The 143,006-nt window shown below is 42.1% G+C and overlaps 4 protein-coding genes across 17 annotated transcripts in view; 2 read left to right on the top strand and 2 right to left on the bottom strand.

Annotated features, from left to right (window-relative positions):
* Positions 1-22,050, top strand: part of RCBTB1 (RCC1 and BTB domain containing protein 1) — a 25,962-nt gene extending 3,912 nt beyond the window's left edge. Inside the window, exons 2-12 of one of the 3 annotated variants that reach the window (XM_064440895.1) lie at positions 2,420-2,590; positions 3,448-3,598; positions 4,075-4,241; positions 7,488-7,646; positions 8,856-8,963; positions 9,894-10,036; positions 13,124-13,314; positions 16,356-16,482; positions 17,004-17,155; positions 17,832-17,962; positions 21,106-22,050. In XM_064440895.1, the coding sequence (XP_064296965.1) occupies positions 2,447-2,590; positions 3,448-3,598; positions 4,075-4,241; positions 7,488-7,646; positions 8,856-8,963; positions 9,894-10,036; positions 13,124-13,314; positions 16,356-16,482; positions 17,004-17,155; positions 17,832-17,962; positions 21,106-21,246 (1,614 nt within the window). In that variant the 5' untranslated portion in view covers positions 2,420-2,446 and the 3' untranslated portion in view covers positions 21,247-22,050. Of the gene's footprint in view, positions 1-2,419; positions 2,591-3,447; positions 3,599-4,074; positions 4,242-7,487; positions 7,647-8,855; positions 8,964-9,893; positions 10,037-13,123; positions 13,315-16,355; positions 16,483-17,003; positions 17,156-17,831; positions 17,963-21,105 lie in introns of those variants that run through there. The other 2 variants (XM_064440894.1, XM_064440896.1) reach the window with 2 other exon arrangements.
* Positions 22,051-22,872: 822 nt separating this feature from the next.
* On the bottom strand, positions 22,873-47,558 carry PHF11 (PHD finger protein 11). Of its 2 annotated transcripts, XM_064440905.1 has the most exons (13): positions 47,457-47,553; positions 44,879-44,939; positions 44,395-44,538; positions 43,695-43,815; positions 42,674-42,809; positions 40,929-41,036; positions 40,054-40,187; positions 36,900-36,946; positions 33,055-33,113; positions 31,491-31,554; positions 29,408-29,530; positions 27,966-28,037; positions 22,873-23,721 (listed from the first exon to the last, which is right to left on the bottom strand). In XM_064440905.1, exons 5-13 carry the CDS (start codon positions 42,779-42,781, stop codon positions 23,582-23,584), a joined length of 855 nt encoding a protein of 284 aa, XP_064296975.1. In that variant the 5' UTR covers positions 42,782-42,809; positions 43,695-43,815; positions 44,395-44,538; positions 44,879-44,939; positions 47,457-47,553; the 3' UTR covers positions 22,873-23,581. The 2 variants fall into 2 exon arrangements, with proteins under 2 accessions (XP_064296975.1, XP_064296974.1); XM_064440904.1 differs by lacking the exon at positions 44,879-44,939 and having other exon boundaries at positions 47,457-47,558.
* A 5,033-nt stretch (positions 47,559-52,591) lies between these two features.
* On the bottom strand, positions 52,592-75,751 carry SETDB2 (SET domain bifurcated histone lysine methyltransferase 2). 6 transcript variants are annotated; one of them, XM_064440890.1, is made up of 14 exons: positions 75,609-75,751; positions 74,824-75,229; positions 68,346-68,468; positions 66,879-66,944; positions 65,993-66,099; positions 64,763-65,322; positions 63,090-63,203; positions 61,703-61,872; positions 61,048-61,276; positions 58,939-59,023; positions 57,936-58,044; positions 56,813-57,144; positions 54,854-54,942; positions 52,592-52,924 (listed from the first exon to the last, which is right to left on the bottom strand). In XM_064440890.1, the coding sequence occupies exons 2-14, from the start codon at positions 74,852-74,854 to the stop codon at positions 52,807-52,809; spliced, it is 2,133 nt and encodes a 710-aa protein (XP_064296960.1). In that variant the 5' UTR covers positions 74,855-75,229; positions 75,609-75,751; the 3' UTR covers positions 52,592-52,806. The 6 variants fall into 6 exon arrangements, with proteins under 6 accessions (XP_064296960.1, XP_064296958.1, XP_064296961.1 ...); XM_064440888.1 differs by having other exon boundaries at positions 64,763-65,329; positions 65,997-66,099; XM_064440891.1 differs by having other exon boundaries at positions 61,703-61,845; positions 64,763-65,329; positions 65,997-66,099.
* A 66-nt stretch (positions 75,752-75,817) lies between these two features.
* CAB39L (calcium binding protein 39 like) lies at positions 75,818-142,691 on the top strand. Of its 6 annotated transcripts, none has more exons than XM_064440898.1 (9): positions 75,818-75,898; positions 104,999-105,147; positions 116,484-116,648; positions 121,630-121,748; positions 127,229-127,397; positions 130,942-131,001; positions 132,557-132,622; positions 133,305-133,448; positions 140,805-142,691. In XM_064440898.1, the coding sequence occupies exons 2-9, from the start codon at positions 105,046-105,048 to the stop codon at positions 140,982-140,984; spliced, it is 1,005 nt and encodes a 334-aa protein (XP_064296968.1). In that variant the 5' UTR covers positions 75,818-75,898; positions 104,999-105,045; the 3' UTR covers positions 140,985-142,691. The 6 variants fall into 6 exon arrangements, with proteins under 6 accessions (XP_064296968.1, XP_064296972.1, XP_064296970.1 ...); XM_064440902.1 differs by lacking the exon at positions 75,818-75,898 and adding an exon at positions 77,415-77,700; XM_064440900.1 differs by lacking the exon at positions 75,818-75,898 and adding an exon at positions 95,651-95,775.
* Positions 142,692-143,006: the final 315 nt, after the last annotated feature.

Genomic DNA, 143,006 nt, shown 5'->3' with positions numbered 1-143,006 from the left:
AACAGTTGAAATTGGAAATATATGGCATCGTTTTAGATAAAAGCAGAGTTACACCTGCCGAAAACTGTCAGGTTCTTCATCTGTGGATGGAGTTCATTGCTCATGTCTTCAATCCGGCAATCTTGTGTGCTTGAAAGCGTTTTATCTACTGACATTAGTTTGTCTGACGAGATATCCAGTTGAGCTTTGAGGTACGGGAAATGTGGTGTAATTCACATGGGTTTTGGAAGTATTTGGAAAGGTTTTGTCAAAGAATAGTGGTTAACTGGGTCATACAGTAGTGGAAAATAAGCCAAGTGGATTAAAGACCTAGTGCAAGGATCAGAAAAGGGGGGATGAAGTAGCACATTTTAAACTGGTGACCTTTGGAGTAGAATAGGTTCTCAGCATCCTGTAAAACTTGTTCATTTACTAGGACATTCTCCAACAAAACAGCATTTTGTCTTCATGTCTTAAATTGACAGAATGTGTTGAAGAGGACTTCAGTGCAGGCAATATTTTTGTTAATGTCCAGTTTATGACATTTGTGCCTTGCCAATTGTATATTATATGAGGCAAATTAAACAGGTATAGTCAGAAGGGACAATCACTTGGTCTGCTCAAAAGAACAAGCCATTGCTGTCTCCTTTTGATTGATTGATAGTGTCATATATTAAAAGATTTGCCAAAGTGAGGTAACAAATCTTAGCAGCTACCTAGCCTGAGTTTGTAACTGGACTAGCAATTAAGACTGCTTAAATGCGTTCAAATCTGTTTAGCTGTGTAGAATGTGCTGTGGACTTGGCATCAGGAAGACTTTCAGAAGCTGTTCTACAAATACATCTGTTATGAATGTGCCATCTGGAGGCTTCAGGTGCTTTCAAGACCTACTTCAAATGTGAAATGTTAGAGAGAATTCAGGCTCTTAGTGAGAGAGGTGTCTATAGAGCAGAGCTGGGTTTGTTAGAGCAAGGTTACGAAACCTGGTAAGGAGATAAGCCTGGGTTTTGTTTGTGTTGGGTACATGTACTTCCACTGTGACCCCACTGTTTCTCAAACCTAAAAAACAATAATAATGAACCCTCTCCTTCCAAAACACATCTGCAATGAACCACCAGTATTTTAGGATTGACTACTGATATTGAATAGCTTTCTGAAGCCGTGTCTTGGTTACCAGCACAGTTTTCAGAACCAAGCACCAGAAGCACATGAAAGAGGCTCTCCTTATGTTCTCACTGATGTCCATATATGATACCCAGGCATCATCAAGAAGCAGCCTGACTTGAAAGCAGCAAAGCAAAGAACAGGGGGATGGGATAGGACAGGACTGGAGCAAACAGATGAAAAGGAAAGAATTGAACGTTGATGAGAGGATGGCATCTGGATAGAGGTCTCATTTCTTACCCATTGAATGATTCCTTAGCCTTTTTATTTTTCTTCCCCTTAAATGGTTTATTGTGATTTGTATCATGTCACCAGCATTCTGTGGAATTCTCCACCTAGTGCTTTTCGGATTTCACAAAACTTGCTGATACCTCCGAGTATGGATCATAGATTGTCAGTGGCAGAATCCCTTCAGGGTATGAGCAGTGTTAGAATTTTTATGTGTAGGAGCGAAGCTCTGTTAGGTTTGTGTTGACTGTCAGCTTTGTTCTTGAGCTGGTGCAATTGCCCTGAGGAGACTGGGAAAAGGGAGCATTGTGGAAGGATGGATTGTGTACATCTGTGTCCATTGACAGGCGATGTCTAAACTCAGTCGTGTGTCCAGCTTTGAATGTGGTCCAGCTTGTTTCTAAGTAACAGATTATGACAACTTCACTTAATCGCTTTTCTCTGATAAGTTTCACTGCTTAATTGTACAAACTCATGAGTTTATCTCATGCTTTTGTGCTCTCACAAATAGTTTTTGACCGTAATAACAGCTTTTGATTACACAAGAGATGGCAGATTTGGGTCATATGCTCAACAGCCCCAGCTTTATTTGGAGGTTTCACATATACATCAACAGCTTGCTTACATGGCATATATAAGTCGTAAGACTACCAAAAAATTTAATGAGTGAAGATTTTATAAATGGGAATTACAACTAAAATTACCTCTGAAAATGCCCTTAGAAATCCACTCTGCCACCAGCAGATATTTGCTAGATCACAAGCTTTCAATAAGTCTGCTTATAGAACAGCAGATGTTCAGTTGTACTGAATACAGTTTACTTAAATATGCTGTTAAGAAAAGATCTGTTCTTCCAGTGTCCTACCAGTGACCTGCTGTTTTGTTCACCTTATTACATGGAGATGTAATTACGTATTTCATACAGAATAGAAAGTTGTACTTTCAGAGCCACAATGTATGCTTTTTCTCTCATTTAAAGGCAATTGTCTTATTGCCTGTTGATGAAAGTGCAAAATACACTTTTAATAAGCTTTTTGTTTTATTACAGCATTGTTATCTTACTTGTAGAAACGTCATGACACACAGCAGCATCATGGTGGATGTAGGCAAGTGGCCAATATTTACCTTACTATCTCCTCAAGAAATAGCATCTATTCGGAAGGCATGTGTATTTGGTACCTCAGCCAATGAAGCTATATACATAACGCACAATGACGAGGTAAGGCTGTAATAAAGTGGAACATATATGGTACAATTAGTTGTTTCCAGAGTCCACTGAATACTTGTAAATTAATAGCTTCTCAAAAGCCTCATGTGAGATTTTTATATTTCAAAACGTGTTGGATGTACCTTGTAAGTTTTGTGTGGGTTGTTTTTTTTGGTCTTTTATGGGGGTAATATAGGTGGAGTATTTGGAAAGCTTAAAAATGACAAGGGCCAGGATGGATTACATGCACTTTTGAAGGCAGAGTTCAGAATAGGTTGTGGTAGCTTGAAATTAAGTGCAAGCACTAAGCACTCCAGGTATGAAGAGATAAAATGAAGTTATGGCTTGCTAAGTAGCAATACAGCAGAAGATTATATGTGGATTTCAATGATTCAGAAACTCAATGTGAGTTAGCATTGTGCTGCTGAAAAAAAAACAAGCCAGATGTTCTGGGATGTATTAATGGGAGGGTTTCTTGTAGGAGTGGGTAGAGTAGGATTTCTTTTTTTTCTTTCCCTAAGTCCTATCAAAGCTACCTGTAGGATGAGCTGCTCACAGTACAGCTGTGGCTGCTCTACAAACTGCCTTTCAAAGATGATGGTGTCTTCCACTTTCACAGTTAATACTTTCTATAGTGCAATTCCTGCAGATGAGAAGCCTAGTTTCCAGGCCTGCACAGATCTGAAGAATTGAGGTTCATCAGTTAAATTCCAAAGTGTCCCTGTGCTGACTCTTGAGCTTGTTAAACTTCCATAAAAGAAGTCTCTGCCTCTCAAGAGTCCATGGCAAAACTCTGTCCTGGCTTTATTGTCACATCGGTGTATACCTGAGTATGAATCACTTGAAATTAATATTCCTCTGTTTTTCAGGTATTTGTTTTTGGACTGAATTGCAGTAATTGTTTGGGAACAGGAGATAATCAGAGCACAATAGTACCAAAGAAATTAGAAGCCTTATGTGGAAAGAAGATTTCCAGTCTCAGTTATGGAAGCGGACCCCATGTTGTACTTTGCACTGAAGGTAGAAAATTAACATTTAGTATGGAAACACAAGTTACAGATTTTAAGTTCCACTTGCATTTAATAAGAATGGATTAAGGTGTAATCGTATTAACTTGTTAATTGGTTAATGTATACTAAGGGATTCTCATCGGTCTTAAGTGGAACTAAATGTATTCTGTAATAGGTAAAGTTTCCATTACGTTTCCACTATGTTGCAGCTGTAGAGTTTTACTCTATCATTTATGACATACTCAGTCTACCTGTGCCCTTTCATGTATTTCCACAATAAATCTAGAGGTTACACTATGATATATGTATATAAAATAGTTGTATACAAAGTACATAATTTTTTTTGTATACAGATGATTCTTGTAATAGGTTCACTAATTATTTATTTTTCGCTTTCACGTTGGCATTTGCTAATCTCTTAGAATTCTATCTTAACTTCCTTGGAATTTTTGGTGTGTTTTATCACAAACTTAAATATTTTTGCAGATGGTGAAGTGTATGCTTGGGGACATAATGGTTACAGCCAGCTTGGGAATGGCACAACCAATCAGGGCATTACTCCTGTTCAAGTTTGCACAAATCTGTTAATAAAGAAAGTGGTGGAAGTAGCTTGTGGTTCTCATCATTCCATGGCACTGTCGTTTGATGGGGATGTAAGTTGAAACCTGCTCAAATCTCTTAATCTCCTTCTTGAAGTGAATAATGCGGGTGACCTTGCAGTCTTAAGTTCTTTCCTTCTCTACAGTGTAGTTACAACATAACTTTTTCTCCTGCTGCCTCAAACTAGGGTGTCCTTATTTTCAAGTCTGCTCTGAAGAAAACCAAAACAAAAAAAAACAAATAACAAAACCCTACCTGCAAACCACAACAAATAAACCCCAACCTAACCGCAAAACCAAGGAAATAAAAGGCTGGTAAACTTCTGTCTTTCATTTGTTGTATGTCTCACAGGAATGAGACCAGAAAGGTGTGCTACTTACAGGCGAAAGCGTGGTTTGTAAAGTGCAAAATGTGACATTGTTATTTGCTTGCAATTCTGTTATTTAAGGGGTATATTGAGTTGTTTGTATTCACTGGTTAGCCTTTAGTCTGTTGCTTGTAGTCTTCATGATTTCCTCGCTGGTACTGTGAAAGAATGTTGTTCTGCACACCTTTTAATACCTGTGTGTAGCTAATGCAAGAGCACTTGGTTTCTATCCAAGTCTCCTTTATGCTATTTGTTGACATAGCTTAAGGCTATGTGTCATGGGAAACATGTACAATTAGTTTCCACTTAGTCAGATTTGGCTAGTATGCATGCGTATCTGATGTGAGTTGAGCGTTACTGCGCGGAGGAGAGACTGATTTCAGCTCTGCTTTAACAAAAGAAGAGTACTAATTTTAAAACCTTCCTAATAATGAAAATGGAAACTGCAGTTACTTTGATTCAGGTAATCTGAGTATGTCTGTGTTATGATTCAGTATGGAATCATAGTGCAACAGTAATATAAAGTAGCAAGTCAGTATTTTGAGGGTAGGAGAGAGACATTGGCTGAAGTGATCTGTGTTGTGTCTGAAAGGAGAGCCCACACTTAGGAAAGATCTTCATGCTGTCATGTTTGACTTGGTTAATCTATAAAATTTGGTTTGCCTGTGGGAAGGTGAGGATGTTCATGTATTAGTTAAACCAGTAGTGCCAGCTGCTGTGTGGTAGCTGCCTGTAATGACCATGCTGTCTCTTGTAATAAACATAACATACTTGAAATCTCAATGGAAGCAGGGAAGTTTCTTTGTATTTACCATGGGGCTGATATTTGCAGCTTGCTCGCCATTGTTGCTAGTTAATGTACTAGAAATCCATCCCTAGTGTACCTTGCAGTAGCTTAGTCTGTTTGTGCTCTAAGGTTTTATCAGTACCAGAATTGATTACACTGAAAGAAGCAAAATGTGTTAAGTAGAGTTTGATTTGGCTGCAAAAACTCTTGTGACTTGATATATCTGAATTTTGTGGTTTAACTCTACCCTTTCCCCAGATAAGAGTGGGAAAATTTGTGGGTGGAGATAAAGACAGTTTAATAGGTAAAGCAAAAGCTGTGCACAAGCAAAGCAAAACAAGGAATTCATTCACTCCTTCCCGTTGGCAGGCAGGTGTTCAGCCATCTCCAGGAAAGCAGGGCTCCATCGTGTGTAATGGTTACTTTGGAAGACAAAGGTCATTGCTCTGAACGTACCCCCCTTCCTTCTTCCTCTGCCAGCTTTATATGCTGAGCATGATGTCATATGATGTGGAATATCCCTTTGGTCAGTTGGGATCAGCTGTCCCAGCTGTGTCCCCTCCTAGCTTCTTGTGCACCCCCAGCCCACTCGCTGGTGTGGTGGGGTGAGAAGCAGAAAAGGCCTCAACTCTGTGTAAGCCCTGCTCAGCAGTAATGAAAATGTCCCTGTGTTATCAACACTGTTTTCAGCACAAATCCAAAACACAGCCCCATACTAGCCTACTACAAAGAAAATTAACTCTATCCCAGCCAAAACCAGCACAGAGAGGCATTGAAGTTGGAAGTATCCATGGAAATACTTGGCATAATTGATTTGTTCAGTTGGTTCAGTGCAATTTTAACGCCATGCAATTTTTAAAAAAAAAACCAAAGTATGTTAATGATAGACTTCAAGGACTGCAGGCTTTCATGCTTCTCTGAGAAAGGAAACAGATTAGCTCTGACATTTTGATTTACCTTCTGAGATTCTCTGCCTTAATTTTTTCCCATGTTATTAGAATTAAGATATTTATAGAGTATCTTAAATATTCAGTAGGAAACAAAGATACAGCAAATACAAGTTAAAAAAAAAGCAAAGGACTAATGCTTTCGTTTGTTCATATTAGACATGGTGACTGGGTTGTGTTGGTAGGAGTTTTTTTGTTCTTGTCTTTGGCAGTGTTTTTGGTTGGTGTGTTTTGGTTTTTTGGGGTCTTTTTTGGTGGTGGAGGAGGTGTTTGTTTCTAATGACTGACATTTGGTTTGATGCCGCAGTAAACAGGCGGCTTCTGGCACCAAAGGATGTGCAGACTTCACTTTAGGGTATCTTTGTTAGTGTGGTTTTACTGACTAGCATGTCTGTGGCTGGGTATTTCCAAGAGGACAAACTTTTTAACTGTGTGAAGCACCAGAGGATGAAATATCAGAAATGGTTTTATGCCAAGTATTGGTGCGTATGCATGTAATAAAAATTGAAGGAACAGAACATACAAAGCTGTAAATATATTTTTTTAACAGCAAACTACTTCCCTGTCTTCTGGATTTTCAGATGAAAAGAACCAATGATGTTGTTATTATTAGTTTGCCATGGGCAAACTTTGAACTACCAGAGATGGTGCTTTTTTGTTGATGCCATTGTGTAACAGAGTGTTCCTATTGTCAAACATGGGTTGACAAAACCATCTCCTTTCACAGCTCTGGAAGGATATAAAAGATGTATGAAGAGTGTCCAGCAATAACCTGGTTTAGAGTTCTGTGAAGAAAACTAAATAGCTGTAGACTGGGGAGTTCAGCTTGTCTGGGAAACAAGTATCCTGGCTTGCATTCCTTTTTCCAACGTCATGGAAGTATAAAGACAGTCCACTCACTATGTTCTTTGTCTTATAGTCTAACTTATCTTTAATATGGAAATATGTTCCTTTTTGTTTCCTCTTGTAGTCAGATGCTCCGGTTCTGTAGCAAGAAGCTGAAAAAAGTGCTATGTTCATATTTGCTAGATTAATCCTATTGCTGTTTATAATTCTCAGCTGTTGAAACTTAATTTTAAGCACTTTAGCTTGTTAAATAGGATAGTTTACCCCATCTGATGCTGACTACAGTAAGATAATTTATTATTATCATTAAGGTTTAAACTGCAGTTTTTTGTTTGTTTGTTTTTGTGGACAGCTGTACGCTTGGGGCTATAATAACTGTGGCCAAGTTGGCTCTGGATCTACAGCAAACCAGCCAACTCCTCGCAGAGTTTCAAACTGTTTACAGGGTAAAATGGTAGTTGGCATTGCTTGTGGTCAGACCTCCTCCATGGCTGTAGTAAACAATGGTGAGGTAAGCATTGCTGCATTCTCACATTCTCATTCTCACATTCTCTTTCTGTTACCCAAACTTACAAGGTTAATGTCTGAACATGGAGAAATGCTGATGTGGAGTGCTCAAGTTATGTTGGTAGAGTTATATGGAGTTATATTGATATCTTCTGTGAGACCAATTTAAGGAAAACTCTGCAATTAACTGGAGATCCTTTCTTTACATTAAATGTTCCTTCTTATGGCAAAAACATAATTATTTCTGAGTCAGCAACTGTAAGAGCTTGCACAGTTGTATTGAGCATGTCTTCCTTATTTCAACAGATTGTTTAACCTATGTCTTAATTAGATTTTTTGTGTGTGTGTGCACAATTAAATAGTTAATCTTTCTGCAAGAGTATACTGACTGATCCTGGTTTTTAAACACATTGCTTAATTGCTAGCAACAAAACCAAACCAAGCTTTTGAACATCACCCTAGTATTGTGCAACTGTCTGTTTCACATAAGTTTATGGTGTTGTCTTGCTTCTAGGTATGAACTGTAACCTCAATTATACTACATTTCACAAAACTCGGAGCATAGTATTTCCTCATGACTGGAGGGACAGTAGAAGTCCCTGAGGTTGAGATGAGCTTTCATTGTATATATACACTTTTGTCTTGATATGTCCACCGTAACAAAACTAAAGGAAAAATGAGAGTTAAACTGGGGACTTCAGTTTAAACTAATCCAATGGCTAATCGGCTGATCAGAATAACTAACTTATTGTTTTCTTAAAAATAAAGGTAATAGGGAGAAGGGAGGGACTAGAATGTTACACTACTGTGTGTAATAAGTTAGTATTACTCTGTCACCTAGCCACTTTTCTTTCCTGGAAGACCCAACAGTTGCTGTGGATTATTTAATGCCAGCTATCCAGGTCTCACCCAGGTAAGATATGTTACGCTGAAGGAGGGATTTTGGTGCATTGTAAGTTTATTGCAAAATTCTTAGTACTTCAAAGGCAAATACGTTTCAGAAAGCTTCTTTAAAAGGTAAACGCAGGATTGAAAAGTTGAGTACAGTCAGTCATTGCAGTATATTTAATATCTTTCAGCCTTCTCTATATTGCCCTTGAAACAGTGTACAGTTTTTTAAGAAGATGTACTTATTTGACTTGTGCTTGACCCCAAGTCTTAAATGTTCTATACTTTGAGGAGCAGCTTAATTTTGTTTTCCTTTTGCAATCAGGTTTATGGCTGGGGTTACAATGGCAATGGTCAGCTAGGTCTTGGAAACAACGGCAATCAACTAACGCCATGCAGAGTGGCAGCGTTACATGGAGTGTGTATACTCCAGGTATGTCTAACATGGAAATGAAAATGCGTTAATGTGCTAGCATCTGCTAAAACTGAATTTTTGGAATCTTACACCTGCTTCTAGATTCCACAGTTCAAATACTGTTTTGTTTTTTTTGTCTTTTAGCTCCTATAAATTATATTAGGTTTATAAAAAATGCAAGTAAGTTGTAAAACACTTGCTTTTATAAATGTTTGGAATGATTTAAAGTTGGCTAGTGTACCTATAAGTAAATTATGCTATGGATACAAAGCGCATCTTTGTTACAAAGCCAAATGAATGAAATGAGCTAGGCAAAGACAAGAAATGAAAGGGAACAAGAAAACCAAGGTGTTCAAGTTAAATTCCACATTAATATCTTAATTAGCCCTTCAGAAGCGAGGGGAGAGGGAAAATAAGATTCATGGGTGTGGGTTTGGTGGTTGTTTTGGGGTTTCTTTTTCCCTGGCTGAAGAATGAAACTGAAAATTGGGATTACCTAGGTTTTTAGTAAGGTTCTGTGGAGTTTCATGTGATAACTTGTGTTGAACGGTTGTTGGCTATTGAACTGCAGCTCTCTTAGTTTGTACAGTATTCAAAATTTGAATTCTCAAAGTATTTCAGAGTTGCAAGACGTCATGATGAAGTTCACTGTTCTTCATGTGAAGAGTCTGCAACTGAAAGCGAGTAAAGGCTAGGGAGACTTTGCAAGAGTGCAGTAAATTATTTAGGAGTAACCAATGAACACTAAATTAATGAAGTTGGGACTTTTCCAGTACTTAGAGTTATTATGTTTTGTGTTAGCTTTGAGTACCGAGAAATAACACATTGTAGTGCTAAATGAAGAATGACTGAGGTACTTAACATCAGCTAGACTAAGGTAATGTGTGTGATAATTTTGTTTCTCATCTCTGTTTTGTTTAGTAGTAATGCTTATACATTTACTTACAGATTGCCTGTGGCTATGCGCACACACTAGCACTAACAGATGAGGGTTTGCTCTATGCCTGGGGAGCTAACACTTATGGGCAGCTGGGAACTGGCAATAAAAGTAACCAGCTAAGCCCGGTGCAGATCATGATGGAAAAAGAAAGGTAATTTTGCTGAAGCTGTTTCTGGATTGATAAGTCTGAGCGTGTGTTATACAGTCTCTAGCACTGGAAGCATGCATGATTAGGGCTTGATGGATTGTTTTTCAATCGTTAATGTTAAAAGCATAGCAAAGGATGTAACTTACTGTTTACTATAGACTGAGTGCTTTTTTGTTATCTGTAATGATTATTGAAAGTAAACATGGTTTGTATTTACCTGAATCTGGAAGATAATGAATGACTAAGTGTTAGGCTATTCTAAATAAGGTTTCTTTGAGTAAAAATATGGAGCTATGAAATCAATAAGTCAAGCTTTTAAGCTGTATTGAGGCCCACATTAAAAAAAATAAAGGAGGGGTGAAGGAAGCCCCACCTTTGTAAGAAGTGATATGTGAGGGGGGAAAAAACCAACAACAACAAAACAAAAAAAACCCAAACAAACAAAAAGAAAAACCTCAAAACAAACAAACAAAAATTATCTGAGAGGCTGACAATAGCCAACCATGAAAACAGAACTTGATTTGCAAGGTTGCTAGAGCTAAGGGCAGATAATGCTACTTTTATCACTGGTACTAGTCAGTTGTTTGTAGTTTCTTAGCTTCCTAGACTCACAAAAGAATAACCCTAAATCCTGTATACCCTCTTTCAGCACCCTTGTCATCCTCATATTTGGGATTGCTCTTCTGCTGTTCACCCAGAAACTTGGACCTCAGTCCCCTTCTCTGGACCCATGTGAATACCTATAGATTAACCTACCTCAGTTTGGAAACCTCTTAGTCCATAAATCCCTTAACCCATAAATATCTTAACTTGTAATCTCTTAACTAGGAAACACTTGTGTTTACTTTTTCTCCTCCATTTCTGAACTGCCTTTCTGGGAAGTCATTCCAATTCTTTCCTGTTTTTCACACTACCATTAAATTAAAAGCTGCATAGTACTGAGATTATTTAAGAGGTTAAAAAAATAGGTGGGGGGAAAGAAGAAAAGAACCATCACAATAGAAACCACTGAGGTGGGGCTGGCTTGTCTGTGAAGGAACTAACACTAGCAAAGCAAAATTAAATTTTCTTTAAAAAAGCACTGGAAGAGAAATATGTATGCTTGCAAGTAGATTGACTTTGTTTTCTTAGTGATTTATTTCTTGAGTGAACTAAGAACAACTGTTGCATATAGAATTGTATGTGAACTCAAGCATGGGATTATAATAAAACTGGCATTTGTTCAATGAATAAAGGAAGGAGAAAATACAGAACTGCTTGAATCTAAGGGAGAGATAAGTCACTTGAACTTACTTGTCTTGGCTCCCTTGGAAACAGCGCTATAAATGGATGAGCTGTCATTTCCCATGAAGCGTATTAATGCTGCTTTTCCTGGTCCTTTCATTTATATAACTCTTCTGTCACTTACATGTAATGCTGGTGATGGTTCTTCAGAAGGTGGCACTTGATACTGTCTTGAAGAATATTGCACATACAGCTTGTAAGGAACTTTTAGACTTTATTTTGCATTAGCTTGGAGGAACAGTTATGAAGGTCAGCTTCATGAATTTTGATGTTAGGTGTATGCTTAACATGTTCTGTATGTATACTGTAAGTATACTGTATATGTACTATATATGTGCTATAATACATGTTCTACTATGCTTCTTTAGTTACTCTAAAAATAAGAATCTGTTCTGCTAAGGAAGGGAAGTTTGGGGAAGGAGGTCGTTTAGGTGGTAGGTGTGGTGGACAATAAATTGTCCCTAAAATAACTACTTTATGATGTCTCATGCGGAGGTGCTGAAAGATCTCAGTGTTGAGTAGAGGTTCATAAGTTGGTAATGGCATAATACAACCCAGTCAGTCTTTTATCTGCCAGAAATTATAGATACCTATACTGAAAGTGATTGTAGATTCTTTCAGTGTTTTATCTTGAAATAACTTTTGCATTTAAAACGTGGGCTTTGTGCTAAAAAAGCTTTTTGCCTAAAAAGCTAACTGTTCATGGGGATTGTTCTGTAAAGGAATAAACATTTTGATAGGTATATTCTTAGACTGCTTGGAAACACCTTTATTTGTCCGAGCTGATCTGTTTCTGGCACAAAAGCATGAAATTCTCTGATGCCTTTTTAGCATGGAGAAAAAACAGGAAAGCATAGCTTTTGCTTTGAACTAACGCTGGGACTTCCTCTGGTTTTTTGCATATCGTGTGAACAGACAGTGGAAACATCCCTTGTGGTCCTTTTAATGGAAGGGTGATTCTTCTCAGTTTTTGTAATGTTTCAGACAGCAAGATAGGGAGAACAGAATAGATAAGTGTGCATCAGCAGCTCTGATATTTTAAGGAAGTATGCGAGGTGGGTGAAAATACTATGTAGAATTTATTTATAAAACAACCATACCTCTTCAAGAATGTGGAGTTGAATGTGTGTATTCACCTCTGCTCAAATGAAGCACTGTCCGTGTTTCATGCTGAATCTCAGTGTTGAGGAAAGGAAACTAACAGCAAAATAAGAAGTCAGAGATACAGGCAGTATGTCAGATCTCTGCCTATGTACAAGAAACAGATTAAAGGCAGGGTAGAAGGGTTTCCTAATAAAGGACTTCTTGAAAAATACATAGCATCTAAATCTCAAAATGAGAGAATTTTTACAGCATCTAATTGAAAGAAGTTCTGAAGAATGCTCTGCAAAAATCTCAGCACTATAACTTCCCTGCCTGTTTCCTAAGTGGAAGTTTCATAAGCTCCATAAGCATTTCTTCATGAGAATAAGTGTCTGATGTGCCTTGGTTTTAAAGGGGAAAACTAAAACTTTGGTTTGCTTCATACCTTTCCCATGGTTACAGAAGATAAGGAGGAATGTCGGCCTATGAGAATGACATAATTAAAGCAATATGTGATTACAGTAAAACCTACAAGCAATCTGAAAATGTCATTGCAGTTTTTAAATAGTGATCTATTCAAACAGTATCATACTCATGCAGGGCAAAGAAGGAAGTTCAGGAGTGTAGACGCGTAGTTTGGTTGGCTGTTATTTTGGTGATGCATTTGCGAAGTCCCTTGATTCCATACCTGTAAGTATCTTACAAGTTTTCTTCTGTTTCCAGGGTTGTGGAGATTGCAGCCTGCCACTCTGCTCACACGTCTGCTGCCAAGACCCAGAGCGGCCAGGTGTACATGTGGGGCCAATGCCGTGGGCAGTCAGTGATCCTTCCCCACCTCACTCACTTTGCCTGCACTGACGATGTGTTTGCTTGCTTTGCTACCCCTGCTGTTATGTGGCGTCTTCTGTCAGTAGGTGAGAGCAAGCTCCAATGTGGCAGCCAGTGCTATCGTCTCTGTGGTGATTAGTGTAAGATACCACTTCCATGGAGGATGATTCCTGCTTTAAGGAGAACTGGTGATGAAAGCTAGCTCTTCTAGCTAGGTTTTTTTTTCTTCTGAAGAAAACAGTCTACTTCAGCAGCTAAGGGTCCGGAATGGGGTTAACAAGACGGTTTGTTGCCAGTACATATCTGGAGAGAGCCCTGTTTTACCATTGCAGTGTATTTCCTACATTTGTATGTTTGAGCTCCAGCTCAGGGCTGGGAAGGACTCCTGGATCATTAAACATAACTTTTTCTCATAAAACTATTCCTACTGGGAAGACTGCTCCTGATGCTTGTTACTTTGGTATCTAACAACATTGAATTGTTTTGTCTCTAGCTTTCCCTTTTAGTATTTATCCTTCCAATATGAATATAAAGGAGCGAATCTCTCTCCTATGTTTCATAACAGAATTACAAGTTTTCATTTTGTCAGGTGATTTCTCTGAACTCCATTTAGTTTGGCTTTCCCCCAAAACAGGCAGACCTGTAAATAAATAATAGACCCTGTATAACAAGACCCTAATATAATCGTTTGCTATGTTGGAACCCTCCTCTTCTACTGCCTTGGATTACACTTTGGGATGCAGTCTCTGTGACCAAGAAATAAGCCCAAGCTTTTCTTCTTGATTATCTTTGATTCACATGCTGCTAATTCTTATTTTGCCCCAAAAACGCTATAAAGTGCTTAGCTTGCACTTAGCTTGCGCTTCCTTGAAAACATGGAGGAGTTTTCATGTTTTGAACATGAAGATGTTTTCATCTTAGATCTGCCACTTCAGTTCTCAAGATCATTTAGGAGATCTAATCTGTTTTTAATATTGACAACAGACCCTAATTTTGTTAGTCCTGGTACAAAATTGGTTTTATGGAGGGATTTCATCCTAAGTAACCTTTCTCCAGACTCATACTTTATCTTTGCATGTGGCTTGTCCTAACTCATCTTCTCCAGCTTAACTTCTCATTTAGCATGTTACTGCATTTATAGAGGTCCTGATAATAACATCTTGTCTATAAAAGAAAATCAAATAGTTTTACTAAAGAGAGAGAAGATTAGCTTGGAGTGATCTGCTTCTGGGTAAATTCAAGTCGTCTTTTATCCCACTTTTCACTTTCTCCATTCTGTAATCCTCCGCGTTATGTGTTAGTCTTGCCCTCTGTAGAGGTCTGATGGTTGTCCAGGTCTGTTGCCTTTTGCTAATACCAAAGGCTGTTTGAATGACATCTCCACGGTTTCTGTACCCTTCAAGTTCTTGATTCTTATGATGTATTCCCAGACTGAGTATAACAAGGTATTTGACTTTTGTACCTGCATTTTAATTCCTCTTAGCCTTCAGGGGTTCTTCCCCTTTTATTCTGATAATCCTACTTACTGAGTATTAAAAGCATTAATTCTGGGAACATTTTTAATCTCCACTTTCCGTATGTATTTTTTCCTTACCCACCTTTTTGATTCATATAGGCTAGAAAAAAATCTTTTTGTTTTTTGTTTTTTTTCTTAGTGAGAGCTAAGTCTGCATAAAGGCTCTCTTTCTACTTCCAGTTATGATGGCTCTGCCAAAAAAAAGAATCAGTCACTCAGGATTGGCTGTGGTGAAGTGCAAATCTGCAGCCTTTTTTGAGGAATGAACTTAAGGTATTTGGAGTGAAATTAGATCTACTGCATAGCTAAGCTAAGCTGATGACCTAGAAAAAAAACACATGAGCCAATGGAGGGGGATTGGAGCACGGTTTATCTAGCTCTGATGAGATACAGCTTCTGCGGGTGATCCATGTAAATTGGAGCAGCGTATGGCCTTTTGTAGCACAAACACAACTTGTCTGTTAGAGCAGTTTGTTATAGCACTATTTCTTTTTAAATACCAACTAATTTAGCTGTCCCTAATGGTGAAGAGTGATTTGTGGGTTGTATATGGATGAACAATACACAGACCTGTGGGACACAGGAGGCAGGCCACATCCCGTTGTAGTGGAAATCCGCTTATTTTTCTTTTCCATGCCTTGCTTCTTAGAAGCCATGTGTTTTGAAACACACGTTGAAGATGCATCAACAAGCGTTAAATAGTGGGTTAAATTAGGTTTTCTAAAACTTCAGAGTTCTTGCTATACCACAAGCCTTAGCCAACTCGTTCTGCAACACTTTTATGATTTCTAGAGACACAGAATGGCACCTCTGTGTGCCCAGTGCCATAGGCCTTAATGTAAAGAGCTGTCAAAGAGCTGTGGTATCTCAGCTTTAATCCACTTCCAACATTGCTGAAGTCCTGTGTCCTTGGTAGTAGATTCTGTGTTCTTGGTACAGTCCCTCTTCTTCAGCAGCACTGCTGTTGGATTTTGTGTTGTCAATACAGACTAACAAACTGAGTGTAATAGTGTCAGTGATAGCTCACGTTAGTGAGCCCTGGCAAAGGCCTTAACAGGAGACAACCTGCAGGCTGTAACCAATCTGCCAGTGCAGAAAAGTGGTCAACAGGTGACATGGTTCTTATTATTTAGGCTCAGATCACATCCTGTCAGTGTGGCTGAAGTATGTACACTGTGTCTCAAGCGAGTTGCAGGTGATGCTGTAGATCCCCATTACCAGCACTTTGCAGGTTAGCCGCAGAGACTAGTTGACAGAGCTCACCCAGCACTGGGACTGAGCTGCCAGGAGGCTGGCAATTTCATGGATGATGCCCAGGTGGAGAATGACAAAGGAAGTTCTCCAGGTACTTTCCTTGGTGCTGTGCTACCTCTGGGCAGTGAGCTGGAATGGGAAACTGCTGACCACCACTGCCTGTAGCTGTTGTGGAACAGGCCTTGCCAACAGGAAGCGGTATTGGATTAATTCATTCTTCCCAATTCACTGCTTAAACCAATGGAGCCCTGATACTGAGCTGTTTTCCTTGACATGATCTTAGTTGAGCTGCTAGCTTTAGTGATGTGTGTTTTCCATTTAAGATGCTTAACGTTGGTTTTAAAACTGTTTCTGTAGAGCATGAAGACTTTTTAACAGTAGCAGAGTCTCTGAAGAAAGAGTTTGACAGCCCAGAAACCTCAGACCTGAAGTTCCGTGTGGATGGAAAGTACATCCACGTCCACAAAGCTGTTCTGAAAATCAGGTAGTGGTTATGTTTCATGGCTCTTGTTTATACAGAATAACCTCTTAGTATCGCATCTAAGGGGGTGGGGGGTGAGCGGAAATAAGGGGCAGGGAGGGACCCCTAAACCCATAATATATAGCATTTATGTATCCATAATCACGTCAAATGAAGTGATTGTAAAAGGAGTTGAATCAAAACTCTGTCTTAAAGTAGTCCATGTTTAACTCTGTCCTAAAACGGTCCATACTAAATTTTCACTAAGCTTTTTTGTTGTTCCCAAGATAATAAATTCTGACAAGTTGGTCTGGTTGCAATGAATACACAGATTTTTCTGCAGCATAGATCAAATAAGAGTTTTATCTTGATGTACAAGTATGACAGTGCCCACAGTATTAGGAATCAAAATGTGGACTGCTGGCTGTAATGGGGTATGGTAAAATGTTCGTGAATATTGCCCCAAGTACGTGTATCAGGGGGACTGTAACGTAACGTTCATGTGTACGTATAATAGTGTTCGAGATGATGTCTTTGTTTCTTAGGTGTGAACACTTCAGAACCATGTTCCAGTCATACTGGAATGAGGATATGAAGGAAGTGATAGAAATAGACCAGTTTTCTTATCCTGTGTATCGTGCCTTTCTTGAGTACTTGTATACAGACAGTGTTGACCTTCCGCCTGAAGATGCAATAGGTATTGCTTATGGTCCCATTATGCTAGAAAGCAGCATCCAGAAAAGCTGAGACAGGGGATGCACAACAATGTATTAACGCAGGCTTCTAGTCTAGCCTATAATGCATTTTACTGGTGATTCTTTAAAACACTGTTGCAGCAAACTTACTAGAGCAAAAGTGGTGCTTATTTAGAAATACACTATATAAGTAGTTTTTTCAAGGTTGGGAGAGAAAATATTTGGGGTAAAATACTTGCATATTTTACTAAATTGAGTCAATTATTTAGGATAATATGAAAGAATCTCAGATCTAATAGGGCAAACTTGGGCAGCGGAGCAAAGAGCAAGCTGTAATTCAAGCACAGATTTTCATAATGGGAGCTTTTTGCTCGTGCTGTGGTGCCTGTTTTGTGACAGCCCCACTCTCGCAAGCCCTTAGATATGCAAATCAGTGGAACAGCTTGCATATTTACAGAGATTAACAGGATTGCGGCATGAGGGAATAAGAGGCCTTTCTTCCTGTCTAATGGTAAAATACATTTTTCTGAATAGTGACCTACTTGCAAAATGCATGTTACAGACATGTAGAACGTTGCATGCAGAATACGGGTGCAATCTGCGCTCTTTCAACAACAGTTTATGCTCCAGGGGCAAAGATTTTTACAAGTGACTAATGTGGTGGCATTTTAATTGCAGGGCTTTTGGATTTGGCTACTTCGTACTGTGAAAATAGACTGAAAAAACTGTGTCAGCACATTATCAAGAGAGGAATTACTGTGGAAAATGCATTTTCATTGCTCTCTGCTGCTGTCAGATATGATGCAGAGGTAAACTTCTAAACTTCAGTCTCTTAAATAGGTGGCAGCTTTCTGACTTAAACTATGGAGAAAAGCAGCGAGTTATATTTTCATATAAACTCTCTCACTATCCCTATTTGCCGTTTTCAGAATTTGGGAATGTTAGAATTATAAAAACGGTGTTTGCCATCAGAGATGTATTTCGCCCCCCCCCCCCCTCCCCAATCCAGTACTGGGAAGGTGAACTGGTCCAGAGATACCTAAAGACAACTGAAGTCCCAGGCTGAGACTCAGTATCTGTAAATGTTTGCATTGCCTAATTTCATGGCAAAAGGTTATGATGCTGTGCCAAGCTTCAAGGATTACTATTTCTGTGGGGGGAAAAGAAACTGTAACAAAAAATTTCTGAGGATGAAAGCACTAACTCTGAAACAAGGGAAGGCTTTAAATACAAAGAAAAACCATAACCTTACGAAAAGCAGCCTTGTAAGCCTTTAGTTATTTGTAAGGTTGTGTGGTGTGCATGACGTCATATGGTGGTAGGTTTGGGGACTGAGTGTGTTGGGGGTTGTTTTTTGGTTGGCAGGGTGGTTTTTTGTTGGCCTTTTTTTTTGTTTAGCTACAGTCAAATACACTTTCAGTCTTCACAGGATGCTAATGAAATGGCAGGATAAGAACTGCTTTATGGGCAGAGAAATGGCATGGAGGGAAGGCTAGTGAACCTTCCCTACTGCGTAGTGTCTGACTTTGCTATTAGGTCATTAACATGCTGCTTCATGAACTAATCAGGAAGTATCCATGGGCTTGCTTCAGCTTTTAGCATTCCACGTAGTATCTGTGTATCATGTTTGCAACTTTGTGATTGGGTAGTTTTTAACTTGCTACTTATGCTTATAAAGCAGTTTTGGTACTCAGTAAATCAACCCATTGCTTTTTCTTGTACCTGATATCCAGCAATTGGCATGCAAACGCCCTAACTTATTTCAGAGTCTTGGCGTGTGTTGCTTGTTTGATACACCTTACTCAAAGGGCTGTTTTAGTGTCTGAATTGTGGCTATGAATAACTATAATAGTTATGTGAATAACTATTTCTTTGGTGGGAGCTCATGGAAAATAGAAAGATTTCCACATTTTAGCCTTAAAAGATTCTTTTGCAGGATGGGTCCTCAGTACGTTTCTGATTCTGCTTGTAAAGGGTAGAAGTGCAGTTACTGTGCCTTGGCTGTACCGCGCTACCTAAATAAAGTTAGAACCTGAGGCTTAAGCGCTACACTAAGGAGCAAATGGGTGACACTGAGGGGTCAGGTTTTGGTAAAAAGTGATTTTTATGTGCAGTAATGCTAGGTGGGGGCGTGAAATTGCTTGGGTGAGGTAGGTCGTTCAAGGGACTGTGTCTGGAAGACAACAGTTAAAAGCAGCTGCTTCACTAATTTAGCATACCTCCATGACTTGAAGCTCTCCTGCACTGTCTGTCTTTTGGTGATTGAACTGAAGTGGCTAGGATTAGGTCAGGTCTGGTTTCTTACTGTAGCTTTTAAAATAACCATTGGATGCACCTTGTGCCTTTATTCTCTTAAGTCTATATCCACTACAGTTTGCTGGGAGTGCATCGATCTGTGAATGACATTCAGCCTTCTTTTTATACAGAACTTTTAAATTTTAGAAAGTTACTTACCAATACCACAGTATTTGTTTGTTGTATGCTTCTGTTGCATTGACTTGGAGTATGAATTTTTTTAATAAAGCAGTGCAAAATATTGTAATGTGTATGATGTAATTTTGTTTCAAATGCTAGTTCATTCTGTTATTTAAAAAAAAAAAGAAAACCCTCAGTGTTCAGTTCTAATAAGCTTGTCTTTTTTTGTTGCACAGATGCCACACAAGTCAAGATCTGCAGCTTCAGAATGCCTGGTTTTAGGCCAGGATATATTTTTATCTTATTGTTGTGTCAAGAACTCTCACTGGCACACAGTTGCTCTAGCATTCAGTATTGACCTTAAGTGAAAACATGAATATTAATTAGCCTTTCATACCTCATGTGGCTTAAAGAGCTCTGTAAATTTGTTATGCCTTCCTGCAGCCCCCAGTCTGCTGAGCAGCTAAGGAAGGGTGTGTTCTCACCTGCAAAGTACTAGTTCTACAAATTTGTAATGTGATAAAGAAATCAGAACAGGGTGGGGAGTTGCTGTTTCGTAAGGGCTGCTGCATCCTCCTTACAGCAGCTTAGATCTGCACCACAAAGAGCAGATTTCCACCTCAGAAGAGGAGCTGGAAACAATCTGAGTGGGAAGCGTTTTGTGGTCAACCTTGTATTGACAACAGTCTCTTGTTTTGTTTTTTTTTTTTTTAGACATCCTTTCTCTCTGACATCATGTGGGTGCTATGATGGTTGTCTGTGAGGCTTTTCTAATCCTTAAGTGGAAGGCACTTCCAAGTAGACTCAAATATCCAGAGCCCACTTTCTGCAAGAATTGCTCTGCTGTATTGTGCCACAGGACTTCTTTTAAATCATTTGTGGGACATCTGTCAAATACTTTAACACGAGTCTGTTTCTGACGCACAGAAGGGCCTTCTGCCTAAACTGTGCTTTGACATTACCCAGTCAGTATTTGAGTTTAGTATCAGTATTAATATTCAGAATATTAATATTTGAGCCTGGTGACATGCAACTGCAAGGCTGGAGTTAAGCCCTTAACTAAGCACAAAGTCGAGCAACCTTACCTGTAGATTTGGGTTTATGTTATGGAACAAAAGAGCTGAATTTTCTTAATCCAGCCTTAGTTATATATCATTACCCCAAGATCTCCTGTTTATATTGGGTTTTAACAGCTGTCAGTGAATGCAGACTGAACTCTTCAAGTGGGGAATATATATTTAAAATAAATATTGCTCAGAATAGCTGATTCTTGTGACCGCAGCTACATAGCAAGATCCAAAGTGTAGTTACTTTTCCCCCTGTAACCATGTTATATGGGTAGAATTACAATTTTCCTGCTGCATTTACATAGTGACTGCGTGGGGAAAAACATCAAGAGCCACAGGGTTAATGTGTTTGTCTAACTCTGCAAAAAATAAAACATATACAGGCATTTGTGCCTGAGTGTAATTTTCTGTGATGGAAGCAAAGATAATAAGATTTTTTTTCCCTTTTTTTTTTCCCCCCTTCTGTTTAGGACTTAGAGGAATTCTGCTTTAAGTTTTGTGTCAATCATTTGACGGAAGTGACACAAACTACAGCATTTTGGCAAATGGATGGTCCCCTGCTAAAGGAGTTCATTGCTAAAGCCAGTAAATGTGGAGCCTTTAAGAACTGAAATGAGGCTGTAAGTTACATGTGTCTGTAGGGTTTTTTGCAGTTGTAACAGGATGTCGTAACTGTCCGGGTGGAAGCGAGCGTTACCTGTTCTCTTGTACCAGAAAGGCCACAGGGAAAACAAATGTTTCCAGTGCTCAGGAGCGAACTGTTCTAAAACCATCAAGCAAAATATTCGCTTGCATTTAGCAAACCTGGATGGTGGAGCCAGCCCAAGATCCCAGACAGAGAGAGGAAAGGCTGCAGGGTGCAACGGACGCCAGCCGGTGTTAAGGACTCGCCTTTTTAGCCTAGGAATTCTCAGATCTAGCACCACTTGTTAATGATTTCAATGTACTTCCTGAGGTTGGAGAATAGTCTGACCTGAGCCACTGAATGATGTCACTTAAATCACTAACTCCCTGGGATTACAGAGGAGCAAATGGCGTGGATATCTCTTACTGCATCTGTGTGACTGTGAATGAATTTGCCATTTGCTGTGTCTAATTAACCAAGTGTATTCGGTGCTTAGAAAAGTGCAAAAATACTATATCCTCAAAGCCTGCGCAAGTGACGTGGAAGAAAGGGGTAGCTAGCAAATCTGATTGGAAGTAAATCTCTATATTTGGGTATTCCTTAATAAAAGTTGTAGCATGTACTTTGTGTAATCTGTTCAAGCGATAGTTGTAATGGTTAATGATTAAAAATTCCATCTGCAGTGACTTCAGATTACGCTGGTTCCCCTGGAGGGGCAGGGAAAGTGGGGGTTTTGCATTTAAGTGTTGTATAAATTTAAACTCTATGTAATAAAATTTACTCTTTTTTTTGTACCTGTTCACTCTAACTTCTTTGTACTTCGAAGAAAACTGCAAGCTTCTTGTGTTACATGCAGCCTACAAGTTGCTTTTAATTAAAACAACTTGAAAACCCAAACCCAACCCAACACCTATTTTTGCTGTGCATGTTTAAGGTGCTACCCCCTACCAAATACAGGGTAGAGCAGAGAACCTGGAACTTCAGAGCTGAAGTTTAGGTTAATGTCTGGTCTAATTTGGGGGTTATGACTTTGCTAAGCTTTGCAAAGCCTAGAGGTTTGTAGTGGTGCTAGAGGCAGGGAGCTGCTGGAGCGGGGCCTGGGGTAGGCTGACAGGTACCTCCAAAGCTGTCGTAAACGTTTCTTAACAAACAACTTGGTTTGGATGGGAAACGCCAGGCCAAAACTCTAGCTTGGTGGGGGGTAAACAGGTAAATCCATGCTCTGTGGTAATAGGCTTTTGGTTTAGGTGGGCAGGTTCTAGGCTGAGTAGTGCCTGAGTCCTTGGCTCAAGCAGTAAAGGGCTGTGGGCCTACTCCTGGCCAGCCAGCAGGCCTGCGCTAAGCAAGTAAAAATACTAGTTTTTTGTTCTGTGAGGCACAGATACTCGTTGTACCCCCCCAGAGCTTCTGTTTTGAAAGTTATTACTCTGTGCTAATAGATCTCCACCTTCATACAGAATGAGCTCAATTTACAAATTTTTACTAGTCAGAGGGCGCGTACAGCTGTTTGAGCAGGATCGTGCTGCAACACACGCTGCTTGCTACCAAGGGGCACCGTGACAGCACAACCCCTCCTCTGCCACGCCTGGTGCAACAGGACTAAAGACACAGCTTTCTTAAAAACATTTTTTTTTTATTTCATTAACTTACCCTTTTGTAGCTAAACAATGCTTTTCTGTATTCAAACTTTTTTTTTTTAAGACAAAACTCACGGAAGTATGATGCCCGACCATCTCTGGTCTGCCTGCAAACACTGTTTCACCGCTGCCATGGCAGCAGAACTAGTTATACATTAAGCAGTTAAATGATTCTTGATTAATTTAAAAAAACCCCAAACTCCTGTACATAATTCAGAAGGTTTCTTTGAGTGCAGGTTCTGCTAATTTATCATCTTTGGCAAGCCAAAGCAGCACTGTGAGCCTTAAAACAAACACCACTGTCTATGTGCAGACAGCGAAGCAGCTACACACACAGTCAGAAGATGGCTCCCACGGCTAAAGTGACTTTAAAAAGTGCTCTGTGGCAGCTGATGCTCCCTTGTCTTTGACAAAAAAAGTCTTGACTGGAGGGTTTTGCTGAGATTTAAAAAAAAGCTAAATTTGGTGTGTTACACTCATTGATCCACGGTAAAATTTAAGGAAAGGGACAACTTAAAATTATTGCAACAGTGAGGTATAAAACCAAGTAAAACACCCAGGTCTTGCTTGTGTCTGTATCGGGGCAGGGAGAGGAAAATTACTTAGACACTGACCAGACGCAGTCTATGGTTTCTATCATTAGAAAATCCTAAATATCGACACCATTACAGACAGATCTAGGGGCTATTCAGACACCGTACTTGAAGTGCTAGCCATGGTCTCCTGGGTAGGAAGGATGACTTCTTTCAAGTCCTGCAGTAGCTCGATCTTGTTATCCAGTTGTTTCCTGCTTTCCAGAAGTTCCTGGATTTTCTCCTCTGTTGCTATCATGAAAAGAGAGACAAAAGCTTTTATTCACGTGCAACTATTATTAATTTAAAATACACATTACCTATGCATTAACACTGCCGAGGCTGCCAGCACCTAGTTCAGGCTGCAGTAACGCCGGCGCCTTTCTGAAGCGACGTCCGCAACCTGCCCGCTTGGGCCCGTCCCCGAGCGCTGGGCTGTGCCGCGTGGAGGAGGCCGGCCGAAGCGCCAAGGTGGCAGAAGGAACCGCAAAGCAGCGGAGTTACAGCCCGCGTCACCCATACGCTGTAATCGCAACACTAGCCACGCTGTAGATTTAATTCAAATGTCAAAATCCTTAGCCTAGTTACTGACCCAATGTCGTTTTGCACAAGGGCTTTAACGGTTCCCTTTTCAGAAGCTGTCTGCATGGAGACTCCTCCAATAAAGATGCATTTTAAGTCTTTAACGATAACAGAGCTGAATTACACACCTAAAGCAAATTTACAAGCCTAATGGCTTTTAGCCAGCAACAACAAAATTAAACCTAAAAAGAGATGGGTTGGACAGGTGCTTTCACCAGGTGTATTCTCAGAAACACAACTCAGGACTTCTGGCAAAACAGTTATTGACAGGATTCACCAGGTTCTTTACCTTACTCGCAAAACCCTCCCCGAGCAGGTTTCTGCTTCTCGCTACTGCTTCTGTTTTCCTAATGTTAAAGACCACGGAAACTGGTGACAGGCCGGTTACAGGCCTTGCCAGAGCTCAGAAGCGTTACCAGCACCTGCTCTCACCAGCTGCCAGGTTTAAATGAAGCACCCGCTTTGTCCAGTAACGCCACACGCAGAGGCAGCGGTGACCTCCCAGCAGCAAAGTCAGTCAGTGACCAACACACAAGTTTTCCTCACAGTGTGTGAGAACACCAGAGTTAAGATTTTAGCCAGAAGCAAAATGTATTTTTCTTTTTTTTTTTGGCGGGGGTGGGGGGGGGATGGAAGATGTTGAAGGTCTCCAAAGTCGTAACAGGTAGAGTGGGGAAAGTAGCTCCAGATGGTTATCTCTGTTCATCCTGAATTAGAGCCTGAACTGCCCTTAACGCTGATTTAAAAAAAAAAAAAACAAAACAAAAAATCTTTGGCCTTCTGCCTTCCCCCACCTCTTCCTCTGTGTTCAGAAAGCCCATTGCTGCTGCTCTAGTGTGTGTATGTGGAAGGTGATGTATGTGTGTGTACAAACCTTCCTCATGCATTTTAAAATCACAGAATCACAGAATGGTAGGGGCTGGAAGGGACCTCTGGAGATCATCTTGTCCAACCCCCCTGCTTGAGCAGGCACACCCAGAGCAGGGGGCACAGGAACGTGTCCAGGTGGGGTTTGAATGTCTCCAGGGAAGAGACCCCACAGCCTCCCTGGGCAGCCTGTGCCACTGCTCTGGCACCCTCACAGGAAAGACTTTTTTCCTAAGGTTTAGGTGGAACTTCCTGTGTTTCAACTTGTGCCCATCGCCCCTTGGCCTGTCATTGGGCACCACTGAAAAGAGTCCAGCCCCATCCTCTTGACAACCACCTTTTGGATATTTATAAGTATTGATGAGATCAAATACAGGAGCCAACAGGCTGAGCGCAGATGTTGGAAGCTGGCAGCCAGAGCAATGGCGGCATCTGCTGCCTCTTGATAATTCAGGGGAGCAGTTCACTGGAGAGGGACTTGGTGCCCCACCCAAGCTTTGACTGAAACAAAGCCAGAGATGCCTGTCCCCTCTCTGCATTCCTCTGCAGCCACGTGTCACGGCCCACCATTGTCTCACCCCCTCTGTGCCCACCATTGCACGGTGTCAGCCCAACAGCTGACTGGAAAGCCTCCCCTTCATTGCTTGCCGCCTGCAGCCTTTACAGCATCTCCTTTTGGTATCACGTCTACATGGTTAAAAGAACCAGCAGGTACATGTCTGAAGAAAGAGCTGGACAGGGACAAGCAGGAGATGGGATATGAATTAGTAAATTATCAGAAATAAACAAAACGAAGGGCAAACATGACGATTGTGCTGCTGCATTTAACACGCGGGTGACCTACAGGCAGAAGGCACATGGCTCTGTTTCTCTTCTTTCAAAAGAATGTGGCAGAAACAGAAATAGCCCAGAGAAATATGTCTGTGATGGGAATGACTGGCCTATGGGACTGATTCCGTCAGAAGGCAGGTAACAGACTGGGAACCTTCCACCTCATACAGGGGTGACCTAAAGGGAAAGAGGACGTAAAATGGGGAATTCCTCAGGGAAGAGCCTGAGGAATGCGGACCTGGCATGACTCGCTCCTCCGTAAGACAAGCACTAAGGGGCTCTCAGTGACGGTTCTGCACAACAGTTGTAAAAGTGTCACCCCTTTGCCCGCACGACTAAACTGCAGAGTTTGTGGCTACAGATCCCCCGAAAACAAGCACTACACAGAGCCCAAACACTATCTGGCAGACTGCTGACCAGTGAAGACAGGAGATTAAGCTGACTGAGGTACCGCCGCAAGCAGGACACGTGGCAACAGAACGGACAGCAAAATTAAAGGAAGTCGCTTTTCCTTGGAGAAGAGAACAAGAATCTCCAACCTAGAATTTTGAAATCACTGATGAGGCGATAGCAGGTCCCGTGTGAAAAAAGTTTGAGGCAGTCAAGTTTGCGGTAAAGCTGCACATTGCAGAAGAACCGTTCAGCAGTATCAAGAGTCAGTTCAGGAAAACCTTGCTGTGCTGATGCTAAGGCTCTAGAACAGGTTTTGGATGATGATCCAAGAAGTCAAAAAAAGACAAAATGGAAAAAATGGATTGAAGGTGAAGCGTGTCAGATGACCCAAAATCATCAGTTCCAGGAACAAGATCAAAGAAAATACAGTATTTTTACTAGTCCTTCATACACCATCAGAGAGACACTGTAGCTAGAGCTTGGAACACAGTCTGGGACACCAAAAAAAAAGGAAAAAGGCAAGAAAAAAAAAGCACCAATTCCTGCCACCCCTGCAGTTCCACTTGTAATTAACAGGTTATCATTCCCTTCTGACTTGGCCATTTTAAGAGCTCCTCTTATATCAGTTCTGGATCCAGCCTCGATGTGTGTTTTCATTATTGACCTTGAAACTGAACGGAGGCTGACAGTGTCAGGCAAGCAGATTGTGTGGTACAGGAAGAACTGAGCTGCTCAAGTGGAGGGTAACTGGAAAGGGGACAACTTTCACACATGAGTGTCACATGGTTGTGGGTACGTAGGTGCTGCTATCAAGAATTTCTCCTGTAGGCTGAGAAGGGGATGAAATAATTGACGCAGCTCTGAAAGAAACAAGTGTGATCCAAGGTTGTGTCACATGAGGAATAATGAGCGGAGATGCATTAATGCCCTCAGACGAGGCACTGGCGGAACCTTGCGTCTGATAACTCTGTAATGCCAGTCACTCCCATCTCTGAAAGAATGTAAATGCAAGAACGGCAGACGAAAGAGAGGGCCTGGCTTTTTCAGTCGAGTGAAGGTGGAACAGGTGATGCAACCATCACCTTCATGTGCTGAACCTCAGCATTCGCTAATTAAAACCCGTTTTCCTTTTCACAGGGATAAATTAGAGCAGAAGTTCGAACAAGTCTGCTGTCGTCGAGGGAAATGGGAGCGAGAGACTCACCTAGCTGAAAAACAGTTTTAACCTTGTTGCTCACAATCGCTGAGATGGGAGTCCAAGCCCCAGAGTTTCCTTCCACAGCGGTGGTCCCAAGCGACCCCTCCTGCCCATTTTCGCTTCACTCTGAGCACTCTCAGCTTGTTTTTCAAAGCACGTTAGTTGGCGTCAGGGCCAGGTGAGCTCTGCTCATAGCGTTTAATGCCCTCAGCTGAAACACAACAGCCAGTCTGAACTGCGTGCATCAGACAGGGGCAAAGCTGTAAGGCAGGCAGGGTGCTGAAGAGAAGCTGCAGAGGAGGAAGGGAAATCACCTGCGGAAACAGGACCTGAGCGCACCCTGCGGGAGAGGGAAGTTCCTCTGGGGCAGACACCCTTCGGTCCTTTAAAGCTGTGGAACTGTGGCTTGCCTCCCTCTTCAGGTCAGCCAGCCAGGTCTGACGTACTGTATTCCTAAAGAGTCAGGCAGCAACGGCTTTTATTCAACTATTTATCTAATGCTGAGAAAAAAGTTCTCCTTGGAATTTTCATTTTAAATAGTCATTTTATCAAAATGCTCAGAAGGATAACCTCAGTGCCAAACCCCATACCAACTGCTGCTGCTCTGACAGCTTTTCTCACATACCTGAATGAATATTTGTCAGTATATTTTCAAACAGTCCACAGTCAAAGAGCGATATCACTGTCTCTTCATACTCTGGGGAAAGAGATTATTTGATTTAATATTACAGGGTAAAGGTTTACAGAACCCTTGCATTAATGTTGAGCCCTACATTAGAGGCAGCACAAAACAGTAATTACTTATTTGATAGTGTACTGATTGCCTGACGTTTTAAGACGCCTTCCTTCTCATACAGTCTATATGGAGAAAGAAGGATCAATTTGTCAATTCTACCTTTTTTTTTTTTTTTTTTAGTGTCATACATCAAATAGGAAAGGGGACCTACTTGGAATCCCCTTTTCAGGTCTGCACCTCACAAACAGTCTATTTAAAAATGAGCAATATACTTAAGTCATATTCCGTTCCATCACGCAGGACCGCACGTGTAACGGCAGGGCTAACCACACCAATTCCTCTTGACGGACCACGTGACAGGTGGGACAGCGCTGTCACTGTTCATGTTAAAAACCAGCCCAGAACTATGCCTCAGTTTCTTAGCTGAGGCTTCCAATGAAACAAAATACAACACATCTATGTAGTTTGCGTGACTGTTAAGAGATGTGCTTAATGGTGAAAACCTTTGAACCCCTTATGTGTCCTGGACGTCATTACTGCTTCTAACAGCTACTGTCATGTTACCTGCAAGCTGCTCGTGAGGAAGATTTAGCCAGGTGGGACACTTCACTTCCCATGCCTGTGCTTCAGTTACTTTGCATAAATTAGCATTCTTTATCCAAAAGTATTATTCATAGCTCTGTAAAGCTGGGAGCACAACAGGAGAGGAAGGTTTGAAATGTTCTTTTTTTCACTGTGTTGTGGACAAGGCAACATTAGAGCGGAATCCTCCACGAACCAAGTGCTTTATACAGCCTCATACTTAAACCCATAAAAGCCCCAGATACACACTAACAGTTGACATTAAAGTTACAAGTAATCTTCAAAAAACTTAAAAGGTACATACGCAGGGATTTTTCCCTCAAAAGAGAGTGCTGGTATTAACGGACATCTGGTCCCTCTGTGAAGCTGTAAGAGCAACACAGACTTATGATCTACATAAAACCTGGTTCTCTTCTCTGCCTGGGAGAAGCGATCGGGATGCACCTACCCACACTTATGCCAACGGGTAAAAGGTGGCTTCAAAACTCCAAGGTGAGAAGGCCTTACTAGAGTATGCTGAGTTGGCAGCTCCTCCCTTCTACTGACACAGGTATACCAAAAAATACTCACTCTCCACCTGCTGTGCAGCTGCAGAAATAAGACAGGACCCGGTTATTTGGCACTGATGAAGTGCCAAATAATGCCAAAAGGCACAGAGAACAACTGAGAAAGGTGACCTGGGGCTGAGTGCCTGGCATTCAGATCAGCATTTCTGCTCTGACAGCAGAGCCCTCCGTGGGTCTCCGTACCTGTTTCTGAAGTGTTGTCATCCATCAGTTTTTCCTGCGCCAGGTGAAGCGTGTCCAGCATTTCTTCAAATATGTCATCCAGAAGCCCAGCTTGCTTGCATTTCCTAAGGAAGTCTATTCGGACTGTTAAAACACAAAAACACACACTCTTATACAAAAGTGGCCCTGACCACAGCTGCACGGGCTTCACTCACCGGCTTCAGGAACGCACACTTTGGTTAAGTCCCTCTTCCAGTAACAAATACTTATGCAAATTCCTGGCTCCTCCAGCCACCCACTCAGCCCTTTTCAATGGGAACTAAAAATGTGGTCAGGCAAAAAGTAAGCATTGTGCCAGGTATAAAATTACCTAAGCTCTAGATTCAGCTTCATTCATCAAAAGCTCCACAACTCTAAATGCACCATTCCTAAAGCCTCATGATACCCCCAGTATAACAAAGCAGGTGATTTGTCTCACTTTTTCCCCCTTTCAACTGTTGTGACCACACTGTGGACTGAACAAGCTAAAAGATAGAAAACAGTGCAAAAAGTGAAGCAGTACTGGATTTGTTAAAATAATTAAGGCTACTTTTACTCCAAGTGATCCAGGCATTAAACTCGTTTATTACAGCTCATTTGATATACCTACTCTGTCAGATTTGGATTCCTAGGGAAATAACTATCTATTTTTTCTCCATCTCAGAGCAGCAGGTCAGTGACAGGTTTCAGTAAGATCGATCCAACGGGCTGTTCAAAAGGAAAGCGCTATCAGACAGCTCACAGAAGCCTACCAGTCTCCATTATAAACAACATTAATTTTTTCTAGAGACATCTGTGAGAAAAAAAAAAATGCCATTTCACTTCCACTACATGCCCTACAAGTATTCCTGGGTTCTCTACAGGTTCCCTTTTCTTTAAAGTGGTAGTCAAAGGTAAAGTCAAAGTAAAGGGGGGTGTTGGTCTCTTCTCCCAAGTAACTAGTTATGAGAGGAATTGCCTCAAGCTGCATCAAGGGAGGTTTAGATTGGGCATTAGGAAAAATTTCTTCACTGAAAGAGTGGTCAGGCATTGGAAGAGGCTGCCCAGAGAGGTGGTGGAGTCACCATCCCCAGAGGTGTTCAAAAAACGTGTAGATGTGGCACTTTGGGACATGGTTTAGGAGGCCTCGTGGTGTTGGGTTGATGGTTGCACTTCATGATCCTAGAGGTCTTTTCCAACCTTAAGGATTCTATGATTCTAAAATTCAGACAACACATTAGGCAGCCCCCTGCTGTTACAATACTGTGCCATGTACTAAGCATAACCATGGGAAGGTGAATAATCACCTCTAACGCCTTCCAAACTTCCAAGTGGCAGCATAATCCCAACAAGCAATTGCAGCAGGAATTTTGGGGTAACATGAAAACTGCGGTACTGAAGGATGGGTGCAGAGCTTGATTTCACTGTTGTAATACCACATGTATGCAGTAAAATACTACAGCGTGTTAAGCACCCTACATACACCTAGGGTTCAAAATAACATAAGCATGCAGTGGCAGGAAAAACCCTAGCAGCGTTCAGCAAGCCCCATTCCCACCCAGTGAGCTAGAGCTGCTGATCACGGCGTGCTGAACTCCTCTCTCGCTCAAGCCCAGCTCCTCACAGCGCCTCCCCTGCCAACCCATTCCAAAGCACCACTTGGCAGAACTGCACCCCTCTCCTTCAAGAGGGGCTCAGTGCAAGGAGGCCAAGGTGAAGAGGAAATTATTACATTTTAAATTTAACTGTATTTATATGGAGGGGGTCAGGCAGGGGCACCCCTGCTTGCTGGCGACACACAGCTGAACACAGCAGCCAACCAGCACGGGGGCATTCCAGGTGAATTCACCAGCTCACATCACACAGCAAGCCTCAGACGAAGCGCAGAGATTTGTTTGCTGCACAATTATTAAAACCTGCACAGTCATTCTGCCAATCAGACTTCCGCTCCCTTGCCAGAGCTTGGAGGGTTGCTCGTCTCAGGAGAATAATAAAGATACATCGCTGCTATCAGCCATCTCCAAGCTCTGAACTTCCACATAACAGATCACAGTATCTCCTAGCTCTTCTATAAAGTGAAACGCACCTTTATGCCTGTTTTTTCTTTGTAGTACTCGTAAACTGTTTTCTTCTGCTGTCTCTTCTGCACTCTGTAAGACAATGAAAACAATATCTTTTTACATCATATTGGCACTTACTGCTTTGTTTTCATTATCTTATCTCTATATTAGCACAAATATATAAAAGAGCCCACATTTCTGAGAATATAGTCAGCTCCTGTGCACAGCTAACGATATTCCTCTCCAGACACGCTGTTTTTAGAAAGGGAAGCAAAAACTGCTTCAGAGCAAAAACTCTTTCAGAAAAGCCCAACACCTGGGACCCCACCCTCCTTAATTTGCAAACAGCACAGATGTTAATGAATGCCTACTGCTAACTCCCAGTGCAAATGATGTTCAGTTCCCTAAAGCTGATGTAATACTAGAAAGAATTTGAGAGGAGAGGGGGAATATTTTTCTTTTCCTTTGGACAGGATGCAGTCATTCTCTGTGGTTCCACGTCATACCACAGTACTACAGATAATTCTTAAGCTCTGTCACAAAACTCCACCAGTGTAAAAATGCATTGTTCTCACAATGGTAAACAAGCTATCCTGCTGTGAGAAATCCTGGAGCCTCTCAGCTTCTTATTTGCAGTGCTTGTATTGATTTCCAAGACTGCTAGCACTGGAGAGCAGCAGGAACCACACATTACTGTGGGTAATGGGTCAAACGAATCTTAGTCATAACACCAGGAACGTAAGTGGACTTACAGCTGATAAATTCTTGGAGACAACCTACCCTTACAAGAGTACTACATAAAAGCTGCAAAGATTGTCCACATCCCCTCACATGACCTCCCTTTAATCTCAAGACCTGGGAAAGGCAGAAGTTTTTCCCAAGCAAAGCTGGATGCTAATTCCTGTAGAAAGGAGAAATCCTGACCCTCACCCCAAGAATCAGTGGAAGTTCCCATGCATTCTTCCGTGGAGCCAAAAGAAATACCTCAAAACAAGCTGCATTTACAGGTTTTATAACAACAGCCTCTAAAACAACTTCCCCTGCAGCCAGAGGGATGCTCTGCTTGACAGCTCCTGAACCCTTGGGAAGGCCATCTTCACTGGCAGAGCTGAGAACTGCCTGATTTGCAATGAAAATCTGCCACATGTACCATGAGCACAGGCTCAGAAACGATTAAGTGCAGTTTAAAAGGCCAAGTGACTCATCAAAAGCAGTTTTTCATGGAAACTGTGTCAAGCCCTACGCAAATCTGAGGGATGTAGTACTTCCAAATAAAAGGAGAGCCCAAAGTGAAGCCCTTTCTGCTCAGGTCATGATCGCAGCCACTGAGTCAGCCTGGTTTGGAGTTTCCTACCGCATTCGTGCCACGTTACCTGAAGGCAGCATTGACTCTGCCTGAAGCAGCTCCAAATGCAAACAGTTTTGTTTTGACAGAATGACAAGATCAAAACAAGGCAGCTGTAAAGGAAAAGCTCCTGCTTCTGTGAGGAAGCCTCTTTCTGAATACACTGGCAAAATACTTCACTAAATAAGTCCTTTGCTGTAGCAGATGCAGGTTCCTGTTTTAGAAGTACTTAAATTCAGAATTACCATTTGTTCTGTGATGGTGGAAGATTTCAGTGTACGCCGTCTCCTCTTATTAGCTGCATCTAGGAATCAAGAAACAAGGAAGTAACAAACATGTCAACCTCAGGCCGATGATTTCACGTCATTCACATTCTCTCTTTTCCCAAAAAGCTACAAAAATGAGGCACTTTGGGTGGCAAGGCAAGAGTATGTTTCAGCTTCCCCAAATACCTGACGTTTCAGTGGAATTCATATTATTTCCATGTAAGATAAATTACAAGCCTGAACTATTAGGAAGAAGTGCAAATCACCGTAGCCTTAGGATATCACTTTGCCTTTTAAACTCAGTATAGAGCAAACCCAGATTTTAACATAAGATTTTTGACTGTGGCAGAGTGAACTTATTCTCCCCAGCAGCAGCACTGCCTCCAGGTGGTAAAAACTTCAGGCAAATTTATGAAAGATGACTTTTTTCTTTTCCAGTTAATTCTTCTTTATGTTAATACACCCTCAAAACTCAGACTACATGAAGAATTATTTTAGGGGTCACAAAGACATACAAATGGTGTTAGGTTTTTCATCGATATCATGACCCTCCTAGAAAGCCTCCAGAAGCAATTTGACTTGTAGGTTAATATAATTTTGCTACAAAGTATTTTTAGTGACATGGTATGAGATCTCTGCAAAATCATCTGCTTTCACTCTGTCCTTTCTATCACCACGCACCAGCCTCCCTCCAACGTCATAACTGGCAGCTGCTGAAAACAGCTACAGCATCACAAGCAGAGGAGGATACCTCTGGCAAGGAAGACATGGCAGGAGCAGAGAAAGCTGGAGAAGAGTTCAACCACCCACCAAAACCTGAAGGTTTTAAATGCAGTGGGGCTATATGCCCCCCTCCCGTTTAACTCTACATCCTTTGGGCAGTGCTTAATAAGGTTTTCCCTGTTAGAAATCATCCTATTAAGAGGAATGAGGAGCTACTGTTGGTACAGGAAAGCTGTTGAAACAAGTTTGGGTTTTGGGTGCTGGTGCTGGACATTTGTATTTTTCATGGCCTGAAAGGAAATCATAGCCTCTTGTTTCATCCAAAATAAAGCTGGGTGGCCTAATTTGGAGCAGCCTAGGAGACACTGGTAAAGGCACAATGTGTTCCTTGCTGTCTAGCACAAAATCTTTGACCTATGGTAGAATTTTCTCAGCTCTTCCTGATGTGTGCTTTAGGGATGCCTTATAAAATAAGAGGAACACAGTCCAAAGAGCAGCCCAACTCTTCCTGCTCCTCACAGTGCTGTTTGCTCTTCTACGTTTGTCAGCCTTTACAGAATGACAGAATGGCAGGGGTTGGAAGGGCCTCTGGAGATCATCTTGTCCAACCCCTCTGATTGAGCAGGCACACCTAGAGCAGGGGACACAGGAACGTGTCCAGGCGGGTTTTGAATGTCTCCAGGGAAGGAGACTCCACAGCCTCCCTGGGCAGCCTTTTCCACTGCTCTGGCACCCTCACAGGAAAAAAAGTTTTCTCTCATATTGAGGTGGAACTTCCTGTGTTCCAGCTTGTGCCCACTGCCCCTTGTCCTGTCATTGGGCACTATGAAAAGAGCCTAGTCTCATCATCCTGACACCCACCCTTTAGATATTTATAGGTATTGATGAGATCCTCCCTCAGTCTTCTCTTCTCCAGGCTGAACAAATGCAAGTCTCTCAGCCTTTCCTCATATGGGAGATGCTCCAGTCCCCTGATCGTCTTCGTAGCTCTCCGCTGGACTTGTTCAAGGAGTTCCACATCCTTCTTAAACTGGGGGGCCCAAAACTGGACACAGTACTCCAAATGTGGTCTCTCTTTACTCTGGGCATATCCCACACTTCCAGTTAAGCAGAAGCTGGAGCCTGTTCCCAAGTCCAAACTGCCCTCCCATCCCTGCTGTACAGAGCTGCAAGGAAGCCTCTTGGCCCTTAAGGCACCCTATTCCCTTCCAATCAGTCAGCAGAGCCCTGGCATTTCAGCACAGGAGTGGTGTCTGGACCAAGAACAAGAGGATGTTCCTTCACCCTATTTTCTCCAACCTACCAGGGAAAACAAGCCTGGAGAGGCAGCCCTTTTGTACCAGCTCCTGTTCCCACACAGCCCAGTGCTGGCTCAGACTGCCCCAGGGGAATGGCTGAGCTACTTCGCCTAAGTCAAAACTCCACTGTGGAGCCACAGCACTTCCATCCCAGCCTGTCTCACTCCCCACCCTGTGCAGACCTGCACACACTCTCAGCACTGGCATCCCCTGCCTGCCCAGATGGGCAGAGCACCTGCTACTTCAGCCAACTAACCAGCAGATACCCCTGGCTATTCTGAGCACCACACGTGCACCTGAGAGCTGCTCAGAGGCAGGAGACACTGGGCTTGGGGACCCAGGTGTCATTTACCCCACTCTCACAGCTGCTCCCCACCTCCTGGGGTAGAGCTGCTCTCTCAGACAGAGGTGGGAGAAGCTCATTCAGGAGGCAGGGCAGTCACTGCCAGCAGAATCCATTTACCCCTCACGAACGAGGGTATCCAAATTAAGTGCATCTGGAAGATCTCCTCTAGGAGAAAACTCTCTCCTCAGGGAACAGGCCACATGTTGTATATGCAGCACTTGAAGACACCAAGACCATCAATCTCATAAGATTTAAGCCTTCCTTATGAAGGTCATCTACAGGGCTGGGCCTAATGCCTTAATCTCATCTCATACTGGAAACGAAGCGACCCTGGCCCTGTCTAGTACTTGGACAGGAGACCACCTGGGACCCCAGACAGACCCAACAGACCAACAACCATTAGACCACAGAAATCAAATTAATTTTAAAAAGGGAGGGAAAGTCAGGCCTCAAAACTATGGATAAGTAAAAAGCAAAACTACTAAGGAAATAAGAAACTGCATTTGGTTAGTGAACCACAGCAATATCAGGTGTTAAACAGACTGTATGTCTGACTGAGAAGCCCCAGACCCTATGACTAAAAGTTTAAATGATAATCACCTAACCTGCCCCTTGAGTGGCATCAGGGTGGAGCCAGGCTTTGTCATGAAGATTAGCCGAAGTTCGCTAGGCTTCAGCGGGAGCACACCACTCTTAGCATTAGTGCTCACAGTTTGATTGAGCTCAACTTCAAAGTGAAGGCTAGTCTATGACCAACCCTGTTTTGGGCAGGATTGTATGCATTAGGTTATCAAAGTCACAGCTTTGGTTAATTCAGTGAGATTCCTGACTACCTCTGTATCAGCAAGGAGCAGGACTGCCAAATTAAGCTGCATTTCTGTAGCAAAGGCAGCAATCTTTAAACAGGGGCCATATAACCCTTCTGTTACACTTAAAAAGCTCTTTGGGATCCTTCAGAATGAAAGGCTCTATTTAAAGAACTACAGCAGTGAACACGGAAGATGCAAATGTGACCATGCAAATGCAACCATTTTAAGGTAACTACAGATAAAAATCCCAAGGTGACTCCTGTAACAGCCCTCTCTTTGCTGATCAAGTGCAAGCTTGTGCATCACTTGGTAGCATGGCTGTCGTATCTCACATGGATTTTACAAGCTGCTTGGGCCTACCTGCCTGCACAGAGTTAGATTAAATCTGTAAAGGATCAGGTCCACAGTGCTTTAAATCAGTTTTGAGGGAGATTCAGGGAAAATCAAATATAAACATTTCCTACTTCAAAAAACCTTCTTGATTTTTTTGCATACTAACGGACCTCAACCAAACCACTCCTGCAAGATTAGAGATCCACCGCTCAATTATAAGGTGGAGTAACATTTATTTTGTTCAAATGAGTTATTGACTGTAGGATGCAAACTTTTAAAACAAATGAAATCAATGAAGCCATTAAAGAAACTCACCGTAGTGATTGGTCCTATTGCCTCGGTCATGTTTTGGGCAGAACACTCTAAAATTTAAGTTCAGTTTTAAGAAAAAGAGAAAAAGTATTAATAAATAGGTAAACAGAGTTATGCTGACTGATTTTAACAGATATTTTCCCCTCTTTTCATTGAAAACTGAAAGACGCTTAAAAAAAAAAAAGTATTAGGACTTTTGTTCAGCATTACCCACCTAGGAAAGCACCTATTGCGAAGTCACATACATGCACAAGCTTGTATTTGTACTTTTAGAGCCTCAGTGGCCTCTGAACACCGAAGCTTTGAATTATCAGTTCCATCACCCCACTCTGTCTGGACTTGCTCACTGTTCAAATCCTGAGTCATACACGTTTCACCTGGTGTGGCGATCGCTGTGGCTGAGGTACTCTTATTGAAACACCTTATTAAAATGCAATTAGTACCACAGTACTAATATCGCTTGATCACAGCTACCGCAGTTCTGCCCTCTTGCCCGGTACCACTCAGGCCGGGTCCAGAACCTCTTCAGACGTATCTGCTTCCTAGTCAGCTTGGACTGATAAGCCCTGCACGGTGTGCTGGCACAGCCACACGGCACTGCACTGCCACACACAGTACCAGTTACTTGCTTGGAGATCTCTGCGCCCTCCCTTTCTACTGCCTGGTGCTCATGAGGTAGTCCCCAAATCCTGAGGAAGTACGGCACCCTGTTTGAGATCCAGTAGCTTAAAGCTGCTTGATCCAAGTGTTCCTTAAAGACTTTATTAAAATGTGAGATGGGAATACTTTCTCTGGTTCTAGGAGAGCAAAGTTAATTCCCTGGAAGAGGCAAAACGTTACAAATACAACTGGAAATATTCCTTATATTCTAGATATAACGTGTAGAGAATGTGAACCAGCTTCTATAATATGCCTTTCTTACAGAAGGATCCCAAATCACTTTTTAAGCAAAATTGCCTTATCAAGAGTATGGTTTAGCTGATCTCTTCATTACAAATCTATTTGCCAAGACTAACGCTCAAGTGTTTGGAAGCAAGTGGAAGGGGAACTGCATTTACTAGGACATTTTCTAATTGTTGTCATTCTTTTATTTTAACAAAATAGAAGCACTGACCTTAGAAAGGCAGTCTTGACGACCCAGCTTTTTTGCATGAAATTCATTTTGATGCACAAAACCCCAGATTTATGCATGCCTAACAATTCAATCAGAAAGCTAAGTACTGGAGGCACCTTATTTACCTTCCTGAATTTCTAACATTGCCCTTTGGAGGTGGGTTTTTTCCTCCCCTCCCTTCAATTCTATTCTCTCCCATTTAAAAACAAACTTCCTAAGTACAAGAACATCTTTCAAAGAACAGACAATACCTTCTACTACTCAAGCCACTTTATTTGGAAGCACTTCCCTATCATCATTTTTGCAAGATGGCAGTACAAATTACGCTTATTTCCTCACCTCTACTCTTACTAGCCACTTCCATAGCATACCTTCTCTTTTTTGTTCTGCTCTATTTGTTTTGATAATCACTGCTCATCATCACAATGACGGCAACTCAATTTAAAAACACCAGCTTGCTCTCTCTTGAAGGAATTATTTCTTCTGATCTGCTTTTCAGTATGTTATATTTCACCATGAAAAAGTGCAGGGGGCTGTCAATCCATACCCATTGTTTTTCAAGTTTTGTTCCTCTTCTCTCCAATAATTTCAGACTAGCTACAAATTTTGTGCTTTATTTATATCACTGATACTGTGCAAGTCTTTGGTTTCAAATCCCTGAAACCTGCCTCACCACCTTTCTCTAATCTAGTCCTTTTTCATCTCTTCAGTACAGGTCACTATAGCCTAGTTTCCTATATTTCTATATAGGACAAACAGCTAGTCTCACAGTAACTTAATACAAGGCATTTTTAAGGGCCCCTCTTCCAAACCTCCAAGGTCACCAGCTCAGAAAACCACCAAATCAAACTATATATTCAACTACTACTTTACCAGTTTGCATCCAGACTGTTATCAGTCCCATTCATTTTTCATCATCTTGAGAAGCTCAGTCTTCTTCAGCCTGGGGTATCCTTTCTAAAGCTATGTGATGAGAGCCACTTATTCTGTGATCATAGAAAGTTTCCACCTCCCCAGCTACACTCTTTAATGAGCTTTGCAGAATCCTGAAGACTTTATAAGCATAAATTAAGTGTATCATCTTCCCTACAGAGCTGGGCTTACAGCCTCAGACAAAGACATTTATTTTGGACTGAGAGCCACAGTGAAGCAGCCAGGAGGGCAAGTGTTTTGACACAAAAGGACCCACCTATCTTCTGCTACTACCAAGGACTGCACTAGTCCACCTCTTCCTGAAACAAGTAGTGATTAGATGGTCTACCAGATTAATCTAGGACTAACATGATCTGTGATATCTCTGGCCTTGCACAGGAATGGACATCAGCGGTGTTATGCACCTCAGACTTTACAATAACTTCAGCACTCCAAAAGGCCCCTGAAGTCCCAATTTCTCAACCCCTTCATCTGCATCCTCATTCACATTAGATGTTCCATCTAATGGCAACACAGGCAGCTTGAGGGCAGTGGACACCAGGACTGGCATGATCAGGACAGAAAATTTACTTAAAGTCTGTTTAACTGTGTTAATGCTAGCAAGATAGTTGAGATATAAGGCCTTTGGTGGGAATACAAAGTTCTCCACTAACATACGGAGGGAAAGTTACCAGAATTTGCCTGATATGAACAGATCCAGAAGTGCTATAGCCCACTCTGTGCTCAGACAACATTTAGTGAAGCTTCTGACCCAACAGAAATAGAGAATTTGAGTGACATTAGTAAAAATCCTGGTCCTTGAAGACTAGCTAGATAGCCAGTAAGGACTGATTTCCTCAGTTTTGGCCTAGTGATCTTTCAGGTGTGTTTCAGGCTCAGACACTAAATAGATTCCTTCTCACTGCTGTGATGTTTTCCTGTGAAAGGAAAACATTTCCCCTATTGCTCGTGAACAGTGGATCAAGCATCAGTTTAAGAGAGGACATATTTCCTTTTAAAAAAAAAATAAAAATCAAATAAACTTAAAACCACACAATTTTTAAGTCTCTGTTCCTGACACCACCACCAAAATCTTGACATTAACTAGTTAGAAAATACTTGGTTAAATACCGGTAGACTCCATTGTCTTCATCCGTTTGGATTGCTGCATCATCACAGAGTGCACAGAAGTAGTGATAACTTCTTCGACAGGCTCTTTCCTCACATCCCACAGTGGCTCCTTTCTCGCGACAGAAGTTGCACACCTAGAACAGGACGAGGTTTAGCAGGTAAGCATTACAGACAACTACCGAAAATCTTGCCGTACGAGGAAAATACTATCCTCTGTGGGAAAATCAAACCTCTCATTGTAAGTTGCCTCTGTATAACTCATCAAGCAAGTTCACTCTTGCAAACTCCTACCCTGGTCATTATTTCAGCCACCTTTTTGCTGTCTCACCTCTATTTCATACTGATGAATTTGAAACATGATGCAAAGAGCCATGTGAGGACACTGGGCAACTTCCCCCCTCCCATAAATCTTGCCCAAGTTATTTCAATACCTAATGGTATTGCTGCTTGTATTTATGTTTTCTAGGCTAACTTTGTAATGAGTCCCACCCAGGACGTAAGGGAAGAGGGCAGCTGAGGACAAAGCCAATAAGAAAACCTCATATAAATAACCTCCCTTCTGCTAAAACCAGAAGGTGTTTCCCTTTACACTTATGGATTGCATAATTTTCCTTCATGCACTGGCTAGTCCCTCACCAAAGAGTCTTAGGAAACTTAAAGGCCATGAAGCTCAACACATTTTAATACAAAATGAATTAAATTTCACCAAATATAATGTCAAATCAATGTTTCTAACTCTAAATCCGTAATCTTCCTAATCTTAGATCAGAAGGACCAAGTACTTTTCTGCATTTTTTTCAAGCGTAACACAGGCCAGAACAACCTTCAGTACTATGACATGGAACTAAGTGCAGATTCAGAAAGAAACTCCTTACCAGCCGCTTTCCTCTCTTGAGTTCTTTCAACACTGATGCCACATCAAACCTTATATCCAGATTATCGGGGTTATGCTCTTCAGATTCCACAAATCCTGAGGAAAATAACTAACGACAAAAGAGACAATATTAAGAATTACTAAAGTGACTCAGTCACCAGTGAATTGCAGAGAAAAGAGAGGAAGGGTACATCTTTTCTTATTGCACAACAACTTGCCCTACCTAAGAAAGGCTGATTTTTCTCTGTGTTTTTAAGAGGTTTCACCTACGCTGAACAAGGAGCTGTGCTTAAACCTTTTCCCAGACAAAAGAAGTTCCTCTCTCTATATAGGAGATTTCTCATGACCTGAAGGTGAGCTAAGAAAAGATTACGAGGTGATAAAGTAGACTTAATTAGAAGTGGGAATGAAGAAAGTCTGGTAGTCCAGGCTGCCCAGAGTAAGGAGAAGCTCTTCGGCTGACAGACCTCCACACCTCGAACATCTTGTTATCTGCCCAGTTGTTCAGGCTTACAGCTGGTTGCAACATTTCTCTCTAACAAAACTTCCATGCAGTTCAACAACAGTTGACTGCATGAGAAACATTGTACAAAGCCTTGGAGAAACTCATAAAAAACGCATACCTGCACGTTCCGGCCACTTTAATTCCCATAGAAGTGCTGAGCCACGACAATAGGCGAGGAAGGGAAAGTTCTTAGCAACTTCTTCTAATCATTATATATAGCTAATTCCAAAGAAAAGTGAGCTACCCTTACGTCAACTGGCAGGCACAGTCTGCTCAGAAGGTGATAGCTAACCGCAAAAAAGCCAAACAGCGCAGAGAAGACTAAGGCAGAGAAATTAGTAAAGTTGTGGCGTGGGAAGAGACGGGAGAAAGAGGGAGAGAGAAAAAAAGTTTCAACATGGAAGCAACATTTTAGCCCTAACAAAGCCTGTTTCAAACAAAACACCCAAGTAACGCTGTAAAATAGGCATCAGATGTTTCTGAAACATTCTGCTAAAGAAAAAAAATAGTAGTAGAAAAATAAAGATGTAAACATAAAACCTGCAAGAATAAGAAGGCTGGAACAGTGAAAGCCAGAAAGCTGTTCCAGCAGCAGATGCATCTCCTGTACTAAGTGACCCTCACTGAAGGGAGGATAGGAGAATATGGCATCTGTAATTGATTCTGCACACAAAGAACCAGCTCCACTAAGATCCTGGAATAAAGGGGAGGCATTTTGACAGCAAGAAAAGTAAATACACTCTAGTATCACAGCACACTTAGAGCTTCATGGATATTTTTGTATTATCAACTTCTGATATTTTTCTTCCTTATTTTATACAAGGCACAGACTGGGAAGTTTTTTACCTTGATCTACCAAGTGATGCAAATATTTTCCTGCAAAGGTTTAATTAAATAAACAACTTTTTGTGGTTTGAGCAGCCTCATTCAATTCCATGTCTCAATAAGACCTATTTCTACTGATAGGCTGTATGTGTGTCTAGAACATTGATCAGGAACAGACATGCATGAAAACACCACAAATCAATGTCTCCAGCTGTGCAGCTGTGGCCCACCCCCTCCAAAATTCTGCCCTGTTGCTTTTCATAGCTTTCCAATCTAATATAAGCTTGCTGGTTTGGGTAACCAACCTTTTAATTCAGGCACCACTGCAGAGTCAAAAATAGACAGGCAGTACAAACTTCCTCTTTAGCCCTTCTTCTCCACTCCTCTTAGGTACCGACCAACTAAAAGCCACTCACCAGACAATCCTGATGAGCTGCAATATTTTGCTCTCCGGCAATATACATTATGGAACCAGCCTCCCCTGGTGGACAAAACGCACACGTTGTTCTCACCATCTTCGCCATTATCAAGAAAACACCTAGAGCAGGAAAACTGGGACAAAACATAAGCAGTTGGTGCAACTCACACACACCAAGCAGGACGAACAGAGGAAAGCAGAGCTTGCTAGCACTTGCCCTCTAACTGCTCCTTCACCTACATCCCCTGAGCCTTGGCGCTTTGGTCCTCCAGCAACAACTAGTATAGAATAGGCAAAGCCTGCTCTTGGGACAGCAGTGGGATGGAAACCAGCTCCCTAGAGCCCCAGCAGTTAGGGCAGGAGGAAAACTATGTTATTTTCTCTTGGAAAGTCTCTAGTAAGTTGTAAGGGATAATATGAGAGTTTTCAAGCTTGCTCAACAATATCTACTCCAACAATAGGCCCAAGAGCAGGACAGCAAGACATGCCCTAGATGTGAAACCCCTTTTATTTGGAGGTCAACCATTCATAGCAGTGCCTTCCTTAAGCTAGTTCTGCCACACTGAGACTGTAAGTCAACCAAGGAGAGAGAAACAGCCATCCTCAAGCTTCTCCAGTGCCTTCCAAGAGTTCACAGAAAACAAGGAAGAAACACTAACTGCTTACTGTAAAGATGTAACAAGGAAGCATGGAAAGGCTTGCAAGTAAAAGGGGGCAGAAGACAGAGTCAGAAACTTTGAACGTTCTCTCTCAGTGAGGCAGAGGCTAACATAAGCGACATAATTTTCTCTAGACCCTGGGATTTGCCCCATGGACATCTGTGCTCTTTTTTGGCCATATCCACTCGAGTCTTAATTGTTCTTCTTCATACATTCTCTCTTTTCCCCCACCAGCTGCAAAATTTTAAGGCCAGCTACTTATTTTACAAAACAGTCTAAATGCTTCCGGATAAGCCTTTACCCACATCCCCCACCAGCATTTTACAGCATCACACCGCACATTAGTAGCACAAGTTTTACTTCGTCTATGGTTTCTGTGCAAGTCCGCACCGCAGAAATCTTCAGCAACTTCCCAGTCCTACTAGGTGTGACACTCCAAACTCCCCTTTGCTGGAGACGTCACCTCCAACAACACAAACTCCTGTAGGATAAGGGTAAGAAAAGTCTGCTTTTACTTTCAAGAAATAAGAAAATCTGAGGTTAAATTATTCTAGTGAAAGAGAGGCAGGAAGGTCCATGTACAAAACAAGCAGAAAATCTCAGTCCAGCAAATCTCACAACCTTCCTGTGGCTTTCAACAGCCAACCTGTGTTTTCGTTAGTTCCCCATCTCCTTTCTGTAAACGGAGGGGATAGTCTCAAATGACAAAAAAAACAGAGTAGAAGGGGATTTCCTCCCCCGCCTCTACCACTGAGAATTTACTTACTCATGGCAAGTCACTTTGACTCCACACACATCTGATTTTGCCCCCCATCCTTCTATCTCTTGTAAGCAAGGTAGGATAGAGACTGATTTCCAATATCCATCTATACAGTGGCCATCACATTAGTCACAGAACTTAGGCATTAAATAAATATGATAGAAACAAACAGAAATGTACAGAAATAGATATACTAGGAATAGAATAGAAAACAAAGATGTAAAGAAATTAAAAAGCAGAACAAGTTAAGAGTTTGAACAGCCTAGAACTCAGGAAAAGTTAACTGCAGCAAGCTAATACCTGGAATCGAAGCAGATACATAGGCCCTGCTCAGGCCCAGTCAGAGGATCCAGCTCCACGGGCTCTGGGAATTTTCTGAGAAAGAGCCTAAAAGTGGAATCTACAGTCCCTGGTGTTCTTACAGGCTCAGGAGAAATCGTGGTGCTGCAGAAAAACAGAGGGCACTCAGTCAAGGTCCGCCTTTGGGTTACTCCAGCGCCTTTACAGGAATCCTAAAGTGGTGAAAGGACAGCTCTTGGCCATTCCTCACTGCAGAAGCAGCCAGCCTGCACCTGCTACCCCATTTAGCCTGGTATCCTCTCACACACAGGTGTGTTGCTTTGGCCCTGTGCTCTTCCCTAGCTTTCTGCTACAGATTACTGCCAGGGAGAGGATACTGAGCTAACCGGGGCAATGGATTCGGCTAGCTGCTCTCAAGTGAGAAGGGAGAGGCTAAGGGCATGGTTCCCGTTCCATATTTTAATTACATTTCACCCGAACAAACCTTGCTTTTGCAGGGCTTAAGCCTGCCGCTCATGGATTCCATCTGACACCCCAGGATCTGTCTGAAAAGGCAAGAAATAGTTGTTCCTTACTCAGCTCCTCCAGTAACGCTCGTGACAGCAAACATCTATTATTCTCTCTCCTATTGTCTCTTTTTCAAGTTGAAGAATATGAAACTATTTAGTTGTTCCTTGTACATAAGCTGCTCCGCATCTTTGATCATCCCTGTGACTTCCCAATCTCTCCTTTACTCCTGCTATGTTCCAAGAGGAGCAAACGGCCTCACCTCCAAAAGGGTGGGCTACCATTTACAATACAAAGGCACAACGGTGCTCTGTATTTTTCTCCTCTTAATAATTCAATCACATTTTAAACTGCTACAGAGTATGGACCTGACACTTCAATAGAACTACGTATTATAGTCCCCCAGATCTCTTTCCTAAGTGGTATCAGATAACATGGAGGGCAGCGGCATTTTGATTGTTGCTCTGACACATGCATCATTTTCCACTTATCAATGCTGGATTTTCACCTGCTATTTTATAGTCAAATCACTCACTGTCACAAAGTCCTTCTGCAACTCTTCCTAGCCAGCTCTCACTTTGACTGCCACAGAAGCCAACTGTGGCAACCTAAGGTGATTAATTAATCCGTAAGAGCTAGAAGGCCCTTCCACTGCCCTCTGCTAAAAACAGAGCAAATGAAGTTGCAAAACAGAAGGCAGAGGAAAGGCAGCTGAGGGATATGTGACTGGCTGCTCCTCTGGTACCTGTGCTGTTTCCTACAAGCAGTTTTGGTTGGTTTTTTTTTCCCCAACAGTGACGACATGGAAGAGAATAGGAATTGAAACAGAAAGTAAACTGAGACAAGAACATTGTTGGCCAGCACACACAGATTATGATACTTCCAAATACACCTTGCTGAAACATTACCCGTTTGTCTAAGTATTTGCTCTCCAGAATCAATTCTGAGAACACCATTGCACGTAAATACACACATTTTGCCCAGGAGGAAACTAAGGCACAGAATGTCACTTGGCATAACTATAGGGGAGTAAGGAAAAGAACCCGTCAGTTGCAGAGAGCTACTGAAACCCACTGCCCCAGCTCCTACTCTTCTCTTCAACCTAGTATAGTGAAGGATTTGATCTACTGAAGTAAGGAGAAGGAAGGAAATTACACACTTGTTACACCCACTGTGTCCTCCATTTGCACTTTGTGGGGAAGGAAGCACTGCTGGTCATATATTAGCTAGGCATGATCTACACAAGCCCCCTCTCCATCCCTCAAGTCATTAGCAGCATAAACACACGCAGCCTTTGCATGGGTTTCAGAACAAAACCCAAAGAAACCCCTCTTTCTGACCACCTTTTACTTGCTACAGGGGAAATATCTTTACAATATAAAAAATTATTTTATTTAGAAAAGTATACATTAATGTACCTGATCCAAGTGATGTAGGTGATTGGAGGGTTCCTCATTAGATCTAAACTCTCACCTATTCACAAGATCACAGAATAGTTTGGGTTGGAAGGGGCCTTTGAAGATCATCTAGTCCAACCCCTCCCTGCCATGGGCAGGGACACCTTTCACTAGACCAGGTTCCTCAAAGCCCCATCCAACCTAGCCTTGAATGTTTCCAAGGGTGGAGCATCTGCAACTTCCCTGGGCAACTTGTGGCAGGGTCTCACCACCCTTAACGTAAAAAATGTCTTCCTTATGTCCAATCTAAACCTACCCTCTTTCACTTTAAAACCGTTGCCCTTTGTCCTGGCAAAACAGGGCCTGAGAAAAAGTCTCAGTCTTTGTGATAAGCCCCCTTTATATATTGAAAGGCCGCAATAAGGTGTCCCCCCAGCCTTCTCTCTCCAGGCTGAACAACCCCAACTCTCTCAGCCTTTCCCCTTAGGAGAGGTGCTCCAGCCCTCTGATCATTCTTGTGGCCCTTCTACCACCTGCTCCAACAGTTCCATGTCTTTTCAGTGCTGAGAGCTCCAGAGCTGGACGCAGTACTGCAGGTGGGAGATGTTTGGACTTCTACTGTTAGATGTCCTTAGCCACTCCCTGATGCACCTCACAGAATAACACCTTACCCTCTCCTGACATGCCGCTTCCAGCATTTTAAACACAGCAGTGCCATTTTTAAGACTCTAACAGTTCCTGAAGATCGACTTTCCGCCGATTTAGACATCCGGGCGCTGAGGCGGGACATGCTGAGGCGGTATCTCCCCTCATACCCCAGTACTTCGAGGCCTAACGGGGCGAGTTGACATCTACTTGGGGCCTGACTCGGCACTGAGCCTGCCGCCCCGGGAGGCTCAGTGCCGAATCAGGCCCGGCAGTGGGTGGCCTCAGGACAACGGCAACCACTACTAACGGAAACCCGGGGTCGCCCTCACAGCCGCTCCCTCAGCCCCGCTCTCCCCCCGAGCCGCAGCCGGGCCCGTTCATTAAGACTCGGGGTGGGGGGGGGAAGGGTAAGGAACGGGACGAACGGGACACGACACCTGGCACCGAGGGGGCGCCGAACAGCGGGTGGCCCCAGTTCCACCTCCCCTCCATTCCCGCAGCAAGACTTACCGCGGGGTGGTGGGAACCATCCACTCACGATCGCCCACTTCCACAATCCCTCACCTTTCCCCCCCCCGCCCCAACTCTCCCGCGCGGAAGTGGGTGTGCCCAGCCGCCGCACGGAGCATGCTCATTAGGCACCCGCCGATGATTGGCTGCGGCTCCGGCGTGGAGGGGAGCGGGGGGGGGGAAAGATGCGCCGCCGGTCACGTGGCGAGTGTCCTTTGGGCGTGGCGGACCCGGTAACCGCAGGTTCGATACCCGCGTCTGGCGCTCCCGGTGCCCGCCGTTGGGCAGCCACTTCCCAAGGGATTTTTTCACCACGGGGTAGGGGAGATCCTGCATCCTTCCATCGTCCCCCGTTCATTTTTGCACGTCCCTTAATCAGAACAAGTAAGGGACCTGAATGCAATAGGGAGGTCACAAGCAGTGCCCAACATGGAGCTGGCAGGGTGACATCTGACCGAGCAGCTGATTCAAGAGAGGGGCATGAAAAGCCAGGACACAGTGGTGTGCCTCCCGCAACCATAAGGCCCTCTCCATGGTGGAGGAGGCAGCAGCTGCAGCACGCTGGCTTCATACCCGCCCATGGTGGTGCTCACCCAGCACACAAAGGACTGGACCAGCCCAATGCCACCGGTCAGCACTTCCCTTGGTCAGGAGGTTGAAGACAGGCTTGTCCTCAGGCAATCGAGGATACAAGATTTCCTACTGTGCCAGCTCCTCACTGCAGGGCTTTGCCAGTCCTTCCTTGAACGTAAGCGTGACACAGGCTGACCCCCTCCAGCTGCCTGCTGCTGGAGTAGTGAGGGGTGGGCCCTATCTAACTGCAAAGCATAAGCACTACTGGGAGAAGCTTGGTGCTCTGCTGATCTCAACACAACACTCACCAAGGGATTTCCTGTTCCTGCTTCATGCAGGTCCAAGTGTTTCTGCAAGCTCTTTGAACATCAGCGACTCGAGGCTTAAGGCAAAATCGTGCCAGCAAGACCAAGGTTCAGGCCTAAGTGAAGTTCCTCTGCATTGCGTGGGGTCATTAAACAAACCCTGTATTTCCACCCTCATACAGCTCACCAGCTTAACAGACACATACTGGCCCACCAGAAGGCCATACCAAACACAACATGGAGCTTTCTAAGATCAGTTCCCTTTACTGGCTAGAACAGCCTTAGCTTTTCAGCACTGCTGGCATCATTCCAGCTGGTGTCCCAAATCTCTTGGACCTGACCAGATGCAGTATTTCAGAGCCAAGGTCAGCTCATGCATCCTGGCTTGCAATTAGTAGCAGCATCTGACTATTAGATGCAACCACAACACCAATTCCCAAATCCATTATCTAGATGATACTCAAATGAGACAACTGGATTCAAGCACCCTTACAGGTGCAGAAGTCAAACTAGGAAAAGTTTCCTAATGCAAGTCTGTTCAACACAGAAAAAATAATTCTCTGTGGAGGATAACCAATTGCAAGTCCCTTGTGATCTCTTCTTCCAAAGCCCTGCTCCAGAGAACCATGTAGTACTGAAACAGGTGGAGGTAGAAATTAGTGCTCAGTAATTTTTTGGAAAAAAAGGAATATCAGTGTAATGTGCTCCAGTCCCATTTCCTTTATACCTATGCATAGGTGATCTTCAGTTGTCTTTGCATTTGTATGCTCACCTGGAGTGCTAATATTCATTTCCCTGTAGGTCATGAAGCCCTTATACGTCCTCGCATCCCTACAGTCCCTCCGTTGGGACAGTCCTGATCACCGTAAGAGTCAGCAATGTCCACACTGCATGGCTGGACCACACCATTTCACGGGAACAAGGTACCACCCTGAAATAGCCTACATTTGTTTCAGACTTCTCCTCTGCTGGTCCTCCAGCAGTGCTGTAAAACCTACATGTCCCTGCAGGTCAACAGAAACTGTGATTTCAGGGCATCTCCAAAGGCCTGCTTCACGTCTCAATGCAACTAATTCCCATCAGGCACTCTTCTTCTGTTTTGATACCCCTGACAGGCTGACGAGAAGTCCCAAATGTATCATTCCACAGGCGCTTTCAAGTGTTTCACTTGGAGCATTTCCACCTATTCTTCTGTTGGTGCTCGTGCTTGGTGCTTTTACATGATGCTCTGTTAAAGCACGGGTGGCACAAGGGGCTACGTTCTGAAATACGCCCATCCCTGAGCTGTGTAAGCACAGGCAGATGAACTGGGAGCTGAGTAGAGAGCAAGTTCAGATGAGCACTCTCTCAGTGCATATTGAACTGCACAGCCGTTACCTGTGGAGGTTACTTGCCAACCACCTTCAGCAGAACCCATTTTAATAAAAATTTAAAAAAGAAAAAAATCACAAAAACTGGTGGAGAACATAACTCGTAAGGTAAGCTTGCAGAAGGACAGGTTACGATCTCTGGTCTGTTATGTTAGATTTGCAAGCAGCAGAAGCATCAGACTGCGAGGGGACTTGAAGCTGGGTTGCAACTGCTATATCCAGTGTATCATCATGTGGAGGAGAATGAAGAAGCACCAGCCTGAAGACAGACCCAACACACACAACTAGCCAAAAAGCCACATCTGATACACATACCTACTGTAAAACCCATGCTGACAGCAGGCTCTCACATAGTTGCAGACCACGGAGCAAGTAAGTGCTTTCTCTTTTGAAACATCAGGCCTGTTTCCTGCAGCAAGAAAAGAACTTTTCCTCACCAGCTCAGTACCATAATTCCTACCACTCATCTGGGAAATATAATCAATGGCACTAAAATGTACTTTTTTCCTCCCTTCATTCTTTCAATGACACTCCCATCCGCTTTTCCACATTCAAGTTGAGCTTGGAGAGAGATATTTTCTGCATCCTCACTTGTTTAAAAGGCTTACACCAGTGTTGGGTTACTTGCCATGCAGTTCAGCATGTCTCTGGAATTTTTTACATTGCATGACGTTATTCTAAGGCATATTGCCTCTCAGCAGAGGCAGCTCTTCAATGAAGCAAGAAGCAGCAGAGCTGAATGCTGACTGCTGCTAACATGGTGGTACTCCTCAGTGACAGAGGGGTGGAAGGGGACTGATCAGGACAAGGGTGGGTGGTTCTGAGGGAAACCCCACTCTTCTGCGTCTAGCTCTGAAGATGCATGATGAAACCAGACACAAATCCGTAGCGTGACAACTGGGACAAAAGCTGAGTAGGGGTTTGCTTGGTGGATGTGCCAGGCTCTCAAACAGGGCCGTGAGACAGAAGAGCTGAGGGGTTTTTTGTGAGCAGAACAGTTCACCAGTCTGATATCCCTGTTAAATGTCCATTTTTAGCAGGCTTAAATGCCTCATACATGCTGAGGCTGTTCAGAGGTGTAAAAGCATCGCCTGTTGCAGCATAATCCTGTGTCTTTTAAGCTTGAAGCATCCAAAACAAACTTAAAAAACAGCTTAGGGCCACAGCTACCATATTTGTCCACAGTTACACAGCAGAGATGCAACCCAGTTAAAAGAAGACTAACCCTAAGCCATGTGGACATAAGCCACCTGCTGCCCCTTGGCCTCAGGGCCGAGAACTGGTTCCTGCTTCTTTTTCACTTTGCATTATAGCCGTAGGCTTGAAATCTCTATTATGTGGCCATGGCAGTCTCTCACAGGCATATTTCATTCCCATATACAACTGCCTAAATCACCACTAACTCTTGCAAATAGTACTTCTCTCTGCTCTGCAAAACAGGAAATCCAGTGACAAAATCTGCTGATGGCCAAGCAAATACAGACAGTTCTGAATGATTTGCCATGCATGATTGGCCAATTGTGGGCTCCCCACAAATTCAGGAAATGAAGGTAAGGTGAACTGCAGGACCAGCTTTAAATCCACCTGCAACAGATGCATTCAACTCCTTCCCCAAGCTAGCAGTAGTTTGATTCAGCCTCCAAAGGAAGCAAAGGCCCAGGCCATAACTAGGCCAAAAATGTCTCTAGTTCCAACCTGTTCTCTGAAAACCCACACAGCACAGGGTGACATGGTGAGCATCGATGCATATGGGCTTGGAAACTGGAACATGGAGCATGCAATTAACACATGAATAGCAGGTGGTTCTTCCAAGACTCATTTATCAAGGAACAAAGAAAGTTGTGGGTACAAGGACTCTCATCCTTATTTTTTTCCATCGCGTGTCATTTGACTATGAGCCAACCACTTTATTCCCTAAATATACAGCCTGAGTGAGCCTTCTTTGAGCTCTCCCTGCTGAGCAGCTGGCTGCATGGCAGTGATCTCCCCTTGAGCCGGGACACCTCTCAAGGTTACTCCCCTAGGCTGAGACCCCTTACCAACTGCAGACCTTTGGTAAGTGACCGATATCGCACATAACCTTGTATTATAGTGCACTAAGATTTTGTATTGCCAAGTTTGGCTTTGCATTGGTAACTCTGAACCATTATTATATCCTCTGCAGCAAATAACAGAGGGAGCCTTGCCACTGAACTTTAAGTCTCGCTTTACAACACCTTACTTTGGTAAAACCACTTTTGCTGATGGCTTTGGCGATGGTTCTTCAAGCGGTCTGAACTGCCCATCCACCACACCACCTTCTTTGCACAAGGCTCCACCACGTTCAGAAGCCACACACCTGCACACCCAGCCCTTCTTCCATTTCAGAGTTGCCTCCTGCATGCGCACTCAGTGTCACCTAATGTAACTTATTTCTCTCTTACCGACAAACCACATGGCAAGGACTTCAGTGGTCCACCTGTCCCACGCTACACAATATGGTATTGAAGTGATATACACTGCTTTTCTCAAGGATTTTTGTGTGTCACAAACATGGAGAGGGATGCAATCCAACAAAAACCAGTCACTTGCCTCCTGCAGCAGCAGGACTTGCCCAACTCACTTCATAGCACAAACGCAGCTCTGCATACTGTTCTGATTAATCTCATCACTGTTTAAGACTATCTGTCCCAAACAGGCAGACTTGCATTCATATGAGTTTCAGAAACCCAAGTTTTGCTAACTCAGCATTGTGTAAGGGCACAGAAAACATCAACTAAACATTGCTCTGCATCAGTTATGTCTCTGCTGCAGATGGCACAGAAGCACGAGTTTTTCCAGTGCACTGTGACCTTTGCTTGTGAATGAAAAGAGAGAGAGGGCAAAAAAGAGACTAGGAGCACAGAAATTACCTAAGTAAAGTTTGATGCCTGTTCTTATGACAAACAGTTCTAATCCTTTAATCTACAAAAGTGACATTTAAATGTATTTTTTAAAAAAGGTCAGGTAAAAGGCATTTTAGTTGAATGTAATTAGCACCACAGACTTAAGCGTTCACCGTGTAGTAGCCCCTTCCAGTATATAAATCTCCAGGTGTACTTGTTCACAGTATGAAAGCTTTGCCTATAAGGTTTTTTTCCTGCACTTCTGAACTCCACACTGACAGGAAATCTCCGTCTCTGGCATGCTTCCAGCTTCATAACCATAATCCCACGTGAGTTCAGTTCCAGCTTTCACATGCCTAAGAAATAAAACAGTCAATTTGTTTGAAGTAAGTGAAACAGTACTGTGCTTACAATTTGCCAGACTCGCATGCAAACCCTAAAATCATAGGGGGCAGGAAGCATCACACACGCAGCTTGTTGGGAGAGAAACGAGATAAAAGGAGTCTCTGGCACACACGTGCTGCTTCGCCTACCAGAACTACGGAGAGTGCAAATACCCCCACCTAGGAGAAAAGACTTTAGCAAGCAGTGTGATAGGGTCAGATTCTAAGCAACCTGTTCTAATGTCAAGGCAAATTCTGGGAAACAAATATCAAACAAACAAACAAAAAAAAAAAGGAAAAACCACATAAGTGAATACATCTAAATGAGTACACAGTTTTGTTATTTTTACTATGTACAGTGCATTGTTGAGGTTTGAACAGATCCCTAGATACACTGGTGATAAAGACTGTAATCTTTGGTCTGACAAGCTACATTTTAATGCAACTGCACTATCTATATGCAGAAAGCTTAAGACTCAGGATTAAACACATGCTCCTCATGAACCAGCCGCTCTGACAGTATATGAAAGAGAAGAAATTTCTAAGGAAATTCATTGCCCAAAATAAATGCCAAGTGAAATACCTGAGACTAAGATGCTGAGGGACAACTGAGGTAATATACAATAAAATATGAGTGTTACAAAGAGAGTAATTCTCTGATATTTCTCACTGGATATAAGGGACATCCAGTGAATTACCAGGCAGGAGGCTGAGAACAAACAATGAGGACTTTTCAAACAGTACATAATTCCAACCCGGGATTTGCTGCCTTAGGACATTCTGGAGCTCAGAAATGTAAAACAAATAAAAGTGATTGGGCAATTCATGGAAGATACACAATTAACCTCGAGGATCCAGATGCAGTCCTCAATGTATAGAAGTTGTAAATGGCTGATTGCCAGAAAGCAGGAGGGCCATCCAGGTGAACAATCATCTTCCCCAAGTGTCTTCTGCTGACCACCTTTACCTTTCTCCACTGCCCTCAGTCCCCACTACACACTTCTTTACTGAGTACCTGAGCAAGACAGACTCTTGCTAAAACAAAATCTTTTTTTCTTACATATTTCAAAACATTGTCTTCACAGTTCTTGGGAGCCCTCCTCACAGTGCAACCCACAGCACGTGTCAGTATGGGCCAGGGTTGCAAGGCTCCACAGAGAAGCAATGCTCCCGGGGGTTGGTTTGTCTGGAACTAATCCTCTCCTCTCTATTTGAAGTTCTCACCTAGTACTCCTGCTGTCATGTGTGCCAGCTAGTTTCGTTCATACAATTAATCTTTCCCCTCCTGCGTTTAGCTGCCACCTTCTTGTGTCTCACTGGCACCAGCTCTCTGTATCTCCCTTTCTGTAATCCACCAAGGGAAGACCCATGTCTTTTGCTTTCAGAGGAGTTTCCCATCTCTGAGTATCCTAGTGCCACGTCCCCGGGACACGCTGGGCTACACAAAGTCCTGCTTCTCTTGATAGCTGTGAGGAGAAGGCCTGGAACCAGCTTGTTTGACCCACGAAGTGTCTCAGCCTTAAGACCCTGTAGAGTCCAATCCTGCCCTGTGGGACCCAGATCTGCCGGCCATTCCTTGAGACACAGCACTGAAATCGGTGAATCTTGGCTTTCAAAATGACCATGCCAAGTTAAACCTATTTCTCCACCAAGGAAGATTATCACTGAAACAGATGCATCAAAATTAAGCTTTCCAACTTCGCATTTCAGTGCAAAACTGAAGAAAGCCTCACTAGTGCTAATCAACAGCTGTATATTTCAGCCTTTAGTGCACAATAAGAAGGTAGTTTTATGGTTTCATGATCTAAGCATCTGCCCCCCTTAGCATAATTATTTCCTAATTACTAAGCACTCCTTTTTCCCCTAGTGCCTTGAATGAACATTAAACTTCCAAAAATTCACCTGTTTGTGAAGAACGCCACCCATGGGAAACTTCTGTTGTGAGTCTCTACGAACACGCTCTGTGCAAAGAGATTTGGGCAGCAGCTGTGCTGTGAAACAGAACATTTGAGTTAGAAACAGTGAGACGCCTTGTTGTTGGCTAAAGAACCTCTTTTACATCAGATTATCTGTGACTCGTAAAGGTAGTTCCTTCCTTCCCTTCTCCAGACCACACAGAATCTCTAATATTCAATGCCATTGGCAGTTATTTTTTTCAGTAACTATATCTCTTTAAAGTAATATTTCCATCATATTATGAAAGCACTTTTGCCAAGGGAAACCAAGTACTTTTATCAAGCTGTCCTGCAGAAGTTTATGGTGAGAATTCATCTTTGATTCAGGATGCACCACAAATAATCAGTATGTGAGAGATGTATCTCACTGTCAGCCAGGGGAGCAGTGCTAGTGAACAAGCAATAGAAAAAATTACTGTGGGTGTTGGCAAAGAGATACAAGATGTGAAAGGTCATTCAAGCTGACCATGAGCCAGCAATGTGCCCTTGTGGCCAAGGTGGCCCGGGGTGCGTTAAAAGGAGTGTGGCCAGCAGGTCAAGGGATGTTATCCTCCCCCTATACTCCACCCTAGTGAGGCCACATCTGGATTACTGTGTCCAGCTCTGGGCCCCACAGTTCAAGAAAGACAGGGAACTACTGGAGAAAGTCCAGTGGAGAGCCACCAAGATGATCAGGGGACTGGAGCATCTCTCTTATGAAGAGAGGCTGAGAGACCTGGGTTTGTTTAGCCTGGAGAAGAGAAGACTGATGGGGGTTCTCATTAATGATTATAAATATCTAAAGGGTGGGTATCAACAGGATGGGACTGGAGTCTTTTCAGTGGTGCCCAACAACAGAACAAGGGGCAATGGGCAAAGTTGGAACACAGGAAGTCCTGTGGTCCCTTCCAGTCCAAACCATTCTGTGATTCTATTCTAAGTTCCACCTGACTATAAGGAAAAACTTCTTTACTTGAAGGGTGGCAGAGCACTGGAACAGACTGCCCAGAGAAGTTGTGGAGTTTACTTCTCTGGCAGTATTCAAAACCCTCCTGGACATGGTCCTGTGTCCCCTGCTCTAGGTGTGCCTGCTCAAGCAGGGGGGTTGGACATGATGATCTCCAGAGGTCCCTTCCAACCCCTACCACTCTGGGATGCTGGTGCATGTAGGAACACATGTGTGGTCATGGATGCAGAAGAAGGGTTTCAGCAAGATGCACTACTAATCTTAACACTATTACCTCTGCAATGAAGAACAGCTTAAACATATGCAAGGATTTTGCTGTAACACACATATTTATGCCAATGAAGAGAAATACGTTACTTGAATAGTACATGCAGACATGTGTATGAAACATTCATATTAGTTGGAAGTAATTGGTAATTCATTATTATTTCTTGGCAAGTCAAAATCGAGATTTCTTTAGCAGATACACACACAGTATGACAGACCACCTTCTGAACCTATGATTGAACAGTAGAGAAATTTCCTACAATATCGCAACACTTACCCTAAAGCAGCACAAGCTAGAATTTACAATGGTGGGGAACAAAAAAGCAAGGCTGGGAGAAGGCTTGTGGTTCAACAAAATGTGCCATTTGCTCTCTGGACCCCCAAAAAAGGCTGTTCAAAAATTCAGGAGAAAGATGTCACTCATTACTGGGGAATATTTCACTCAGGAATCTAGTGGTGCCAAAAAACTACAGCGAGCATGTAACACGCATCACCTTACAGAAGCGCTAACAGCTGGTGTGACCCACCCTGCTATTCTGTCACTTCAGAGCGCAGGGAGCACCACGTAGCCTGCCTTGTCATGCACCTACCACATAGATGACTTATGTGCAAAAGCTTTGTAGTTTATGCACATCCATAATTTATTTATTTAAGCTAAGTCAGCTAAGAGAACACTTGCAACTTTTTACTTACGTTAAGAAAACGACCCACATTTCCTTCTTTTGTGGCATCCAGTACATAAGTATTTTCTTCATTAGCATTCTTCAAAAGTGTCCTGACACCATCAGCCCCCTCACAAAATGCATCTTGTTTTGATTGCCTGTGATTTTCCTCTTTGCAGTCAGCTTTTAGTGGTACATTTTCAGATGGCCTCACAACACACGTGTCATCCAGCACACCTGACTTGCCACAATCAACACCCTGCAGAGGTAGACTCTTTCTTTTACATTCTGCACTGTCCACGTCAGCAGACTCAGTCTCTCCAATTTCCATTGCATGTTCTTCCTTCTGCTGCTGAGTGGGTTCTGTCAATGGACATGTTATTTTTTCAACAGCAGTTTAAAGCCAAAGCCTTTCCCCTGTTTGGCCTTGAACTTTTAACCACCCACCTTTCTTTGTTCTCCAAAAAGTACACAGCCTCCTTGCTATTTACAAGTCTGTAATGCAATTAGCTTTTTCTGTGCCTCTCATCAATCCTCCCACAAATGACTGTTTCCTGTTTTGGTGCTTAAAGCACTTGCTCAAGTCTCCCGTGAGTGACCTAGTCTCTCCCTTCTTCTCAAATCCCACTCCAAATTGATTTCTTCCACATAGCATTTTATCATCATTCTCCACCTTAATTCCTGAGAGAATAACAAACTATAATTAAGACAGAAACAAGATGCACATGCAAATGGCATCAGTTTCACACTGCCTCTTCAGCCTGAGGCCTCCCCACCCCCACATTATATCCTGTTCAATTACTGTTGACTGGAACACATATTAGGTGTGACACAGTAAGATTTGCAAGACTGACTTTCCCACAATTGTACTGTATTTGAGAAGCTGCTGTCAGGACTGTTCAACATGTCCCAGCATCAACTTTGCAGGCAAAAGATTGCCCTGTACCAGTTAATGCACTGTAATATGCAAGGCAGCAATAATTTCTGTACCGCTGAGCTCTCTTTAAGACAGCCTAAGCATTATGTGGACAACATCTTTCTACTCTGAGAATTGGCCTGTCCACATTTGAAGACTGCTTTCTATATTTTAAGTTTATCACCTGATGGGGCACAAGTATACTAAGAGCGCAGCATTTACAGGTATGCAAACCTACTTTCTTTTCGTTTCTTTGTTCCACTGGTTACTTTTGTTTTGCTTGACTGACGAATCTGAGAACTATTCTCTTCATCTGAGCTGGCACTGTGCACCAGTGTATCAATTTCCTTTAAACAGAATAAAACATAAGAGGCTGTCATGTATTGTTCCTGTATGCAACTCTGGGTCAACACAGGATAGCAAGTGGGTTTTAGGACTCGAGGGTTGAATTTTCCAACCTACTGTAATGAATGGCTATGGCTGAGTGTCAAAAGTCTGCAATGCAACACCTTCCTTAATTTCAAGTTATCCTTCAGAATGACCTGGAAGGAGCTCCCTGCCTAACAAACATTTCAGTAAATGCTCAAGTCACAACAATTTCACCAGAACTTAAACATGTTTGTGCAAGTTGCTTAACCAAAGCCCAAATATGCTTTTTACATAGTTTCAATAAAATGAACAAAGTGGCAAGATTTCTCCTGTCCCCCTACAAAAAGGTGATTAGTTATGGGAGCTCCAGAATGGACACTGCTGCCAAGTGTTAGCAAGAAAATCCAACACTTAAGTGCAATGAAACCGACAGGTTAAGTTTACCCCAGTTTCCCTCCTTTGCATGTACTTGCAGGCAACACTTCACACCCAGGTCAGATCAAATTCTCCCAACTGTGCCACTGCATGAGAAAACTGCATCCAACTCCTGAGATTTTCTTCCCTCCCTGCTATCTCATTCTTCGGGGAGACATCACAAAAATATTATCACTCTGACCCTCTAACCCTGCAGTTAGCTACAACACAGGGTGGAGAAGGGAAGGCTGAGTAGTTAGTGCTGGTCTCAGGGAATATGCTGAAGGACTGATAATGGAGAAGGGATGGGGTATAGCTTCCAGCATGCCAGCTTAGCTCACAGGGTGACACAATCTTATGAAGAAAGATCATTAGAACTATTTAAATGGATGAGAAGGTCAAAATTAACATAGATATTCAGCACAGTGAAGAATGAATCTATTAAGGCCACTTATTACCATTTTTAGCTGGTGATTATGAAAAACAACTGCTCTAGTTCCAGGCCTTCTCGTGGTTGCAGTACTTAAATTCCTTGGATGATCCCTGTACAGAAAGGTCAAAAGGAAATTTAAGAAAAAAGACAAAAAGACCCAGAAGTAACTCTCACAACACACATTTCTCTAGGAGTCCCCAGTTCATAAAGAACAGACTACACCAGAGCCTACAGTCGGGACTCGCCCAAGTTCAGCGACTATTTTGCCTTTAGGAATTCAGGACCTGGGTCAGGTTCTCAATAGCATTTGTAAAAAAAACCAGTTGTTTGCAGGTTTTTTGAGAGAGAGATCAGCAGGTGCTTTCACACCCTTTCCCAGTTCTCCTGCTGAGAACCAAATTGTCTGTTGGTTTACTGTTATATGAGATCATCTCAAAATAGAGCGCCTACAGACAGAGTTTTGCCTTTTTCCTGCTACCACCTTCAACAGTTTTGACAGTGCAGCTTTCAAACAGCAAAGCAAAGACGTTGCAGGGACGAAGAGTAGAGAGGGATACAAAGGGGGAGACCATCAATATATGGCAGATATAGCAAATATTCTCCTACAAAAGAACGTTACTCCTTCACATCAGGAGAAGGTTGAGGGAGGATGGGAAGTAATATCTGGCATACGCATTTAAAACATCTAAAATCACATTCATTTGGATTACATTCAGGGTGCAATAGAAAATACCAGTTTTGAAACTAATCTTAATACCTGTACAATGTCTAGCAATAAGGAACAGCTCTTATTCAAGAAAATTTTCAACCTGAAACATTTATATGTGTTTTCTTGCCATAAAAACCATCATGGTACTTCTCTGGGATACTGAATTTTGGCAACATCTTAAGATGTTGGCAAATTCTTAAGACTTAAACCCCTCTGTAAATTTAAACGGTGCAGTAGCCACAAGAACTTGTGACACTATTACAGGATTACATTGTTTGTCCTTTTAGAAGCACTCTGTTTGGGTGAATGACATGTCAAACTTAGCACACTGATGTCCTTTCAAAAGTGTCTCAGATCAGCTGGATGTCATTTCTTAAAAGGCAGAATAACAAAGTCGTCTTGTCTGTCACATTTTTTACTGAAACATTTTTATTCTCAGGAAAGGAAATTTATGAGATCTAAGGTAGCAGTGCAGTAAATGCAACTTTAAAACTATGCTTCCCTGCAATATTTAGTAACACCTCTTAGTAGAAGTAAAATCTAGCTGATTGCTGATAATTATGTGATTTACAAAATTAATACTCCATTAGGTTTCCAAGGTCCTGAAATACAAGTGAGAATATGCTGATAGGTATTTAAAAAGTTTCCATTTGCAATTTCTTGATGCTTTTCAAAGATCCACAATAATCTTCTATGAAATGAGCAAGAATTTGCAATCGTTTATGACTAGTACAAAGGAAGTGTTTACAAAGTAGTGTGGCAGTGCAAGGCATAAAGTTTAAGAACACAGTCTCCTGACTTCCTTCTGAACAGACTACAGCATGCTATTGACAAAGCTACATGGTTATTTCGCAGTAATTTTGTTTTGGGAATCCTGATAGGCTGTGAGACCCTGACAGTAAAATGGAAGCAGGACCAGAACTTTTGCATAATTCACTGCAAAAGCAAGGTGTTGTCAAACTCCTAATGGGAAGAGGTTAAGACTCCTAGCAGAAAAGGTGACGTTACAAAGAATAAGAGGTTTAGAGACTGCGAGCAAAGGACAGGACAGTTAGTGGCTAATTTGCTATCAAACCCTTCAGTGTCATCAAGTATCTTTAAATCATTTAACTCAAGTATCTTTTATTAATTCTTTCAAATTAACCTAATGATTAGTGTGCTGAACAGATCAAATACACCCAGGAGATTAACTGGATTTCTAGAAAATGCCAAGTGGTACACACAGTAAGCAAAATTAATATAAAGAAAATATTCTGTCCCACTAGAATAAAAAAAAACAGGAATTAGCAAAAAAGTCAATAAAAAAACCTCACCCTCAGCTGAGGGCATTTAGTTCTACTCTCAGTTTTAAAAAGCACTTTCTAGAATAGCAGAATGATATGCTTATGCAGAATGTTATGCTTAAGTTTGCTTTGGTAAACTTACAGGGTTGATTTATTTTCATTATCCACAGTCTGAGACAAAGATTCCTGCTTTTCAAGAATGTCATTTTTTCCAGTTTGCGCTAGTTCAACCACAGAGTCTGAAGAATCAGTGTCAGCTTTCCTTTTTTTGGAAAAAAAGCCACGGCCTCTGTCATTCACAGCACTCTTGACTTTCAGCTCTTGACTGGCATCTCCCAACACTTGAATATCAGCTCTGCTCATTAATCTGCCTGGAAGAAAAAGATTTTATTTTTTTTTTCAATTGTTCATTTGCTAAGATGGGTCACACTCACTTTCACAGCTCAAACTTAACATTAAAAAAATACAAGAACATTATTTGAGAAAGCAAAATATTAATGCATTTATACTGAAGGGAAACTAGCCCAGGCACAGGATGCACAGATATGTGAGGGAAAAACCAACAGCCTGAGATAGGCTTTGCTCCAGAATGTTTTGATTGTTCATCTGGCACCATTGCATTGTGGAGCTGTTCAAGGTTCTTCTGTCTGTTTGATCATCTTGCCAGTTCAGATTATACTGACTCATTTCTCTTCCAATCCCGTATTTCCCTGTTTGGTTCTCAAAAAAATTCCAGGGCACAGGCCACAGAGAGGGAGAATTATAATATATATCTTCCACAGGTCACCCTCTGTTACCTGAGTAAGTACAAACAAACGTCCCCTTGTCGATATCATCTAGGCAGCGGACGCCCCAGCCTTTCTTCTCCGTGTTGAACACTTGCAACCTGACTTGAATGCCATGCTGTACAACTCTGTTCTGACACATCATCTTGTTACACCTGCACAACACACTACACTCATAAATTCTGTCAAGAGGAAGAAAACAAAACACAATATAAAAAAAATGTATTACCCAAACAAAGTTGCTATTACTAAATTCCCTCAAGACCACTAATAAGGTAGTTGACTGAAAAGATAAAGACTCTGGCTAAAACTGATCATGCAGCAGTGCCCTGAAGCTCATTACTTTCTTGACTGCTGATTCATCAATTTTATGAGTCCGTCAGCCAGATTTTGGTATAAGTAGACAAGAAAAATAAATGTTACCTTTTTTTATAAAATAAAATAAAGAAGCAGAAATCCCTGTGGAGCACCTCATTCTATGCTGGAACAGATTTTAGCAAAGACAACCTGTCTGCCCGGACCTCACTGTAGCTGTCATGAGTTTTAGGATTTAACAAAATATTTTTAAAAGAATTCATAATTGTATGGGGGTTTGGGGTTTTTCTTTTTTGCCTTTTTTTTATTTTTGCAAATTTTGCATTTGTTTCTGGGTTCACTGGCAGCTTTAATTCTACACACCAACCATGAACTAACACTACGCAGCAACAAAGGACTAAAAGGGGCTCCTCGAGCGTGTGGGTTCAGCCCTTGGCTACTGCAGAAAGCTACCTTGCATAATTCATCTCCTAAACACCTGAGGTTACTGGCACCTTCCCCAGGCCATGGGAGCTGAATAAGAGAAAGGGTGAACACTCGCAGCACTGGGACAGCTTTGGAGACTCCTGGAAGAGTCACACACAACCACATCTGGCCACAGCAGCTGGCTGATATTTCTTTAGGACTCTAGTCTGATGAAACACACAAGATACAGGGTAAAAACCAAGGGTGGCCAGTGCTTCCTACTTCTTTGGCTGGTATATGCAGTAATGGCCTTGTGATAGACTTCCTTCTGTTGTGGCGGGTTTCTTTTCCCTCTCCCTTCTCCCCTTGGCATGCCTGAATGTACCAGTGCATGGGCCAGATACGGCCTGAGCTCCTGGACCAGCTAATACTCTCACACACGTCTTGGACCTTGAACTAAGCTGTGAAAATTTTAATATCTGCAGTACTAAAGCGTTTTTCCCTCTCCTACTACTCAAGTAACGTTAATTATTTTGTATCACCCTGATCTGTCAGTAAAATTGTGACAAAAACTGAAGGTTTCAGTAATGCAGAAACTGCAGTTTAGTCCTGTAGCATTTATGCTACAAAAAAAAAGCATACAAATAAAATGCCAGTTAGTAAGTTCTGTCTTTCTTACCCACTAGCAACAGGTCCCTCCAGTCTTTTGTAACTGTAGCCGTGGTAAGTTTTACTACTTGGAGAAGTATTACTAAGGCCTCTTGCAGTTAACTGTAGGCATGCACATTTTGACCTAGAAGATAACAGGAAAACATCTCAGAATTTATTGGGGCAGCATAAATCAAACATAAATCTAGATAATGTAAAATGTACTTGATTATACACACACACACACTTCTATGGATACCTATATTTTCTCCTCCTACTTTTAATCCACAAGGCCATTTCAGGCACCCTCCCCTTCTTGCTCTTTTGCCTGGTTATATGCACTTTACAGTAATCATGTTCTCTCCACCCCAACCCCATTCTTCTGCCAAGCTCTGTAAAAGGCACATGCAAACAGCTGAAGTACAACAGAAATTTATAATAAAACAGGACACTGTCAAATGGATTGAATGAACAAATGAAAAATCACCTGGTCTGGCACAGCATCCCAGCCTGTTAGCCACTACTTTGTTATACCTTCCTCCCACCCTAGCCCCCAGAAAGAGGGTAATTTCGCACTGCAGATAGAACTCAAGCAATGATGGTGGTCATCATCATCTTATGTCATGACAACTCCGAATACCCACAGTGTTTGTGCAAACAGCAGCGGACCAAATCCTGAACCCTATACCACACATGAAAAGCATCTCATCTCTTGGGGGAGTTCAGTCCAAAGAAGCAGGAAGCTGTGTGCTTGCAGTTCCCCACTGCTCAGCTGAGACTAAGTAATTACTGAAGCTTCATTATATCAGGCTGTGATTTCAAGCTTTTCTTGGGTCATAGGCAATTATACTGCACACCAGCGCATGCAACTGCCCTAGCTACCAATAATACAAAACTAATTCAACACCAAGTTAACACCTACAGGCAGAGACCAGGTCAAAGACAAATATCCTTCAAGAAAGCGGACAAAATTACCACCAAACTTGCATATGTTAACTGGGGCAGGTTCCTACAGAGTAACATGTAGCCCAGAGCTACTGGACTTTAGAAAAAAGACAGGAGTAAGCAACACCATTTGAATTGCTCAGAATAGAAATGTGTTCTGTGACCACAGAGTTTCATAGTTTCTGTTTAGACAAGGGGATGGATGGGATGCAGATATTGTGAACAGGAATATTTCTTCCTCTGCCCTCAATAATCTTCAAAGTCCCAAATGATCTGATCTCTCCAGGGTATCCTTGAGATGGGGTGAGACATCATCCCACAGGAGGAGCTGCAGGAGAAGTTGTCATGCAGGCTCCTTCCCTGCCTGTCAGGAAAATGAGCCTCCCTGTGCTGGCACAAAAGTATCCCTTCCCCACTCTTTTCCCAAAGCTGACATATCTGCTTGCCAGCTCCATTTGGAGGAGAAGCACTGCCAATTCAGGAAGAAAGGGAAAGGAACACAATAATCCACCTGTTGATTGCTTCCTTCCCTACAAGAGAGGCTGGACGGGTAGGAGCACCCAAGTTCTGGAGAAGACAAAGACACAGTGGTATCAGTCAACACAGAGCATGACATAAGACAGCTACCGCAGATATTCCAGCAGCGTTGGCCCTTTTTTATTTAGCACTGTTTGCTACTGTGCACCTCCACACTTACATCACCCTCCTACCACTGGGGCATCATATGTCACTTGTCTGGGATTAGATTTTTCTACCTACCTATCAATGCAGCCATCTGTGCAGTCACATGAATCAACAAATATACTGGAGAAATTGTTGAGATAATATCCACGTGGCCATGATGCCCTCCGATATTTGAAATAAGGTAATCTTGCATGGTCAAGATCATTACAGAAGGAAACGGGCACAGACTCGACTCCATTGCTAATATCGAAATCAAACACGAGGGGTTTGGGATTTACAGTGTTCCTGCCCAGCAGTACATATGTGTTGAAGGAGAAGTGATCAACAAATAAGAAATTGCACTCTGTTTCAAACAGATAATTCTGCACATCTTGGAAGCTTCTCAGACTTCGGCCACAAGGAGCTTTATAATTCACATCCAGTGATTTCGAAAGGCAGTCTGCTTTTGCATGGCGTCTTTGAAAGTGAAACAAGATGGGTATCTTGAGAGGATTTTCACCCTTGTAGGAGCCCGCTGCTCTGTTGGCAAGACATGCACTAGAGCACTTATGGTTCTGATACTGCAGGTTTAAAGGTAAACCTTGACTTTTACTAGATGCTTTTTTACTCCCTGAACCTGTTTTTTCCATCTCCTCCTTTTTCCTATTTGGAATAAACAAGAAAAAAAAGAAAAAAGAGCAGCATCTTAGACAACCAGTAAAACACTCAGTTTTTTAGTGGTTCAATATTATTAGCGCAGGAAAGAAACAGCCCGTGCTAGAAGTTCACTGAATCACTGTTTGTATTGTGTTACTGTCCTAACATCTTACGAAGACATGTTCATGCCATTCAAAAAAAAAAAAAAGGTAACAGTTTCTTCCCAGAAAGAACTTACACACTAAAATGCAGAAAGGACATTAAAAAAAAGGAATATCTTTATCCCCATCTTCCAAAATCAGTACCTGAGGCTAAATACAGAGAGAGTAAGTCATGTGCCTGACAATCTGCACAGCCTATGAAAGCCTGAGAAATAAAAACTCTTAAGTCCCAACCCTGATAATCCTGCTAATAGTCATGGATCTTAATTCACAATCAAATGCCCTGTTTTATTCTGCTACATTCTCATGTGGTAAATTAGACAAACCTACTCAAAACCTCAGATTTTGCATGTAGGTCAGGTTAAAAATATTTTCACTTTGAAAACTGTCAGGATGCAAAACTGGGTTTAAACTTTGAATTTAGAAATACAAGAGAGGGATTAAAATCTCTCTCAAATGCACTAAAGAATATGTCAAATAAGGAACTGGAGTAAATTACTACACACACTGACCTGTGAGAACCTTCTACAGAGTTTGCGGTATTCTCATCTGTAGGAAGACACTGCAATTTGGGTTTGGTTTCCTGTATGCCGTCTCCATCAAACACATCACTTACTGAAAAAAATTGAACGCAAGCAAAAACTTCAGCAATCCACACTTGAATTTATGATCGAACTTACTTGAGTCACTGAAGAGATAATTGCCAAAATGCATCAAAACCAATGCATTGCTATGAACTACAGCTAACAAAGAGCATGCTAGCAAGTGCCCTACTAAAAAAACAACCTGGTTTTTATAACTTATACAGAAGTCATGTGTTTGCATATAGGTGTGCGAGTCACTAGATGACACAAAACACACACTCTCAGACTTCCTCTCCTGCTCCTTCTCTCCCCCCCCTTCCCTTTCCCCAAAGGGGTAAAACTTAGGTGTGCATTGATGAACTTGAGGCAGAAGTGCCCTTTTTCACAGACCATCAGGTGATTTGCATATTACAATCTTCCATGTAGCTTTCAAAGTGTATCGAGACAAACATACAGATTCCTCTTCATTATTTGCAGTAAAATGATGCCAGGGTATTGCAGCTAGTGGAGCCATGCACAAGATAATTCTGCTTGCAGCCAGCTCGGGTTCATCAGGGCTTACTAGTTCAAACTCTCTTCACTTGGTACAAGCCATTTGCACATACACACAAACCACAAAAGTACAAACCCAGGTGGGAACCCACATTCCAGTACCTGAGGACACTAATAATTATGTTTTTTCCCCTTGTAATGCTAACAGGCTTCTCAGATCTATTTTATTGATTTCAATGAAGGGAAATAAGCTTCTAGTGAGTAAAACAAAACAAATTAAACACACATACCAAATAAATACAATCAAGAAGGACATACCATTTGTCAAAGTTAAGAGATCACCTAGATTAGCTTTATTCACCAGTGCCCACGCCTGCCAGCATTCTGTGCAAAAACCAAAAACAAAACAGACATGAAGTGTAATTTAAGGAATGATACTAGGGACAATGATAATAAGGACTACTAAAAGGGAAAACAAAGTGTAAGTCTTCTGGAGACACTTGTTTACCCAGTATGCTAATCTAGAGCACTACAAGACTCATACCATTAGAAACCTTTTGCACCACAGTCCTTAATAGACACATCTACAAATTACAATAGAACTACAGCTCATGTTAGTAGTTGTGAATCAGCACCAAACATCCTCTGACTTTTAGGAAGCTGCTGGAATGTTTCCAAACGCGCACAAACCAGTAGCCTCCAGCGGCAGTAATACAGATAAACACAATTTAGTCTAAGTTTCTCTCTTTACTTTGTCATCAGACTAGTCACGTTCCAGCTCAGAAGGGCAGGATCTTAGCAGATCAAATTAATGCTACTCCTAAATCAGTGAAAATGGCTTTCAGATAGTGAGAACACAAGGGAGAGACCAGCTCCTTCTCAGCCTCTTACCCCATCCAATAAATATTACAAGGTGACAGACAAATGTCAGCAAAATCCGCACTAATATTTTAGTTTGAAATCTTTACAGAACAAAGCATTAAAAAATTCAAATTTAACTATGTCACAGATTGATTGTGTTACCTGGGGATTCATGTTCAACTTTTACCTATGCTCTGCTGTAATATTTTGCCATTAAAAAAACAAGATGGGGGAGCTCAAGTACACAAAAAAATTGCACTGTCAATTTAGAGCAGGCAGAGAGCATGGCTACACCAATTTAAAAGTATCTTAAACTACCGTACATTTTCTTGCACAAAAAAGCAATCTATAGATTACACTTACATGTGTGACTTAATTAAAAAAAAAAGTAATTTTTCTAAATTAAATAAATCAGTAAGAAGAAACCTGTGCACCACTCCAGGCTTATCAGACTTCTGATTTTGATGTAGATAAAGGAAACATTTCCATGAAAATCAGGAACAATCTTAAATGTATTGTTGTCACATTTTTCTATTAACATTTCAAGGTATAACGGTGCCTCCAACATGAAATAATACTTATATGATTATAACCCCACCCCAAAACCATCCAGTTCTCTGAGATCAGCTTGAAAGGCTAAAATTTCTGATGATAAACAAAACACAAAAGACTGCAGATATTTCATTACTTCTCAAGAATAAATATTTTGGTTCCATGTGGTTAGGAGCCACACACTGAAAAAGTATACAGGCAAGCACCTGATATGATTAGCCTTTTTTTAAAAAGCAGATATATTTTTAAAAGTGCTTAAAAACACTAACTAGAATGTAATGTAAATTAAGAGGTATCTGAATTGTGGCCAATATCACACAAAGCAGGCTACAGCTCCCCCGCAGTCCAGCGTAACTGTTACAAGTATTTAACCTTGGTTTGTGGCAGTTCCATTCTTGATCTTTTGCTTCAGCAACAGCAGCACATTTTGCACTTGCTCAAATATGATGTCCACTCTTTTACCTCCCAGTTGTGTCCAAAACGTCTTCAAATCACCTGAAATGCAAATTTGCATTTACAAATTTGTACAGCTCCCAAGAAATCTAAAAACACAGGTAGCTCCTAGTGGACTTTTCAAAGCTTCCACTCATTTCATTGGGAGGTACTTCTGAAAAACCAGCCAGGACAGCTGTCTTCTTTTGCAGGCTTTAACCCTCAAAAGTCTATTCCTAAACCTAGCCATGAAAGAGAAACAGAAATCAAGTGACGAACTGGAGTGACTTCTGACAGTCCACGATGCTCCCTTCAAGTAACTTTTCTAGCATGTCAACAAAGGGTGCTGTGGAAGTCTCTCTCTCCAAACACTAGCAAATTAGTCCCACTATAAATTAATCACTACTGAAACTCACAGAAGTGACAGAGGAGAATATTTTCAAATGAACAAACTGAACATACTACTAAACAAAAGACATTTGCAAACTTTTTTATAGCTGTCACCTCTTTAGCTACACAGGCTGACTAGCCTGTCCCATCAATATTTTTGGTATGCTTTCTAGGGGAAAAAATGTTCAAAACATTTTCAGATAAAAGCAGTTTGATAAATTTTGTTCATCAAGTGGTATCAGTTGCAATAATTAATACATCCCTTATATCATGCTCTTGCCTCCACCAGAAATATTTACAAAGAACATTTTGATTTTAAAAAATCGATTTTTTTAAGCTACTAGTTCAAAACTTCTCTTCCAAGTGTATGTTCCTTTGGGGTACCAATCCCATTCATGAAAGCTCTTGTTAAAACATTAGCAGTGCATCTTTGGCAAGGACTCTGAAAAGAGAACATGGTTCAGTGTTGTCAAGAGACAATGCCAGAAAAGAGAACATGCTCTCTCTCATGGTTCACATTTCTCTTCTTCAATGTTCAAGCACAAAAGAATAAGTAAATCTGCTTTCCTACTCCATTTCTAGAGGTAGAGTCCACTGTCACTATACTAGGTTTACATTCCACTTTCAGACAGTAAGTCTTGGTTGGCCAATGCTATAGCGACACCTCCCAGCAGTCATGAAATACTGTGTTCTTGTAACAGAATGGTTAGGGTAATAAAAAAGTATTTCCTTAATTTTTATCTTAGCAGAGAATGACTTCTATTGCCCAAGATACCAGAAACTAAGTAATACTATGGCAGTACAGAGTCTACAGTTACTCGAGAGCATCATGACAGCAATGAAGAAACTAACAATCTTTTGTCATCACAACACCAGCTGCTTATGTCACCAGCACCTAAGAGCATAATATTTAATATCAACAGGCAGTGTTGAAAGTAATTCATTTCATAAAACAACTGATTTGGCATTAACTCTCAATATAATTTCATGAGCTTTTATATTCACAGAACTTGTTAAAAAAACGTGGGAAGGTCAATCTCCTGTTACAAAAAATGCCCACAACACTTCTTGGAAACCTACACTACTGCTCCAAAAGACATCATCTGCCCTGGGCCATTCCCACCCTTTTGCTGTGCATGACAGTATCATGAATTTAAAATATCGAGAAATAAGTATAACACTTGTGTTTAAAAATACACAATCAGAAATTCCTGTAAGAAGTTCCACCAACTCTGTCCTTATTTCTTACCTGTTTTCAGATATTTCAATACACTTACTAAGTCTGGATATCACTGGTGGATAGACTACTTCAGGGGATGGGTGACAGAACACAACTTTTTCATTTCAAGTTATCATCTTGCATAGGCCAAAAGGAAATAAAACATATACTACTACTTGTAGTGCTCAAACCACCCACTCACCTTGGAAATACCTCCCCAATTGTCATGCTGGGGTGCCCCAAAACTACAGCAGCAAAAACTCAGTTTTGCACAGAGAAGCAAAGATTGCGTATGAAGTTCATAGCATAATTTTCATTTAAAAAAAGACAGATGCTCATATCACTAATCTCCTGTCCAGTGTTAATAATGCCATTGCTAACCCCAGCCAAGAGAACAGGGAATAAAGAGACACAGGATGCATCTAACTTGTCAGCATTTAAAATGATCTCACCAGCTGATGACTCGGGGTGTGGACTGGCGTCTGGTGCAATATTTCTAAACGTGGCTGAGGCCATTACCTCTGGAGGGATTTTCTTTTCCCTCTACAGGATCCTGTGGCCATATACCTCTTTTTCCAGCGTTGTGCAGGGGAATGATGCTAGAGCAAGAAATAAGCAACCAAGGCCAGGGCTACTTATGCCATCTACCAGAAAAAATACTTGGGTGCACTTTTCTTATAAAGGGCCTGTAGTGCTGCTGACTAATATCTTACACATGCACCATAAAAGGCAAAACTATTGTCTTCCAGTTATCACTGTCACACCAGAAGTGCTGCCAAATATATACTACCTTCCCCTTACCCTCCATACATCCAAATTATACTACCTTCAATGCTGTCCTCCCTGGAACTGGTAAGGTTCTCTGCCTCAAAGCAGTTGCACAGCACTGCAAAAGGTACAGAATGGACAAGTAAATAAGAGACCAGATGAGAGATTAAAATGGTTGTAGCTACTTAGTTTTTCAAAATTTAGACAAGTAAATACTATAGCGGGTATCAGTGGGAGCATGGTGTGAGAAAGCTTTGTGGTGGAATAGTCATCCCACTTTCAGTCATCCCACACCTTGTCAAGACCTAGCTGAAGAACACTCAAATGAGGAAATTATTTTTACATAGGACTTTTCTTATTACCCCTCAAGCATGAAGCTGTCATGAGCTGACCCATACTTTCCAGCATATTTGGCTCAGCCTACATAATCCCCACTTCCTACTTGAACCATAGAATCAGTCAGGATGGAAAAGATATTTGATATCATCAAGTCCGACTGTAAATGTAGCACTGCCACTAAACCATGTCCCTAAGCACCACATCTACATGTCTTTTAAATACCTCCAGGGATGGTGACTCAACCACTTCCCTGGGCAGCCTGTTCCAATGCTTGACAACTCTTTCAGTGAAGAAATTTTTCCTAATATCCAATCTAAACCTCCCCCAACACAGCTTGAAGCCATTTCTTCTCATCCTATCACTTGTTACTTGGGAGAAAACACTTGACACCCACCTCGTTACAACCTCCTTTCAGGTAGTTGTAGAGAGTGATAAGATCTCCCCTCAGCCTCCTTTTCTCCAGGCTAAACAACCCCAGTTCCCCCTGCTGCTCCTCATAAGACTTGTGCTCCAGACCCTTCACCAGCTTCGTTGCCCTTCTTTGAACATGCCCCAGCAGCTCCATGTCCTTCTTGTAGCAAGGGGCCCAAAACTGAACACAGTATTCAAGGTGTGGCCTCACCAGTACTGAGCACAGGGGCACGATCACTTCCCTGCTCCTGCTGGCCACGCTATTCCTGATACAAGCCAGGATGCTGTTTGGCCTTCTTGCCACACTGCTGACTCATGTTCAGCCAGCTGTCGACAAACACCCCCAGGTCCTTCTCTGCCACGCAGCTTTCCAGCCACCCTTCTCCAAGCCTGTAGCGTCGTATGGGGTTGTTGAGACCGAAGTGCAGGAGCCGGCACTTGGTCTTGTTGAACCTCATACAATTCACCTTGGCCTATCGATCCAGCCTGTCCAGATCTCTCTGCAGAGCCTTCCTACTGTCAAGCAGATCAACACTCCCGTACAACTTGGTGTCATCTGCAAACTTACTGAGGGTGCACTCGATCCCCTCATTCAGACCATTGATAAAGATATTAAACAGAGCTGGTCCCAAGACTGAGCCCTGGGGAGCACCACTTGTGACCGGCTGCCAACTGGATTTAACTCCATTCACCACCACTCTTTGGCCCAGCCATCCAGCCAGTTTTCTACCCAGCAAAGGGTACACTTGTCTAAGCCATGAGCAGTCAGTTTCTCCAGGAGAATGCTGTGGGAGACTGTCAAAAGCTTTACTAAAAATCCACATAGACAACATCCACAGCCTTTCCCCTCATCACTAAGCAGCTCACCTTGTCATAGGAGATCAGGTGAGTCAAGCAGGACCTGCCTTTCTTAAATCCGTGCTGAGTGTCCTGGTTTTGGCTGGGATACTTCTTCCCAGTAGCTGATGTAGTGCTGTGTTTTGGATTTAGTATGAGAATAACATTGATAACACACTGATGGTTTACTTGCTACTAAGTAGTACTTACACCAGTCAAGGACTTTTCAGCTTCTCATGCCCTGCCAGTGAGAAGCTGGGAGGGGGCACAGCAAGGATAGCTGACCCAAACTGGCCAAAGGGATATTCCATATCACATGACATCATGCTCAGTATATAAACTGGAGGGAGTTGGCTGGGGGAGCGGTGACTGCAGCTCAGGAACAGGCTGGGCACTGGTCAGCAGGTGGTGAGCAATGGCATTGTGCATCACTTTGTATGTTCTTTTGCCGTTACTATTATTATTTATTATTATCCCTTCCTTTTCTGTGCTATTAACCTATCCTTATCTCAACCCACAAATTTTACTTTTTTTTTATTCTCTCCCCTATCCCACTGCGAAGTGGGTCGGGGGTGTACTGAGCAAATGGCTGTTTAGCTGCTTGCCAGGTTAAACCACAACACTGGGCCTGATCACCTGGTTGTCCTGTATGTTCTGTGTGATGGTGCTCCAGACGATCTGCTTCATAACCTTCCCCAGCACCAAGGTCAGACTAACAGGCCTGTAGTTCCCCAGAACCTCCTTCTGGCCCTTCTTGTAGATGGGCATCACATTTGCTCACCTCCAGTCAACTGGGACCTCCCCAGTTAGCCAGGAGTGCTGATAAATGAGGGAAGTGGCTTGGTGAGCACTTCTGCCAGCTCCCTCAGTACGCTTGGGTGGATCCCATCCAGCCCCATAGACCTGTGTGTGCCTAAGTGGTGTAGCAGGTCGTAACCATTTCCCCTGGGATTATGTGGCTTCATTCGGCTCCCCATTCCTGTCTTCCAGCTCAGGCGGCTGGGTACCCAGAGAGCAACTGGTCTTACTATTAAGGACTGAGGCAAGGAAGGCATTAAGCACCTCAGCCTTTTCCTCATCCTTTGTCACCATGTATCTAATGCATCTAATGAAGGATGGAGATTCCTTAGCCCTCTTTTTGTTGCTAATGTATTTATAGAAGCATTTTTAAATTGTCTTTTACACCAGTAGCCAGATAAAGTTCTAGCTGGGCTTTGGCCCTTCTCATTTTCTCCCTGCATAACCTTACAACATCCCTGTAGTCCTCCTGAGTTGACTACCCCTTCTTCCAAATGCCATAAACTCTTTTTTCCGGAGTTCCAACCAAAGCCGGCTCATCTTTTGGCACACAGGGATGGCCCGCACCTGTGCTTTTAGGATTCCCTTCTTGGAGAATATCCAGCCTTCCTGAACTCCTTTGCCCTTCAGGACTGCCTCACAAGGGACTCTGCCCACCAGGCTCTTCAACACGCCAAAGCCTGCCCTCCATAAGTCCAAGGTAGCAATTCTGCTGATCCCCCTCCTTCCTTCTCCAAGAATCAAAAACTATCATTTTGTGATCACTGTGCCCAAGATGGTCTCCAACCATCACATCACCCACACGTCCTTCTCTGTTTGCAAACAACAGGCCCAGCAGGACGCCTTCCCTAGTTGGCTCCCTCACCAGCTGTGTCAGGAAGTTATCTTCCACACATTCCAAGAACTTCCTGGACTGTTTCCTCTCCACTGTACTGCATTTCCAGCAGACCTGGTGAGTTGAAGTCTCCCAAGAGAACAAGGGCTAGTGATTGTGAGACTTCTCCCAGCTGCTTATAGGGTATTTTGTCTTCCTCTTCATCCTGTTTGGATGGTCCCGATTCTTACCCATAAACACTCGACCCTATCATCACCACAGTCAACTTCTCGACAGTCAAAACACTCCCTAACATACAAGGCTACCCCACTGCCTCTCCTTCCTTGCTTATCCCTTCTGAAGAGTTTACAGCCATCCATGGCAGTACTGATTATATTAGTTCATATTTCCCTCTTTTTTTTTTTAATTAATGCTGTCAGTACAGTAGTACTGCAACTAAACTAATTTATTTAGGAAAAAATGAAGCCTTTTTTAGGTAAAAAATTTACTGAATCTCTTTCTCAAGAGATGCACGATAAAGCAAGGTATCTCCAGTGGAATAACATTAGGGAAAAGCAAGGCAGCATTCTTAACCACGTTGAAGATACCACATTTCTGACTTTCACCACTAATGACACAGAGAACACAAAACATACCTTAATTAAAAGTTAGCTACTTAACCTTTCCGGTGCTAGAACTGAAAATAAATGTTTCCATTCATTCTGGCACAGAATTTCATGTGGCTGACCAGGAAAAGAGGTTAAATGAAGACTGTTGACTCCTATAAAAGTTTCTGACAAGATCTGCCTAATGAATGTTGAAAACATTTTTTTAATGCTTACTTTTCTTTTCCATCTTCTGGGGCGGCTGCATGGAGGGCTGTTACACTCGCCGGGGTACCGCCAGCTCAGGTAGGAGAGCGGTGCGTTGATCTAGCTGTCCTCCAATATGGCTGCAGGGTCAGGGCGAGGGGCCTGCGGACAGGAGCCGGGCTGCCTGTCGGGTTGGGAGCGTTGTGCCAGCGCTTGCCACCGGCTGACATGGGGCAAGCCTGTGACGGGGGCGAAGCTCCCGTGGGGGCAAGACTCTGGTGGGAGCAAACCTGTGGCACGGGCAAGACTCTGGTCAGGTGTGAAACTCCCGTGGGGGCAAGACTGTGGTCAGGGGCCACCCCGGGCGACCGACACACCGCTCAGGGCCTCGGCCCAGCGCCTTCCACCTTCCTCCGGCCAACGTCTCTCAGCTCACCTGGGGATTAAGGAGAGAAGAGGATGGCAGTCGTGCGGCGCCGGCAGCAGGACGCGCCGCCAGACTGAGGCGCGGGGGGTTACCCACGCCCCCGTGTTCCTTCGCGCCTGCGTCCCCGGGGCGGTCGGGAGCAACGGGCTGCGCCCTGGCGGGGGGGGGGGGGGGGGGGGGAAAGGGGGTCGGGCCCACCCCCGCCAAGTGACGGGCACCACATGGCTCCGCCTGCAGCACCCACCGTTGTTTACCGCCCCCCTCCCCCTCCCGGGGCTTTGCTGAGGGACGGCGCGACCCCGGCGGAGCCACGGGCTAGCCCCCCGCCCACCACTCTCTTCCTTCCTCCTTCCTCCTCCGCCCCCCAGCCCGCCCCCGCTTAACGTACCTGCGGGCGGCGCTCGGCCGGGTCGGGTAGGGCCGGGCCGCGCTCCCCCCGCCGGGGCACGCTCCACCGGCGACGCCGCCACCCGCCAGAGGGCGCCGCCCCGCCAACGAGGCGCTACCGCCCCGCCCTCCGCCGGGCTGGGGCGAGGGCGCATGCGCCAAGTACGGTGTAGGCTGGTAAGGGTGGGGCAAGAGAGTGCGGGTTTATGGCTTTGCGCCGGCCTCTCCGCGCAACCACGCATGCGCAAAGCGGGGCCGGGGGCCGTACGAGCGAATGGCGGCGCGCAGGAGGTGGGCCACTCGCGTGAGGACGCGCGCTTTGTTTTGTTGCTATTGGCTGCGGCGGCGTGGAGGGGACCAGTGCGCGCGGCGCTGGCCAATGCGGCGGTGCTGGAGGAGGAGGGGTGTGGCCGCGGGGAGAAGCGACGGGGAGGCGGTGCGCCCGCCATCTTGGGGGGGGGGGCACTGCTTTAACCCCTCGGTACCCGTGGCGTGGCAGGCCGGGCGTTGTGGAGGCGCTGCCATCTTGGCAGCGTACAGACCGGCCGAGGAGGGCGAGGGGGAAAGGGCTGGGTCGGGGGAGCGTTGGGCTGCGGGGATGGCCCCGGCACCTGTTTTGGGTCGGGGGATGGGGGGGCGTGTCTGCCAACCCAGTGGATATCCTGAAGAAAATAGAATTTTCTTCCAAGTAATAACAATGAGCCTTGCAAAACAGAATTTAGCGGCGAGAGAAGAGAGCTGAGAGATACGGAAGCATTTGTTTTACAACTATATCCTTGAAGAACTGAGAGACTGATAAAAGCGAACTGGGTGATTAAGTGTATAGTCAAGGAGAACAACTAATTGGGATGTTGATAAGGACTAAAAAAGTGTCCTTTAGGTGAACTATCCGTATTATAATACTAAAAATCACGCCTATAGGCCAGAATACCCTCTACTCAAATAAGCCCCTTACCCTCTGAGCATGCAGGGTAAATTTAAAGGGAGGCATCCCTTTAAGTTGAAATGAGAAACTAACCAATTGTTAACAGGGGGAGGTGAATATTAGCGGTAATTAACATATTTAACTGTATAAATGCCTTGTAGTTTCTTGGCATGGTATGCTAACTTTGTGGAGTTGCCACCTAGCACCCATCTTTGCAAAAAGTGAATTGAATAAAATACATCTGCCTTGTGTGGAGTTTGGCATTCACCGGGTGAACAAATCTGCTTTTTGGGCTAACACTGGGTCTTGTCGTAGCTGGTGTGGGGTCCTGGAAGTCTCCAGACCCTGCTGGGAGGTTGCCTTGATCAGGGGGGTCCCAGCAGCTGGCTGAGCTCAGTGGGACTGTGGGCACACGGGTGGGGAGCAGGGGAGGATAAAAGCAAGTTACTGAGGGGTGTTTGCGCCTTTGGTTCCAGTCCACCAAATGAAAATATTTGGTAAGTGAACCAGTTGCTTAACTCTGCTGCTGGCCCCTGCCATTTTCCTTTGCTGGTTGCAGCTGTACCCAATGAAGTGTTAAATTAACTACTGCCTTTTGGATTCAAAGTGTGAAAATAAAAAAAAATGTTTACATTGCCCTTAAAAGTTTCAGCGGCATTACTTTACAAGTGTTTGTGTTGTGGCTACATAAAGGCATTTTTCAGAGAGACAAAAATTAACCCACCCAGGGTGGTTTGCTGTCACTTTTTTTTATCACCACTTTAAGTTGTAGAAATAAACATAATATGCTCAAATAACTGTCAAAGCATTTCTAATCTTGTGGATATTATTAAAATTATTTCTTTAGTTGGGGGGGAGGATAGAAATTTAATTTGTCTTGGGGGGAATGCTCTGTTTATGTGACTTGGAGATCTGGTCAGATGCAGCATCCTCCAGAAGATTTTGATGTCCAGCATCTGCTTTGTACTTTTATAAAAAAGCTTTTAAATGTTTACATAGGTATGCCTACATCTGTGCCTGTGTTTGAAGTTCACTGATTAGCCCATGAGTACTGCCTAACTACAGAGAGAAATAAGACAACTGATAATAACATTGTTGGGAACAGGGTGACAAATCTCCCAATAAAAACTGTATTTTATGTTTTAAAAAGAGAGATTTATCTCCTCTGGTAAGTTAATTTTAGTATCAAGTACAAGCTTTTCTTGCTTTTGGAATGCACAGTATTATAAGATGCTTGCAGATTAATGAATTTCATTTTACTGAATTATTAATATATAGGCACAAGCAAATGAATAGTGTTATGAAACACTTGTGGTGTTACAAATTGTATACAAGGAATACACCAAATAGAGAAGATGGGGCCCAGCATCACAATGATTGTATAAATTAGATGTTATTTTAAAAGATCATTTCCTCATAAAGTTTTCCTTCTTTAAATAAGCGTCTCCTAAATGGCCTCCTGTGTTCGCCTGCATGCTTTGAAAGTGTGGTAAACATTAATCAGCAATACAGAGATGGGATAGCAATCTCATAAACAATGAGTGGTGTTAAATAATCAGGTTTAGGGTTGGATAACAGGACTGTGTACGTCTGCTTGCCTGATATGGTTAGGAAATGATTGGGGTCTTGTGGTGATAAAGTTGCCATATGCTTCGCGGTCACAAGGAGCAAAATGAGCTTGAGCCTTTTCCCAGCAATAATTCACTGAAATAGAAGAATTAGGAATCTGACCAGGATGTTGGTTTTTATTGGAAGTGGTCAGTAGCATTATCCTGCAACACCAAGGAAAGCAGCCCCTTCGCTCTGCAAGCTGCTGGAGCTTATTCCATCTGCTGTAGCGGTGTCTTTCATCTGGCAGAGAACATGGCACATGGTGGTTACTGACAGTGAGGCCTCGCTCCAGAAAAGAGAGCAGGGAAGTGCCATGGCTGACCCTGGAGACTAATGCAAAGAATCTACCAAAATTAAATTTAGGACCAATTGAAATCAGACCTTTGCATTATTCAGGCATATATAGGTGTGGTTTATGTCAGTGTGATTGGAAGTGCAGTGTTCTCTATTTTAGGAAGTGAAAGCAGAGGATGTGTAGTGAAGAAGTAACGCTGGTGTAATCTGTGTTATTCCCTATAAAGTGTTAGTAGCACTCAAAAGCTTTTAGTAGCAACAGGGAGTGATGGAAGAAGCTGGAAGCACATGACTGCATGCCTCTCAGAAGAGAAACTAGTAATATAATTTGCTTGTTAAATAAACCAAAAGGAATGGGAAATATGCCTTTCTTAAAGATCCGTGACTCTAAGGGGGCAATTCTGAAACATACCCGAGTTTCCTTGGGTTTGCTTTTATCTAGAACTGTAAGATACGCTTTCTGCAACATAGCAGCAAGTTCTGCCAGTGAGCCAGTAAGCTCAGTTCTTCCCAAACTTGTTAGGTGGCAGAAGCTCACAAGTGATGCTGATCTGACATCCCAGCAACTGGCCTGCAGCACTCCTCCTCCAGCAGCGGTATAAGCTCCCTGGGGCTCCCCCAGCAGCTTCTGCAGTCTAAACCTGGACTGACTGTGCCTAGAGGTGAGGACAGCCCCTTCCATGTTTGCTCGCACCTTGTTTGGGGTGACAGTGAAAGGGCTGACTGTCCTGGTGAACGGTGCTGTTGATTGAGTTGCTGAATTATGCTTTTGTGTTGCATAGTTGTGGTCGCATTTAGAGACTTCAGATGAACAATTGCATAGACAGGCAAACCGCAAATGGCTCCTCTGAGTGGGAGGAGATGAAGCTGGTCCAAAATGAACTATCTCATCCAGTTCTCTTCTCTGGGGATGTTTTTATCGTCTTGAATGCAATGGGGATTTGGAGGTTTCCTCATATGGCTGGATAGGCTCAGGTGAGGTACAGAGACAACGGTCAGAGTTCAGAAAATAGCAAAGCAGTCAAAGACATAGACTTTGGAAAGCTGTGGGTATTCAGAAAATGTTTTCTAATTCTCATTTAGCTTTTTATCCTTTTCTGATGCGATTGGCTCTTTGTTTTATTGGCTCTTCTCTTAAAGTATCTTTGTATCAGTTGAGCACTTTTACCACCTCCTTCTCTGTCACATGCTCCCTGTTATCCTTCTTGGTGATTTAACTTGCTCTGTTATAGGTAAGTGTCCATACCTCATTCTTTTAAAATGCAATTTTAAGATAATGAACTCTTCTATTACATTGATCGGTGTAAGTACGGTTTATATGTAGTCTCTTGTTTTCATACATCTAATCTGCCTTGAGTAAGATAACAGATATGAGAACAGGCAATTTTATGCAGATCAGAGATCATTGCTTCTTTACAAAACGTGTTCAGTGGGGCATCCTTCGGTTTGTCTTAGATGTTTTGCTGTAACACATCATTATTTATGAAGACACAGACTAATATTCCCTGTAGGTGCGTTGCTTACTCATTGGACCTATCACAGACTATTCACAGGCCCTCAGTATGTTTTGTTACTATGTTTTGTAATTCTGTTGCTATTGTAGGTGTGTTAGGTTTTAATTCGGTTATTTGGATATTAATTTTTCCAGCTATTAAATCAACAAAAGGGGAGACTTGGGATCTCTGAGAAGCCTGTAAAATGATTTTGTTCTACCTGTGATGTAAGCATGTTTGCATTCCTGGCAACTGAAAGTCAAACAAATTGTCTACTTGAGAAGTGGAGCTTCTAAAATCGTAGGCTGTTATGGTCCTAAGGGAATCTTAAAACACAGGCAGAGACTGGTTATGAAAAGGAAAGGAAAAATTTGTGTCACTGTTTAAACAATAGACTTCTTTCATGTGGAGGACCTAGATGTCTGTTAATTACCAGCTGGCTTGAGGGGTTTGGAGTCTAGCCCGATATGCTGAAACTCTTAACCATCCGTTAGCTGGCATATCTTTCAAGGTCTGCATTTGGAGACTGGTAGTGTAATGGATTTCATCTTTATAGACTGTTTATGTAGTAGAAATGTTTTCATTTTTTAGCTATATTTCTGTCTTACAGCCTCAGTATTCATTGCCAACATAGATTCCAGACAGTTGCATGAACACAGAAAGAAAGGACTGGTTTAACTGTTAGATAATGCTGGACTAGGTCCAGCATGCGTTGTCTTTGCTGTGCCACAGCCCCACCACAATAGACTGATCGAGACCTAAAAGTGTGTCCTCTAATTTTGGGTGACTCAGATGAATTAATAAGATCTGAAAGCCTGTGATTACAGTTGCACTTGAAAGGGCCTGAGATCTCTGGAAACCAGGCGGTAGATGTATTTGATGAAAGGAGCCCAAAATAAATGGATGGCTAAAAGCCTTTTTGTCTTCATTTCTCCATGTGAACATAACTATATATTTATCTGAATTAAATTTTCACTGGTATTTTCTGAAGTAAACCTAGTGGTTTTAGAGTGTTCTAACCCTTTTGATGTGGGTTTACATGCAGATTAAAGTATGCACACAAAGTATTTTCATTAAACGAAGCTGTAGCAGACAAAAATTTCCAAGCAATCTTCAAGATTTAGTGAACTTTTGGTGTTCCCACTCTTAAGAGCTGTTCTGTGTAGTGCTTCTACAACTTCCTTTTGATTTGCCTTTTATTTTTTTTAATCAAAGTGTAGAGGCAGCTCTCCTTGGGATGCCAGCTGATGTAAGGCTGATCGGTTAGTGCTGGTCTTGGTAGCAGCTGTACAAAGGCAAAGGACTGAGTTCCTGGCATAGAATTGGACCTGACCTAGCAAAAGCCATCAAAGGTATGCATATGGCAAAAAATTGAAGTCATTATTGTGTGTAGATGGAATAACCACCTTCAGATAAAACTGAAACCTGTAAGCTTTCGAATATATTAAAAGGAGGAATTTGACTACAAGCATAGAAAACATGGTGAATGCATGTCATGGTGTAGAGGCTTAACAATAGGGCTCTTAAAAATAATGTTCTGGACTAAATACCCCTTAGTCACAGCCTCCTGTGGGAAAACTGATTTAGCGGAAGGTTTTCCTGATCCATTCACTTGTGCTGCATCAGCAGTTGTTTTGGCCAAACTTTGTAGAGGTGTGGAAATCTGGAATGCCTCATCCCTGGAAACATTCAAGGTCAGGTTAGATGGGGCTCTGAGCAACCTGATCTAGCTGAAGATGTCCCTGCTCATTGCAGGGACTTGGGCTAGATGACCTCTAAAGGCCCCTTCCAACCCAAACCATTCTGTGATTCTGTGAAAGTGGCAGTAAGGTGTGGAGAACAGGAGCAAGGATGGGACGCAGTATTGTGCTATTAATATTTATTGCATTTGGTTTTGTTAATAAGCATTACAAAGGGTCGGGGAAGGCACAGTCCCCTGAATTTTTTTAATTGGCACTGGCAAAGAGAGATAGTTCTGTTCTCCCTGTGCTTCTTAGCCCTCCACTGTTCATTTGTGTGATTGCTCAGGGAACTGGTTGGGGCTTGAAAAAAAAGAGGTTACTTATTTGGCTCAGCTAATTTTGTCTGAGTAACTTTCCCCATCTAATTTGCTGCGCAGCCACTTGGTATTTCTGTCCGGGTTATTGTGGATCATCATCACATAGCAGAACTGTTCTAAGCCTGGATCTCACTCCATTCTCAGCTGTACAAGACTAAAAACCACTCCTGCTTTTTACAGACAGTGGAGCTGAATGGGTTTCGTTGGAGGGGTGACTGAATTTAACTTCATTATTATTTTTTCCTGCAAAATTCTTGAATGATTGAACCCAAAGAAGCTATGTTGAAAATCCGTGAGACATCCTTTCAGCAGCACTGATTAAGCCAAGTGAACTGTGGGCCCAAACGTTTGCAACTCTTTTTCATAAGTTACTCTAATGTAGGAGTTTGGCACTCCTTTCACAGAAGTGGATACCTATGCTATTTGTTACAAAGTAATACCAAAACCAATTAGAGTGTGTGCAGACTGATGTCTTTAAAAAAAAGAAAAAGGCCTTAATAAGATTTGAGTGCTGCTAGACAAACAGATTTTATGTGTATCTGCCAAAAAAAAGTACTGTCCACCAAATACCACTAGTTAGCTTAGTTTAGTGTACAGATACAGTTTCTGTCAAGTTTGTGATGAGCTAGTTAAGTGTGTTGTGGTTTGGTAGCGTAAGTTTTAAGCGAAGGATTATTTTTAAAATGAATTGATTTTGTTAATAAATTCATAGCAAGGTGCTACAACCCTTCCAATAGCAGATCGAGATGCGTGGTTGCAGCCTGGGTATAGGAATAAGAAGGGACAGGATCTTTTGGGGTTTTTTTGCCACCACATGTTGTAGAAATCTTTTAAAATTCTTGCCCCCCCCCCCCCCAAAAAAAAAAAAAAAAAAAGGGCGGATGGGTCCATGGGTGGATAGATATTTTCTTTTCTTTTGTTCTTTTAATATTGTAGCCTGGATTGTCCATTTCAGTAATGACTAATAAAGGTAGTTCCAAAAATTTCACACAAGTTACATTTAGTAAATCCCTCAACAGTTCCTCTCACTCCTCCAAAAGCTGCATTTTTAAGGGAAGTAAAAGGAGTTTGTTTTTTTCCAACTGTTAAATTTTCAGGGTGCCTGGCTGATCTGTCTCCCTTTGCAGTCACGCCATTCCTAGCACTGGTGCAAGGGAGGTGATGGCAGGCAAGGCACGACTTCCCTTTTTGGCAGCAAAGTAATCTCAGAGCAACTTAATCAATTGTGAAACAATATCTTTATATTATTTTACAGCATGAGTTTAAAAAAACCTTCTGATCTCTCAGTAATGTTTGTGCTTTGTGTTTTCTGTTGCAAGGGATGATAATTAAGATAGAAGAAAAGAGCTGCTGCATAATTGGATTCTGAAATGTGGGGACAGTTGAGTGACAACTGCTGGATTGGGTGAGCTTTGTTAAACACCCCATGTCAGTCGAGCACAAAGGCACTTGTACAAATTTATACGTACACATTTATTGCAGCAAAGAATGCAGTTCACTTGCTCTTAAGTGATGGAAGGAAATTGTGTGGGGCTTTCTAAGTAAGGGTACTGGGGATTACTAAATACAAAGAGATTAAAATAATACAGAAAGAGAGTTCACTTTCAGCATCCGTAGTGATCCTAGCAACATGTAACATTCAGCTCTTTGTTACGCCTTTTTTTATGTGTCATCAGGGAGGCACGGCTGTATCAACTTTCCCTCCTCAGGTGTACCTTTTAATTGTGTACTCTCACTTTCTGCAGTTCATTGGCAGTCAGACAGCTGTCCTTCATTTCTGCAAATAAACAAAAGGCTACCAATTCATGGTGGTTGTTCATTACCTGTTGGTTTTGGGTACAGGAGAAGCTGTCTGCAATACACAATTTATTTGCTGTTACAAATAAGGCACCAAACTGAAATTTATAGGGTGAGGGCAGGATTGCAGGGTGGTTGTAGTAATCTGTTGAGGTAAATATTGTGTACATCATGTACTCAATCTCTGGGAAAAGTGTGGGTTTGAGGTTTTTTGTTCTTTTTTGGTTGGGGTTTTTGTTGTTGGGGTTTCTTTGACAAATTGGTTAATGTATCTTAGCACATGAGCTAAGTAAGGCTGAACCTTCTGAACAGAAGCTTATTATATAGAAATTGTGTTGACTTTTGGCTCTACTCCTCCTCATCTGCAGGTCTTGTCTCTTACCTTGCAGTCTGTGTTTAGGTCTGTAACTGCCTGCAACATCTGTACTCCTCTATTGCAAGCATCGCACGCAGCCTTGGGCAAAATACGAGAGTAAAAGACATAGTGCTTTTGGTCAAAGGGATTTTGAATGAAGGCAGGTTTGAATGAACTCTGAGGTCAGATTGGCTTGGTAGTCTTTAGGATATGTGCGGTTTGGGGAAGGTTTTTTTCCATCAAAAAAACTAACATCAATGTAAGGAGATACATGCCCCTGCAATTCATCTGTGTTCCACCCTCTTTTGTCAGGGAAAGGAAGATGTTGCCAGAGGATTTCCCAAGGTATGCACATGTTATTCTAGTTTCTTGGGCAGCAGTTCAATGCTAAGAAAACATGCACAGAGATGTTCCCTATTGTTTTTCCTCTCTCTTGCTGAACTCTCTGTACCCTGTAAACTGAGCATCTCCTCATCACCGTTCATAAGGTCATGGCAGAAAATGGCTGCAAAAGTGTGTGACACTCCTGGCTTTGAGGATGGAAAACATGGGGGACTAATCAAATCTTCAGTTCTGCGTGATGTGATGTGGTGTTACATCGCTAATAAATTTCTAACATCATTTACAAGAGTCTCTCTCAAAGTTGGGGGTGGGGGAAGTGTGTGAATATGTGGCTATCTAGAATGTGCAGAGCCAAATACTAAAAGGTAGTTAAAGCAAAGGAAGAGTCCCATCTTGATTTAGGAGTGGTTGAGAGGGCAGCAGCCAATATATAGGAATAAGTAATTTTTTATAAAGATGATTAAAGAAAACTCTTCAGATTTTCTTTAGGATCTAGGGCTAATGAGAAGTTCTAAAAATACCAGGAACAAAAAGAACAGTGGCATATGTCTGATGGCTGCACTAAAGTTGTCAACAACGATGCTGAAAAGACAAAACTGTTATGTACATCTGTAGTGAGAACGAAACTGAGTATTGCAAATAATCATATAAAGGTGAACAAATCCATCACATTGCAGCAATAAATAAAGACTGAAAGAACATATTTTTAAAATTTATGTTAGAAATTTATGGAGACTGAGGATTTTTTTGAAATGGCTAATGTAAAACTGTCCAAAATCATTGACAAGTAGAAAGTGCTATTCAATATGATTAATAGAAAAATGGGTATTATGAAAAGACTAGTATATCAATTAGATTAAGGGTTTGATCTCATCTGTCTAAGAAAGTGATTCCTGAAAAAGTTACACTCAGTGAAGAATCATTGAATTAAGATAAAATTTTCTGATGTTCAGTCATTGGATGTTTGTTTGCAAAAAAAAAACCAAACCCAACCCCAAATGAACACACAGTTGGAAGAAAATGCAAAATCCTTCCTGACAGTTTAATCTAGCCCATGTAGAGTAGAATAATGATGAATGATGGCATGGCCTCATGTATTTGATTGAATTAAAGAGCACATTAGCTGACTCTTTTGAAAGATGGACTCAAACCTTTGGGAAGTTAATCACCATGAAAGAAGGCTGGATGCACCTTAAGGATGAGGAACACTATCCTAAAAAACAGCACTGCAAAGTATCAAGGTTCATGGGCAACAGTCAGTGGACAAGGCACTCTCTGTACATAAGTGGCAGTCAAGAGCTGGTAGTAGTTGAATACGCTGAATGCAGAATGGGAGATTTCCTCTCCAATATTATTGACTTCACTTTTGGAATATAATCAGGTTGACGGATTCACTTCAAGACATACTTTTAAATTGAAGTCAGTACTGGTTGTAGGTGTTGGAGAAACACCTATATACTTAATGTAGATAGTGAAGTGATTTGATCATGTACCTATCCATGAACAAAATGGAGAGCCTTCAAAGAGCGTATGTTTGAAAATACAGGAGTCACAGCAGCAAGCAGCAGTAAGTAAAAAGAATATGAACTTGCATAAAATGAAAAAAAAATTAAATGATAACTAGTTAACTACTGCACTAGCTCATTGATGGACTTCATAGATTCTCCAGCACTTGAAATTAATGTCAAGATCCAAGATCTTTTAAGAAACTACTCTTATTCAAGAGGCTGTTGAGCTATGTCAGACGATCGTTCATCTTTGTGAGAACCAGAGTAGATCTTTGCAATTTTTAAGTTCCTTTGTTGGTAGTAACAACATTCATTTCTTGTTTTAAGAGGAGGAAAAAATCTGTTTCAAACTTTTTTCCCAAATAAGGTCTTATTTTGTAAGTCTATAGGAAGCATCAGACCTCTCTGCAATTTAAGTTCTGTGTAAATTGTCACAGATCCTTGTTATGTGTTACTTCTAAACTTCCTAACCATGTCATCTGTATTCTTTTAAAATAGAAAAATGTAAAAATGGATAGTGAGGTTGTCAGGTTAAATGACAAGGAATTAAATAGCTTAGGTTTACATCTTTAGTTACTTGGCTAACATGCAGCTGTTTGGATACAGGTCTTTGTGTGCTGAAATCTTTCAATGGAAATTCTTGTGCTTGTGAAAGTAATTTCATCCTGTGATGACAGCTAGTAGAGACTGTCTTGCTGTGGTCATGGAAAGTTAAACTGATATGATTCTTACTAGGTGACCTTCTCACAGGATTCTGCCTGGTCTCAGAGAAAACAAGCCATTTCTTTTCCCTGGTACTTAGGTGGAGACTCCAAAATCAGCAATAATGCCAGACATAATTGTATGTCCTTATGAGCACTGCTGTTTTAAAATAAATTTTTTTCGGGACTTTTCTCTCTCAATTCTGCTGTCAGGCCTACAGCTCTGACTCCTTGGGTTTGGGAATCTCTGCTTGATTTAGTAGATATGAAATTTTGTCTCCTTGTGATGTTAGGCTTGGACATGACATTGAGGAATGTCCTATGAGAGAGATAATTGAGGTCTTCAACACATATTTGATATTAGAAAATGTGTTCTGCTGGTGTTCAGACTCAGCTTCTGACTGTGATACAAGCATTATATTTTTTTGCAAAGATACTGAGTAACTGGGCTTATCCAGCTGGAGACTCCTTTTTCATTTGTGAGGGGGTACACCTCACTCACTCTCTGTGCTAATTATGACCTTTTTTTTTTATTTAATTGGACAGTAGCAGTCCTTTACCCTTCAGAAGTGTAGATTTTGATAGCAGAAAAAGTTGTTTTATGAATACACACAGGAGAAAAATTATCAGTTGCTTCCGTAGGAGGAGAGCAGATATGTAAACTACAATTAGCATGAGAAAACTGTCACTTCTTAAACTATTTCCAGAGGGTGTGACAATGCTTGTAAGTAGAGATCTATGCGCCGTGTAATAAAGGAGCTGTCAGACTTCATTGAGCGATGTGTAAAGGAGTGATGTTTGCCAAGATGATTGCCATCAGTATATTTGACCCGATATAACCTATATATAGAAAGCTTGCCATTAATATCACGTGGTGAGTGATTTTCTTCCAGGTATCCGGAGCCTGTCAGGGATCTTCACCGTTGAGGCTGCCCAGGAGCAGAGTTGAATCAAAGCACACCCAGGTGTCCCAGCCGTGCTCCCTCCAAAACAGAGATCATCCTGAAGACAAGCACAGTGCTGCATGTTGGTCCTTGTTCAGGACAGGCTTCCTGTGCTAAAAAACACCAGCCTGCAGCCATGCCTGCTCCCATTTAAGGAATGACCCTGGTTTATTAACTAAAACAAATGGAACTTAGACCTTAATTGGACACTTTGTGGTTGTGTGTATCTGATATAATAATGAATTTGTAGTGTCAGTTGTTGGGCAACACAGATGGGGAGAACAGCGGATGGCTTTTAGCAGGTTGCGAAGGTACATGGTTAGGTTTTCCCCAGTGGGGAGCAACAGTACTGGACTTCACAGAATACCAGACAGGTTAATTGGCTCAATATAGTCAACTTTTGGCGAGGATGGACTACATGGAGTACGTACTACTACTGCATGCCTTAGAGAGGCACTGGAGGCTCCATCCTGGGACCAGAATATGTGGCTAAAACCTCTGAGAGGGGATTTGTGCAAAGGGGACCGTTCATCACATAACAGGAAGGGTGACCCTGTTACAGTCATGTTATGGCCCTTACTATGGGACAGGAAGTACAAGCATCCACTGTTGCGTGATTGACCATGTATCTGTCATATGAAGGCAAATATATTACAATCTGACAAGTGATTAATATACTTAATTGTTTGCCAGGCAGAAGAACTTTGGCGTACTTCTGAAGACAATGTCTGCACTTGCAAATTGAGCTCTTGAATTATCAAGGTTGCCTATCCTGATCCAGTATTTTAAACTAACGTTACTGCAAGCCAGAAACTGGTAAAGAGCAAAAATGTGAGAAGATCTGGGTTCTCTCTCTCCAGGTGAACAGTGTGGACTGCTGGAGATTTTCTTGTGTGACATTAGGCAAGTCAGTTTAGAGCAACTCTTGCTTAAAAATAACAGCTGTTTTTAAATAATTGTGATAATGCCTTGGTTTCATTATCTGACACTGGAAAAGCCTATAATTCTTCATCCGAAAGCAGCAGTTTAGACTCTTTTAGCCTAATACTATTCTATTTTTGGTTCAACCCTTCTGCTTTAGTAGGTTTCTAAACTTGCAAGAGACTCAGAAGTTTGTTCTGTCTGTGGGTATGGTTTCTGGGGACATACATCACACAAACTGCAAGACCGTTATTCTGATCTGCAAGAAAAGGACACAGAAAGCTGGGTACGGCCCAGTAGGGTCATTTGGGTTCCATCACTATAGTGTCAAAGCACCTTATGGTCTTGAATGCCTTTGTTTTCCCATGGGGAGACTGAGTAGCTTTTCCAAGAACACACAGAAATATGTGACAGGAATATGAACTGACTCTTGGTTTCCTGGGTCTGAACTCATTTCTTCATCAGTACAACACCCTACCTGTGTATGGGACATTGTGGTTGTAGTTATTCTCTTGTCTGTAGCAATCACTTGAGAAGTACAATGGTTCTGTGGGTAAATCCTGGCCTTTGCTGCCCTGAAGAAGTAACTAACTGGGATGCAGTAAGTCATTGATGGCACTGATTTCTTGTTTGCCCTCTCATCTAGACAGAATAGCATTCTCTGAGTTCTCTTGACTGCTCAGTCTTGAGAATCAGAAGCAATCCAAGCAACCTGTTGTATCAAAGTACTGCAGATACGATTTCAAAGTCTCCCAAGAAAAGGAATAGTTGATCTTTTAGGATCTTTCAAGTGAATGAGTGTGGAACCATTTGTAGCCATTTACCATGGTGATTTTGGATGACACTTCAGCAAACCTCTAAAGTGCTGATTGCCAGAAACTGGAAAAGTAGGATGGTCCTTCTTCTGATACATATTTCTTATATACTTTGCACTTGGCAGCAGCTACACTTGGAGGTGGGATTTGCTGGAGTGTGTCCAAAGAAGGGCAACAAAGCTGGAGAAGGGTCTAGAGAGCAAGTCTTATGAGGAGAGGTTGAGGGAGCTGAGGTTGTTTAGTCTTGAGAAGAGGAGGCTGAGGGGAGACCTTATTGCTCTCTACAACCACCTCAAAGGAGGCTGTAGCGAGGTGGGTGTTGGTCTCTTCTCCCAAGTTATTAGTGACAGAAGGAGATGGAGCGGCTTCAAGCTACATCAGGGGAGGCTTAGATTGGAGATTAAGAAAAAATTCTTCACTGAAAGAGCAGTCAGGCATTGGAACAGGCTGCTCAGAGAGGTGGTAGAGTCCCCATCCCTGGAGGTATTTAAAAGATGTGTAGAAGTGTCACTTGGCAGAGCATGGTTTAGGAGACACGGTGGGGTGTTGCGTTGATGGTTGGACCTGATGATTCTAGAGGTCTTTTCCAACCTTAATGATTCTATGATTCTATGATCCGGAATGACATCAGAGTTCACATCTTTGCATGTTTGCTTGGTGCCATCTCAATTTCCTCACACTAAAATGGATGTTATAGTGTGTGCCTGTGTTTCAAATTAAGCTTAATTTTGTTTGTTTGCAAGTCATCTTGAGAGCATGTGATGAAAAATGCCTTAGATTTATCTAGGAGTGGTCCATAGAGGAAAAGTCATAGTCCATTGTTTTTTATTTTCCCAAGCTGCCTTATCCCTTCTTAAAGAAAGAGCCAAACACTATAAAGAATTATTGTAATCAAAAGGCAGTTGATCTGCCTAATTTTTCATTGCACATCACCATTAGTGAGATGAATATGCACTAATACAGCTTTCAGTTTCAAGCACTATTAGGAAGTTGACAGTTCTGGTTAGGGATGCTCCATTGTCTTTCACCACCAGGGAGGTTGTAGGGAACATATAACTTGCAGTACCCCACACTGTCTTAATAACTTGTGCCTAACATTAAGAAAATTGCTTGCCGAACTTGTGTGGAAACCAGCAACTAAATTCAATATTAGTAAGAAAGCTGAGCAGTACTAATATTGTTTGAATATATCAGAAATGGGAGATGGCAGATAAATGCTCCTATACACATGAAATAATTTTGCAATCTAATGAAGAAAAGTGCTAGCAGCGATGCAAGGACTATCTTCCAGCATACTAGACAGCAAGGTCTTATTTGGCCATGTATAACTTTCATTTGTTGCTACTGTAAATAACTTTTTTAGTGAGCTGTGATACAAACTGTAAGATTGTGCCTCTCATGGTACATGTGTGATAAGAGGTTACATTTTAGATCTTCATCAAAGCTCTTTTTTTTGTTCCTTCTGAAATGAACTTTCCTTTTCACATTTTTAATTCTATGAATGGACCTTAAAACAAGCAAACATGGCCACTGAAGTGGTTGGCTATACAAAGCTGGGGCAGTAGCAGTTTGGAGGGGTGAAGGCTTTAATTAAGTTAAAAATGCCCGCTCAGCTCTTCAGGGAGTTACTGATTTTGCAGGACGAGTTTCTGTTTGCGTACATCCACAGGTAAAAAGCATGATGTTGTCATGAGTTCACTGCTCCTCCACTCATAAAAGTGGGAGTGCAGGTATGGTTCTTAATTGTGTTTTATGTTGAGACACAGTAGATAAGTGTTGCGATTCACATTTTGTAAGTGGCCCGTTAGAGCAGGCATAAAATTTTAATCTGTTTTATTTTTCAGCTGTTGGGCTTTAGTAACCTCCTGTTTAGATGTAATCCCTGTTTGGGTGGGAACATGCAGGGAAAGGGATTCATTTTAGCTGACTTTGCCTAAGGATGGAGCTGATGGATACCTTTAAAATGAGTAAAATTTTAAATCTGCTGGCCAATATGTAAAGTATTTAATACGTGAAGGATTCTGGTAGAAAGGCTGGTATCAGCATGCGATTACTGGAGTGACATACATGTGAATAATATGTTCAGTAAAAACTCCTGAGCAGTTTGTAAGAGTTAGTGCAGGTCTTATAAACAACTGCGAAGATCTTTGGTTTTTTTTTTTATTATTATTTGCATTAAATAAAACAGGAAGAAAAAGGCAGCATGTGCTTGAGAGCACTAGAGGGAGCCAGGAGGGAGAAGAGGGGGCAACCGTTGAAGACATGTTTGCATTTTTAGGAATAGCTTATACAAAGCATCCATTTAAATCCTCCTGCTTACTTCAGCTAAAATGCAGCCACAGGTCAGCTGCTGCCTCTGGCTGCTCTCTGTTCCTGCATGCTTCACTAAAGAATTTTCACTTTTCTATTCCTGAGAGAGGCCAGAACCTTTTAAAATGGCTGTAGGGAAAACCACTTGCCCCTCTGTAGACCATACCCCCTTTTTTGCCTTGTTTTGTATTTGGATGAGCAGCCAAAGGTAAATTTGCCTTTCAGTGCCAGTGGGTTTTTTGGGGGGAATCCATGTATAGGCTCAGTTCTGAGTTCGTCTCCCTCTGAGATTATATAGGGGAGAAAGCAAGAGGGGGTGTTTGTTCTGGGGAATTTATTAGATGAAGAAGAGTTTTAATGGCATTAATTTGGAGTGGCCACATTGCTCTTGCGGGGGATCTGTGGAAAATTAGTATCCGCAAGCTTGCAGAATAGCATCCAAGCACAAACTTACTGTAAAGTCCCTCCTCTTATTTTATGAGGTTTTAGAAGTGTTGTTGGGCACTTTTTATATTGCTTTGTTGTAAATCTAAGTGCCTTGAGTTGAAGTGTAACAGCTTTACAATGTAGATAATAGAAGTAATTTGTTTTTAATTCCCCTCCACCCCAGTAAACTGCCATAATGTTGATCTCTTGGGATCTGTAAGAGTAGGATGAAATCCTGGGAGGGGGCGGTTCTTTAGTTTTCAGGTTTTGGATTTTGGAGGGTGGGGGTATCTTTTTAGTATTCTAAAGTTTCTTTTCTTGATATCCAGTATTACACAACTAAACCTGTTGCTGCAGAGAACTGAATTTTGATGGCTTGGGGCCTTGGCATTGAGCAATCTAGGGGGAGGAAGGATGTATTACTAATTATTAATTATTATTATAATCATTATCATTATTATCAGCTGAGGCTGCTTCAGGCTTTGGAATGCTGGAATTCATCTCGGAGGAGGTAGACAGACTGGAAGTGGGTGATTAGATGAGCAGAATTAATACATATATATACACACACATACTGTGTGTTTATCATCTGCTTCTGTAATTTATTGGTACCGCAGTCATTGTTCAAGTTCTCTAAATTCTCTTTTCCACTTTAGAAAATAAATGGAAAGGGCAGGAATAATGGACTGGGGTTTTCTTCCTTTGGTCTTTATTAGATGGAATAATTTTAAGTTACAAAAGCAAGGACAAACATTTCTCAAAAGTACTCTAACCATGCTTTAGCCTGAGGACTCTGCTCACTTTAAAGGAAACAAATATAATGGAATTTAAATATGTGGAGGCTGGAGTCCTTTAGCAGCGCACAGAGATTTATTTTTTTTTCAGTGTACTTTGAGACTCTAAAGAACCGTTGGCTATTTATAATTACATCATTCCAGATTTGAGATGGCTACAAATTAAGAATTGAAGAAAATATTTCTTTTGAAATATTTAATAACCTCTTGGCAACAAAAAAGCCAAACAGGTAAGAGCACTAAGTAATTACAACTTAATTCCTGTTGGATGGTTCGGGGCCTTTTCCTGTCATCTGAGAATTAGCTGCACTGACGATGAAACAGTGTTAGAATAGCAGATGTTTTTTTTTCCCCTGCTTCTTTTGGTACTCTGCTTTGCACTGTTTCTCCTGCTGCAATGCAGGGATGGGGGTAGGCATGTTTCTTGCTTTCCTGGTGTGTAGAGGGCTCCTGTTAAAGCCCAAAAGTATTTCCTCAGGTAGAGGACTGGCAGAATTGAACTGTAAACTGACTCCATATTAAATTTATTCCACAGAACCAGGAAAACAGGCATAGTAATTTTCTAGATAAATTTCTTATGCTTCCAAAGGGCTGCTTACTCAGAAAATTCTGTGAATACTTCACGGAACTCAGTGATACACAGATTATCCAGTGGGGCTCCTAAGTGTACAATTAACACAGCTTTTTTTGTGATTATCCAGTCTTTTTTTTGTGATTATTCAACTGCAGGGTAGCACCCACCAATGTTGAACTCTACGGGGCAATAGAGTGGTGTCTTTTTACCTGCTGAAGTGGTGGTGGATGCAATATCAAAAGGATATAATTTCCTTTGGAAGACTTAGAGGGGAAAAAAGTTATTCTCTTAGAAACACACAGTGGAAATTAATGACATGGCATACTTAGATTTTTTTTGTGTTGCCTTAGGAAAAAGCCGGTACCTTCAGTAGTAGCCCAAGGGCAGAGTTTTTATCGTTTGACTTTCGCTATGAGGTTTACCCAAAGGCCACAGTATCCGATAAAAAAGAAAGGGCCAACCCCAGAGTGGGTGTAAGGTGCTGCAGGGTGCAGTGCCTCTTCCCCCTCCCCACTGAGCTGGGGCAGAGCAAGGCACCTAAGAAACGATGCCCGGTGACAGATTCTCCTCCCCAAGTCCTTCATGTCACGAAAAGTCAGACTGTGCTGGTTGTCCACATGCCCGCTAAGCTTTGTAGAGGAAGATGCCACTTTGGAGGGCAGCTCATCCTGCTCCGAGCTTGGCGTCCTCAGCGTCCCTCACAGAGCTCTCTCTGGAGGTGGCCTAGAGAGGAAACCTTGCCGGGGGTGTCTAACTTGAAGCCTTTAATTCTGTGCTGGAGGAATATTTCACTATGGGTTTGGAGCAGAAATTGCCACTTGGTGTCACTTGTTGCAGCGCTTTTGGGTGCAGCAGCAGCAGCACTAGTGCCTGTTCCCAGTACTGTTCAGGGCAGCCCAAAACCATGGGGCTGAGGTATCCTCATGATCTGTTAGGTAAAGCTAAGCACAGATGGTGGCGTGCTTTACAGGGAAGTCAAGAGAAAAAATCTGCTGACCTGAGGTCATCTCGGCACCTCCTGTGCAAGCACTGGAGCAAATGCAGGGAGGTTAAGGGAGTGGGGACGAATTCTGCCTCTCTGAGCTGGGGAGGGATGGGCAAGTTGCTGATTCTTGGCTCTTCAAAGTGATGATTTGGGATACTCATTTGCCTTGGTTAGGAGCTGGGATCGCTAGCAAAGGATGTTAGCACTTTAAAAGGTGGCTGTTTCTTTTGTATTCCTCAGAAATGAGGTTCTTTATGCTTTTTTGGTTGCCTTTAATGTAGGGCTGTGAATAACTACTGCAGGTGAGCCCTAAATCAAGATCTGATGCAACTGTATTGCTGACATGTGGTAGGTGCTGAGATTAGCTCTCCAAGCAAATGTAGCATACAGAATTATTTTTAATAATGTAGGACTTTGTCTGGGCTTTGCCCTGAGGAAGAGGGGACAGGAGGTGAAATCTTCCCCTGAGCTGGCGAGCTCAACATAAATACATACATGCTGGGCTCTCATCCCTGCTGGGGCTCAGCTGAGATCCAGGTGAGGATGAGATTTAAATCCTGCAGTGCCCACGGTGGCTGGTAAAGCATCCTCCTTTCCTTGCTCTCAATGTCTGTAAGACAGCCGGGGGTGGGGAAAGGCACTCACCGTTCCCTTTGGGAATATGTGACACTTGCTAAGCAATAACTGCCAAGAGAGAAAAGTGAACCATTAAAAATTCCTTTAATTGCATTTTGCTGTATTTGTGTGCTTGATAATATCTGGTAGTACTTGTTTCAGAATATTTTGTCTGATTTTTTTTTTCCCCCCATCACATTAGCCTTTGAAAAAATACTTTAGGCTAACATTTTTCTTCAGTGGGATTTAAATTTTGCTTAGAGTGTACTGCAGGGGTTTCCCCCACCCCCACCCCCCCAGTCTTACTATGGAAAAGTATTCAGATCTTTGTTATATAGTCGGGCAGGAAGCAGCTTAACTTTGGCTTCTCTGGGCAGCGCTTTGCTGAAAGATGTGGTGTGTGAGCATGTTGATTTTATTATTATCTTGTAACAACAACCTGCTGTTGGGCTCCCTTATTTGCATTCTCAGCAGGACGGCAAGGTGAATAATTTAATTCCAGCAGCCTCCGCCACGTGATGGTGCAAGGACCCGCGAGCGATGCCTCCCCAGCACCGACAGACTTCGGAGGAGAATGGAAACTTACAGGAGTGATGCGAAATCATTGCATCTCCTCCCTTAACCCTGGAGAAATCTCTCGGCGGAGCGATCGCGTCTTCCTTTGCGATTTCACGCGTTCCTCTGACGTGGAGTTTGGGGGTGTGTGAGCCTGCCGAGGGAGTGGGAAGCGGGGAGGGCAGCGGGGGAAACATGCACACCCAGCCGGGGAGCTAGTCGGAGCAGGAGCAGCGAGGAGCTGGAGCGAGGCTGGGAGTCCGGGGAGTGGAAATTTACAGCTGCTGCTTGTGAGCGCCTGTGCGTGTTGAAGCGATCTGTCCTGCTAACGCTTTTCCAGAGGCTGACAGCCGCTCGGCAGAGGAAGAGCGGGAGGCCGAGTCGCAAGATCCCTTGTCTCTGCCACGTGTCGGTAATCAGTGGGGGGGGAAAAGCGGAATTAAATGGAAGATAACTGAAGGCGGCCGCTGTCGGCGTGGGCTGCGGGGAGGTGGCAGAGCTGTCTTCAGCACCTGGCCATGGGGCTGCGCAGGGCTGCCTAGGAGCCCCCACCTTTCCGTACGCAGTAAGTGTCAGCCGAGATGATGTCCTCCGAGTGACGGAAAGTTAAGCGATTTAATAAAACTTTTCTTTCTTCCAGTTAGCAGCAGCCTTTTTGTAATAAACCGCTTGCCTGCTTGTTCTCAATAGTCACGCTGTTAGCTTTTTATAGCTTTGTAAACTGCGTTAACCAGGAGGGGCTTTTTAAAGCAGGCAACCCTAAACAATGCTCCTCCTGTTACATAAGGCGCTGGCTCCGCGACCAAGCGCTCCGTGTCCATGGAATATCTCTGGAAATGGCTTTATTTACAGTGCGGTTTCCAAAAATAAAATATCTGCAATATATCATTTCTCTTGCTCCTCTCCGCTGACTGCCTGCAGCTGCGGACTGGCTCTTGAGATGCAGGGGAATAAGAGCATGGCCATTTGCATAAGACATTGGGAAGCGGTTAGAGACGAAGGGAAAATGAGTGTGCGTGTGAACTGTCACAGGAAACGGCGTATGTAAATTAACCATCTCGTTATTTATAGTCAATAGGTCTCAGCAACCTGAAATGCTAATTCTGTGGAATGGGCTATTCGTGAAGTCATTATCAGGCAGAACTTTCATTGAGCTTAAGGGAAGGGGTTTTTTTCTGAGCAAAGACTCTTGCTTCGACTAGTGTTAGTAGTAAAGTGAAATTACTGCTGTAGCAAATTATTTTAATGTACTGATGAAGCCACTGAAAGTAACATAGCAGGCTTGCTAAGAGCATGGTCAAGCGAATGCTGTGCAGGCAGGTAACTTTCAGTAATAATAACAAATAGCAAAAATAATATTCGTATGCCTCGCTAATGGGTTTAGAGGAAGTCCTATTCCCTCCTGGCTGCTGCCTATGTTATTTAAATTATATTACTAGTTTCCATTATTTCTACAGTTATTATTACTGCTAGAAATAGAAATTTAACTCGGTTTCTCCTTTTACTTAAGTAAATAAAAACTGCTAAGAGCTGTTCTGTTAGAATTGCGCGTACTTCAGAGACATTAGTTAAGAGACCTCCTTCTGCATGACTGAGCTTGTGGGAGTTTTGCTGTGGACTACAGTTAGGCATGGAACTGACTTCTTAATTTTTTAGGTTTGAAGGACCTCCATAGTGACAAATGGAAATAGGGATCCCACATATTCTTGACTCATCAGTCCTGCAAATTTGGCGGCTGTAAAACCGCTGGTTTCTTATCTTTCTAGTTTTATTCAGCATGAATTAATAATCTACTGCTTCTAGACAGTTCGTTAGCATGAGTGGGAGAGCCTGTGTAATCCTGTGATCCAGAGATGATTGAGGCAGGTGTAAGTATGGTGCCTTAGGATGCCACGTCTGCATGGCTTTAGAATCAGAATGTTACCTGACATTGCAGAGTGCAAATACTGGTTTGTAATAAATATTTCATAATAATAACAAATGTGGTAGCACAGGACTTGCTGCAATAAAAGGACACTAGGCAGTGAAGTCAGACACTCAGAAGGTTCCTAACTTGAAGTCTGGCCAATGTAGTCTGTTCTCTGTACCCTACTCAGGATAGTTCCATTAAGTTTCTATCATCACATATTTACACCCCCTTTCCCATCATCACTCCGTCATCCTGGGTTTAGCTGGTGAACACCGGAGCTGTAGCATCTGCTCCATCGTGCCCATCTTTCTAACCTCCTTTCATCCCCTTCTTCCCCTCTTGTCCTGGTACAGCTCTTTGTAAGACTGTGGGGAGAACTGGACTGGAAACCAGCATGACCTTTTTTCCCCGCCAGGCTATTTTTTGTTAGCCTGGGTTTTTTCCCTGACCTGACTTACCATGTGGCCCTCCCAACAGCTTGTACCACTCCAACAGAGGCTGTAGCAATGTGAATAGATGTGGAGCAGGGTGGCACTGTCACGGAACAAAGTGTTTATCAAACTGTGGCCTCGGGGACCAGATAGCTATATGGTGTTTTATTTTATCCCCTGTGTTTGCTGAGAGGCCACATAGGCTTTTTGATTTTCACGGAATGGGCATTCTAGCATTCAATTAAAAATAGAATTGTAAATTTCTTTGAGTGCTTCCAGAGAACTACACCACAGCACTTGAGTGGAGCATCATTGTGCATGCCTTTGGTTTCATAACAGTATTGGACAACTATGCAATATTATTATCCTCATTCTGTAGAGGTGATCAGATTAAGGGCAGAGCTGCCTACTTATTTTCCGTGTCTGATCTTCAGGATGCTTGCCATCTCCAAAAAAAAAAAAGATGTTTGTGGCAATGGTGGGCATTACTGCACTGTTTCTTGTGTTCAGGTGAAGTTTCAGCCAATATCCACCTTCATTCCAGGTAATGCAACAAGCAGGCAACAGCAAGGCTTATGATGAGTAAATTCTTGAGTTTTTGGAATAATTTTGTTGCCAAGCAGAGATGGCGTTCATTCACCCTAACCATAAAACTGTCCTCTCTTCTGTTAATCTTTCGTCTCATTTGTGATGTACCTTCCAAAATCTGCAACCTGTTGAGGATTTGCAGAGAAGTTACTTGTTGTGTGGCCCTGATTCCTTCTGCATATCAAATGAAATGTGAGTCATGTGAGGGGACTGCATGGGGGAGGGCGGACTGGACTTCTACAGGTGATCATCACACAAGGGAGCTTCTGTCCCCTGGTGTGAGTACGTGACTCTGTAATTGCAACAACTTTCTCAAATATGGCAGGAGGGACTGAGTGTCTTTTCCATTATGTAGAGACTGAATTAGGCAAAATTACGAAGAAAGTATGCTAACTCAGGTCCCAGATATATGGGTCTGAAGCACACTGGGGTGAATGGAAGATGAAGGTCTTTTTTTCCATTCAAGAAGCTCTCACCCAATATGAGTTATTGAAATGTTTAGATTCTGATCAGTATGTCAATGAAGGTTAGGAACTAAGACAAGATGGATGCCTGATACTTGAAGGGAAGGAAATTTTTTCACTTATTTTCGAAGACCAAATGGCTTGTCTGGAAGAACATCTGTGAAGAGTGCATGGATGGGCTCCTGTGCTCTCTCCCATTCTTGCCCTTGTGGGCAGGAGGAAACATTTGTTACTGAGCTGCTTAATGAAGTCACTTCACAGTGGCGTGGGCAGTGGGTAGAGTGATGTTGTGATCTGCATTTTGCCTTCATCATGCTTACAAGCTCAGCTGCACTGTAATCTTTTGAGAAAGTATATGGTTAAGAGCAAAGAAATTGGGGAGGGTGCCTATAAACAGAGCTAGATCTCATACTGTATTTTATAGTTGTATTAAAGAGCTCGAGTTGCACTATTTTTTTTAGTGTACTCCCTTTAGAAGCAGATAAGAAGACTGATAAGCTATAAGCTTTGCTGTCAAATGATCTAGGCTTCATTCCTGACACAGCCACTGATTTTTTTATGTGGCCTTGTGTAAGTCTTCTAATCTTCCGTTCTTCAGCTTCTCCCTTTGGAGAAGGGGCAGAGTATTTTTTTTGGAAGTGTGTGTTCCATCTTGGTTAAATATTTGCAGAGTTGGAGGCCTCTGAGGGAAGACATGCCCTGAATATGAAGGAATGTTCTGTTACCTTTGACAGCCTACTGAATACCCTAATACTCATGTCTTGTAAACCTCGTCCACCTCTGGATTCAACTTGCTGCTTTAGTCTGTGATATATATTTTTTTCTGACTTGAACAGAAACAGCCAGACATTTAGAAAATGGTGCTTTAAAATTGCCTTTTGGTGTTTCTGTCACTTACCTAAAATAAAATCAGTACCATTTTTTTTCTGCCAAACAAACATGGAATTATATTCCCTGAAAGTATTTTTGTAAAAGTAGGGTTCATAAAATGTGCTGGAGACTCCAGCTCTGGTGGCTGAAACATCTTGTTCGTACTGATGGCAGCAGCAGGCTTTGGAAACAGCCGTTCCTGCTACAGCACTGCCGGGGCGTTCCCCCGTGTGACCAGGAGAGACAACCTTTGAGGCCTGGCGTCAGTCCAGTGAGATACAGCTGTTTCTTTCCTCAGTGTCATAAGCTCCGCACAAGAGCACTGGTGAAATAACATCATCACAGCTAAATGTTTCAGAAGTTGGCTGGTCCCCTGTTACAAGTTCAGGAGTGTCCACAATGCACTTCTGAAGTTATAAAAACATATGTTGAATAACCACTAGATGGAAAAAGTTTTCCTAGAAAGTAGGAAAGAAAGGGGCTCATTGAGCCCTGTCCCTTGCTGCCAGACAGCAGTGTCAAAAATTTATGAACAGATGCTCTGTAGTGTGCCTGGTAGACTAGGTCATTTCAAAATCTCAAAGCTCCAATGGTTGGAAACCTTTACATTTTCAGCTTATGTTTATTCATCAGCAGTTTACAGCCTTTTGCTTCTGCATAAATAAAGTGTTATTGTTACTTGAGCCGAAATAACCTCTTCGGCCTCTCTGTATTTTCATTCTAAACTTACTAAGGCAAGCACTTTTAGCCTCCTAGACATGCTGGTCTTCCTGTTTTTCTGGCCAGCCTAGGGTCCTTCTCTGCACCCGCTCTGATCTTTGATATTATTTGACTGCAGGTGTTCAGGATTGTGTACAATGTTCCATATGAAGTTCCATCAAAATTTGTACAAAGGCATGAATATGAATACCTTTGTATTTCAACTGGCAATTATTTTCTTAATTCATCACAGATTTGTGTCTGTCTTTCTCCTGTCTGTAAAATACGAGCATAGTCACCAGGTGTCTGTCTCTGTAATTTCTCATGGTAAATCCTCAGTTTGAAGCAGATATTCATAGCATCACAGAATGGTTTGGGTTGGAAGGGACCTTCAGAAGTCATCTAGTCCACACACACCCCTGCAGTGAGCAGGGACATCTTCAACTAGATCAGGTTGCTCAGAGCCCTGTCCAACCTGGCCTTGAATGTTTCCAGGGATGGGGCATCTGCAAACTCTGTCTCTTCTGCCATTCAGCATTATTTGATACTCTCCACTCTTTAATTTTTATCCCATTTTTATGATCTCAGTCCTTGAAGCAATGCAGTTTCTCAGGTAATGATATTCCAGTCCTCTTCTGTCTTGATAATATCTTCCTATTTTGAGTCACCACAATTTTTGGGTAGGGTCTTAATTCCTGTGCCTCTCTAAATATCCCATCCCCAAATTTGTCTTAGCTTCTCAGACAATCAGTCTCCCTTTACGTGACAATTTTCCTTCAACTAGTTTATTTTCTACTATATTCAATCTAGTATATTTCCATGTTAGATGCATGGGTTCTGCTGTGTTCTCTCTGTCTAAAAATATATTCATAAGGCATTGTGGTATGAGCTACCTTTGGTAAGCCTATCTTGCATTCTTTTCAGTTCTCATTCATCTTTGTATTTCAGTTATTTTTAGACTGGTTTCTTGAGAAAATGAAGTTTATTTGATCACGTTGTCCATCTCTCATCCTACTTCTCTTCCCACGGTAACTTGAATTTACTGGCCCATTTCAAACAACCTTGACAGAGGGCTAGATGTCTGGAAAATACCAAGTTCTAAAAAGTGGACTGAAAATAAGTGATGAAAAGAATAGGGGATTTAAACCAAATTAGTGCCTCTTCCAAAGAGAAGACCTTCCAAGTAAACTTAGAGAGCTGAAACGAGGAGGACAGGGCAGAAATACCCAGCTGCGTTAAGATATTTAGCAAGAGCTTGTGCTTCCTTTGGTGCTGGAGAATCCAGTCATGAGGAGCAAAGCTGGAGGAGAGGTGTCCCTGTTTTGCTGTGTGCCTTATGGAATAGCCAGCCATGAGACAAAGGAGTACCACTTCCAAATCTCAGCAAACCCCTGTTTGCTTCTACCTGTAATTGTGAATAGCACATGCCCCCTAGGAGTTTCCTGCATGGAGAAGCAAAAAGGACCATAACCTCCAGCTGCCAGTATGTATTTTCTGAAGTGATGCATCATCTTTTGCCAGATGCTGATGGGTTAAAAACTGTGTCCTGAAGAGGGGTAAATCCAAAAACATTCTTCAATGCACATCTGGGGCTCTTCCCCTTTTCCTGTCTGCATCCCTTTGCTTGCATACGGTGGATGCTTTGCTTTGTCTGTCAGACTGATAAATGAAGTGAAGCAGAGACTTGGCTCTGTTCAGCAGAGGGATGAACATAAGTCTCTTGAGTCCTTCCTGCCCTAGTATTGGTGATTTCACTGTTGCAATTAGGACACTGGTAGGGTATGAAGTGAAGAGAAATGGTATTTTATTACTGAGCAGTGCTGTGGTGACTTGGTGATGAGACTGGAACTAGGCTGGAAAAGTGCTAGCCTGGCTGTTGAAGTTTTATGGCGAGAATTAGTGATTATTTAAATATAGACACCATACTCTAGACAGCTGTGTAAGTTACTTTTTTGTGAGGAAAACGTGTTTATAATTTATAGTCAATATTTCTGTTATAGATGTGGACTTTTTTTTTTTTTTAAGTCTCAGAATCTCTAGCTCACAAGTACTTCAATTTAAAAATCAAATTATCTCCCCCTTTGCTTTTCCTTGTGTGGAGAGTTCTAAAAGGGGAAGATGAAGGGATGGCTTCGGCAATCTAAATAAATCTACCCCACCTTGGATGCAAATACTTCTTTTTGGAAATGCAGTGTGCCCATTAAGCTCCTGCTCTCTCTCTTCCATCTTCATGTCCTCGTGCCATGTCTTCACAGATAATAAAAACATGCAGAATCAGATCATTCTCAAAGTGTGTTGGGAATTATTAATCTTATAATTGCAGCACGTGTGGGATTACAGGGTGCTTGGTGCTTCCTAGCAGAATTTAAACAAATTTATTGTATAATACTGGCATCATGGTCTTTTCCAGTGTTTGTATGTAGCTGAATGTGCCCAAATGAGTTAGTTGTTAGTACACCCAGTCTTCAGTCTTGCACGTTGTCAGGTTGAGGTGTGACTTTGCTCAGTTGCTTGTTGGGTGGTGCTGCCAAAGCCTGCAGTTGGGAGCTCCATGGCAGCAGGACTCCACAGTTGAGAGCTCAGCCAAGGAGTGAAGGTTATGTAGCCAAAACTGCAGAAATAAAAATGAATTTGAGCTGAACCGTGAGGAGCTTGAAAATGGAAATCTGAAAGTGGTTGGACATTAAAATATTCCTGTAAAACTGATCTAGCAAGAAATGAGAAGCTATATACAAACTCACCTACTCTGGAGACTATAAAGGAACTTTTTGTTTAAATAAAACCTTTAAAAGTATTTCCTGCACATCATAGAAACTGTTCTTGTAAAGATAATCAGCAAAAATATTTTGAAATGTTTTTAATAAGATGTTAGGATGGAGTCTGTATAGATTTCTTCTACCTTTTATTTCTTAAAAATATTCCTCTATGGTTTGAATTTTGTACTTGGCTGTTCTATATGGTTGCTATTTATAGTTGTAATAGAATGTATATCTAATCTGGGTATTAATTCCATAGGATATTTGGGGATTAGTAACACATGGATGTATGGCACAAATGGAGTCATACTTTGCGATGGACTCTGTAGCATGACAGTAGTAACAATGAAGCATGTGAGGAGTGGGTTCTCTGGGACTGCTAGGTTTTCTTCTTTATACTGTGCTCATTTAATTCTTTACTTTAAAACCTCTTATATAAAGCTTATTTAAAATTGTAAAAGTTGAAGAAGAATAAGGAGATTGAAGTGGTTTGTGTATATATTTATGGTTTCATAACTAATCTTGCAAATGTGTGTGTGGAGGGATGGTGATGGTTTCTTGTGAAAGGTGAAAGTTTGAGATTACTTTTGCTTTTTTGTTTTTTTTTTTTAACCTCTTTTTTGTTATTGTACAAACTGGAATGCAGTCCCCAATGATGCTGTGCTCTCCCTTGAAAGAGGTAATGCCTTAATCAGAGCATATCCCTATCTGTCCCATCTGCCCATTGACTTCAGCAGATATTTGGATCGGACCCGTGGCAAAAATCCATGGGAATTCACAACTTAATGCTATGTAAGATCAGAAACTAAGCTACTTGGTTTCTTTCATGTATAAATACAGTGATGCGGTATTTGCCTTTCTAATCATACAGAGGAAGAATGCTTTAAATTAAACAAACCAACCCATCTTCATTAAAATCACAGAATGGTAGGGGTTGGAAGGGACCTCTGGAGATCATCTTGTCCAACCCCCAAAATGCTCAGTCTTTCTTTTAAATGTCATGAAAACATATGTGCCTGTATTTGGGCCTGATCCTCTGTTCCTTAGGCAACATTCAGGAAATGTTTTACACAAGTGAGATCTGACCCACAGATTCTTGAAGTCTGTGAGACTTAGGGGGTAGCTTCAACTGCTTCTTCTCAAGAAGCTTTAGGCTGAAAAAGAAAAGCAGCTGAAGAAGGAGGAGCAATGGTGGAGAAGCTGGGACCTTACTTTGCAATGCTCTAAACAAAGGACGCTTTTGGTATGCAGGCATCTACAGTTAGTTATCTGCATCGCAATGAAACTGGTGAGGTTTGCCAGAAACCCCTATCAGAAATCTAGTGGACCCTGCCAAAAATGCAATGTCCAAAAAATGTTGGACATAGGCGTAGACTTGTTGAAGCGCTGACCTGTAGGTCAGGGGCTTTCGGAAGCATCCAGATCCTGCACAGGTGCTGAGCAGTTGCTTTCCATGTGCTAATGGTGGCTTGTGAATCCTGGATGAACTTGCAATAGCTGTACGTGAGAAGTTTTACTGCTCTGCTGAGTAGCTGAAGCAAAGTATACTGCCTGAGGCATAACCCTTTCTTGTTCCTAATGTCTTCGTGTGCTTTTATTGCAGTTTCATATAAACCGTAAAAGCTATTTTTGTTTCTCGTTTGATTTAAGGTTGTCCTCTTCTATCCTGAAGGAAGAAATCCAGGTGAAGAAAAACCATGCCTTTGTTTAGTAAATCGCACAAAAATCCTGCTGAGATTGTGAAAATTCTGAAAGAAAACATGGCCATATTGGAAAAACAAGAAAAAAAGACAGACAAGGTATGAGGTAATGTTGTAGAAGACCAAAGGTTTTTATTCTGGGGAAACAGTAGAATAAAGGGAATAAAATTGTGCTTGCTCACTGCCCTGGTTCTGCAAGCACTTGCACGTGTAAGTAGCTTTGTGTTTAAACAGTCCTGCTGAAATCAGGGGGCTTTGCATAAGTGAAGTACAACAGATCTGGCGGTCAAAAAGAAAATGTTGAGATCCAGGACCCTCAGCCAAAATGAAGGGTGATCTACTACTTCAAATAGTAATGCATCTAACAAAACAGCTTGGAAGGCTATTTGAAAACTATTATAGCATTAATTTTTTTAGCCAGATCACATTAAGTGGCAGTCTCATTTGTTTAGGTATCCACGGAGAAAAACTTAGTTCTGATGAACATTGCTCACATAAACCAGCAAACCTCTATGTATTCAGATGTATATAAAAGAGATCTCACTTGATCAATCCTTTCTAGTCTTCTGTGTGCTAGTGCTTCCTAAATGAGCTGTGCAACTCATATTCTAATTATAGTGCTAGTTTTTTGCTGATACTATTGCTCTTCTCTAACTCTATGACACAGACCTGAGTTACTTTTGCCACTCTTCCAGTGACCCATTGAGAAGATGCACCCCAGCATACAAAACGCTCCCAGTTAGGGATTTGTGCTTACATAAAATCAAATAAATGTTTTTTGCGTCTGAGACTCTGGCCCTCTATATTATTACTTTAGTAAATATATGATTTTAATTAACAACAAACTAATTTTAGGTTAAAACCAAATGTCAGTGGAAGCAGAAATAGCTGATAAGTAACATTAACACAGTTTTCGTGCAGCTCATGGTTGTGTGTGCATCTTGTGCTTACTCCACCTTGTATACTCCCCCGCCTGTATTAGAACGAATCTACCCCAAAAGGTAAGCACAGAGCCGTTCATGCCCTTAGTGAAATCCTCTTGTAAATTTTCAGTTCAAAACAAGTAACTCAGAGGGTGTTAATTATGTAAAATCAGTCACACAGGTTTCAGGGAGGCTTCTGGTATTTGATGCCTCATGCTGAAATACCTTTGGTTGACTGAAAAGCACCGAGAGAATTTGACCCTGAACTAAAACTTGAAATAAGTAACTAAATAAACCAACAGAGTCTGCTCTCCCCTGCTGAATTCATCCTTCAGAGCCTGATTAAAGAAGACATTCAAAGCAGAAGCTCTAGACTCGGGTTTATTTTCTATTTGCTTTGCAGCGTGACTCCTCTGGGTTGTGGTTTTGAGGATTTTTGGCTTTGAGCTGGTCTGTTTATTTGGGTGTCAGTGACAAAGGAGGAAAAATTCAAACTTCTTAGAAAATCAAGGACTCAATGTAAATTTCTTCATAAAAGTCAGAACAGCTGGTGTGTGTTTTCCTCACAAAGCAAAAGATACGGGAGTGTTTCCCCGACATATTAGGATGGAAACAGCTCGTGAATTTAATGACGATGCTTATTTTGCAGGAGGAGGTTGGTTTTCAGTATTTTCTGCCATACTTTATCGCTATGGGTTGGAGGCTGTTCCTGGGGTGAATGTGGGTAATCAGGGAAGAGGAGGGAGGGGGAGGAAGGGAGTTGCTTCAGCAGCAAGGCAGAAAGTGAAGAAAGCAGCCTTTTTTTGGATGGTATTTACACATATGCTTTAGGTGGCTTGCTGACTCAGGACTTTACGCTGCGATGTAGAGGAAGCACATAGGGCCTTTCTCCCTTCAGAAGAGAAGATGTGAGACTACTCGATAATGCTACCTTTCATCTAAAAATGATGATGTGCACTGAGCTGTCCTGAAATAAATACCTATTAAAGAAAATAGCCGGATTCATTCTCCTGAGTTTAGGGAAATAAATCAGAAGGAATATCTTTAGTACTGTGACAAGGATAAACTTCAAAAAATGGCAGAAAAAATAACTCTTGCGAAAACAGTCACCCCATCACATCTCTTACTATCTGTACAGGTTTGTGGGCTTAGTAGAACCATTTTTAACTGTTGTTTGCATTTTGAATTGGAGAAGAAAAGATGATGGGGAGACTTTCAATGGCACACAGGTTTTCAAAACTTAAGTAATACTAATGAATAACATGGTGTCTTTTCATGAGTATGATTAGAGAAATTTAACTGAAGACAAAAGCAAAGAAAAATAAATCACAGTGCTGTACTTTGTGCTCTTCAAAACCAGGCAAGGTTTTAAAATTTACCTCCAATCTGATTTCCAAAGGGGGGTGAAGTGTGTCAGACTTTCATAAAAGGGCCTGGAGGTCTGGCTCCTGCAAGGGCCACAGACGTTGGATAGGCCAGAGATGCCTTTGGACCTTGTGGGCCTATGACACAGAGGTTTGGGAATCAGGGCTGTCCGATTTCGCCTCCTTATTCCTTTTGCCTTGCCATAAAACTGAGGTTCCTAGGACTTCGGAGCTTTGACTCCACAGCATCCCTGATTTTGCTTGCATGCAGAATAGCTTCCAACTAGGACTTGCCTCAGATACTTAAACAAGAAGATTTATCCTGTGACAATTGGGCTGTTATTGTAGCACAGCCAGTATGGTATGTGGGCTGAGACAGCTAAAAGCTGCTAATACTGCCGGAATTGGCAGAGAAGTGTGGCAAAGCCTGAATTAACTGCAGGGTCAGCGGAGAACCTCCTCGTTTCCTTCACCAGTTGAGAAATCATAAGTACAAGGTGAGGTGCCCTGGGCAGCTGCGGGGTGCAAGGTCGGGCAGGGAGAGGTTCGATGCTTCTAATACAACTTTGTGCAACTTCCTGCAGGAACCATCTGTACCTTGGAGGAGCTGTTTTTAGATAATGCAGAAATGATCATTCCTACCAAGCTATGAAGTAGGCAGGTAGAGGGAGCTTTACCAGCAGATCAGTTAAGACTTTCTGAGTAATGGGAAGAAGGGGGAGGACACAACTTGATAGACAGGATGCAGAGAAGCCACTTGTAAGTATAAAAGCAATTATGCATCTTTTCTGAGACACATTTCCATGTGCACGCATAACATACAGAAGTTTGCACTCTTTCTTAACAATGCTTTTTTAGTCATACGATATGACTCTATATATATCCTATAGGATAGGACCCAGTCAGACTGAACTCTATTGGCTGTGCTAGCATCTGTCTTCTTAGATAAGGATTGAATTTGACCCAGTTTTTCCATGTGTCTTTTTTTAAAAGCTATTAATGTGTTTAGTGTTCCCATAATGCTTTTTAAACACTCTTAACTGAAAAATAGGCTAAGTTTGAATGTTTAGTTCTTATTTTTATCTTATGGGTGGGTTTTTTTGTTGTTTGTTTGCTTGCATGGATGTATGTGTGCTTAAAGCTCTCCTATTTTCTCAGCTGCATTCTGCTGGTTGATAGACCACAGGTTGAGAAGTGCAACCACACATGGCTCCTCTTCGTCTGAAATGCTCTTTCTAATACCTTCTTTTAATTTTTTTTTTTAAAATAACATCTATTTTAAAGAAGGTATTGCAGCACTGGCAAATCAAATGCAACAATTGGAAGATTAAGTAGGGTAAGACAGAGCTGGAGAAGTGGACTAAGGCCTTTTTTATCAAGCGTCCTCCTCTCTTCCAACATATGAAATAAAAAAGGTGTTCTTGTGACACGTACAATTGCTGACATCCTATTCAGGCTTTGATGTGGTGAAGAACAATTAATTATGTTTTTATTACAGAATTCTGTAAATGCTATAAAAAGTTAATCTCAGTCATGTAGAAGCAAACTCTGCTTGGGTTGAATGAGAAATACCCATTCTGGAATTAAGTAGAAAAGCTGGGAAGATTTAAATACCTAGGAAATTAAGCCTTCAGACCTTAGGCTTTCTTCCTTCTTTCTGGCATGAACTCCTGTAGCATTTGAATGATACATGTAAATAGGGAGCAAGAGGGGAGAAATCCTGATATCAGGTAGACAGACCTGTGGAACCTGAGGAAGAATGTAACAGGCTGGTGCTACTTCTTAATTTATTACTAATATGCTGCCATGTCTTTTGTTGATGGATTTTCCAAAAGAACATTAATAGAAAGGATGCCTGACCCATCTCACAAAAAAATCGGGGTGACATCCTGACTTCTCAAAGTCTTGTGTCAACCATTGAGTGTGGTCAGCACAAAGCAGCGCAGGTGGCATCCAGTATGTCACCGAAGGGTGTCCTTGAACACATCACCCTCTCGTTGCTAACCAAACACCTTTGGGTGCGGCACCCATGAGTCAGCGCCATGTGCGGTGCCTACAGGTTCGGTTACATTTTCTGAACCCGCTCTGCAACAAAAGCCTGCAAAGTGTCACAGGCTTTTAATTTAGAATAGCAGATGGATCTGGGGTTGGTTGAAACTTCACCTAATCTTTGTGTTTGGCCTAGAAGGGCTGAAAGATTTGCAGTTTCTGGCATAGCTGGTCCAAGAATTAGGTTTGTTGTGGAAGCTGAACCCAAGTGAGTTAGAGCTGGTTCAGGGCGCCGTGCTGAGTGTTTTCCAGACAGGCAGAACCACAGGCTGCAACGCCCTTAGGCAGTGTCAAAAATTTAGAGAAGCTAGTTGTAAAATAACCTGAAGTGTCTAGCTTCTTCCCCTTGGACTTAAATATATTTAACAAGACTGCTTGTTCAGGTAGGTCACTATCTTCTGTTCGTCTCCATGTACTGTAACAAATTTGGTACTGCTAAGAAGGGCCAGGAGAGCAACCTTTAAATAAAGCTACTAAAGACTTCAAGATTTCCAGTACTAATATTTATACCAATAAATCCTGCTTTTTTACATAGCAACAGTGAAGCCATTATCAGCGCCTGTTCATCTTGCTTGCTCCTGCGCTGATAAAGCTGCTGGGGACCGGTGTGTGAGTTGAGGTGCATGCGGAGGATGTGATGTGCATTTGCATGGAAGAATGGTTGCGTGACTGCTGTGAACACAAATACCCGTGGATGCGATCCTGCAGCTGCCAAAGTCAGTTGCAAAATTGCCTTCAACTTCATTGCTGCACACTGAAACAAAGGGAGTGAGATAAGAAGGGGTTGGCACCCCTTCCTTCTAGCTCTGCATGTCCCGGGGTTTTGTGGAGCGTTTCATATTTCAGCTTCCCTGTTCTGCTAAGGCCTGTTACTGCTCTAGAGATGGCAGAAACCCCAGATACTATCAGGTGCTAGTGACAAGAGTTTAAAACCTGTCTCTTCTGGTTGCTTTTTATTTATTCATTTATTTATTTATTTTTAAGGACCTTACAACCTTTGGTTCTGTCTTAAGTGCAGGTTTAACAGTGGGAAAGGAATTTATGTCCAGGTGGGGCAAACCTGTCTCTTCCATTTAATCATACGGCCTTTTAAAAGGCATTTCCCTGTTGTGCCTGCTTGGCCAAATTTTCTTTGCCAGCTTCCTTGAGTACTAGGCCATAGTACTTTTGCTAAATGACAGAGTTCATGCATCCTGATCCAAAATGCCCACAATTTGTTCCTATATATACATCTAGCATGAAATTTTATCAAGAATAAGTCAGTTGGGATGATCCTAAAGCTACAGAGATGTTGGATTCAGATTCTGCTAATGGTTTTTCTTGGGAGTCCTTACAGTTGCATGTAGAGAGAGTTGCGTTGGCACTATTCTTTTAGGAGAAAAATTGGTTTGAATCACACAGTGCAAATATTTTTAAGCAGGACTCTAAGCTAAAACAAGACAAAGCCAAACCAAGGAGCCTTATGTTTTTGGTTGTAATGTATAGCGTGGAGTACTGGCAGTTCACTGAATCACACATTGGAATATTTAACATCACACTGGCAGGCATCTGTGTGTGTTACTGTCTGCTGCTGTGCAAGATAGCAACAGTTTAGAAATATATTTTTGCCCTGGAAATATGCTAGGTACACAAACAGAAGCTGTATGATCCTATTCACCATGTTCTTACAAACAATTGAGGATTTCCAGATTGCTATGCAGATGCCAGATGTCGGGCATCCTGTATTTTTCTTACGTATTTTGGTATCTGCATTTTGAAAGGTGGAAAAAGTTCATGCAATCTGTTTTATCTTCACTGTTATGGTCGGTCATAAATGTTATAAGAAAAAGCCCTTCTGACCTGTAACACTTGTACATACATGTGAAACCTCTAACCTGTTGGTGAAACTGAGGTAAAATAGAAACCCTCTGAAAGCTTTGAAAAATTTCAGTTCAGGTGTAGGATCTCAGACTGTTGATTATTCAGGGCCTGATACTTTTCCCCTTATGGTTTTTGTAATCTTCCTTGGAGTGGAGTAAAAAGGTGCAATTAATCTATTTTGCACACCAGGAGATCCATTTCTCTGTCTCTCTAATAAGCATAATAGGTCTGGATTATGAGCATTTAATATTGACACTTTTAAGATAAATGTGAAATTGCTGTAAGTAGCTAAGGAGAGGGGAAGGGCAAGGTTTGTAAGAAGTAGTAATGTTTATTAAGCCAGTTGGAATAGGTAGAAATCCAAGTTGCTGATGTTGGGGACGCTTGGTAAAGTATCTCTGTGGTGTGCTAATAGGGTTTTTCAAAAACTGCATTTATGAAGTTTTGATTTCTGAAGCAGATCCGCTGTGTTTATTTTGCTGTATCACACACAGGCAGTGTTGGAGATAAAACAGCTTAGCCTTTGAGTATGGAAAGTTCCAACTCATGTAATTATGGAAATAAAAATTCAGCTTTCTGCATGAACAACAGATAAGACCTTTGTTTTAGCCTTCCATGCTACTCTTTAAAATCTCTCTGGAAGATTTTAGAAGAACAGAAAAATTCTAAGACTTAGAGGATTTATTTGTAATCCCTTAATGAAAAAAACAAGAAACTCCTTATTGAACTGTCTTGTATAATTGTGGAATATAGAGAAAAATTAACTGTTTTGCAGCTTTCTTTCATAATGCTCAATTACTGCCGTAAGAACATTGTCATGCTCTTTGGCCCTCCTGCAGAGATCAGTCAAAAAAAAAAAAAAAAACACCACCAAAAAAACAACTCAGAAATTGTCTTCTAGACCTGGCAAATCAAGTTAAACTGAAGAACCCAATATTAGCAGTGTGGGCATGGAAGATCACACAGGAGTACAGAAATATTTCAGTATAGGCATAGTAGTGTTACTCATCCTTTAGTAAAGACTGGACCTTTGCAACAAAATCAGCTGGTCTTCACATGTGTGTTACGCTTTGGAAAGGAGAGTCTTGAAGTCTTTCAGGGAAGATTTCCACCCCACGCCCACCCCCCCCCCCCAGAATTTCAGGGAGTAATGTCTTCATAAACTCCTTTCTTTGTGTTGTGATCCCATTATGACAACAACAACAAGACTTTGATCTATGTGGAAAACAAGCTTGACCGATTATCTTCAACTCCATAGAGTTTCCAGCTCTCATTGTTGAAGCTGTTGGTAGGTTTGGAGAGACACATTAATGCTGATAAATTCCCAACTTTGTAAGCAGGGGTGATGGAGCGTGTCTACAATTTAACTTGGAGAAGTTATATGAGCTTATCTATGCTGTCACTTCTCAAGCTCCAAGGCTGTTGTATATCATCTAGTCCAGTAGGGTTAGCAAAGTAATCCAAGAATGGTTAGACTTCAACATTTACACAAAATGTTATATTTCAAACTGGACCCAGAAACCTCTTGTGGGTTGCTGGTCACTATAAATTATCCTCTGTGGATAGTTTTTTTCTTATTAGGAATAACTTGTTAGTCCTGTGTTGTGCCAGAGGAGAGAAGAAATGGCCATCACTGAAAAAATTGCCTTTGTTGCACAGGTTGGTATGGGTTGTAGTCTCCTCCAGTCCTCTTATACAGCTGTTGCAAATCAACCTTGTAACTCATTTGTGACTTAGCCATGTATCCACCCTGAATTTTAGTGTTCTGTGGTGGAACTGGATCCTCCCAAGTTTGGACAGTGTGAACTGAGATGCCTGTAGACCAGAAACCTGTGAGTTGCTTTAGCAGGTCAAGATCCTGACTTCTGTGCAGTGCCAGCAATACAAACGTCAATTTGATGTGTGTGCTGGGAACCAGCTTGCATTTCATCTTGTGTTTTGTTGTCCCTGTCTGCAGCTTTAATCTTCCAAAGTTCAGTGTATCCCACTTTTGACATTTGTATGTAATATATATATACTGTTCTGTTTAGGGTTCTGTGTTCAGTTATCTCCTCTCCCTCCTTTTTCCCTCTGCTCGCACCAGCTTCTCTAAATATAATGGCAGAAATTCAGTCATGGTGTGAAGGGCTCATAGCTAGAGGATAGAAGGAAAATCTTCTAGAAAGAAGATTGTATTTAATTGCAAGAATGAGGCAAATGGCTTAAAGTGCTTAGATGCTTCATGAAACCTTTTCTTCTGCTCTACAATTTCTGCTGAAATGAGAATTGCAGCACTTTGCTATTGTTGCCATTGCCACTGATGGAGAATAAACAGTAGTACGGAAGTCATAATAGACTTTGCAGTTTCTATCAAATTTATCTTTTTTTTGTCACTGAAATTCTGTTTGTGCATCATTTTGGGGAAAGGTGTCTTGCTATGTGTTTTGTTGGTTTTTGCAAATTTTCCTAAACAGGGTGAGGACCAGTCTGGCTTCTTATGACAAGCTGTTCTGCAACTACGTTTCTGTTGTCCCGTATTTTCCATGTATTCAAGTGAATGTGTGTGTGTGAGTGTTTGTTTGTTTTGGACAGATCTTGGGTCTTTGGATCTTGGAATGTCTCTTTTTTCTTTTTCTTTTTTTTTTTTTTTTTTACTCCTCCTTCTCTGACTCTTGAGCAAGTTTCCATCCCAGAAACAGTGATGTGCTTAGGGTATTATTCCAAAATGGCTGTAAGATTAAGTGGAAATGTCAAAGTGGAAGCTAGCAGTGGCTGTTAATTTAAGAATCTGTGTTGGGGATTATGTTTTTCCTCCAGATAGATTATGAAGGATAGGCACAGAAGAGCAGTCTCTAGATTTGACTGGGAATAGCTTTTGGTGGCAGGTTGAATGTCAAACCACAGACTCTTCAGAGGGCATAAAGCAGAGAAGTTGAACATGAAATGTAAATTGCATGGAGAAAAGGAGCGGATGGGATGGCAGATAATTCGAGAAATACAGCTGTGGTGCCCAGTTGTGCCTGTGAACACCGTGGTGTTCTGTAGTTTCTTTTTCTCCTGTGGCACTTTACTTTTTGGCCTCCTTTTTGAGAATTAAATGTAAAATTGAGTCTTGCAGACATTCTTCTACATGTCAGAAAGGACTACTTATACTTGAAAGGAAAGGTGTGGTTTTTTTAACCACAGAATGTCAGAGGTACTGTCATCCTGCCCAGCAGAATGGGTGAAAAGTCAAAAATGTATGGGGTTTTCCTTTGATATGAAAATGTTTGCACAGCTCTGATAAAGATTTAGAGCTTTAGTCTCCAAGATAGCACCCCTGTTGTTAATCCCATCTGTACTCTGTGGGATATCTCTAGTGACATACCACTAACATTTGAGGTAAAAATAGGCTCTTTTGATGAGCGACAGTAAGGAGCATCAAGACTTCTGCTGTGGTTAAAGTTATCACATAGTCGTATTTATTTACATGCCACTCATGCTGACCTATCTCAACTAGCCGAAAACTTAGAATAGGTACAAACAGGTTGGGGGAGAACATTTCTTTATGCTGTGCAAAATCAATGCTTGAATCTTCTCGGTAGCTGCAACGTGAAAGTGGCTTTTTACTGTTTTTTGTTTGTTTATTTGGGTTTTGTTTGTTTTTAGGATTTCTAGGCTTTTTTTTAAAGGATTTTTTATTCCCTAACGTGAATAAAATCTGTGATTTAAATCAGCATGAAAGTGTTGGGAGATCAGCAGCAGTTGAGATATGCCTCTCTGGAGCACTCTAGGGTTATTTTATGCAGGTTGATGGGGTAGTATTTGAAAGCATGACATTTTTCCTTTCAGTTTATGTGAGAGATGTATTGAAATTATTGATCTGTCTTTGAACATTCATTAATGCCCAGTTGACTTTTACAAATGACTCTTGGGTTTTCTGTATGTTTCTTGATTCTGACCCCTCCCTGCTAGGCTAACGAAACACTAATTTCAAATAAATGTTTTGCAATATAGATGTGAAATGCTGTCCTGTCTTCACCTTCTTTAACTATCTTGCCTGGAACTTTGCTGTCATTCTCAACTTTGCTTTCAAACCTGCCCCTTAATTCCCACTCCCTGCCAAAAAATCCAACCAGCCTTGACACGGGTCGCGCGTGTATTAAATATATCCTGACCCAGAAAGAGCCATTGCCTCCATAGCCTGATGGCTAGAGCAGGTGGGATTTAAAGCACACTCACACACACGTGTTAAAAAATAACACATTTGCTTCACGGGGTCCTTATTTATACGAAATGGAGCAAACCTGGGAGGAGAGCATGAGTCAGAGCTGCCATGCTGTGGTCAGTGGTGTTTCCCTTGGGAAGTGGGACGTTATCATTCACATCTGATTTAAGCCTGACTGCCACAAACGCTAAGCTGTTACCTGTTTGTACACGTTTCTCTTTCATTTTCCTGTTGTAACTTTTCTGGTCAAGATATTTTGTAAGGTAATTCCTGATTTGTCCTCTACATTAGGTACCTGAAACATTGCACAGAATTGGTATACACTAGGTGAGGAAAAAGATGAAAGACTTATTTTGGTTTGCTTGGTGGCAGCTGTGGAGCTTTACTAACGCAAATTGTTTAATTTAATTGATTTCTCAACCTAAGACTGAAGTGCCTGTGTGCTCAGTAGGCAAATCCCTTGCGGAAGATGCTGGCTCAAACCACACATGATGAGAAGAAATAGGTGGTGGCAATGCAAAGCTGGCAGAGTAGAAGGATTTATTTGGGTTACCAGTAGGGGAACGGGGACAGTCCCTCAGCAAGCAGTGGGTTGGGAAGTGGCACCATGGCCACCCTGCCAGCGGGATGAGCCAGCGGGTTTGGTAACTCCATCTGGCACCTCTCAGCCCGCATGTACCAATGGAACCCACTGGGGAGGACGGGGGGAGCAATGTTGAAAGTGCTCCCGCTTCTGCGGAGCAGCGCCTGTCTCCAAATGCCTGAAGGATCTTGCTGACGCTGGTTGGTAACTGCACTCCTGCCCCTATCTTATGCCCTGTAAGTAATGGCATGCCATGTTTAAATTTAATGTATCTGTGTGCTTATGTAGAACCTGCAGGATCCGGTGTGGATGTTCTAGCTTCAATGATCACATAAAATTGCTAAAACCATTTTACAATAGATAATGATCATCGTAGGTACAATTACAAGCTTTTGTTTTGAACTGCTTGTCTCTTAAAACACTTTTCTGTTTTCTTTTTTTAAACAAAACCCTTATCTGCTGGTGAACAGGCATCAGAGGAAGTGTCAAAATCTCTGCAAGCAATGAAGGAAATTCTGTGTGGGACCACAGACAAGGAGCCACCTACAGAAATCGTGGCTCAGCTGGCGCAAGAGCTATATAACAGTGGCCTTCTAGTGACGCTTATTGCCAACCTGCAGCTGATAGATTTTGAGGTAGGTCAGCGTCCATAAACCTTTTCATCTCCTTTGTCTCAGCATTGTCATTGAGGAGAGATGTATTTTTCTGAAGTCTAAATAATTTTATTGCATTCAAATCTGTTTTTCACATGCTGAAGAAAGTAGCTGCTGTAGAATGGTCAGTGTCCTGATAGACGTGCTCCTATACTGGAAGTAAATGCAATGCATCCTTTTTTATTATTATTATTAAAACAAAACCAAGTTTTAAAATTGCCATGTGTATCCAAACATGGTAGGAAATGATGCTGAGAATACTATCTGTGACCGACCTTTTACACTGCAGTGATGAACCTCTTACTTAGGGATAGTGCAACTAGAGCCAACCACTGCCTCTGAGTGTATCTGATTTAGAAGGGGTCCTGGGACATAGAGTAAAAATAATTGGAAGCATGGGAAAAATCTCATGTGAGAAAGACTGAAAAAATTTAGGATGGCTTAGCTGAGAGGAAAGGAGTTGAAAAAGGTATTAAAAACTGACGGCAGATGGCAAGGTAAATTGGGTTGCCCCCACTTAATTCTTTGGATTAAAAGAAGAAATATACTTTTTTACCAGCAGAAAGATTAATATGAATATATATGTGTGTATATTGTATTTAGTCTTATATATTGATATATAATATATATAATATATTTTTATATAAATTTTTGTATATATATTTTTATATAAAATTATATGTTCCATGGAACTCCTTGCCAGTTTTGTTGTTAAAGCAAAAAACTTAGTAGACAACTATAAAGACAACTGAACTTGCTTATAAATAAGGAGGAGTTATGGTGGGAAAGGTTGCAGTAATTCAAGTAAATATAAACCCTTTTGATTGGCCTTTGACTGGTAGGGCCTGGGAAGAAACTTCATCACTGGCAAGTCATTATAGTATTCTTGTGGTCTACGGTCAGCTGGGACAGTGGTCGCCAGGGACTGCTGTTATGAATCCTGCGATTTCTATGGCTCCCAGGCACTGGTGAATTGTCACAAGTGTCCGAGCATCTCCAAGCAGCGAGAAATCCCCAGCTCCCGGGAACCAAACCTCCACCGCTGAGGTCTGAAGCAGGAGCAGCACCCAACGTATAGGGCAGGGTGGCTGCTGAATTTAAAAATCAGTTCCCCAGAGAGATCATCTGATGCTCACAAAGCCACCTTTTGTGGGAGTTACTTTCTTGTGGAAGTATTTTTCCCTTATTGAAGTTATTTGTTGTGATTACTTTTCATTTTGTAAATGAATGAAAGGGAGGAATGATGGGAGATTTATGTTTTCTTTTTCCCCTTCTTCCACCCACCACCAGTAAAGCTAGGGTTCAAGGGACTGATTTATTTATTTTGTATTAATTTTTTAAAATGTTAGTGGAGTTATCTCACTCTTCCTTAGGTCTTAAGTTCAGGAGGGTTTTTTTGTGCTAAAATTTATTGAGATCATCTTTTCCCTGCCACCCCTTGTTACTATTAGATGTATTAATTAAAAAAAAACCCAAACCAAAATTAAAAAAAACACACAAAACACCACCACCACCAACAAAAACCCCACCAAACCCAAGCCCTAAAATTCCAATAATTTATATATTTGATTTTAAGACAGAAGTAGAGGGGAGAGGAGAAGATACTGTTGGCAAATATACCAGAGAAGGGAAACTACTGCACTTTTTTAGTTACCTGACAGTCTGTATTGCTTTTGTCAGACAAAAAATTCTGTATGGACAAATTGAACCCACAGTCTTCACATGCAAGCACTGAATGAAATACCTAATCTGCTGCTGAATTACTGCTATTACAAACAATTCTAATAACTTACTGCAAAATTGATTTTTTCCATGATAAGACCTTTTCAATCATTTAGCAAAGCTGTTTTGGCAAAACAGTAGAAACGAAATGTCATTGATTAAGAGGATAGTAACAGCATGTGCTGCTTTGTGTTCATGTTTCCATTGACTTTTCCAGTTTATCAACTTTTCTGCTTCCATTTTTTAATGTGTGGCCACAGCTGGCATTTAGATTTCTTCGTTAACAAGCAATTTCATCACTTCATAACATGCAAATTGATTTTTTGATCCTATATAATAATAGAATCGTAGAATTAAGGTTGGAAAAGGCCCTTAAGATCACCGAGTCCAACCGCTAACCTATCACTGCCAAGTCCACCACTAAACCATATCTTCAAGCACCACATCTACCCTTCTTTTAAATACCTCCAGGGATGGAGACTCAACCACCTCCCTGGGCAGCCTGTTCCAATGCCTGACAACCCTTTCAGTGATGAAGTTTTTCCTAATATCCAACCTAAACTTCCCCTGGCACAGCTTGAGGCCGTTTCTTCTCATCCTATTGCTTGTTACTAGGGAGAGGAGTCGAACCCCCGCCTTGCTACAACCTCCTTTCAGGTAGTTGTAGAGAGCGATAAGGTCTCCCCTCAGCCTCCTCTTCTCCAGACTAAACAACCACAATTCCCTCAGCAGAATCATAAATTTTTTGAAAATCTCATTTCTGAAGGGAATAACGTTTATGTAGGTTACTTTGTTTTGTCCTGGCTCCCTGTCTCCTCCTCAACAGCCCTGCTGCCCACTTTCATCCCAGTTTTGCACATCTGTACTTCACTTTGAAGATGGGTTTTCAAAGACTTCATGAAACTTGATGGCTGTTTAGAGGAATAAGATCAGAGTTAACACCCCCACTGAGAAAAAGGCTGGAGAGGCACTGAGACACAGACTGGAGTCCTGTCTCATTTGTGTTTCATCTGCCAGGACACTTATAGCACGTGTGGCTGGGGGCAGGCGGGCATGTAGGGGAGACTTCCACTCGTCCATTGCACATCTATAGAAAACACAGGTTTATTGTTTCTGCCACTCAAGAAACAAGATATAATTTTGGTGATGATATTGTTGTGAAGCACTAAAATTTGGTTTGGGCAGGAGCCCAGAATCAAGATCAGACTGGATTTTTTGAAATTTAAAATATGAAATCTATTGAGCTTTGAAGAACTGGGGAAAGTTTGTATAAAGAAAAAGTAAACTAAAAAATATAGATATTACTGTGTTTAAGCCTAAAGGTTCACAAGCCACTAAAAGGGGCAGTAAATAGCCACAAGCCCAGGACTGATGACGTTAGAAGCTTTCCCTTAGTTTGTCTTGAAACAGGAGCTAAATTATGGTAGAGGTATCATGCACTTTGTTATTTATATAATGGCATCCTTTGCAGTTTTTTTGTTCTTGTCTAGCCACTTTCTCTCCATGCTGCCTTATCTTGTGCTTTAGTGGCCATGTGTGTTTCATTATAAGGCAAAATCAAATTGCAGATCCAAGTAAGAAGTGTTGCAAAAGTATTCCTAAAATTTTTATGGATGTCTGGTGGTCAGGGAAGTCTGCCTTGGTTCTCTCCTATCTGCCTTCACTCCTTCCAGGAGAACCCAGAGAGACCAACTTCTCTGGCTTTCACCATCACCGGTCTCCAGAAAATTGGATATAATTGGATATATATATATCTCCTTTCACATATGTATGTATATATATGTATCTCATCTCCGCCATTGGATATAATGCTGCAGCATGCCTAATATTAAGTAACTAATACAAAATTTAGCATAGCGGAGAGGATCACTTAATTTTTGGCCATTTTCACCTTGCCTTTTCAGCAGCTCTCCTCTGTCTGGATTGTTTTCATCTTGGAGTAAATGCTGAAGCTGCTGGGGATCATGGGATTCCAGACATATGTTACGGATATCGTAAAGATAGGGGAGAATGGGATGACTTTATAAAGAATTAACCTAATTAAGAGAATGTCCAAGGGCCAAAGTGTTGCAGACAAAGGCAGATGGACTGGCCTGCTCTGATTTGATTCTCCTGTTTAATTCCCCGAGTCTCCAAGCCAGGTGGGTTGGAACGAGTAGGAAAGCAGAATATTTTGTGTTTCTCAGCAGTGATTTATTTGTAGAGGTGAAACCAGGGAATTTCCCTCTGTGTGAAACTATCTGCTCTTTCGCTTCAAACGTTCAATAAGTTCTCCACCAAGGAATGTTTGTCCTCTCGAGGCAGATCAATGAGCACGTACAGATTATAAGTAACCTTTTGCTTTAGCTTGCCCTGTGCATAGTGACCCACTCTTGACTCAGTGCCTTGGTTACTGGTCATTAGTGCAGCAGTCTCCACCCTCCATTAATTTCACAAATCAATTTGTCTCCTGTGGCCAGGGGAGAACACGGTGGGAAAGGAAGAGGGCTTGTAATGCAAGATGTATTGGCAACCCCTGCGGCTCAACAGAACATAATTTGAAAGGGCCTTCTGAAAAGCTGTTCGCATGGGGAAGCATTCGAAGACAAAACATGATTGTGCAGATGGGTGTATATAGGAGAAAACTAGGATATAGTGAAGGATCTTAGTTGTGACTGAAGCAGACATATATGTGACACAGCCTTTCTGTCAGTAGTAATTACTTCATCTTCATGGTAAAAAATGGGTGCAGTTGTAAATTTAACTCTGATTTTCGAAAGTGCAGTCACACGTGGTGTTCATTGCATTTGACTAATGAAAAGCTTTAGCTTAGTAAGTCTAGGCTGTGGGGCGGTGTACTTGGTACTAGCTTGACAGCTTAAATTTGGAGGCTGTGGGAGCAATAGTACAAACACTGCAAAAACATGTTTGGCTCAGGATAGTGGGTTGCTTTTTTTGTACTTTAATGTTCCTGTTTAAGATAGCCAGGGACTTGCTTGAGAGAATAAGGGGGATGCACATCTTCATTTAGAAAGGGAGAGGTGTAAATGGGAGTGGGGGGATTGGTAGTCTTCAGAGCCACCCGATGGAGGAAGCCTTCTTGTGGTGCTGAAGAAACAGCAAGTATGTGAGGCGGTAGAGAGCCCAAAAAGGGACTGACTTGGTTTGGTTTTGATTTAATTTCTACTTTAAATAGAGATTATAGTAAATGGTCATTTGTTGATGTTTCTCCAGTTGAAGATACATTTTGCTTCTTTAACAGGGCAAAAAGGACGTTTCCCAGATATTTAACAACATCTTGAGAAGACAAATTGGCACACGCAGCCCTACTGTGGAATACATTAGTGCCCATCCACATATCCTATTCATGCTTCTAAAAGGGTGGGTGCTTTAATTTGATTTTCATTAAAGATCTTTGCCTGGAACATGCTGGCACTGCAGTTGATCTACTTTCTCACTTTAATTTAAAAAAAAAAAAAAGGATTTTCAGATTTTGTTCTGGATTTCTTATTTTGTTTCTTTCATATTGACTTTCTTTCTACTTAACTGTATACTTTTTAATGACTGGATTATTTTATTTGGCTGTTATTTCTTCACCAAACTTCATGCTGGAATAATTACGTGCTGATTGTTTTTGACTGCTCCCCACTTGACGTGTACTTCAGTTTTTGCCCTAAACTCTTGTGTAGCTTTGTTGACGACTGCTGAGTTTTATTTAGACTTTTTTGCATTGCAGGAATGACTGTATCTGTAAATAACTGGAGTCAAATGCTGGACCATCATGTGGTAGAACAGAGAGAAGCAAAAATGCATGAAAAGAATAGTTGTGTCTAGTGTGGGGCAGACTTCTTCAACGCTTGTAGCCACATGTGAACTTCACCTTTAAATTAATTCAGTAATGAACTCCATGACTTTCAGCATTAAATCCCTTTTTTTGTCTTTCAACTTTTGAGGGAATCAGTGCTCAGCTGTAACCCGGTGGTTCCCAAGGTAAGTTGGCCAAGGAGGGGGAATAGGCTGCTGTGTGGAGAGGACACCAGCTGTGGTTGCATTCAGGAGTGCACAGAGTGTTGGCTTAAAACCCTTGAGGTTTTTGTCCCCTTTCCTTGTGGCCAAAAGCACCTTCTGTTCAGCAAGAAGCTTTGCTTTTCCAACCCGTGAAGTCTGTTGCTTTCTGCTCGTTTTCTGTGGTTTTCTAAACCACAGAAACCAAGGAAGCCAAAACTTCAGGTTTTTTTTTAATTTTTCCGTAAGGAAAGGAGAACATATGTGATTGGGATTAAAGAACGCATGTAGAAATAAGTGCATTTATTAGCTGATCAGTATGAAATAACATGGACTGTCATAGTCGCTGTATGGTCACATTAGCAACATCCATTCATAAACATCATATAAGCCTTTTAAACTACTGGTTCTTGGCAATTAGTTTTTAAAATGTGTTTCTTTCTCTTGAGGCTTAAGATTTGCATTTTTACCATTAGCTCTGCAGCCAGAGTTAGGAAAGTACTTAAGCACCGTCTAAGGTTTGTGCGTAACAAGGCTACAGCCCCAAGGGTAAAATTCTCTTCAGCCTCTCCCCTCTCCCAGGGGCAGACCAGAGCTAGGAGAGAGGGATAGGCATGGGAGTCCTCTGAAACAGTTATTTCCTTCAAAAATGGCCACGTTCCAGCACAGCTGAGCAGGGGGAAAAGTAACCGAGAGAACTAGTCAGTACCAGGGATTTCCAGAACTGTGAACCTGCGGTTGCACGTGGTGGCAAAGCTCTTGGCTGCTGCGACAGTAGGAGGTGTGGACTCGCTGCCTTCCTCGCGGGCAGGGTGGTGGGGAGCCCGAGCAGGTCGCTGGGCTGAGCTAGGTCCTGCTCTTACAAGTATAGTGATTTGTCATGATTTAGCATTAATTTTGAAACTCTTGACTTGTTTTGTGTTACTAAACGTCAGCTTCCTCAGAAAGGAAACCAGTAAGCTAGTTAAATGGATTTTGGTTTCATTTGTTCATTAAAATTCAGCATTTATATAAACCTCAAACTAGTTGTTTCAGGACAGTGATGGTAATTCTCTCAGTCATCATTAAGTTGTACAACTGGTTTCAGTTTCATAGATATAGATAAAAATACAATAACTTTCTTCCCTCTTCTCTGTCTTTGCTTTCGTGATCTCCTCACTTTCTCACTCATTTTGTTTTTGCACGTTGCACATGTATCGCTACCATATGTCTGGGCTTTATTTAAAGCTAAAAAATATTTTTGGATCATGTCCCAGGTATTCTTTGGCATCTGTAACAACCAAGAATATTAAGGTAATAGTAACAGTTTTATGCTATGCATATGTACTGCTGACAGACATTTGACTGCAGGTGACCTGAGCCAGTGGATGTATTTAAGTGGCATCACACAAAGGTGCTTTTTTGGGGATTGCAGCTGCCTACAGTAGCGTGTCCGTTTGGTCCTCAGGCTCCTTGTTCTTGATTTCTTGGCTCTCCCTCCACAGCACTGCACTGTATCAGAATTGCCATTTCTGGAGTTTCTCGTTAGAAAGCGTTGCTTAATTCATCAACAGCAGTCCAGAAGACAGTCCTATCCAGCCCTGATGGTAACTGAGCAGCATGATGATGTCGAACACAGTGCTGTCTTACCTGCCTATGTCCTGCTACCAGGGCTGTCTAAAAACAATACTTAAAATATGTGCCTAAAGCAAGGGTAGGGCCCCAAACGCACAGCTTGCTGTGTGCAGGCAGGGTGCGGTGCTTGTGTGCGATCAGCTGTGAGACTGGGAAACACGCACATCATGTTAGACACCACCACTTGAAAATGTGACTTGAGGATGAAGCTAAATGAAATATATCAACATCTGCTTAAAGGAAAGGAAAGTGGATTTGGCTGGCTTGTACCATTCAGTGTTTGTTAGATGACATTATTTGGAGAGGAAAAAAAATTTCAACTATGACTATAAAAGAAACAGCCTGGGACTATTGTGAAGGCTTGTCATTGTTTTACTTGTATTGGATGAAAAATTTCCCAACAGCATCAACAAAAGGTTGCTTTTTCATTGCATAATGTGAGCTCTGTTGAGTGGGAAGGATCCTGAATCAGAGCTCCCGCCCAGTGTTTCCTGCCTAATACTCCAGCAGCACTGCCAGCTTGAGATAACTCTCTTTACCTTTTAGGCTTCATTTTACTTGTTGGCTACTTCCTTCCAGCTTCCCAGCTTCAGAAAAACATACAGGACATAGTTCACTATTTTTTTTTTCTATTTTTCTCTCTTTTTTTTTTTTTTTGTAGGTTAATTGACCTTCCTGCTGCAATGAGGACTTGCTTTAATAGTATCTTATTTTCTGTGTGTGCAGGCTTTGTGTATGAATAGGATTTCAGATGAATACAATGTTTGGTGTATACAGAGTACTGGATATATTTGGGCCAAATTTTTCTCCAGTGTCAACATATTGCATTGGCATAGAAATAACTTTGGTCCTTTGTAATTTAAAATATTTTTCCCTCTAGTATCATGGCTGTAGGGGGATTCAAGTTCGTGGCACTTGCATTGTTTCTCACAAGTGACAAATTTATAAGTTCTACTGTGAATATATGTCATGCTACACACTATCTAATGTACTCAGTCACTGCCCTGATCTGTTCCGTGATGATCTCTTCATATCGCAGTGCAGCTAAAGCTTTAACGGTATATTGGCAAAAGTTGCAGAACTCCCATTGAGTTTCATCATCCAAGGATAAACTCAAGCTATAGAAATTAGTGTAAAATCAGATCGGAATATAGCTGTTTGTCAAGACCTTGTGTCTCCCAGGCTTGATGCCTTCCTAACCTGCCTGTGCTCCTTCCCTTGTACCGCCTTCCGCACTAGCCACACAGGTATGATTCCCTTTCTGCTGAGATGCATCTCTGCTTTCAGTCTTGCCTCTTTCAGCCTCCACAATAAGTATTTTGAAATATTTCAGGTCCATTATTTCCTTTTCTGGTTGGCCCTGGTAGTCAGTATGTGAGAGTTTCTTTAGGCTGTAAGTTCTTCTGAACAGAGAAGAGCTCTCTATTTTTTTCTGCTGCTGGAGTACATCAGCATAGAGCACTAATTGCTCATTAGAAGTGATTTTGAAGCACATCTCTATCATTCCTGCCTGGTGGCTTTGCATGTCAGTGTGGGTGTGGAGAACATGCCAGTTATGACCAGGCAGCCTGTAAACTTCTTCCAGGCATATTCCAGGAGCCAAACTCAACTTCCCTCACTTAAGTGAACAGCCAAAGGTCCATAACCCCCTTCCAGATAATGGAGCATTTGACTAAGAATGATGCTGTTGATACTTGTCTTTTAAAAAGTTATTGTGCTGGAAACAATGTAATTTGCTTTTATTCCAACCAAAATATTCCGTAGCCAACTATTAAATATTTTCCTGGCTGCAATCCTAGGAGCAACTCCGCCTCTTTTTGCTTGAAAATTAGTATTCCTGTTAATGGAGTCAAGGAGAGGTATGCCTCAACGGAAACATCAGCGAATCTCCATCATCTAAAGAGTTATAAATTCACGTTTGCAAATGTTTCCCAAAAGGAAACAAATAGGGGCTTGAGTGCCTGCATTTCCTTGAGGGTGGGATGTTTCATTTGCCTGTTTGGAATAGCAATTCATATTTCATTAAGCCAACTATTGTTGACATCAGGTTGAAGTATGCAGCTCTGGTATGCTCGCAAAACACTACCATTCTTTTAAATTGCAAGCTGGTGGTAAATTTGAGGGCCCACTCACTTACAGCACAGATGGCATTTTGTGGTTTTCTCTTTTTCTTTTTTTCCTGTTTTAGCCTAGTGATAGGAATTAATTGTGCAAAGGAAAAACGATGCTGATAAGCTCTGGGTGGTAATACACAGCTCTGATATAATATAATCAGCTTATTGAAACAGAGCGTGCTTTCTGTCCCCTTGGACTTCACTGCTTTCACATGACTAAAGATTTCTGGAAGAAGTTCATTTTAAGTCCTTCCTGACTGCTGGATATCATCCCTTCTTTTTTTCTTGCTTTTTTTTTTTTTTAAATTGTGTTTCTAACGGTCTTGTTTCAGATTAATTTCAGCTTTAAAGAAATCAAGACTTTATAGAAATAGATGATCTGAATTGCCTCCCCCCTCCCTCCTTCTCTAAGACTGAGAAGTGTGCTGGCTCCTGGCTATTGCAATGCATGTGCCATAATGGGACTGTAACTCAGGGAATGAATACTTGTCTCCTGAAGAACAAAGTTGTAGCCTCTGCAGAGGAGGGATTGAGCAGAATTCCTCCTAATCTGCAAAAAGAGATCTTCAGAGCTACAGAAAGCTTAATCCTGCGTAGACTGCCTGGATAGACTCTTCCTATCTTTCCTGTTCGACATTAATATTCTAGAGAGACGCTCTCTAGAAGAGGAGTGGGAGGTGATGGATGGTCATGAGGTGTTATATTTTTCTTGGATAAACTGAGGAGCTCAGAATTAAATCTGAAGAGGGGGATTGTTATATTGTATGAGCTTCGCTTTCTCATAAATCTAAAAGGGTGAAAGAGCTCTGTTGAAATGTTTCGCACTCCCCACAGTTTTTCTGCAGAGAGGAGGTGTAATGCATATTTACACCAGGATGTGTTTTGGCTTGCAAAGACAGAGGTTTGTGATGGGAAACACTGGCAGCCTTATCTGTGCGTGGGCTCCTTAGCTTTGGGCTGAGGTTCTGAAGCTGGGTACAGTGCTCTGGCTGGGAGCTGCCGTCTGTGTGTTGTGTTCTCTCTGGCACACGCGTTTCCTATGCTACAAAGTTCCCTGTTGCTAGAATAGTGGCCGTTTATCTTTGTTCTTCTATGTTTTGATCTTTTCTGTTTCTTTTCATTCTTCAGATATGAATCCCCAAATATTGCCTTACGCTGTGGAATTATGCTGAGGGAATGTATTCGGCATGAACCCTTGGCCAAAATCATACTTTTTTCGGAACAGTTCAGAGACTTTTTTAAATATGTGGAAATGTCAACATTTGATATAGCTTCTGATGCCTTTGCTACATTCAAGGTAAATTATTCAATACCTGTGTCATAGCGTTGTGTCAAAAATGGCACTCGATCAGTAGTCGTCACTGAATGTTGTGTCTTCAAGCTGGGTGGCTTTTTTTATCATTCAGTAAAGTATCTAATTAATCCTTGGTCTGTTTGTAACAGGATTCACAACAGTGATCAAGTCTCTAAAGCATCTTTAATTCGATACAGATTTACATTTCACTGATGTTCTCATCTTGATAACCCAAGGCCTTTTATGCAACCATTTAAAACTCAAATTAATCACGTATTATGTACAGTTTTTATAAAATGCATAACCTTTTTCTCTCCCTACCTTCCCCCAGAGACAAAACCACTATGCATCATGACCACAACCAGTAAATAGAAGGAATCATTTAAAATTCACTTTTTAAATCCTCTAATTTTTGCTGACCCTTCTGAGTTTGGCAGTCAAGTTTAGACTAATGCTGTGCCTGCTGATTATGTTACGACTTATTTGTATGCATACTTCTGTGACCCGTGGTTCAGCGTAAGGACCATACTGCTATGAGCTACATGGGTGAAAGCGCTGTGTAGATTCTGTATTAGAGTGTCTGTGTTGTATTAAAAATGAAGTTGGGTGAAGCTTGCCAAATTTCTTGGAGTTTGTATGTGACCGTCAGCTTACCTGCAAGGTGCCATTAGAATCTTTGAGCAAAATTTGGTGCCTGTGAGCTTAATGTACAGGGAAGATTAGTCTATTTCTGCAAAATAATTTTAGAAAGCTGGGGAAAATTCTTTTCAGGTAAAGACTCTTCTAAATATAGACATAGCTCCTTTTTTTTCCTATCACTGCGTTCCTTGCTGTCATAGAAACACGCTGTTCATTCTTTCCTCTCAAAGCTAATTAGAAACATGATTAGATAGACCTTAGGAATAACTGTAAGGAATGTTAAGAGTTCAACTCAGTGATTCAATGCATACTGAAACCCAGCCTCAGTTTTTACTAACCTACTGAATGCGGTAAAGATTTGTGTAATGGAGATAACATTGCATTAATCAGTAATGAGTTCAGCAGGATTACCAATTCAAATACCTGTTAATCAATAGTAGCATCTTTCAATTATTTTAAGTTGCACTGTCATTGTGTTCATTAGGTAAATGTTATGGAAGTGGAAGTAGCACAGAAATACAGACAAGTAAAAACATGTGCAGGACTGTATAAAAATGCAACGGAGATTTAAATCCTGTCTCTGGCATTTCACCCTATGCTCAGAATAGTGTTTGCCTCTGGTCAGAAAAAGTGCTCCTGGACTCTGTTCCCAGGTTGGCGGAAGGGATTTGCATCTTTTGCCCGGATCCTGCTTTGAGCACGACAGCACAGTGTGTGGTTGGTGATAGACAGTCTTCACACCAACCAGGAGGGAGGATGGGGACAAGGGTCAGTTAAACTGTGGCAAGGACCACAGACTGCTGCAAACCACCACCCCACCCCCCCAGCCTCCCCCCAAAAAAGAGGGATTGATGTCGTTCATGGATCTACAGCTGTGGAACTTACTTCTGTCCCCTGTGATCTGAGTGTATTTTTAGCAAGATTTAAAAATAGGATTCTACATCCTCATGTACACTGGAAAGAGAGGAGTATGAGGGCAGATCATCCTAAGACATAGGTCAGAAATCACCTTTTAAAATGCTTGGGGGAAATCTATAAACTGCATTTTTTTAAACTGCCTCTGATTTTAAATTGACTACTTGATACATGGTAAGTTCTGGAAATAAACCAGCTGTTCACCTTATCTCCTATTTGTCTGCTACTCTGAATAGCTGGAACAGCAAGAAGTGATGTGGAAGCAACCGAACCATGAAATATGGAGCTACCTAATTTCTAATACTGTAAAAATAAGTGCTATGATTGTTTGCTGGATGGATTACTGAACTCATGTTTTCAGTTCTGTTTCCCCCGTGATGGCTTTGTAGTGTTGCCACCAGGGTGTCTGGTTCAGAACTGAAAGCCTTGGATAGTCTGTGCACCAGAGGAGGGCTTAATTCAATGTGCATTAAAGTCTGAGGATATTTATAGTAGGGGAGTATTGGAATTTTTGATGATCTGGAGATGTACTACTTAATTAAATGCAGCCAGGTGCACTACAGAGAGGAAACAGACATGCTAAAAATGCAAAGGAAAGCAGCTTGTATTTAGAGAGACAGTCAGCTGTGGAGGGTACCAGCAGCAGTTGGAAAGAATGCTGATTGAATACTGCTGCTCCACTCTCTCTTGTGATTTCTCTCATGAAAAACTCGTTTTGGATTATATTCTATTTGTGCCCCCTATTGAAAAATGTTGTACTTGCCTCCTAAGTGCCCTGCATAAAAGCTTGTGAATCCTGTTTGTTGCACTCAGCCTTTTAAACTGCTATCATTGCAGTCCTGCTAAACAAAGGAGTGTATTAAAAGCAAGTACTGGATTTTATACCACTCTGCTTTCCTCTTATAATTGATGGTAAAAATAAATTAAAGGATTAGTATGTAAAGGATTTCTTTTATTTGTGATGCTGTAGAGGATGTGTCTGTGCATCTGCTTCAGCAGCTCATCAGCTTCAGTCTCTGGCTGTGGGTAAGGAAACCAAGGAAAAGGTGATGAAAAAGATAGCAACCGATTCACTGAAAAAATACCAAATTGGATGGATTTCATCGGGTGTTTATTGTAATCAGTGTTATGTTTTAAAGAAGGCAATAAGTTAAAAATTAAACTTAAATGCCTCAAACTGGCTAGTTCATTTCATAGCTGTTCATCCAGTAGAGACTGGGTTTCTTCTGGAGCTGAACATTTGCATCTCTATCGCTGAGCACCAGCATTCCCATTCTGTGAGTTGCCTTAAATTAAATTTGAATTAGTTGGCCTTTTATGATGGGATGCCTCCCACAGAGCTTCAGCTGTCTTAGAAGTCTGCTACTGCTTGTGTCTGTAAGCCCACCTTGGGCGGAAAACCAGCCACAGAAGAAATTCATCCCACCTACCTGAGACCCTTTTCTGGGGATGCAGTGGCTGTGGAGGGAGCCTGGACAGCTAGGTTAGATTGGTGCCTAACTTTTAGGTTTTAAATAAGTAAAGTCCAGTGGTTGAATTGAGTCTTCCTTCTTATATTCATTGGAGATGAGCAATTGCAGCTGATCAAACTTAGCATAATTTTCCAGCTGTGGGGTATCACGTAGATCACTTTTGGCTTTGGGACCATAGCTGATCCCTCCATAAAGGGTTAATTTACTTTATTCCTTTCCCCCACCCCAGTTTGTTGTAAGTACTGTGCACAATGACTTTAAGAACAGGTGGGACTGAGAAGGAATATAAAGAGCAAGTGTTAGAACAGTTTTATACTGATTCTGGGAGCATTCTCTGAATGCTCCTTAAAAGCCTAAGAAACACAAAATGCAGTATTATTTTCAAATTCTGTCTATAGAAATCATGTTGTAAATATCTTCTAAAAATATGATGTGGTAAAAAATGCTAAAATACATTTGAGAATCAAGGGACAATCAAATGAGCACGCTCTCTCAGGTAACTTTTCTCTATTCTTCCCCAGGACCTGTTAACGCGACACAAATTGTTGGTAGCAGAATTTCTGGAACAAAATTATGATGCAGTAAGTGTAAATGATACAACAATTTTTTAAAAAATTTGTTCATGCTTAGCTGGAAAAAGTGTGCTTTCAATAGCGGAGGGTTTCATGCTCCACATAAGAGTCACATAGGACTGCAAAACTAAACATTGCTTTTACTAAAGCATAATCCTCACATCGTGTTTGAAATACAGGTACTCCCTCTGCATGCACATGGGGACATGTGCCAAGGTTTCAAGAGCACTCATAGTTTCAAGAAGTTTTGTTCCTCTCCATGTGCATCGTATCTCCTCATATGTGAATGGAACTGTGAACTTTGTATGTAAATTGATCATGGGGAAAAAAGCATGCACATTTTTAAAGAATTTTGTGATATTCCAGCACCAATAGGGCCATATCGGTGTCATATATAATCCTTTGGGACAGAGGAGAAGAGTTACTGGAAGAAGTTTTAGCATTTCTGGAAATTACATGTACCTAACTGGGGGACTGAGGTGTGAGTATTCCTCTTACCATCCTGAGGCAATTAGTCCCTTGGTTTCCTGCCATTCTTCACTTTGATTTTTTGGCTCGGTTTTGAACCAAATGTGTGTCAGAAAAATTCCACTGGAATCAACTAAAATCAGACTGATACGGATTATGTTCTCATGTTACCTGAGGTATTCTTTATTTTGTTGCCAAAGTGAAAAGACCAAAGACTATTTCTTTCATTCTAGAGTTACCAAGAAGGTTAAATAAACATCAGGCTTATTATTGCTGAGTCACAAATGCAGCCTAACTGGAGCAAAATGAGTGTGTCTGTTAATCTTTTCTCTTAGTACTGAAGCACTGCATTGGAACAGTCCCTGTTCTACCTTTATTTAACATTTAAAATTTTAAGTATAAATTGTGGAAGCGAGCATTTTTTTTTTTTATGATTCTTGGACAGCAGTGTTGGGGTTTTTTGCCTGTTTGGTAGGTGGTGTGAACAGTCTTCTTGACCACAAGATTCCTTTGGCTCAGTCCTGCAAAAGCCAGCACAAGCTTGACTCTTAGTGACCCTCGTTGGGCAAATGGCTTTAATGAGCTGCTCAAGGCAGGTGGCACCTCACAAAAGGAGTTTTTGGCATACTCCAGTATGGGATGCACCCTCACCCATTTGGGGTATTGCTTTAAATCACAGAGCAAGTCATGACTTGATGACTCAATCTGGCTGGAGTTAAACCATGACACCACGATATGAGTGAGTGGACGTTATGTGCTGGACTTCTGTGTCCTGGCAGCAGATTTGCCCTCTTGTAAGAGAAGGCTGTACAGGCACTGGCTTACTTCTGTCCTAGTTGGCTCACACTAGCTCCTATTGCATCCAGTCCATATGTGGTATCCCTCTGTGGTATTTGGAAGAGGAGTGTTCCTGGGTATTAATTCACTGCGTGATAACCAGCCAAGAGAAAAGGCCATGAGAGCTGGGCCTGGCATTGTAGTGATGTATTAGAGGGTGGCATAGCTGCAGCCTCTGCTGCTTCTCTGGGGTGGGAAGGACCAGGAGGAGGAAGGATGGACATGAATCAGATGCATTTGTGTTTTCTTGTTGCTTTAGATCTTTGAGGATTATGAAAAACTCCTTCATTCTGAGAATTACGTAACAAAGAGACAATCTTTGAAGGTAAAGTTTCTCAGCATTTTCCTCCTAAATTTGAACTCCTTGTAATGCAGAATATCAAGATGCATGTATGGCAGTGGAGCAACCACATACTTTCTAAAAAAAAGAAAAAAATGCTGGGGCATGCTGCTCTTACAATGCAGAAGAGCTCACTGTGACTTTTATTTCCTGGATCTCTGGTGAAGCGTTGGGCCGTTTCCATGGCACAAGCACTATCATTTTTCCTCTGACCTCAAATCTGTACTTTGGTTCAGAATGTAGGTTAAAATGAACTTGAGAGTAATGTGATAGTCTCTGTTCGTCTAGTGCTGCTTGCTGCCACAGCACCAGGTCTGACGTGACCTGCAGATGGGACCAGATAGGTGTGTTAATGTAATATCTGAATGAAATGAAGGTGTCTTTATGGGACAGCTGCACAACACTTGCTTCTGTCCTAGCTTGCTCACACTAGCTCCTATTACACCCAGCCCATATGTGGAATCCCTCTCTGCAGTATTTAGAAGATGAGCATTACTGGGCATTAAGTAACTCACTGCATGATAACAAGGCTAGTTACTTTTTTCTTTTAAAGGTAGTGACATTGAAACCTCTTAGCAAGCATTAAAATATGTTGCTGCTTTCTTTACATTCAAAAATAATGTGGCTGCCTGAAAAACTTGTGGGTTTTTTTTAATTGTCTCTCTAGCTGCTGGGTGAGTTGATTCTGGACCGGCACAACTTTGCCATCATGACAAAATACATCAGCAAACCAGAAAATCTGAAGCTGATGATGAACTTGCTGCGAGATAAAAGCCCCAACATTCAGTTTGAAGCATTCCATGTGTTCAAGGTGAGCTAGTATGAGCTGTAGAGGTGGCAGATTTCCTCTTTTCCTCATAAAGGTGTCTTTCAAGGTGGGCAAGAGGAAGCCCAGAAAATGAAGGCAAAGGTTGGGGTTAGAGTCACTTCCAGTATTTGAGAATGCCTTAATTGAAAACCTTTCTATCACTCAGCCTCTGATTTCTGTTTGCCTTCCTTCAGGTGAGATCTAAAGTAGCATCTTTTGGTTTGGGCTGAGGGTAGTCACTCAAGTAGCAATGAGGTGGTTGCTACAGGTAACAAAATACACAGCTTCTAGGTTGTATCCAGGGTACCCTCCCCCAACTCTTAGGTCATTTTTCCATGTGATTCTATATAAAGATTAAAAAATAAAAGTCTTAAAATTCTATATTAAGACCAAAAGTAGATGGTGCTAGCTCTGTGCATCACTATGAACACAATTTGCTTTAAAGGTATTAACAAGATTTGGGAAATCTGAGCTTGAAATTAGTTTAATCCTTCCGTCCTTTTGCAGTGATCATTAATGCAGCCTTAAACAACTACCAGACCCAACTGGTGTCCCTTTTTTCATGATGATTAATAATAATAAGTGAAAAGTTTACCGTTTTACTATGGAAAAACTCTGGGGCAGAGAGTGAAGTTGGATTGTTATTTATACCTTTAATTTGCAGTGAACACATTAATTTCAAGCTATGTAAATGGAGTTGTTAATGATTTTCAGGAGAGGAATATTGAGCCGGCAAGGATATCCTTCCCCAAGATGGTTAAGAAAGATACCAGATCACACCAAAAGGCATGCTACTGCCAAAGGTTACATCACCGTCCCCAAATTCAGGGTGACTTGGGTTTTGCACTTCTGACATTTCTGATTTGGAAAAAGCTTTCAGACCTTCAGTGTGGAGGCTTAGAGGCTGTGCAGCTTCTCCAAAAAGCACTTTGATTCCACACACCACCACCCCCCCCCCCCCCAAAAAAAAAGCTTCAAGGAGGATTAAAAAAACATTCCCTCCCTGAAATAAGCAGCTTGGTAAGCTGTTCCTTTGCTGACTTCCTTCATAGTCAGCTGAACCACTGTAAATTCTACGCCTCCTCCTTACCGGGAGGTATGTAGCTCCAAGATAAGAGAGCAGTCAGGCTCCAAGCACTTGCAGCCTTTGAGATGCCTGTGGAGGGAAGGGATCAGAGAACTGGGCTCCCTTAGCCAGTCTGTGAATAAATGCCAGATTTTAATGTATGAAACACATGAGTTGCTGTTCCTGAATTAATGATAGGCACGGCCCAGGCCTTAGGAACAGCTGATTTTGCTTATTTTAAGAGGCATTTGAAAGGATTTGGAATAACTTGAAAGGATTCCAATGTGCAACCATGTTACACATTGCTGTCTCTCCCATTCTGCCTTCCCATTCCTCCCTTCCTTTCCTTTTCCAGTATGTTGCATCCCATTTTCAGTTAGAGTGGGGATATTGTAGGCTCAGCCTTGCTCAATCGCTTGCAGTTGCTACCATGTGGCCATAATGCTGAGGCCTTCGGGTGCCCACCAAAATAAACTGTGTGTGGTGATAATGTGGGGTCCCTTCAGTTCAAAGGGCCAAACCCCGTCCTCAGCAACCTCCATGGGTTGTTGGTTTTTTCCAGCAGTACCCATCGGCAGCATTTCAGCGGTGCCATGGTGTGCCTCACGCTATCTCGCTTAGTGCTTGTTCTGAGGACATTGCAGACTCCGAGCAGAACCTCACCAGCTGGAAATTGCTCATTTATAACCACCAGCAGTGCACTACAATAACTCTAGAGGTGCAGCAGAGCTCCCCTTTTGAGTCCTCACTGAGGATCCGGGCTAGCTGGATGTAGAAGCACTCAGCTTCTCCCTGGTGGGCAGGGTAGTTATAGGGTATGTTATAGAAAATTGCAGTGTGAATTAGCTTTGTAGAGCAGGTCAGAGAAGAGTGTTTTCCTCTGATTTCACTTCTTAAATTGAATTCTAACTTCTTGAGAACTACTAAAAGAAATCCTTAAATATTTAAGAGAATGGGGGAAAACACTACTGGCTGGTTGTGCCCTGTTCTGCAGTGTCCCTGCCTCCTGTTTCTGGGTTAGCATCCCTCAGCCCAGTTCTCTTGTCAGCTGTAATGATTCCATGCTAACTTAACTGGGAGAGGAATCTTGTCCTCAGTTTTTAATCTCATAAATTTTAAACTGTGCCAGCATTTTTAAACTGCATTGCAAAATACCTGTGCAGTCTGGTTGAAATTACAGTAGAGTAACCACAGTGATTTGAAGTCAAAGGTCTGCTGAGAAGTGGATACTTGCTGCTCTGTCTGAACTGCCAAAAGATTTGGTTTAAATTACCTGATTTAGATATTTCACCAATTATACACAGTTGAAATGAAAAAGTGCTTGTTTTGTAAGCATCCAGATTCCAACACTCCCATGCCCCAGCTGACCCCAAAAAAGGCACTTGACTCTTACCTCCCTGAGGCAATTTCTAATTAATGAAGATTCAAAACTGCACGATAGAGATGAAATGATGAGCACCTGTAGTGCAAAAATGTTTAGCTGGAATATTTCGTGGCTGAAAATGCCAGTACCCCCTCAAGCTCTGAGAACATTTCACTCATCCAGGATGCTTTGGGGGGAAAATTGAAGACAAACAGAGCACCTGCTTGCAGTGCCTCCTTCCATTCGCCATTGAGGAGATCCTCCTCCTAGCTCCAGCTCCTTCTCTTCCTTTTGCCTGAGTAAAATGGAGCTCCTGCCTTGTGGCACCATCCTAAAGGCCTGCAGCTGCTTTGTAAAGCTGGATGTCCCAGACAATATATGCTTGAGGATTAGCAGTATTTAATAATCAGTAAAAGCTAACACACCTCACCCCTCTCCTCCTCCTCCATAAATAATCCAGTGGGGTTGCCTGGAGTTGTAGGCTTTGAGAGTCACCAGTTCTCTGCATTGAGGAGAGGTCTCAGTCTTTAGCATGCACAGATTGAGGACCAAATATTGGGAAGGGCTCTCTAGCTCCTGTGATGGATTTGTGATAGTTATTAGTAAAGCCTGATTTGAGTTTGCCTATAGGGGAGACCTAATCCTTCAGGTGTACATGAACGTGGTGCAGGTATTCCTCCGATCTTATGCATTTACAAATAAAGGCTAATAACAAGCTCTCTTGGCTTTCATGTAAACAACTAGATTATTTTGAGGAAAACACCCTGTAGCGGTGAACTGGGATTATGCAACTTTCTTGTTCTTAAGCAGACATTTAGCAAGATATATTTTACTGTTTAAATCTAAAAATAGAATGGGTACACTGTGTTTTGTGACCTTAGTTTCATTTTTCCATTCTCTTTCATGCATATTACAGAGCTGCCTCCTGCAGCTTGCTCTGCAAATGGTTGCACATAATTTGACAGTACTGACAGTTTCGTCTTGGAATGAAGCTGAAACCCTGTCTGTGGGGCTGTGTCCTCTCTGTTTCTTAGCTGGAGAGTTTATAGGGCAAGAAGTGTTATGCGAAGCATGACGCTATAAGCAACATGAACCATAAGCCACTTCTGCGTGCAGTTTCCTGACACAGTAAGATTGTGCGTGACCCCAGAGTAAGTCTTAAAATACCTAATCCAGGGTATCCAACCTCCGTAATCGCTTTTGCTCTGCTGTAGTACCAGAGGGTAGTGATGCCTTGTTATTAATTGTAAGGAAACAAGGTCAGATTCTCTAATCAAGGGATTTTGGTATTTGTTTAAAGAAATCCAGTGTACGACTTTTAATGGAGAAGAGAGCAACAGTTCCACTTTGGAGAACTTTTGAAGCTTCAGAGTTGCTTTTCATTCCAGGCCTTTTGCAAATATTCACAAAATGGAACTGTGCTGAAATGGCTATTTTTAGAGTTGGAATTTTAGTATGAGTACTGTCTTTATTTTAGTTTCTGTCTCTCTCATATATCTCAATTAAGTGCTCTAGAACCTGCAACCTTTCATAATAAACCCATAGGTTAAACAACGTTCTCTGTGAAGTGTTTTAGTTTCAGTTATACTTCATTTTTGTAGAAATGTTCCAGATAGCATTAATAAAATGATTTCTGTTTTCAGGGCTTTATCTCCTCCTCTGTGGCACTACAGAGTTCTGAATGTGGGGAGCTCTTTTGAGAGTAAAGTCTCATGGTGGTCCTAATCCTGGGCTTTGTGAAACTGTTTAGTTGATACTGGCAGAATTGATTCTGTTTGCTTATCCACAGTATTGAGTAACATTTCAGGAATTTTCTGGTCCTTTAACATGCTCTCTTGATGAGTCCCTGTTGACACTGAGTAAGACTGGCAGTCAAGATGATCTTTGTTTGAATGTTCAGTTTGACAGTTTTGCAAGGGGAAGATTATAATCTATAAATAATGAAGCAGGAAAATAAACAGGATGTGATGTGTTCTATTAAATTAAGTTCTTTAATTATTTGCTTTGGTAATACCAGTTTCAGGGCCAATATGAAATGCTGGTATTTACCCAGTTTACCAGTAAAACCTTCCAGTTCTGTTGGCAGACCATACAGCTTTTACATGAAGAATGATTTAGATTTCTTCATTTTGAGAGTCAGCCTTCAGTTATCTTTACAAAGAGGCCAAATAATCATTGAAGAAAGATGTTCAGCACTTCAAGGTCAGGCTACAATCAGATTATTTCTGAAAATGTGGGTCCTGTCAGTCTACTTTATCAGGTTTTTTTTTCTCCTGGTCACAGAGCGGGAACTGAACTCCAAAATTAAAAACTTTTAATGAAGATTTGTAATGGTTACTTTCCTCATCCCTGCCTGTAGGCTTATGTACCAGATGACTTGGGGCTTAATCATGGTCCAAATCCTGGAAGTATCCAGCCTCCATCAGCATGGTGACCTGCTATAGGTCAGCATGTGGGGAGCTGCATCGTGGGGCTGCTTGGACTGAGAGTGTGAGCTGCCACAGTCTCAGCCAGAGCCAAACATTCATATCTGTAAGATTTCAAGATTTGTATTCCTTAGATAAGGCACAGACTGGAAGTTATAAAGTACATTTACATCCCCAAACCCTTTATTGCTCATATGGGGAACCAATGCTTCAATAGCAGCATATAAAAGTTATTTGCAAGGGAAAGAATATTGCTTTCAGATGCTGCAGGCAGCAACAGAACCATCAACTCTTGACAGTCTGTCAAGTGTAGTAAGAGCTGTGAACTGGCTGTCCAACCCACTGATAGATGTGTCCCTGGTAAAGATGTTGAGCTTCGAGTGCTTGGAGCATCTTGCAGGACCGCTGTTATTTCAGAGTGGCTGCTCTGAAGGGATCCTTGGGTGTTGGGGCTGTTGGTGGTACTCTTAAGAAGTTTTAGGTGGCGTGTAGGCATGAAAAGAAATTATTTGAGATTATAGCTCAGGGCAATCGGAGAAAGGTGATGTGGAGGCCTGTGCAAAGACGATGTGAATAACTGTAGATGCTATATTGTCACAGGGACCACAGCCTGGCCAGTAGATCAAGGAAAACTTTGCAGAAGACCTGGGGCCTGGGAGCGTTCACCCAGCATGGCAGAGGTTGCAGCTTTTTCCCCAAAGCAGAGGGAAAAATACCCTGAAGCAGGGACTCCTAGGGGCGACGTGAGTGGGAGGGATCCAGAGGGGACAAAAGCATAGGCAGGGATTAGGGCTCTTATGGCATCGGGAAGCCAGGGTTTAAGAGTAGATTGTTTGCCTCACCTTTATGGAATAAAAAACCCAGTCTTACCTTCCTGTTTGGGCAGAAGTACTTAGTGTGGCACTGTCGATGTGTGCCGAGCCCCATTCTTTCCACACATTCCCCACGTGTGGCATTTTCCACACCACTTGTATAACATCCCCTAATTAGGACCTACGAAGCCTAACAATGGGTCCAGTCTGAATCCTGTCCCAGGCTTTACCTTGTGTTGTTTCCTGGGGCAAGGGGCTGTAACACAGCCCCCCAGGACAGTCTGTGTGTGTTCCTCATCACGAAACGCGGCAGCCCCCTGCGCAGCTGGACGTGGCCCAGGTTTTTGTGTGGGCACAATCTCAGCGGAGATAAATGAACCTGCAGAAGAGTCCCAGGTCTGGAGCCAGAGGGCCCAGGGCCAGGCAAGTGGTGGTGCTGCCTGCACTCAGCCGGACAACATGCCATTCTATACCGTCAGCAGATGTTTGTTTTCATTCTGGTTTGAACAGGCTTAGAGGGAAACTGGATGTTTTCCAGTCCTGTCCATCCTTAATTTCTTCTTGTTGGGTAGAGAATAACTCAAGTTATTTATGTCATTGCATAAGCGCTCGGGTGGTGTTTTGTTGACCAGCCTTGGTAACCTCGGTGCGAGCCAGATGTGGGAGTTCCTCCTGGGGTGGCTGGGGGTGTGCTGCACGTGTGTTCCCACCACCGTCCCCCCACCCCATCTGCCCCTCCTGACTGATGTCCGCAGAGCCTGCATCTCCATGGCGTCCTGAGGTCCCTGGGAAGAGCTTGTCACCGCTGGCCTTTACAACTGGCCTTAAGTTTCCTGTAGTCAGCCGGCGGGTAAGGCAGAGAAAATGTTAAAGAAACAGTATCCAGCATAGGGGGTCATGTTCAGAGTTGGAAAACTGCAGCTTTAGGCATTGCAGGAGGAAAAATCAGAGCACAGGTAGGTTTATCCTTAAAAACTACTATTTGAAAAGACCAGTAAGCCCACAGTGCTAGGCTGGCTGCACCAGGTATCTGTGTCTCACATCACCTCCCTGCATTGCCACCCTCCTCTGCTCAGCAAGGTCAGTGAAGGCACCGGTGCACCATGGTCCTCCTGCTCTGGCTCCGGCTCCTGCTGCTGGAAATTTCCATGCTCCCATGAATGGATTTGGCAGAGGGAAGTGGAGCCTCTGACATATTTTTCCAAACCAAAACAAAGCTGGCAAGTCTAATTTTAGGCCTGGTTTAGTATGGAAATGATATCAATACTGACACAAAGCTTTTCCGTTCTCCTGATAATTAATTTCTGTGTATTTAAGTCTAGTATGTGGAAGAGGCTGAGAATTGATAGCTCGCTCTCAACAGCTGGGTTTACAGTCAAATGCTTTTATCAACAAAGAGCAAAATTAAAGAGAAGCAATACCACACACAGGCATAGCTTTGCTTCAATTTGCTGTTGAACCAGCATGTTTGTAACTCCTGTCTGCCTTGGGACAAGGTGTGTAGCAGCAGAGTGTCTGCCTGCCAGCCTTCAGGTGACTTGTTAGGAAATAACTTCTGGGGATGTTGTGACTGATGCGCGCTCTCTCTCTCTCTCTCTCTCTCTCTCTCTCTCTCTCTCTCTCTCTCTCTCTCTCTCTCTCTCTCTCTCTCTCTCTCTGTCTCACTGTGCCTGGTTTTTGTTTGCATGTTAGGTTTTTGTGGCCAGTCCAAACAAAACACAGCCTATTGTGGAGATCCTGTTGAAAAACCAACCCAAGCTAATTGAGTTTCTGAGCAATTTCCAGAAAGAGAGGACGGATGACGAACAATTCACTGATGAGAAGAACTACCTGATTAAGCAAATCCGAGACTTGAAAAAGCCAACAGCATGAAGAACTCCTCTCATTTTCCACTGTAGGCATTAATCTCATCTGTTATATTCCATTGTGTCCCTTAAAAACCACAACAGTGCTTGAGAAGGCACAGCAAGTGCCTGGGTTTTATTTTGTCTTTGTTCCTAGATGTCAAGAGTATAAGGGGTTTTCATGAAAACTAAAAAGACAAAAATCTAGAATAATATATTATTTTTAATCAAGACTATAATTATTTATGTCAATTTAGAATCTCTCTGTAATAGAAGCTGGTTTGATGGATTTTCACTTGTGCTCAAGAAGAATGAACCTCTCTGCTTAACTTTTATCAGTAAACTCAAGCTGTTGGTGAGTGCACAGATGGGTCTTCTGAGGACTGTAATGTTGTTCCTTTGCACCTGTAATTGTGACTTTGTTATAGTGCTGCACACACACAAGACTGTGAAAGAGTACATTTGTCTCTGGAGTTAGCTGCACTTATAGATTGCGTTCTTAGTCAAAACAGTGGGAGATGAAAGAGCAGTAAAGGTCATGGTTTTGCTTTATTTTTATGTTTTTTCATCTTTAAGTTTTCCTTTCCCCTAGATCAGAGGTTTTCTATTCAGTGCTAGGTAATGGATGAAGACATCAGCCAGATGAGCTGTTTCTGCCTCCCATTTTCCTGTACGTGATCTACCTTGTCCTAGAGCACAGGCTATTCCTACCAGCTCCCAAGTAGACTGATGAGGAGCAGCCCCAGGTATGCAGTGCCCATGTACCCTGCAATGGGAAGGAGGCAAGAGCAACCCCCTCTCTGTCAAGGCCCATCCTGTATTGCTAATGAAGTGATCCTGCACCTAACTAAATTCAGAAGTCTGTCCCCAGTGTCAGTGGGAATAATATTGGGGGGTCGCCAGAGCTATGTGGCTGAATTGTGCCAAGCGCTGAGCCCCAGCACCAGTGCGAGAGCGGGGTGCTCAGCATTTTCCCATCTGGCTTCAAATCCCGGCTGTGCAAGGCAGGGTTGAGCCGAGTTCAACAAGGGGATGCTGAAATGGCTTCAGCCTGAACCACTCAGTGGCCTGGGGTCCCCGAGTCTGCAGATGCTCTCAAAGCTCAGAGCACTTATGGGCTACCTAAATCAAGTGTGGGAGGCCGTTTAACAGCCCCAGGCACCAAAGGCTACTTGCAGTCTGGCATTTCCTATACTTGTTCGTCCCGATGTGAATTCAGGTTCTGCGTTGAAGTTGTAGAAGGAGAAATAGTTGCACTGTTAATGTTTTAAGTTTAATAAGCTCTGTGGTCCAAACAGTGTTTTCCCAGGTGTGTTTGAAGAGTTTTGGGGTCTTTCGTTTTCTAGTGGGAAATGAAAATGTTACTCTGATGCTTTATTAGGAAGTGGAGTTTGAGAGCAGGGAGTGGAAATTTCTTGAATTTTTCTGGACAGCCTAAGTTCTGAGTTTTCCTGTTTGTTTTAAGACAGTTATCTAGCTAAAACTGTAGCTAATGCTTCAGATAAAGGTGACACTGAATTGTAAAAACAGAACAAGACTTCTTCCTTCATAAAACTGTTGTATATTGGAGTGACTGAAACTTTAATTTATGTGCTTTAGAAAAGGGATGAAACAAAAGAGATTGTGGACTCAAGGTTTTTTCAGATGTCAGATATACACAACAAATGTACATCTTAGTTGCCTGAAATTAAAAAAAAATATATTTACAAGCTATTAAAGGCATGATTACTGATCACCCTTTATTTCTATCTCTGTTTTTTCCCTCTTGCCTTTCTGGGTAGCCAGACTCCACTCAGTGCTAAATAGTCTCTCTCCTTTGCCAACCAGTTTCAGCAGATGGAGGGAGAGCAAGAGAGATGAGCACTTTCTTCAGAGCTAATGCACTCTGCAAGCAACACATCTGCACCCCTGGCTGGCAGGGGGCCTGGCAACCCAGGCTGCAGTCCAGCTTAGCCTGACTGCGATCTTCACCCCCAACCCTGTAGGCAGCTTACCATCAGTGCTAGCTTGTGGGTCGATAAAGGACCGTCTCCAGAATTGGAGTCCTCAG

Source organism: Phalacrocorax carbo, chromosome 1, assembly GCF_963921805.1.
Source record: "Phalacrocorax carbo chromosome 1, bPhaCar2.1, whole genome shotgun sequence".
Taxonomy (NCBI): domain Eukaryota; kingdom Metazoa; phylum Chordata; class Aves; order Suliformes; family Phalacrocoracidae; genus Phalacrocorax; species Phalacrocorax carbo.
The sequence above is the reverse complement of the archived record's forward strand: the minus strand, read 5'-3'. Positions and strand labels throughout refer to the sequence as shown.

Coding starts and splice junctions, on each gene's coding strand:
- CAB39L (XM_064440898.1), top strand. CDS start 105,046: ATGCCTTTGTTTAGTAAATCGCACAAAAATCCTGCTGAGATTGTGAAA. Junction 105,148..116,483: donor AAGAAAAAAAGACAGACAAG/GTATGAGGTAAT, acceptor GCTGGTGAACAG/GCATCAGAGGAAGTGTCAAA. Junction 127,398..130,941: donor ATGCCTTTGCTACATTCAAG/GTAAATTATTCA, acceptor ATTCTTCCCCAG/GACCTGTTAACGCGACACAA.
- SETDB2 (XM_064440888.1), bottom strand. CDS start 74,854: ATGCAGCCGCCCCAGAAGATGGAAAAGAAAA. Junction 68,469..74,823: donor CCAGAAGATGGAAAAGAAAA/GTAAGCATTAAA, acceptor TTTGCATTTCAG/GTGATTTGAAGACGTTTTGG. Junction 61,873..63,089: donor GAGGGACCTGTTGCTAGTGG/GTAAGAAAGACA, acceptor TCCTCTTGACAG/AATTTATGAGTGTAGTGTGT.
- PHF11 (XM_064440904.1), bottom strand. CDS start 42,781: ATGGCGAAGATGGTGAGAACAACGTGTGCGTTTTGTCCACCAGGGGAG. Junction 33,114..36,899: donor CAATAGGACCAATCACTACG/GTGAGTTTCTTT, acceptor CTTGATTCCTAG/ATGCAGCTAATAAGAGGAGA. Junction 28,038..29,407: donor TGACAACACTTCAGAAACAG/GTACGGAGACCC, acceptor CTCTTTCCCCAG/AGTATGAAGAGACAGTGATA.